The following is a 144179-nucleotide window of genomic DNA, read 5'->3' on the forward strand; positions in this document are numbered from 1 at the left end:
TCTTCAGGTCCTGCTGCAGCTTCTCCTGGAGACAGTTGGTGCTGAGTTCCATTGCGTCAGCCCAGGAGGGACCAAACCCCAGCTGGGACCCCTGCCACACTGCTTTTCGCCCTTTCCCTTATAATAACTGGGACTGCCCTTTATTCTTGCCACAGCCTCTTCTGCTTCCTTGCTCATTGTTCCTTTTCTACCTCCTGGCTTAGTCTGGAACCCATGGTCATTCTTCAACCCTGTTCCTGCTAGTGGCCCAGAGTTCCTGTTCTCCAACTTTCTAATCTACCCACTGTGTCATTCACCAAGCAGGGGATTCCCTGCCATCTACTTCTGCAACTCTGTACTGCCCAGCCAGAGGGACCCGTCCAGCCAGCACAGCTCCCACCACAGTTCCCTCCTCCACTCTCTTTTCTCCCAGTTGTGCTGGGCTCTGCCATCTGACTGGCCTGGGGAGTAGGGGAGATGGGATGACAAAGGAGGGACAGGAACATCAGCCTCGGGGAGATTCTTCTCTCTCCTGTGCCACTCTCTTCCTCCTTGAGGCCTGCCTGATTCCCTTACATACACATCAGAACTTTCACATCACTAGGGAAATGGCTTCATTTCACAAACGTTTTGAGAGTCAACTGGGACTTGTGACTGGAAATCAATGAAAAGAGTTCTTGGCCTTTGGGAACTCCCCAACAGCTCACTGTCTCCTCCAGTTCTAAGGCCTTGGAAAGAGGCTAAAATGAGGGTGGAAAACACACACACACACACACACACACACACACACACACACACACACACAAATAAAAAGACTTGAGGTAAGGACCTGCCTTGTTTTATTGGAAGTTTGAAAATGTACATGAATGTATTTATGTTTTCTAGGTACAACAAGTAATTCTAGCTTGTCTTGATGATTCGTAATTATGAATTGTCAGTCTTGTCTCAGCCTTTTAAAATAAACTCAATTTGACCTTGAAAATAAACTGTCTCCAGAATGAATTCAGGCCATAACCTATTCCTTAAATATGAAAGATGTTTAAAGATAAATTTTTTTTTTATTTTGGCAGCTGGCCAGTAAGGGGATCCGAACCCTTGACCTCGGTGTTACAACACTGCACTCTAATCAACTGAGCTAACAGGTGAGATCCCCAAAGATAATTTTTAAAAGGGGACATAATCATGACTCTCATGCAGATATGAAATAAACATGTCAAAGCTTTTATTTAACTCATTAATTAGGAAACCAGTAAGATGTTACAACCAATTCACAGGAGAATTCAAAGAACTACACACACACACACACACACACACACACACACACACACACACACACACACGCATGCACGCACACACGCATGTATAGGCAGATAAGGAATGTTAAAATGAATTTCTTTTTTTTTTTTTTTCCTTTTTGTCTTTTTATGTGACCGGTAACGGGATCGCAACCCTCAGTGTTGCGCCCGTACCGCGACCAGCAACGGGATCGCAACCCTCGGTGTCGTGCCCGCACCGCGCTCAACCAGTGAGCGGACCAGTCTCGCCGCAGTGCTCCCAAGCGCCGCACTCTACGGAGTGCGCCACCGGGCCGGCCCTAAAATGAATTTCTAAATGGATGTAAAATGGGTAGATCCATCAGGCAATAATCAATTACATTTTAACTGGCACAACTAATTTGCATTTCTATGGACAAGAATAATTTGATTAATATCAGTTTTCTGCAACTTACAGAGTTGTAAAATAGATTCAGAACAATAAAAGGCAGAGATAACATGGAAGGGTACCCTGGATAGGACACCCAGTAAGTTTTCTTTTTTTGTTTTTTTTTTCAAAATCTTTTACATTTTTTCTTGACAGTGAGCATTGGAAGAGAAGACCAAGAGATTTGAATGTATGAAAATTAAAAAATGTGTATATCCAGGTAATACATTGGTTAAGGCTCTTTGATTTGTGCCCATAAGATCTGTGCATTTCATTATATATTAATTTAATCTCAATTAAAAGCTTTTTTTATCTTAAAGAGTCACAAATTTTAAAAACTTTTGAACATTATTAAACATATTATTAATAAAATTAAAAATTAAGCAATACACTGAGAAAACATTTGTAACAATATATAGACCATAGATTGGTATGTTCAAACAAAAGGCCTCATAAAAGTCAATTTTAAAAATTAAAACTCCAGGGCTGGCTGGTTAGCTCAGTTGGCTAGAGCTTGGTGTCATCACACCAAGGTCAAGGGTTCAGATCCCCCTACCAGCCAGCCACCAAAAAAAAAAAAAAAAAAAATTAAAACTGCAATAAATAAATAGGTAAAAGCTACTAACAATTTATAGAAGCAGAAGTGAAAGTTTTAAAATGTTTATTTATACTACTAATTAATTGCAAATTAAAAAATCTTTTTCACTTATCTGATGATTAGAGATTGATAAAATTTGTTTCCATTACTTTTGACAAGGTGTAGTAAGGTAAGCATTCCTTATCCTGCTTGCTGCTGGTGGTACCCAATGACGCAAACTTTCTAGGAACTCTTCTTGCAGCATGAATAAAAGGACTTACAAATGTTTTTGACTCAGTAATTCCAGTACTAGGTCTCTCATAAGGATATGATCAGAAATATATTCAAAGATGTGTGCATAAGAATAGTTAATATAGCAAAAAACTGGAAATAATCGATGTGTCTAATAATAGGTACATTCTTACAAAATTCACAATAGAACCATGTGATGAAAAGCTCATTCAGCCATCACAAATAATGTTTATGAAGAATTTATAATGACACTGGACAATACTTGAGACATATTACCTGAAAACATCAGGATATGGGCCTATATATGTTATGTTTACAACCATGTAAGCATGTACGCATATGGAGCAGATTCTCTGCTGAAGGTGTGACCTGTGGGTTGTATTTTCACTGCTCAACTAAAAGAACGCCAGAAAATCTTCGCCTGGGGAGTGCAATACCCATGGAGGCCCTCTTTCCCTAGAGAAGTAAACGGACTCCTGGTGTTTGGAAGGGCTGCCCCACTCCTCGCCCCCAGAGGCAATTAGGCCCTATTGTTAGGGAGGGCGGGGGACCAGTAACCAGCCTTTCGTGCAAAAGGGCACACAAAGCAGAACATGTGGGATGCCCCAAAACCTACTGGAAGTCACTTTTGGGGGGTGGGGTGGCATTTGTAGCTCTACGGTCCAGGAGGGAAATAGAACAAGCCCAATCTATTTTAAAGGTTGAAAACCCCTGGGCAAGAAAGGGAAAGTTGTTAGTCGTCTGGAATGGGGTGTTCATCTCAACCAAATCCAAGAGAGTGCTGGGGATGGGGGCAGGTTTGGAGGGGGGAGACTGGAGGGGCCTGAAAAGGCTGGGCACTAAGAATGAAGCCCTGGGAACCAGTAAAGGACTCTGGATTAATTAACTGGTGCTGACAGAGTGGAATTCTTCCTTCTGGGGATCTCACAGGCCAATGTCTGATCAATTGGTGGAAATGTCTCCCTGGTGGGAACATGCAGGGGCATCAGAGAGTGACACCTTGTGGTAGTGACAAGCAATGGCAGGAACAGTCACAGTCCAGAGCTTGGAGCACCTCGGCTTTTCTCCAATAGGCGTGACTGTCCACTGGACTCCTTTGTGTATTACATAAACCCAAGGTTCCTGGGTAATCCCAGAGAAGGGGCAGCTCCAAGAAGGAGGTAATTGGCTAATTCAGTAGTTAAAGGCTAGAACTAGTTTAAGTTTTATTTGCTTTGGAAAAATTTTAAGTGGTACACTTCATATTAGCCACCCCCATATGCATGGAAAAAAGAATGAAAGGAAACCCACCACAATGGTAACACAGGTTATATGTGGGTGTTGAGATTAAACATGATTTTTATTATCTTTTTATAAGATTCTGTATTTTTCAAGGCTGGCCAGTTAGCTCAGTTGGGTCCACGGTTTGATCCCTGTACTGGCCAGCTGCTTAAAAAATAAAAAAGATTCTATATATTTCAAAATAAGTATATATGACTTACTTTTTTTTAATACAAAAAGTTTTGGGCCGGCCCGTGGCTCACTCGGGAGAGTGTGGTGCTGATAACACCAAAGCCGAGGGTTCGGGTCCCATATAGGGATGGCTGGTTCACTCACTTCAGAGAGCGTGGTGCTGACAACACCAAGTCAAGGGTTAAGATCCCCTTACCGGTCATCTTTAAAAAAAAAACAAAAAAAAGTTTTAAGGAAGAATGACACAAAATTCCTCAACTCCATTATTTTTATTAAAAACAAAGCAAAACAAAATAAATCCATGGACGTGATAAAATAAAGTAAAAAACTCTCCCTCCTGTTTTCCAGTCTCTCTTGCTAAACCTAATCTACATTCACACAAGAAAAATGTATGAGAATATACATTTTTATTCCTCTCAGAATATACACACACACACACACACATATATATATATATTTTAGTGGCTGGCTGGTACAGGTCAGAATATATATTAAAGATTTCTTTCTTTTACATTTTTTCTCCAAATGTATCATATACTATATGCACATAATTTTGCACCTTGTTTTTTTCACCTATCTGAAGATCTTTTCATATCAGCATAAAGAAATCAACCTCATTTTTTAAAATGTCTGAATAGAATTCTGGGGTATAGATGTTTCATACATTTTTTATTTAGGCTTCTGTCTATAAACATTTAAATTGCTTCTATTTTTGTTATAACTATTGCTGCAATAAACATTCTTGTACATATCTGGGCATATTTTTATGATTATATCTATAAGATATATTCCTAGCAACAGAATTGCTGGATTGCCCTCTAAAAGACTGCACCAATTTAAATTACCACATACAGTATGAGAGTGAATTATTTTTCTATCAACACTGCTGTGTATTATAACACTTCAATATTTTTGCCTAAACTCAATACTATAGGAGAAATATGGCATCTGTATTTGTTTTGATTTGCATTTTAAAAATGATAAGTGCGGTTGTGCTCCCCCTCCTGCCCTCCACTCTTTGTGACCTGCTTATTCTATCCTTTGCCTATTTTTTTTATTAAGTTGTTAGTCTTTTTTATGCTTATTTGTATAAACTCACAGTAAATAAGAAATTAGCCCTTTGTCACATGTGTTACAATTATTTCCCCCACTTTGTCATTTGTCTTTTGACTTCATGTATGGCCTTTTATGCCATGCAAACATTTTCAATTTTGTGTGTTCAAACTGATCCTTATTTTTCTTCCTGATGTCTTTGTGCATTAGTTTTATAATTTAAAAAAAAAATTAAAGTTGCTGGTGTGCGTGCGTGCGTGTGCGTGCGTGCGTGCGTGTGTGTGTGTGTGTGTGTGTGAAGCAAATCAAAAACACAATAGTGAAAGCCTATTAGGGGAACAGACATTGGCACCAAATCATTTCCTGAGGATGTTTCAACCTTGCAGGCCATGTGGCTCAGTAAATGTCATAGTGGCTTCAGTATTTGGAACAGGAGCGGCTTAGGAGTAGTCTGGTTTGACAAGCCAGCTAGGAAACCCGTCTTGAAAGTGCTTTTGCTTACCAAGTGCACTGTTTTGCTAAAGGTAACAAGATTTTTTTCTTTCTGATGGTCAACCAACTATCTTAGGGATAATTTTCTTCCTACCAACCAAGCAGCCTGAGGAATATATACATGCATCTATATGTATATGTATATATATGTGTGTGTGCATGTATTTAAATTCTTTTCTTCTTCCTATGTTTATAGTCTTTACTTGTCGTCACTTCTCACTGTGTGCGGGAGATGCAAAGATTACTCAGAGCCCAAATATTAAGAGCAATGAGAAGCCCGAAGGGACTGTACCGAGGAAGACTCCCTCAAGAAGGGAGAAACATGGCACAGCCCAAGTTGGTATTTGCTTCAGCTTTTATTGTAAAGACAAGGAAATACAAGAGAAAAAAAACAACTTAATCAATCATTTTTCAAAGGAATGAAAAGAAATTGGCTATGGGGCATTCTCTGGAAAGTGTCTTAAGAAACAGAGGAAAGGGAGTGAAGCTGGGTAAGAAATGACCTTAATGTTCTTATCTAATCCAGCAGAACATCCTTGAAGATCTTTGCTGTGCTGAGGGCTTTTGCCCTTTGAACAAGCCCTGTTCTGCCTCAGATCTCTTGTCTACACTGAGGGCTTCTGCCCTAAGTCCCCTGGACTTTCTCAATCTTAACATTCCTCCACTCGCCCACAACTCATAATAGCATGGGGGGCATCGAGCATCATGGAGACAAATTCTCTCTAAAACACACGCTGTTCCAAGCCACCCCTGGCGCCACTCTTGCCTCTGTGTCTTGGCAAGGACATCCCACTCTGGGGCTGCCTCTGAGTCATTTTGTGCAGCCCAGAGCACCCTTGCATCTTCCCACAAATCTCTCTGAATAGAGCAGTTCAGAATAGGGCATGGGAACTGGCTGGAGGTTGTAAATCCATCCTCCTCCCTCCTCTTGGCATGAAGGGGCTGGAATAGGGCCTGGGATGTCCAGTCCTGGAGAGGCCCAGGCCAGCACAGGACAACTGAAAGAAAAGCCAGTGTCCCCCAAGGAGCAACACAAGGCCCAAAAGCCCAAAGCCTAAAGATACTGGCATTGGGGAATAAAAAATTCCATCCTAAAAAGGAAAATATTCCTCCTCTAGCTCTTCTTCTTATGTGGGCATATGTCATGTGATACTTAATTTCACAATTGTTCGATGACACTTCCTTGGACTGAATTTCACTCTTCTCTCTTCAAAATAAATGTTTCCAGGACGGCCTGTGGCTCACTCGGGAGAGTGTGGTGCTGATAACACCAAGGCCACGGGTTCGGATCCCATATAGGGATGGCCGGTTGCTCACTGGGTGAGCGTGGTGCTGACAACACCAAGTCAAGGGTTAAGATCCCCTTACCGGTCATCTTTAAAATAAAATAAAATAAAATAAATGTTTCCCTAATCCCATTACCCAGTTTCTCTTTGTCTGGGCATTCTTACAATGAGCTCCCCTTTAGTCTTTTCCTTCTGCTTAGGCCGGGCTTACATCCTAAAACACAGTCTTTATTTATTTATTTATTTATTTTGGTGGCTGGCTGGCTTGGGGATCCGAACTCCTGACCTTGGTGTTATAAAATCATGCTGTACCCAACAGAGCTAACTGGCCAGTCCAACAGTCTATTTAAATGGGTCTTTTCCCAAGCACATTTAGTGACCCTGGATCTGCAGCATAACTAGCAAAACTGAGACACACCAGAACAGACTTCCCTTCTTACTTTGACATTGAGACAGTAGGTTGGGTTAAGCAATGATGGGGGTCTTAGGTAGGAGAAGTTACTTCCTGCATCCTCAGGGCTCAAAGGCCTCTCTGCCTTAATGCCTGGGTGTCAGCTGTGCAGCAGTCATTGGTGCCAATGGTGACCAGTTGTTATAGAAAGCACGTTCTCACCATGTCCACCCTCATCATCTCCATCAACTCCAGATGAACTGAGAGACTCCAAAGGCCTTGGGCTGAGCATTACTTCGGGTGAGGTCTCTTCTTGCTCAGCATCTAGAGACAGTAGTGACACACATAGTTTCTGCTTGTCCAGTTTTTCCTAATAGGCTTCATCTCTGGAGTGGAGAAGCCGCCTTTGTGAGGGATATCAGTAAGGGAAGCTAGGAGCCAGATCCAATCCCTCCTCCCACCCTGGTACATCCAGGCGGTGGGCATGGAATTTAGACTCAGCCAACCACATGTTCTTTCCCTGCACTTGGTAATTTGATTAAGGGAGGCAGGGAAACAGAGATGGCTGTAGTATCACCAAGAATCATGGGGTGGGCAGGCTGGATTGTTTCTGCTGAAAGAGTGTTATTGTGGTTCTTGGGGCCTTACTCTTTGTTTCTTGGTTTCCAACTGTTCTCAAGCCGGACCTTTCAGCTCCCATCTACTCTGTGAGTTCCCTGACAGTCTTTCAGTGAGTCCCTTTTACTTAAGTTCTCTGAAACTTTTAACCAAAAATGCTCCCTGGTAGAACAGGGCCTCTTTTATCCCTGTGGTTTGGACAATGGAGAAAGGAATCACTTGGAGGAGCAACCCTGAATTGGCTGTGTTTCTAGGTTTGCCTTGCTGTCCTAGGATGGTCACAGGGTGCTGGCTTGGGTACCTGGCCCTTCTCAGTAGGACCATTATGCCATGAATTGGTCCTAAATATGACTTGCTCTCTGTCTCACACGGGATAGTGGACATTGGCCAGGACCAGCTTCCCAGAGAATCAGGCACAGGACAGAGATGGATGACTCTAGCACTCTCCCAGACAAGCTAGTGCCAGTTCTTGTGGTCAAGGGTTGACTTGGCATAGGAGCAGAGGTCAATGGACTCTTGGGCTGCTAGAAAGTTTCAGATGTGCATCCCCCAAACCCCCAAATCTTTTCCCTTTTGTGTAAATTTTCATTCCTGGTGAGGATAGACAGGCAAAGGAATAAAACTTTGTCAATACTAGTTCGTCTCCCAAAATCATCATCCTCAATCATTTTCTGGATCTTTCTGTCTAGAAATGCTGACCACTGGAGGGTTGTGGCCCAGAATTCTGCATCCAGGTGCTTCTCAGGTGTAGACTTCTCAGGCTGGCCTGGAGGTGGTGCTGTTTCCAGCGGAAAGCAAATAGCAAACTGAGACAAATAGTAGCAACTGCTGTGACAAGGGGATAATTTTCTTAATATATAAAGAGCTCTTACAAATAAATTCAATTTAAAATGGGAAAGGGTATGAACAATCAGCTCACAGAAAATGAGATTAAAGTCACCAATTAAACACTTCTCAAACACTCAAATAAACAAACAAAAATTTTTTTTGATGTAGTCATTTGACTGTGTGTACCACCTCCAATAATTGCTCTGTACAAACATACCCATGTTCTTTTTATTTTTTATTTTTCCTTTTTTTGTCTTTTTTGTGACTGGCAACGGATCGCAACCCTCAGTGTCGCGCCCGTACCGGACCGGGACCAGCAACGGGATCGCAACCCTCGGTGTTGCCCCCGCGCCTCGCTCAGCCATTGAGCGGGAACCGATCTGTATGTGGGATCCGAACCCTCGGCGGGAGCGCCACCGCACTCCCAAGCGGCGCACTGTAGCAGTGCGCCACCGGGCCGGCCCAAACATACACATGTTCTATCACAGACCATTAAGGATGTGTTTCTGTAACAGCCTGAACAGAAGTGACTCCATTTTGTTAAGCCTTTGAATTTAAAAACTTGTTCTCTCTTGTAACCCGAACCACATGGCCAGCAGCTAATTGCCAAAACACAATGACTCTGGCTCTCACATTGCATACAAATAATTAGAGGGAAAATTATTAACCCAGATGGTCATTCTTTACTAGCTTACTAACCTGATCTTATTTGAGAATAGCAGGAACTGAACCGATGGAGAACGAAGTATGATGCCGGTCGAATCCCACCCTGTAAGTTCCTTGACAATTGTTTGAAACACTGAAGCACGTCTGCATGTCCCTGCTTGGTCACCATGAATCAACTTTCCGCCCCAGGCCCCTGTGAAACCCTTTGGTAAACCTGGGGGAGGTGGAGATGGTCTTTGAGATATAAGTCCACCATTCCCCAGGCTGCTGGCTTCCTGATTAAAGGCCACCTTTCCTTACGCCAACACTTGTCTCTCAATTATTGGCTACTGAGCAGCGAGCAATGAACCTTTGGGGTTTCGGTAACATTTCTCTCCATTCTTAGATTTCCCTCTTGGGTTTCCAGGCAGTTTCTCCCCTCTTCTCTAGCATGGTAGACGTAGCCATTTCTTCAACAGAGCCAACTGTGGGAACACCAAGATAGACGTTAACCTCCCACTCCCGCCCTCCCAGTGCTAAGTACTGAGACAAGTATTTGGTAAGTACTAAAATGGAGACGTTGAACAGATATGCTAGGGGCAGTGTCCCTGCCTAGGGAGGAGATGATAGAGCAGGTTCCACAGGGGAAGAGAGAGAAAGAGCAGGAGTTCCGCGGCTGAGGAGGCGGGCAGGGCTTTCCTCCAGACGCAGGAACGCCACGTGCGAAAGCCAAGGCGTGTGAGAAGACTGGGTGCATGGGCACCACTGCAAATTGCGGGAAGAGGCGCCGGGCTTGAGCCCTAAGAGGCCTTTCCTGCACGGATTCCTTTTCTAACAAGGTCTGCTTTCGCCCGTCGAGGGGCCTAACACTATTACCTGCCACACAGTTTGAAGATGGAAAGGACCTTCAAGTCCGTCCATCCAACTTTCACTTTTTACAAATATACGGAGGCCTTAGAGAAGTGAAACGACCTGTCTGAGGTCATGGCTCTGGCCAACACTGGAGTCCTGAGAGCTAGTCTGCGGACTTTCCTGCCTCTAGCGCTCGGGCATTGCCCACGTTATCAACCCCAAACTCCGCTCCACGGACTACAGTCCAGGTCGTCGCTGGGCGGACTACATCTCCCACAATGCCTTGTGCTCAGCCTCCCTCCCGCCGCACGTTTGGACGCTGTCTTCACCAATAGGAAGGCAGAGTTTCAAGAGCCCGTTCTCGGTAACCAATGAGTGCGGGGGTGGGCGGGCCTCTCCCGTCCATTGTTCTTGGTGCCCCACGGGCTTGAGCGGAGGTGAATCCGGAGGGGCCGGGCCGATCCTGCGGGCGTTTTTCGCACGCGGAGCAGCCTCCGTAGCAGGACCTGGTCTCCGGAGAGGTGAGCTGCAGAGAGAGACCTGCAGCCGCGCGGACTCAGGTGCGTAGCCCGAGGCGAGGGAATAACGGGCCTGGAGCCAGCTGCGGGCAGCCCTACTGGGGGAGGGGCGTCGGGGGCGCTGTCCGCATCCCGGGCGGCTCGGATTTACGCGCCCGGCTCCGCTCAGTGAACCCACCCGGGCTCTCTCCCCACATCCAACAGGGAAGCGCAGGGTTTGGACTGGAAGGGACATTTGACGACATCCCGCGCAGCCTTGTCGTTTTACAGATTGGGGAAACTGAGGTTCACGGGGGCGTGTCTTGCCCCAGGTCAGACAGCGAATTAGCTGACTAGGCACAGTTTTCCCGGGCTCCCAAGTAAGAGTTCTGGTATAGCTGTGTTTCTTCTAGTCATTTGGGTTAGTACACATTGAAAACTTCGGTTTCCCCACTAGCATTTTGTTGTTTTTTAAGCTTTTCCTACTTTAAAACATTTTATTTTTTTCTTGGGGGGGGGGGGTTGTTAGCTGAGTCTTTATGATGTAGTAGTGACTTTTTAAGATAAATTTTTATTGCTTTTGTAATATTTATTTTAAATCGTTTGTAATTTCATTAATCTTAATATTTTGTAGAGTTGCCATCCAGGTCTTTTTTTTTCCCGTGTGTGAGTTCATTTTAAAAGGGAATTGGGGTCTTACTGTATCTGTGGTTTTGTTTTGCCTTGTTTTGTTTTTATCTATTTTGTTCATATCAGGAGGATTATTTTAAATCACTAATGATTAATAATCTTACTCTAATTTTTTTTTTTTTTAAAGATGACCGGTAAGGGGATCTTAACCCTTGACTTGGTGTTGTCAGCACCACGCTCAGCCAGTGAGCTAACCGGCCATCCTATATGGGATCCGAACCCGGGGCCTTGGTGTTATCAGCACCGCACTCTCCCGAGTGAGCCACGGGCCGGCCCTAATTTTTAAAATATTTAAAAATACATATTGCAGAGTGCACAAATCTTAAATTTCGTATGTATGCTCTTGTGCAACCATTGCCAAATCAAGATATAGAACATTTCCAGAACCCCAGAGGCTCCTCTGAGCCTCTTTCTGGTCAGTACCCCCCAAGGGTACGTACCTGTTATTATGTGAGCACAATTTTTAATACATATTACTGTATGGATGTGCCATCATTTATTAACCATTCCCCTGCTGCTGGATTTTTAAGGTACCAGTTTTTTGCAGTTAGCAAAAATGCTATGGTTGTGTGTTCTTACAAATAAGTTTCTCTTTGCAAAGACGGTTATTTTTTAACAAATTACTGAGGGGCCAAGGCTGGATCTGAGAGTATGAACTTCACACTTATAAATATGGTAATAATGCAGTTGAGATATTGCCTTCCTTCTAGTGAAGCTCAAAGTGCTTTGACATCTGATTCATTGCTAATCCTTTAGATGTCCCCATAAGATAAGAAGCATGAGTGTTATTATCTCTTTTTATTAGGTGGTCACTGAGGTTGAGTAATTAAGTTGTATATTAGGTCAAGGTCACTTACTCTGCAGTAAGCCTGAACTGACATAGGGAAGGATAACTCAGTCCTGGGTTTTGTCCAAGGACTTTGCCTTTCTGATACTCATTCTTTGGTATTTTGGAGAAAACAATGCTGTATTTTTTGTGCTTGTGATACTTCTTAACTTCTTTTGCCATAGAGAAATATGTTTTCAAAAATAAGTTATTCTTCCTTTAAGGGGGACAGGAAACTCCTGTTAGTTTGTGGATGTAAGGATCATTTGCTGGCCTGACCTGGGCCGTTGTTAGATCATTTTAGGACAGTTTACTTATTGATTCCAGTTCTTTCTTGCTTCTCAGCAGGATTATTTGTTGAGATTTGAGAAGGGAGGTGTTTTCTCAGAGAGCCTGGCTGGAGAAGACTGAGGTTCAAGGCTTGAAACCTGAGTGAGTGCCCCAGAAACGTGGCTGATGGCTGCAGAGGTGCCAAGAGTGACCACTCCTCTGAGCCCCTTGGTCCAGGGGCCTCAAGAGGAAGATGAACAGGAGGAGGAGGAGGTCACCACTATGATCCTGGAGGATGACTCCTGGGTGCAGGAAGCTGTGCTGCAGGAGGATGGACCTGAGTCCGAGCCCTTTTCCCAGAGCACTGGCAAGTGCAGCCCCCAGGAGGAGGCAGCATCTGGGGGACGGCAGGGTGCACTTGGCCGCCTCCGAGAGCTCTGTCGGCGCTGGCTGAGGCCAGAGGTGCACACCAAGGAGCAGATGTTGACAGTGCTGCCCAGGGAAATTCAGGCTTGGCTGCAAGAGCATCGGCCCGAAAGCAGCGAGGAGGCAGTGGCCCTGGTGGAAGACTTGACCCAGACCCTTCAGGACAGTGGTGAGACCTGGAACCTCATAGGGAGAGGGTGGGAGCACCCTTTGGAGGTGGAGGAGCGTGATGTTTGAGGAGAAGGAGAAGATGGTATCCAGGACAGGATGGGGGATAGCGCCATCCCTCTACTCTGCAGTCAGAACACACATTCATCGCTCTTTTAATGTCCTCATTGTGTGCAGTGGTAGCTCCAGAATTTTGGTATAGGAGGAGCATAGAGGACTTTCTTGGAGCAGAATTTGCATAGTAAACACAGTTTGTACTTATATGATTATTTGGAGGGGTTGGGAAGCTGATGGAAGTTACAGGGGGAGAGGCTAAAGACCCTGTAAATTACCCCATGACACCTTCACTTGATTGTGCAGTAAACATCCAAATAGTTCCAGCAATTAGAAAAAAACAACCTGATTTTTTCAAAGTGATTATGAACCGAGATAAATGACAAGTAAGCCTGCTAATAACTAGGGACTCTCTGTTGTATGAAATCAACCTGGGCTTTCAAAAGAGAAATTTTAAACTTGAGCTCTTTGCAACAGTTACTGTATTTGTGTCCTGTGTTGCTAAAAGGTTCTGGGATCCTGGCATTGCATTTAACTATGCTGTCTCTATTCTGGTCTTCAGTTGTAAACTGGACTCCTTTGATTACCAAAGATTTACTTCAGATCCACCTGTCCCCCTAGGACTATTTCAGGAACCATGGGACATGGCTGCCTTTGTCCTGAGGAGAACTGCAGAATTTCAGAGAAAGATGCATGGAGAGGAAGGGTCAGTTCAGAGGCAGTTTCATGGAGGGCCTGAAACTGTTGCACGATGGAGTAGAATTTGGAAAGGTGCAGGGTAGGGAGAAGGGAGTGGCAGCTGACAGGAGCTGTGCTAAGAAAAGGCTCTGAAGGGGGCACCCAGCTTAGTTTATTCTCTCAGGTGACAGTGGAGAGGGCTGGCCGATTGGTGTGGAAAGTGTTTTTAGAGAGTGGTAGGAAGTAGAGTTTGGGGGAAGGGTGGGTGGAGGCTGGACTGAATGTCATTGGCCTTAGCAGGTTCTTGAACTAGGGCCCAGGGGGCATGGAAGGAAGTGGAGTTTGGTAACAGGATGTAGGTTTGATTAGAGTAGGGAGAGGCTAGAGACAGGAGAGCAGCCAGGAAGCCGCCTAGTCATCGAGTGTTTAGTCATGGAGGTTAGGCCGAGACTGGGACAGCAAGGGAAGCGGAGATTGGACACTTGTGAGAACTATTTACCGAGTTCTTTCTGCAGGTCAAGCAGTGTGCTTAGCATCTAATATGCAAAACTCACATGAACTTCTCCACCTTGGAAGATAAGCAGGATTATCATCGCCAGAAGAGTTAAGTGACTCCCTTAAAATCATGCAGCTAGTACAGTATGAAGCAGAACCAAGATTTGAACTTATGTGTCTGAGGACATGGCCCATGTTCTTAAGCATTTCATCACGGGTGATGTTAGGTGACAGTTCCTAGTGGGGCATTGGAAGGGAGGGTTGCAGATGAGGATAAGACAAAGTCACAGACTCAGGGGCATCTAGTCTGGAGGATTTAGAATACCGGAAAGGGAAGAGTAGGAAAGAGAAGGTGGTTTGGGGCAGAGGTTTTGACAAGTGCCAGGGTCTGGGAGATATGAGCAAAGCTGTCTTCTGGAGAAAGGGACTGACATTGAGGATCTACTGTGATCCAGCCCTGGCCACTGGGCACCTTACATTCCCGTCTCACTAAGAATCCTGTGAGGTGGATGGGGTTGTCATTTTACAGATAGGGAATGGAAGTTCAGCAAGGTCACAGTGGTAAGTGGTGGAGCCAGGATTCAAACTCAGGGCTGTTTGCTCCCACATGTGTTTGGTAGATCCTAAGTTTTGTTAAAACGAAGTACCTGATTTTCTTTGACCCTGAAAAATAACAAGTTTATTCTTGCTATTTAAAAAAAAAAAACTTCTCATCCTATTTCGAAACTTTGTTTACTTGCCTCCTGATGGATGTAACAAGTGAACTTCAGGATCTTTGGTCAGAAACTATGTAGGGGACAGAGGAGTTGAGGGCTGAGGACAGGTCTCTGGAGTTATGTAGTTAGGGAGGTCGCAGAGCAGAGAGCTGGGCCTCAGCAGCCCTCCCACCTGGCTTGTTGCAGGGACTTTGTGCTTTTCATCTTTCACTGGACATCCGCGATGGGGACCATCCCAGATGAGTGGGTTTGTCAGTCCCCTGACTTGTGCCTTTGAAATTGTCTTTGTTGGTCCTCCTTTGTTTAACAAATGCGTTCCACCTTCTTCATGGTTGCTTGCAGGAATCTTTGCACTTGTCTTCAACATTTATTCAACATAAGACCCCTTGACCTCTCTTCTGTTTGTCCAGCTTGGGACCTTTGGACATATTTACCCAGCACAGGGCATTTCAAGGCCTGGTTAGATGGTGGTTGTTTAATGTTTGACTAACAGGCACTTCTAGGCGCTCACATTTAAAGTATCTTATAATTCCAGTTAAGTTCAGACCTGTGTTAATAGTTTTAAGTGGCAAAGCTCATCTCTGTTTGTGCAGGTTTCCCAAGGACATTTTAATCCCATACCCAGCTGAATTCTGGCTATTGCTACTTCTTACCTGAATTCTTGCAGCAGCCTCCAAGCTGAACCTGCCTTCGGGCTCTTCCTGCTTCATTGCAGCACCTCCACTCCTACCAGAGTGTTTGGGGGCACTCTCCTGCTTAAAAATCTTCATGAGTTCCCTAGTATCTGCCAGATCAAGCATGACCTCCTTGTTCTGTTTGGAATCTGTGGCCCTCTGTGGCCTGGCCCAGTCTTCCCCTGCAGCCTGGTCTCTCCCCGGATGTCCTTGCTGCAGTCCTTGCTCTGTTCAGACCAGATCTTGCTGTTTTCTTACATCTAGTGTGTGCTTTCTAGCACTCAACTTTTGCTCCTGAATTTTTGGCTTGGAATGGCCTTGTCCCATATCTGTGTGATTGAAATCCTGGTCATCCTTTGAGTGCCCACCCTTAAAGATCCTCTCCATAAAGCCCTCTTTTATTCCAGTCCCTTTTCCCTGTTCCCAGTTCCACCCACCTGGGAGCATCTGTAATCACCTCTGCTAGAAATCATCTCTCCCAGCACATTTGGATTCTTCTTTTATTTTGTCTTTTTATCGTAGTCCATCTTGTTTTCTATTTGTACAGGTACTTGTCTTATCTGATCTAGGAATCTGTAAAATCCCAGAAGGCAAAGAACATGTCTTCTTTCTTTCTCCCCGTCTCTCCAGTATAATGAACCTCTGGGCCTCACCCCAGAACTACTGAATGAGAAACTTTGGGAGTGGTACCTAGCACTCTGGAGTTTAACAAGCCCTCTTTTCAATTAAGTGATCCTAATTGAAGCTCTAGTTTGAGAACCACTGCACTAGACAGACTTCTCTCGTTCTCAAACTTGGTTGCACATAAGAATCACCTGGGACCTGGAGCCTGCATCTGCCCCAGGATTCTGATTTTCTGATTTAATTGGTATGGGGTATGACTCGGGCAAGGGATTTTTGGAAATTCCCCGGGTGATTCTATACTGCAGCAAAGTTTAAAGACCACTGCCGTAGAGCTTTGTTACTCAAAGTGTGGTTCGTGGACCAGCAGCATTAGCTTCACCTGGGAGCTTGTTGGAAATGCAGACGATCAGTCTCACCCTGGCACTACTGAAGCAGAATCTGCATTTAACAAGAATTCCAGGTGACTTGTATGCATCTTGAAGTTTGAGAAGCACTACCCTAGACTAGCAAGAAATAGAGGTTGTCAACTTCAAACCTGCTCATGTCCAACACTTGAGCCAAAGAGTCACAGCTGACCTCTCCAGCTGTCCTCAAGCATCATCTGGCTTTTGGGTGGTCACAGGCAAAAGAATTTTGAGCTTGCTGCCCCACCATAAATGCTCCCTTGATGACCAGAAATGAATGCATGCATGCATTTGTGGTAGCAAAAAAGGGAGTGGGAAGTGTTGGAGGGTTTTAAAGGTATATGTCTTTTATTTTTTTTTGGCAGCTGGCTGTTATGGGGATCAAACCATGGACCTTGGTGTTATCAGCACCATGCTCTAATCAACTAAGCATTCCAGCCAGCCCCAGAGCCCTGTTTTTTTTTCTTTCTTTCTTTTCTTTCATTCTTTTTCTGTTTCTTTCTTTCATATGTCTTATTTATTTATTTTTTTTAAAGATGACCAGTAAGGGGATCTTAACCCTTGACTTGGCGCTGTCAGCACCACAGTGTCCCAAGTGAGCTAACCGGCCATCCCTATATAGGATCCGAACCCATGGCCTCGGTGTTATCAGCACCGCACTGTCCCAAGTGAGCCACGGGCTGGCCCTCTTCGTATGTCTTTTTAAAGCTACAATTCTTAGCTTCCAAACAAAATTATTTTTAATTCACTTAAATATTTGAAATGTATACCATATAGAAGTCTTAAGGAGAGGTAACATAAGTGTAAAATGTTTGGCAGTCATTCATTGAAACTGATAACATGCTGTTTTTATCAGTGGTTAGTCCCTCAAGCAGCCAGAGTTCAGGTGGAACAATGCTCCCAGTCACTGAGGCATGTTCAGGTTTCCACCAGGCATGGCAAGGCAGCGTTCCAAGGGAGAGAGCTCAAGGCAGGATAAAGAAAGCCCAGTTTGGCCATAACCTGTATCAGAATCACTTCTGTATTTTAGACCAGTGGCTCTGACCATACTGTTGAGACACGTCGGTATGTCACAATCAGGTGGGTGGCTGGCCAGCTGGTAAGCTCAGTTCGTTAGAGAGTGGTGCTGATAACACCAAGGTCCAGGGTTCCATCCCTGTACCGGCCAGCCACCAAAAAAAAAGAAAAGAAAAGAAAAAAAGCCCCAAATAATCAGGTGGAAAGGGCTTTAGAAGAATTTTGAGCATAACAGACATGAAAGCACCAAGGTTTGTGACCAGTGTATTTATATTGTTATAAATAAATTATGGCAAATTCAGGTTTATCTTCATACTGATATCAATTTTCTTCACACTCATTCAGATATGCCTTCTAGCATGAGAGAGAAACAGGAGGCCTGTGACCAGGCAGGGGACACTCAAGGCCCTGTGAACAGCCATAGGAATGTGCTGTGCACATGAGTTCAGAGCATGTGTTGAGAGTGGGAAAATACAAGAATCACTGGTTTAGACTGAGCTACAATTATGGCTTTTGTCTACTAACTGATAAGGGGAGAGGTCCCATGGCAATTTAAGAACCATTCAGTGAATGGTTTTTGGACAGTGGTCCAGTCATTTCGAAAAAACTAAAATTGGATCCCTGCTTTGCAACTTACACAGAAAAAGATCCCTGCTTCACATTTACACAAAAATAAATTCCACATGAGGCCAAGTGTTCGGATCCCCATACTGGCCAGCTGCAAAAAAAAAAAAAAAAAATTCCAGATGGATTATTGATTTATATATATAAGCTCTGAAGTGACACATAGGAGAATATTTTTATAATTGGGGTAGAGAAGGACTTCACAAGCAATACAGAAATCATCAAAGCTAGATTGGACTCATGAAAACAGAGGAAAAATCCTTTATATAAAAAAGATAAAATGAAAAAGTTAAAAGGCAGTGCATAGACAGGAAATATTTCCAACAAAGTCTGCAGATTGAATCAAAGTCCTTGACCTACAAGAGCCTCTACAAATTCATAAGAAAAGTCAAACTGGGAGAATAAATGGTAAAAGATATGAACAGGCAATTTAGAAATGAAGAAATACAAATTGTAACTGTATGAAAAGATGTTCAGCCTTATGAATTATCAGGGAAATACTGATCAAAGCAAGACGCTATTCTGTTGCCTGTTAGTCCAACAGCAATTTAAGAGTGTTACTAAGAATGCTCTGCCTTTCTGAGCGTTTATTTAATCTTGTAAAATTAATTTCAGAATTTTTCTAGCAGATAATGTGTCATCTATTTTAAATTTGATTGAGTATATAAAATTGTATGTAAGAGCCATATGTTCTTTTTTTATTGTGGTAAAATATACATAGCATAAAATTTACAATTTCAACCATTTTTATGTGTACATTTCAGGGACATTAAATACTGTCCATTCACATCGTTGTGCAGCCATCACCACCATCCATCTCCACAACTTTTTCCTCTACTCAAACTGAAACTCTGCTTGTTAAACAGTAACTCCCCATTCCCTTCTCCCTCCAGCCCCTGGCAACCACTGTTCTATTTCCTGTCTCTATGATTTATGTCTCTTTGACTATAGGTAACTCTTATAAGACGAATCATACAATATTTGTCCTTTCGTGTCCGGCTTATTTCACCTAGCATAGTGTCCTCAAGATTCCATTCGTATTGAAGCATGAGTGAGAATTTCATTCCTTTTTGAAGCTGGATAATGTTTCACTATATGTGTGTACCATATTTTGTTTTTCTATTCATCTGTTGATGGACATTTGGGTTGTTTCCACCTTTTAGCTGTGTAAATAATACATGAACATGGATGCACAAATATCTCAATTCTTTTGGATATGTATCTAGAAGTGGGATTGCTGAATCATATGATAATTTTATTTTTAATTTTTTGAGGAACTGTCATACTGGTTTCCACAGTGGCTGCACCAGCAATGTGCAAGGAGAGAACCATATATTCTTTTGAGTCTGTCTCAGGGACAGACTTTTGACAATGTGTTTATACTTTCCAAAACCTGAATTTAGTCACAGACCAGAATATATGGTGCTGTCTGTTAGTAAGTGGGTAATTAAGCATTATAGCCAAGAACAGTCTTGTTAACTGTGTTCACAGTGAAGGATATGAATAAATAAAATGGATCAGTATTGTATAGATGACTGTTAAGATCAGTTAGAATAGCATCCTCATCGTGGCCAAATGTCACCTTCTCAGAGGGGCCCTCTAGTTGTTTGCTTGCACCTTACCCTATTTTAGTTCCTTTACAACACTACGCTATCTGAAATTAGATGATGTCGTATGAATAAAGAATGTATATTTTGCGAGGTTCATCAGCTTTCAAACCTACAAAGCATTGTCCAAAACCATTGTTTTAAAGTCCCCTGCACAGATACGGGGACTTCTTCCCCACTTCAGCAGTTTGGGGGGAGGTCAATAACATCTAGAAAACGAGACCCTTTTTTTCCTGTTTCCTTAGTGCCTGACTCATCTCTGAGTTTTCTCTACTGGAGATCGGGACTTTCCAACCAGTGGCTCACAAGCCTGCCTCCTCAGAAGCCCACCCTCCTATATCCACTCACATCCACAAAATATGCTCATCCTGTCGTCTTGGAATAGCAAACACTGTTTCTACCATTAAAATCTCTTTGAAAAGAAATTCCCAACTCCTACCCTGTCATCCCATCTCCACTGATAACTTGTTGGTGAAGATATTATCCTTGTATCTGACCAGAACCAGTTTCTGATGCCTGTTTTCCTTTGTGCTCCTTCTCATTTCTTCCTCACTTCTCTGGATGACTTTTCCTTCTTTCCTGAGTTTTTCCAGCTTGCATTTCATCTCTTCCTGTTGTTTCACCCCCTCTTCTTTTTCCAAGTTCCACTTTTTGGTCTTCCTTTATAGAGGCGGTTTCTTCATTTAATTATTATTATGGATGGAAAATGATCATTTTTCTCTTTGCAGAGTATTTTTTATTTACTTATTTTATTATTTTTAATTTTTGGCAGCTGGCTGGTGGTCACTTTTCTCAATAATCATAATTCCTCTGATTAACATGTAAGAGTCAAAGGCTGTCTCCTCTGCTTTACAGAAACAGCTTCTTGCATATGTGGCTCATTTGTATGATTCTGGGTTATAACCTCACCTCCTTTGCTTCTCCAAACCAAAGAAGCCAGCCTGCTCACCCCAGTTCCCAAACAGAGCTGCACTGGAGGGTGAATGCTGAATGTTCAGGAAGGGATTTTCTGCCTGAGTTTTCTGAGATCAGCTCCTAAACGCCCTCCTCGCCAGTGCCTTCCATGCTTATTCTCTTCTCTTTCTTCCTCATCACTTCTACCCAGTCGCTGCTGTTTCAGGAAGCTCTGACATGTATTATTATGGTGTCTTCAAATTATGTCTTTCTTCTGATTTCACTGAAAATGAATTTTGGGTTTCTCTGTGTTTTCTGTTGCTTCTGAACTCATACCAGAATTTACCAGTTCTGATTTTAAAGCAGTGAAAAAAACATTATTAGCTAATGTTACCAATTCAGAAGAGATAATTATTAAAGTCATCAAAAACATGTTTTTGGTCATGTTAGCTTGCTGAAAATAAATCAGGGCCTTGGCCTGGAGGTCCTTATAGAAGAGATAGGATAGCAGAGCTCTGTGCTCAAAACTTGCAAAACAGTCTTGCAGGAAGTTGAGGAAGCACAGAATTCCTGTCCCTGGCCAAGCGGGAGTGTGCATTATGCCCCTCATGCCTATGTCCATCCCCTGGAGATATGGGGGAGCAGGGCTGGAGGGCACGGAACCTGCATATATGTTAGTGTAAGGATGAAATATAATTATACTTCTATTTGCAAGTTTAAGTATGATTTTATATCGACTAAACACATGAGTGGGACCCAGGTCCTTCCTGAAAGGCATGTCAAATGTTATCATGCTCATATGTGGAAATTTACATTAACTTATAGAAACTAATAATCATGGAATTGGGCATCTTATCTTAAATAAACAGTTTATTAGCTTTAATAATGGAAGTGTCACTAGGAGATTGTGTAATTATTTTACTAATTGTCTTCCTTACTTTCTCAGGAGGTCTTAGGCTATCATCTTCATCAGTTAAATTATTAATTTATTTCTGTACACTATAGAATTCCAAATAAGGACTGGAGACACTTTATAGAAATATAGGACAAGGAAATTATAGTACAAAAGAAAAAGGGAGAAAAGACATGAAATGAAAGTAAAAGGGCCGGCCCGTGGCTCACTTGGGAGAGTGTGGTGCTGACAGCACCAAGGCCACGGGTGCGGATCCCCTTACCGGTCATCTTTTAGAAAAACAAGAAAATATATATTGAATAAAAGTCATTTTCCTGTCAAGATAAAATCCTCCTGGTTTAAAAAATAGTAAAGGTTTTGGATTAATCTATTCATTACTTATCCTCTGGTTCACTAACTTGATGGGAGACACCTTCTCAAGTGTCCACACCTCAAAGCATGTTCTCAACTGTCCTCATTTTCATTTTGGGGGGTGAACTTTTCTATAATGAAGTACAAAGCTTTTGAAAATAGTGCAAGCATATTTCATTTGAGGTATGCATCCAGTGAGAAAAGTTGATGCTTTCCGGATTGCAGTTAGCAAAGGCAGGCTTGGCCCATTGTGAGAAAGTCCACCACCACTAGCATCTGGGTCCAGCCGTGCAGGATCCCACCCACCACTGGCACCCATTCCTCCCTCCCTCCCTTCCCAACACATCCTTAGAAGTTTAATTTTTAAAACATTTCCTCTTTGGTTTACTTTTCTAATCATGACAGGGAATTGAATAGACATTGTGTGTTTTTCTTCATTGTTTCAGATTTTGAGATACAGAGTGAAAATGGGGAGAACTGTAATCAAGACATGTTTGAGGACGTCGAATCACATGTGATGTTCTCTGAAATTCCTGAAAGGGAAAGAGTTCAGCAATCTGACGGGGAGAGTGACTTTGAGAGAGACTGTGGCTCTAGGGGGCCCCAGGGAAATGCCCCAGGTGAGGACATTGGGGAGGTGCCTTCCAAGGGCAGGGAAGTTGGCCAGCTCATAGGCCTTCAGGGCACCTACCTGGGTGAGAAGCCCTATGAATGTCCCCAGTGTGGGAAAACCTTCAGCCGGAAATCCCACCTAATCACACACGAACGGACCCACACAGGAGAGAAATACTACAAATGCGACGAATGTGGAAAAAGCTTTAGTGATGGTTCAAACTTTAGTAGACACCAAACTACTCACACAGGGGAGAAACCCTATAAATGCAGGGATTGTGGGAAGAGCTTTAGCCGGAGTGCAAACCTTATAACCCACCAGAGGATCCACACGGGAGAGAAACCATTTCAGTGTGCCGAGTGTGGCAAGAGTTTCAGCAGGAGCCCCAATCTCATTGCTCATCAGCGCACCCACACCGGTGAGAAGCCGTATTCGTGCCCCGAGTGTGGAAAGAGCTTTGGCAACCGGTCCAGCCTTAACACACATCAGGGAATCCACACTGGAGAAAAACCCTATGAATGTAAAGAATGTGGTGAAAGCTTTAGTTACAATTCTAACCTAATCAGACACCAGAGAATCCACACAGGAGAGAAACCATACAAGTGTACAGACTGTGGGCAGAGGTTCAGCCAGAGCTCTGCTCTCATTACCCACCGGAGAACTCACACCGGGGAAAAACCCTATCAGTGCAGCGAGTGTGGGAAAAGCTTCAGCCGCAGCTCTAATCTGGCTACACACCGGAGAACCCACATGGTGGAGAAGCCCTATAAGTGTGGGGTGTGCGGGAAGAGCTTCAGCCAGAGTTCCAGTCTGATCGCTCACCAGGGCATGCACACGGGGGAGAAACCTTATGAGTGCCTGACATGTGGGGAGAGCTTCAGCTGGAGCTCCAACCTCATCAAGCACCAGAGGATCCACACAGGAGAGAAGCCCTACAAATGCAGCGAGTGTGGGAAATGCTTCAGCCAGCGCTCCCAGCTGGTGGTGCACCAGCGGACCCACACGGGTGAGAAGCCCTATAAGTGCCTCATGTGTGGCAAGAGCTTCAGCCGGGGCTCCATTCTGGTCATGCACCAGAGAGCCCATTTGGGGGACAAGCCCTACAGGTGTCCTGAATGTGGGAAAGGCTTTAGCTGGAATTCAGTTCTCATTATACATCAGCGAATCCACACAGGGGAGAAGCCCTACAAATGCCCTGAATGTGGCAAAGGCTTCAGCAATAGTTCCAATTTTATTACACATCAAAGAACTCACATGAAAGAGAAACTTTATTGAAGTGGCAAAGAGGGAAAGTGAGGGGACTGGCCCATGAGAAGGAATCGCCACACTGCCTCAAATAGTGATGTCCCTTTACAAGAGCCATTCTTCTTAGACACTCTTTGGAGGTTTTTGCCAGAATTTTACCCTGCTCATCCTTATTTCTAGAACATTGTCATCTTAGTGGTCAGAGTCAAGCCTCATACAGATTCAAGAACAGTGTAGGAGTGGAGGGGAGGGTCCAGAAAGTTGGGTCTTTTTCTGTTACATTTCACACCTGATTGGCCCCCTGTCTCCTGATTCCTTTGTGCCTCAGTTTCCTCTTTGGTAAAACAGAGAGAAATGTTTCTGCATGTGGAATGGAAGACAGTGTGGCCCACAACATGGGCTGAGTCCTCAGAGAAATACTGGAAATCTACTGCTGGTTTTGCTGTTACTTTGTTGGGCTAAGCTGCCTTCACCCTAAGATGTTAGCATTCTAGGGTCCCCTGCTCATATCAAAACCCAATTTTCTTGGCTTTAGTGTCTTGGGCTTTGATTTCAGGTCAAGATGGAGGGGCTTCCCCAGGTAAAACCCTTTTCTACTTTCCAGAAAATGTCAGGATCACAGAAACGTGAGGAAATATGGCCTGGAACCATTGTCCCAGTGTCTTTTCCATTGGCTAGAGTTGGACAGGGCCTGGCAGGAAAGGTAGAAACTGAGGAGATGTATGTGCTTGCTTTTGTCTCTGCTTACTGTCCTGTGGTAAGTTAGCTGCCAGGGGGAATGTGCTTGTTGTTGTAGGGTGTCATGTTTGGAGTGTGAAGTCTGAGACCGCCCGCTGCCTACCCATGGTGAATGGTCGTTTCTGTCTGTCGAGAGTGAAACAGTCCTGCACTCTGCAGGGTAGGCTTCTGTCTTTACCCTCTCCGATACATAGCCCCATAATCATTTCTAAATCACTCACTCTATGCACTTGTTAATTCCCTGTTCTTATATTTTTATTTTATATACGGAGACCTAGAATTCTGTCCAGTAGCTTTTGTATGCTAAGAACATTATATTTAAGGAAGTTTTGATTTTGAGGACACACTGTCTGTCCTCTGGAGAGATTTGAGCTTGAATCAGGAGTTTGTCCTCCAGATGTCACCCTTGGTCTTGGGATGCTACTAGGGCTTTGTTCTTGGGATCCTGAATCTTGAAACAGTGAAGGCAGGGGAATGATAGCAGGTGCAGGGATTTGTTAGAGGGAAGCAGATAAGGTGTTTCTGGGAAATGTGAAACTGCCTCCTCCTATGCATAGGGCCTGTGCTCAGAATGGGCCTTGGTTCTTACAGGATGGATGCTCTTTATTGCCTAATAGAGTCCCATTCTTTTCCTGAGTCTGTCTGTTAACATGTGGTAAAAAGCTGGACTTGACTGTCAGCAAACTCACACCTTCCTTCCCTACCCTACCCACCTCCTGCCCCAGGCTGAAAGTGGCCCAAGACCTTTTGGAGTAAAAGTCCGTTGCTTCAAAGAGCACACCTTTGGGGGAACCTAGAGCTGTGTACGTTTGTCCTGTGCCCACACCTTTCCACTGCTCTTTGTCAGCGCTACATCGAGTGGCAGATTTGGCTAAGAAGCCAGATGTCATCCTGAGGAGGCCACTGGGAATCATCTCTATCCAGGGGCTGGCTGTTTTGCTCAGTTGGTTAGAGTGTGGCCTTGTAACACTGAGGTCAAGGGTTCCCCATACTGGTCAGCTGCCAAAAAAAAAAACCTAAAAAACTCTATCCAGAACCAACTAAGTAAAACACAAGGAAGAAGTTGTAGGCAGTGATGGTTGCTAAACCAAACCAAGTAGGCTGTGAAATCCCCATCATTAGTTCCATTCCTTCACTTATTTGACATACTCTTTGAGGACTTACCTACCACCACTATGCTAGGTGCTAGAGATGGGTTGTGACAGCAAGTCCCATCATCTGTCCAATAGGAGGAAGATTCCTATTTGGGAAAACAAGAGCTGTCAGCAAGGGAGAATCGATGGATGGTGTCCCAGCTGACATTAAGTTCTGGAATTTGATTATTAAAGGGATCTTGGGTTGTAGAAGATATTGGATCTTTCTTTACTTTGAGTCTCAACTTGAGAAAAGAGTTGATATTAAGCTTTTTGAAACTTTCTAACTTTCTTTTTTTGGCTCCTCCCTACCTGGTGGAAACACAAAATATCCTGGAAAAAAGGAAACAAGATTAGCTGGAAATGCAGCACTGGGCTGGAACCAGATTGGGAAAATTAAAAATTGTGATTTTTGAAAAGTTGAGTCCATAACTTCATGTCCTGCTTCCTGAACGTGTGTCCACAGAGGCCAGGACAGCTCGGTATACAACGGCCTCCACATGGCTCTGTGTTGGATGGAAGGACCTGGTCTTCCCCTAAAAAATTTCAAGAAGACCCAGTCTCCTTGGCAGATCTCCCTCTGCCACTTCTTTGCTTGCAGCTCACTTACACGTGTGTCTCTAACAAAGGATAGTTCCCCTTAAATGTACATGTCTTTAGGGTTAGGGACTGAAATTTGTCACCAGTTTCTAAGATCATGGGAACAGCCTTGGGACAATTAAAATGGTTAAAAGAAAGAAAAAAAAAGGAAAACAACAACAAAAAAGCCATTGCTTCAACCTCCATTTAGCCCTCAGGTCCACCTCAGCAGGTCTTTTACGTGACTTTGGTCACTTCCCTCTCCCAGTCCCCACAATGGCCTTTGTACCTTTTGGCCATTCTCCCCGGAATGTCAACTCTCAGGTTCAGCTCCCATCCTCTCAGAACCTTGAATCTGTCAGGCGTGGACTCCCTCAGCTTCCCACCATCCCCAGACCAACACAACTCTCTGTATTGCACCCCCTTACTTCCTCCCCTCCAGGGTCAGCCTAGAGATGTGCTCAGCTTAATAGTAGCCTCTGCCTGGAGCTTCACAACCACAGCTCCTCCGGAATCAGGACCTTGCTCCATCAGCTATTTCCTCTCTTGGTTTCTGGTCTGTGCGTCTCTACTGGCTTCTTCCTTCACCCTGCTCACATGCTGAAGTTGTTCCTGAAGCTTCAAATTCAGCATGCCCAGAACTCGACTCCCTGTCGGCCTCCCCTTGTGTTTGCTCTCTGTGAGTAAACCCATCCGCTCAGCCTCCCCCAGCCCCAGCCTGGGAGTCATCCAAGACTCCTTCCTTCCTCGCATCCCTCTGCCTTTCAGGAACTACATCCTACAAATTCTGCCTCTCTACTTAACATTCCCTGGTTCCAAAGCCTCTGCAGAGTTCAGACCCTTGCCTGACAACTGCAATAGCCCCCTTACTGGTTCCCCAAGCTTCCTCCAGCCCTGCCCCTGCTATTGTCCCCCGTGTAGTGTCGCAGCTGGAGTGAGCATTCTGCAACACAGAACTGAGCCTGTCACTACCCAGCATAAACCTTCGGGGACTCCCCATCTCTGTGATGAGGACTTCCTGATGGAGGCCTCTGTGGAACCTCCTCACGTTTGTGCCTTGCCTTTCCCTCATCAGACCTCTGTGCCCCAGACCTTTCTTGCCTCCGACAGCTCCCCCTCAACATGTCCAGCAGGCCCTTGCCTCACTGCCTCTGCTCACTCTACTCCCTTTTCTGGAATGCTGGGCCTCCCTGTCTGCCTGGGGCACAGCTACCCATTATTGAAGATGCAGCTGGGCACCACCTCCTCCACGAGGCCTTCCCTGCACTTCTCGGGCAGACCTGACCCTGCCTATGTCCCCTGTGCTCTCAGACTTCGGTGCCTGTGACTCTTACTGACCTCTTACACGTGTATCTCCCCTACTTCATCCTACCCCCTTTCTCTCTTATTTTTTATGTTCACACGCATACTGAGGTTCCCAACTCTATCTCTAGCACCCAGCTCTATGCCTGGCATGTGATTCGTCCTGTCAAATCTGCAGCTGGAATTGCCTCAAAAGTGGCAGCAGGGGAGTTCCCACAGGGAGTGCCCCAAACCCTCCCGAGATGGGGCTGGTTGGGATTCCAAAGAAAGAAGCACTGAAAGCCAGGTGATCAGTCCAGAGCATTTATTAGGGAACTTGCATACAGAGCACTGCAGCGAGAAAAAAGGGATGTTCCACCTAGGCGTTCCACATTGAGGGGGTAAGGGTGTGGAGTTTATATGAGGGTTTAAGGAATTTGGGTCAGGGCCTAGGCCAGTTTTTTTCAGTGTTTTGGGCAACAATCTAGATACCATTATCAGTGTCTGGGAATGTTCAAGACCCTGGTTTGGGTTCAAGCCTGCTGGGAAAAACTTGCAGCTGGCTGGGTCACAGGGCAGTCAAGGCATCTATTTTCTGTTAGGACACAGAAAGAAAGGGAACTTGGGGGGACCCTACAGCATGTGATAGGAACTCAGTAAATATTTACCAATTGGTTCTCTTCATATACATATATACATATACATATATATGGGTCTATGTATATAAATGCAGATGGAGCCCAAAATTCTGGCCTGGAAAGCGGATTAGGTTTCCTATACTTTCCTTTGATATGATGATTAAGTTAGTATTGACTTCAGTGCCCTCTCAGTATTTACCCACATAAGTTACAATTTGTTGGTATTGGTGCGTGAAGACACAGCTGAAGACATAAAAACCAACCAACCTCCTACTCAGCATCCTCATGAAACAACTTGTATTTTTGAAATGTCACAGATAAAAGCCAGCGGAAACCCATGCATCTTTATTGTAGCTGAGTCTGCTACTTTTTTGTTTGGACAAGCATTGAGACTTGATCTTATTCTTACCCTTTGATCCAGGGTATCCATATAACTATATCCTGAGACAGTTCCCCTTGTTTTAAACTTTTTATTGAAATATAGCAGACAAGAAGTACACAAAAGTGAATTGACTTTTTTGAATTCAACTTTTTTTATTTTTTGGTATCTGGCTGGTATGGGGATCTGAACCCTTGAACTTGGTATCATCAGCACCGTGCTCTAAGCAGTTGAGCTAACTGGCCAGCCCTATGAATTCAATTTTTACAAGAATTTTGAATTGAATTTTTACAAACTGGACACACTTGTGTAACCAGCACCCAAATCAAGAAACAACTTACCAGCACCACAAAAAACCTCTTTCCATCCACCTTCCCAGTCAGTAACTTGTCTCCCTCCTGACCCTGCCCTGAAGTTTGTGGTGTAGTGGATGGAGTACTGGGAGCTAGACAGATCCAGTTTTAGACAAACTTGTGTTACTAACTACCTACCTTTACTTTTATTAGAGATTTTGCAATTTGAGGCAGGTCATAATGAGACAATGATTTTTTTTTTATGGGATTTTGGTTCTTTTCAAATTCATTTATAGTTTACAATAAATCATAATAGCTTCTGGTAACAAAATTTACAGAGCAGTTACTATGTGCTAGGCACTGTGCTAAGCTCTTTACATGCTGTCTTATTTAATCCTGACAACAAGCCAATGAGGTAGGTAAGTATCCTCACTCTGCAGGCGAGGAAGTGGAGACTCAAGAGGAGAGGTTTGGTAAGGAACTGGCCCAGCACCTGTCACTTACCTACTCTACTCCTGAAGTCTGTTAACTCCACTGTATTATTAAAGTCATGAAAAATGCCTAATAGGAACAAATGGATAAAATAACAAAATATTCAAATAAAAATAGTACATTAGCTACAAATTTTAGTCTTTTCCCTATCTAGTATCAGGACCATTCACAATTGTAATTGGTCCTTTCTTGCATGTGACTGGCGACTGCCCTTCCTGGCCCTTTATCCCTGATGGGGGTCCTGTCTCATATCCAGGGAGTTCAGCAGGGGCCCAGTGTCCAGGCTTGCATCTCTGACAGATGGCCCAAAGCTGTAGGAGAAGTAGAATTAGAATTGCATGGGTGATGGTGAGATTTTGAGACAGATCTCAGTCTGTGATTAATTCCATTTGGTTTCCCACCCCTGCAGTTGGTGCAATTGAGCTCAGGCCTCCAACATCTGAGCAGAGGCTGTGGCTCCAGGGCCCACCTGCCCCTGGATCCCTCCCTCCTGCTCACTCTTCCCAGTGTCCCAAATATGAGAATATTTCATCCATTCACAGGCCAGAGGCAGCTGTGGAAGAACTGCTGCTGGGAGTAGGAGGGTCTTACTCCATTGAAACTTTGCCTGGGTCCCTCATAGTTCACAGGCTATATAAAATATGTAAAATTAGAGCTGCTCTGGTCACCAGAGATGGGGGCCCAAAGCCCTCTCCTGGGTTGGGCTTTTGCCCCACCTAGCGGGTCCCTGATGCAGCTCTGTGGTACTCCTGGGCTGGTCCAGGGAATGGATTGGAAGCTAGAGGTGTGTGCAGGCTAACAGTGCTGGCCTGAGCCTCCACATCAACTTTCCCAGACTCCTGTTCCTAAGATCAAAGGGACAGAAGGAATCTCCATGGCCCAGCCTAGCTAGCAACTGGCTGTCAGGAGAGCCCCTCCTGTCATCCTGTCCTTCCCTTGCCTCACCACAGGCTGCCCTTCCTGTGGGGGGATTTATAGCTTCACCTACCTTCCACTGAATTTTGGATCTTTCATCTGTTAAATAGGGAGTGAGACATACTATGCAGGGTTGCAGAATTCCAGGTTTCAGCTGTCAAAACCAAACCAGATAAAATGTGTAAAGTAGGTACTAGGTAAAGTGGTTTCCTTTCCCCTTTCCCTGAAGCTGCACCTTCTCTCCTGGGCTCTCCCAGCCCCCCCTCCAGAATTTCTTCCCAGTCATCTACTTTGAACACATTTCAATTTAGCACTTACCACAGGGCGTTGGAGTTTTTTAGGTTGTTCACAACAGCATGTTAGAATATGCACCCTCTGCTGGCCTGCACTCCTTAAGAGGAGGGAGTGTTTCTCCTTTTTTCTGGCACCACAGCACACATCTCGCCCAGTGCTTGGCCCAAAGTAGATGCTCCAACTATTGGTTGTTGAATGAATAAGCGTCAGTGGTAATTCATCTTGAATCACCCAGGACTGTGCACACAGGAAACGGGGACGTATGTTGTGTGTGTTGGGGGAGTGGTGAAGCATTACCACAGCTGACAAAAAAAAGAGAGAGAGAGAGAGAAAAGCTCTTTAAATGGCAGAAAATTCGAGTTGGAGTCCCAGCTCCATACGGAGACCTCGGGCACAAGCCGCTTCGGTTTATTCACCTGTAAAACGGGGATAAATAGGGACTGACAGGGATAAACAGCCGCCCTCACCCATAAGTGAAAACGCTTTGTAAAAGGCCCTCTCGCTCAGTGTCCCCAGGGCCGCGTAGGGCGAGAGATCACCACCTGCCTCTGCAGGTACGACCTGGTAGGACCCGCACCCTCTGCAGCTGGGTCAATTCTAGTGGGGTCTCCGGACCCCCGTCCAGCTCGTAGGAAAGTGCCACCCGTCGTCGATGATTCGTCTGAGACAGGCGCTGAGACGTTCTCATGTTTTGTTGGTTAACGCTGCTGTCTGTCCGCGGGCCAGGCCTTGGGAAACGTAGTTCCGGCGAGTCGCCCCGGGGGCTCGGGCTTCCGCTTCCGGTGTTCAGGGGACGTCCCAATGCCTGGGCTTGGGGTCCGGGCTCCGGGTTCGAGTGTCGTGTAGGGACGTCGCGTGGCCGCAGGGAGGCTTCCGCGGCAGGGGCCCCCGTAGTCGAGGGTCTCGGCGGGCGGGAGCGGCCTTCACCTCGGGTCCGCGCTGACCCCGCTGGGCGGGCGTGACCGGACCGAGAGTCGGGGTCCGGCCGCTTCGGGCCTAGGCCCCGCGTCCCCGCAAGCGGATCCCGGGACAGGACACGCTCGTCGTGCTGGCGGCGCCTTCCTTCTTGCCGCCCACTGGGCCAGGAGGGGACGTCCCTGTCCCTGTAGCAGCCGAGACGCTCCTCCCCAGGGCCCGCGTTTGCCCTATAAACCTTCCGGAGAAGGTCGTCCGCGGAGCGGAATAGCCTTCCAGTGTAAGTCACGTTCTGCAGGCTGGTCATTAAGTTCACGGTCAAAGGGCTGAGCCACTGTCCATTTTTCTGCCATAAACCAGCCATGTGACCTTGGGCAAGTCCTTGGTTTCTGAGCCGTGATCGCTTCAGCTCTAGGACAAAAGCCAGAGTATTTCTTAACTGTCCTTCCAACTCTATTTTGATTATCTTTGCTCTTAAAGCTTGTAACCTTATCCAGGGTGAATCTCCCTGTTTGGGAGAGAGTTATGATGCCAGGGGTGAGGAATCCTGAACGGGCGCCCAAGGCTGATAACTTGGCCAGAAGCGAGGGCAGTTTAGCTTTTGGAGCATTTGAATCACTGAAACTTATAGCCGACTCCACCCGGGTGCTGCTCTCTAGGGTGCTGCTACCTTGTGCGCCGTCTCAGACTTATCCTGGTCATTTACTTTGCAACACCCTGTAGTTCTGAGGACCAGTGCCTTGGGAGGGTAGACAGTTTATTGTCCCATATATAATCTTCATCAGCCCATTGGCATTCTTCAACATGGATACTTGGCGTTTTCTCAGCCTTAAGTAAATTGCTATGCAAACACAGCTTCAAGCTCCTCTACTTTCCAACCAGATCACCAGCCCCTGACCCCTCTTGTCAGACTTCTGGAGCTGCTTTCCCAGCAGCAGAGGGCCAGACTCCACAGGCAGTAGGATATTGGGGATGTGGGAGGGGCTAACATTCGTGATTTTCACTATTGTTCACTTTGTAATGTGTATCTCTGGCTCTAGAATTTCAAGAGAAGTTCCACTTATTGACTCCTGACTGAGGATAGCTTCCCAGTGAGGTGATGGAAGATTTTTGATCTTCAGAGTGCAGTTGTAAGGTTCTTCACTGAGCTGAACAATGGCTGTAGCTGTGGACAAACAAATCCAGGTTCCTTGAATACAGGAAGAGCTTCGAATAGTGAAATGGGAAGAAGGTTCCCACTGGGAGCAGGAAATTTCCCTTCAAGGAAATGACTCCGGACCAGAGACATCCTGCCAGAGCTTTTGGCATTTCCACTATAAAGAAGCATCAGGACCCTGGGAAGCCCTCATCCAACTCCAGAAGCTCTGTCGTCAGGGCTGAGACCGGAGAAGTGTATGAAAGAGCAGATTCTGGAGTTGCTAGTCCTGGAATAGTTCCTGACTGTCCTTCCCCAGGAGATCCAGATCTGGGTTAGACAACAGCATCCAGAGAGTGGAGAGGAAGCAGTGGCCCTGGTGGAAGACTTACAGAAAAAACCTGGAAGACATGGGCTGCAGGTGAGATATGAGTTCTGAGTAGTTAAAATAGAGGAATGTGAGAGCCAGAGCCACCTTGGGTTGCCAGCAGTGTGGGTGATATTTATTTTATTTTTTTTCTTTGCTTTTTGTGTCAGACTGGATTTGCTTATTCCCCGTTCCTGGTAGCTGCAATTTTCCTTCCAATTTTAGACTGACTCTTCAGAGAATGCGGCTGCTCTGAGTGTTGGTCCTTGCCTTAAGTAAGAGAATTGCTTAAAATGGTTTGTGTGTACCACTCTGATCAAGGAGGAGCTCGTGTGACAGGGACCTCTTTTTGGAGAACAGTTCTCATTCTTCAGCAGCCAGTAGGAAGCAAATGGCTTCACTGATCTTTGTTGATGTTATTGAGCCTATTGCCAAATAGCTGAATTATTGGTTAGTCCTATGTGTTCTGCCTAGGGGTGGGCAGGGCAGGTAGGAGCAGCCCCAGGAGAGCTGGGGGGCAGGTTGCAGTGGGCCTGGGTTCCAGGCCTTAACTCTATGAAATCTTCCACACATCTACATTCTTTACTGCTGCTACAGGGGTTTGCGTAAGACTGGCTTTCTCTTTTGCTTGGGACACAGTTCCAGACACAGTTTCAGTTCCTACAGAATTTTGACCACTTCCAGTCCTTGAATAGGGACAGGATGTGCTCTCAGAGGAGAAGGAACCCTGAGGATCAGTACTGAGTTCCCTAAACATCCATCCAAAGCAAGCGCAGACAGAATCCATGTGTCTGTTCCAGGCAGTAGTGAAGAGTTCACAGACAAAACCAGAGGAACAACTGAACCACAGCCCTGAAGTAGACCTTCCATCCTTCCACAAGAGCAGTAAGCAGCAGCGGTGTGGGGAGGAAGGAGGAAATCTTCTGTGGGGAGGGTATAGCAGTACCCTCTGAGTACAGAAAATTGGGCAGAGGGTACAACGCCCTTCCACTTGGAAGATGTGGCATGTGAACTGAAGCTGACCACATGAATCTGTAAGATCCTAAATAGGCACCTCCAAAGGGACCTCAGTTGGCATGTTTTATAAAACAACATAGGAGAGCCTGTGGCACCTCTCCTTATGTGAGTGAGAGATTACTGGTCCCAGTAGGTTATGGGTGGGGACAGATTTTAGGCCTGGTTGGTGGGAAAGACACAGGTAGGGCTAAACTAAAGTGCAGTAATCCTTAAAACAGGTACATGTCCCCAGACCAATTCAGATGACTCACGTGTGTTACCAGAACTGAAAAAACAAAATTATGAAACCCTAACAGTCAGTATCTGGATGGATATGGGAGGGAAAATCTAGAACTTTCATCTTAGAAATGTGTCATTTTGTTTTTTTGCCAACCCTCCTTTGTAGGACAAAGCAGATACTAACAGGAAGAGGAAAACTCTTCTGTTTTTGAATTCAGTTGGGTTAGTCACCAAGAGGAGTTGAGAACCATATACGAGGGTACTTCAAAAAGTTCACAGAGGGGGCCGGCCTGTGGCTCACTCGGGAGAGTGTGGTGCTGATGACACCAAGGCCACGGGTTCGGATCCCATATAGGGATGGCCGGTTAGCTCACTGGGTGAGCGTGGTGCTGACAACACCAAGTCAAGGGTTAAGATCCCCTTACCGGTCATCTTTTAAAAAAAAAAAAAAAAAGTTCACAGAGGCCGGCCCGTGGCTCACTCGGTAGAGTGCGGTGCTGATAACACCAAGGCCACGGGTTCGGATCCTGTATAGGGATGGCCGGTTTGCTCACTGGCTGAGCGTGGTGCTGACAACACCAAGCTAAGGGTTGAGATCCCCTATATAGGGGAAAAAAAAAAAAAAGTTCACAGAGAGATTCGTGTTATCTTTTAATTCTATTTTTCCACAAACTTTTTGAAGTACCTTTGTACTCTAATGTCTCCTTTCTCTTCCCCCAGCCCTGCCTGATTCTCAGGTTCTGGATCTTCCTGCACAGAAGAGCAGTGGTGACCGGGGTGATGAGCAGATCTCAGGTGAGCCGGACTTTTCTCTTACTCAGGTCACCTTTTACTACTTGAGTGGGTCTCTCTGCAACCAACTCTCTCAGCTCTCAGAAATTCCAAAAGAATTTTACCCAGTAAGGAGGCCCAGTAACTTTACAGAGTTAGCCTCTAAAATTTCATCAGACTGCAAAAGGTTGCCCAAATCTTCTTACTTATATAAGGCAGTGCCATGCTATGGTAGCAAGGGGTTGTATTAAAATTATTCTCTTTTTTGAAATTGTCAGATTATACTAATTGGTTTGTTTGCCTTAAAGGTACTGGTTACTTCTTTCATCCAATTTCTGGATCTTGCTGACATGGCATACAGTATTATACATTGTGGAAAACAAAAACAAAACCAGAAAGCTTCAGAGTCAGACAGCCCTGAGTTCAAATCCTAGCTCTACCGGGTCCTAGCTATGTAACTTTGAACAAGTATGAGAAGCTTCCAGCACAGTGCATAGGTGTTCTGTAAATGTTAGCTTTTCTTCCTCTCCTCCTGTTGCCTCCTCCTGCTCCCATTATTGTATTTAAGAGCAAAGAGAACTCACTTTTTAGTTTTTTCTACATTTTGTCATTTGCCCTCTGACTCAGGAATTTAGAGGCATTTTGTCCCAAGGCAGTATGTTGAGTAGGGGTGTTATATTTCCTTAGGAGCTGGTGACATTTGGCGATGTGGCTGTGTATGTTTCCCAAGAGGCACAGAAGGAACCAGAACCTGGACAGAAGAACCACCTAGAAGTAACTCGACAGAATCCAGCAAATGGGATCTTGCTAGGTAAGAATGCCTTTTTCCTTTAGAGTCAAAGTTAGCTGTGGCGTTTCTGTAGTATTCCCTACTCCAGACCATTTTAGGGTTGAATTTTTCAAATCCATTTCTTCCCTCATTCCCACTTGAAAAAAAAGAAAATAGAAATCCAATACCATAGTCATTGTCACCAAAGATGAGTTTCTTGAGCCCACAAAGGATATTAGATTGAAAGCTCATTGTATTAGTCCATTTCTGTTGCTTATAACCGAATACCTGAAACTGGGTAATTTAGGACTGGCCAGTTAGCTCAGTTGGTTAGAGCATGGTGCTGATAACACTAAGGTCCAGGGTTTGAACCTGTACCATCCAGCTGCCAAAAAGAAAGAAAGGAAGAAAGAAAGAAACTGGGTAATTAATTTATAGAGGAATGAAATTTATTTCTTACAGTTTTGGAAGCTGGGTATACACAGCCTTTCTCAAAGTCTAGGAAGCGCATCTGGTGAGGGTCTTCTTCTGGGTGGCAATGAAGAATATCACATGGCAAGGAATGGCATGAGTGAGAGAGAGAGAACCTTTTCATCTGCCCTTCTTACAAAGCCATTGCTCCATTCATGAGGGCACTGTCCTTGTGATCCGATCACCTTTCAAAGGCCCCACCTTTCAAATACCATAATTGGATTTCCCACCCTCTTAACACTGTTACAATGGGGGTCAAGTTTTCAGTACAAACTTTTGGGGAACACATTTAACCCATGGCACTCATCTTAGGGAGATGGTCAGTTTAAGTGTGTGTCTGAGTTTTATTTTTTACAAGATAGATGAACATGGATATATGGTTATAGACTTGGGCCTGAATTTTTTTCTTATTGTCCCCTCACAGTCCTTAATATTGTTTTCATTGAGTTTTCCCTCAAATCCCCCTAGGCTCTTTTAAAAAATTAATATCCTTCTTTCCTGGCATATAAAATCATTATGTCTTCTGTTTGTCTCCTTGCAAATAGATTTTCCAATCCATAGGCCCAGAGTGAGCCCCTGGGTGGAGTGGGAGGAAAAACCACAGAGGCCAGATTGTCCATGCTCCAGAGAGAAGGAGCGTGTGAGAGACTGCTCAGTGGGTGGGGGAAGAGTCAAGCCTGGCCAGGTGCCAGTCTTGAGAAAAGCCAAGACCTGGGATAAGCTAGAGAGTGGCAGGACCTGGAGGATGAGAAAGTGGCAGGGGTGCATTGGGGCTACGAGGAAACCAAGATTTTTCTGGAAATTCTCAGTGAGTCCTGGTTTCATGAAAAACTCTGCACCTGCCATCGGAACTGCCAAGTGTACCAGATTGTGGCTAAGTGGCTGCAAACACGTGGCTTCCTACAGTTCCTGGAGCAGTGTCGCTATGGTTCTAGAACCTCCAGACCAACTACCGCAAAGCCAGGAGCACCCACATGCCAGGCTCCTGCTCTTCCTATGATGAGATGGATGCCCTGATGAGCCCCCAGGCCACCACCCTCATTCCAGAGGTGGCTGGGAGTCTACTTGGGCAGCGTGATGTGGCACACGAAGAACTACACGGGGGCTGCTGGGAACAGAAGGAGGTGACGCTGGCTGAGGCAGTGTTAGAAGGTGGGTAAGGGAAGCAGGAGCGGAACCTGGGCTGCACAGCAGCATCTTTGGAAGAAGGGCACTCAGGAGCCCTGACAGAGGATTCTAAGGGGGAGGATCTGGGGGCTGAAGAAACTTCTGGAAGCCCTGGTGTCCCAGCCCTGTTTCAGAGACCTGTTGGTAAGATTTCATCATGAGCAAGATGGAAGGGTCCTAGCTATTAACAGAGTTTGGAGAGGACCTCATCCCAACCAGTTCTCTCAGAGGTATCGTATGGATTCAGGACATGTTGTAACAGTTTGGAAAGGGCAGGGAAAGATTATTTTTATATATGAATGGAAGTGCCCTTTGTTCATGTGGACAATTGAGAAAAAGGAAGAAGCATTATATAAGAATAATGTTTATAAGCTTAAAAATAAATACGTAGGGCCGGCCCGGTGGTGCACTGGATAGTGCGCCGCTTGGGAAGCGCGGTGGCGCTCCCGCCCGAGGGTTCGGATCCCACATACAGACCGGTTCCCGCTCACTGGCTGAGCGAGGCGCGGGAGCAGCACCGAGGGTTGCAATCCCGTTGCTGGTCCCCGGTCCGGTACGGGGGCAACACTGAGGGTTGCAATCCGTTGCCGGACACGGAAAAAGACAAAAGACAAAAAATTAAAAAAATAAAAAATAAATAAATATGTACATATTGTTGGGTCAAGTCCTGTCAGAGAGGAGAAAAGCCCGTTTGATATTCTGAGGAAATCACTAGAATGCTATGGTAGGGAGGTGGGGGTCTTCTGCTATCTTCATTACAAAAACCAGTGACGTTGTCTTAACTACTGTACCTTTCCCCCAGGTGTGCACTGGGGGTATGAAGAAACTAAAATTTTTCTGGGAATTCTTGGTGAGCCCTACATTCACGAGAAACTTCGCACCTGCCATCAGAATCGCCAGGTGTACCAGATCGTGGCTGAGCGGCTGTGGGAATGTGGTTTCCTGAGGACTCTGGAGCAGTGTTGCTACCGTTTCAAGAACCTCCAGACCAACTACCACAAAGCCAGGAGCACCCACATGCCAGGCTCCTGCACCTTCTATGATGAGATGGATGCCTGATGAGTTCCTGGACCCTTGCTAACACCTTCAGTGCCTTAGAGGTGGCAGGAGGTCTTCCATGGAATAGAGGGAACTCCAAAGGGAACCAGGAGGCAGCACTGGAAGGCATGACAGGGGATGGTAATGAGACGGTGGAGGCCCAAGAGGAGACCAGGAGCCTTGGTCCCCAGACTTTGAGGGAAAATCCCAATGGTAAGCTCTGCTCACCAGTGTACCTCAGAACAGTGGGAAGAAGGAGGGACCGTGAATCAGCACCCATGATTATTGTCCTGGCTCTGCCATCACTAATTTGTATCTGGAATGGCCTCATCATGAGGAAAATTGGTGACTTTTTTGGGAGAACTGTTTACATCCTATCCTCAAATGTTGCTTAACTTAACCTCCCATGGAACCAGTAGTCCAGGTGGCTCACAAAGATCGTTTTGAGGATCTGGCTCTGCTCTACAGCACAGGAGTCTCCCTGCCTGCTTTTAGTGACAATATTATAGAAACAGAGGAGAGAAAGGTTAGAGTTACTTAAGGTTTCAGTTGTTTGTTTTCATCTAAAATACTCCATAGATGTGAACTTTGCCAATGTTGTATACAACAGTCTGTCACTTAAAGCTTTTCTGTTCTTAGGAAAGCTGGTTAAGCACCCTGACCTTCCATTTTATTATCTGTAAAATGGACATTGTGATAGTATCGACCTGGGCTGCTACGAGGATTCTAACACATTGTTAGCACTCGGCAAATGTTGGTTTTCATTATCATCATCATTATATGTATTAAAATAGATAAGTACATTGTCCTATACTCTTCAAAGGAGTAAAAGGAGGAAAATTTCCTGAGTCATTAACTAAACTTTTTCATCTGCAAAGTAGACTTCTCTGGGAGGTGCTTCCATTCTCATTTCACCTCCCACTTCCAGATATAAGAACGGAAAGTGAATTACAGGAGAACTCCATGTCCCTTCTTGCTTTTCCTTGAGTAGGACTTCCAGTTTCCCAGCCAGATGGGGTCTCAAGGCTGGAGACAAGCCAAGAGCTTTGGAATGGCAATCTCCAGGACTTCAGGGAGATTTGGAAAACTTCCTGTGCAGGTGGGAAATGAGTGGAAGCTAGTATTCCACCAACAAAGAAGCCAGCCCTGGAATTCTGAGCACAGACAAGCCAGCACCAGCAAGGGCTGGGAGAGGATCTCAGGCACTTGGCATTCCCGATTTATGGTTCTGTGGTGCTAAAACTGCAGGAGTTGGGAGAACAGAGAAGCAGGTGGCACCCAGGAAAGCCTGTTCTAAGTTTGAACCTTAATTACCTTCGAAAATGGTATAACCAAAGTAGGAGCGGGCCGGCCCGGTGATGCACTGCTACAGTGTGCCGCTTGGGAGCATGGCGGCGCTCCCGCCGAGGGTTCGGATCCCACATACAGACCGGTTCCCACTCACTGGCTGAGCGAGGTGCGGGCGCAACACCGAGGGTTGCGGTCCCGTTGCCGGACATGAAAAAAGACAAAAGGGAAAAAAAAAAAAAGTAGGAGCATTTATGATTTTTTTCTTAAATTTCTATCTGAATTTTAACTACAGTTAACTATCAGTTAAGCATCACTTAACCAGGTTAATAGAAAAAGTGAGCATGGAAAACCGCAAATTAAACCTTCATTCAATCACTTCTCAACCTTTTGGCTGAGATCAGGTGTTGTATCTGCTCTTATCAGTTAAATGTCTGACATGCCCTCTATTTGAGGATGCAGGATTAAGTAGATTTTTAGTACAAGGAGGTGAAGTATGGAGCTTGCTCTGTCCACTCCACACAGTCATCTGGTGCTGCCTCCTTGGGAGTGGCTGTCAGTTGCCAACGGAGCAAGCTCTCACTCTGTCTCCTTGCTTCCAAATCCCACTTACTATTTTGTCCTCAGGTAAGAGGGTGTATCAGCTATTACACTGATGAGTACAGAGACTAAAAAACCAAAGAAACACACACAAAAAAATACAGTCCACCTTAGATTATTGGACGAATGCATTCTCATGGTTAAGATGAGATCCCCTCCCTGGTGGGGCTCAATCATTTTGTTAGAATTTTAGGGGATCCGATAAATAGTACTCTTCTTCCCCCACCCAGATTCTGGACAAGTCTAAGAGTTTGACAGTGAGATCACAATGACAGCTTTATAATTGTGGGAACGTTGGAAAGTGCAACTTAGGTGTGTGGCCACAGCAGTTAATACTGAACCCCAGAGTTGAGCAGATGTCCTCCACCCTCTCATGCCCCCCGCGTCACAGGCAGTACTGGATAGCCCCAGGCCTCTCCCTACAGGTATAGAGCCTCCGCTGCTGCTCTTCTAAGCCTCGTACGCCCAGGTCCTCATTAATCAAAGTCGTCATTCCTCCCACATGTAAATAAGGGGATGGAGTAAGGCCAGGAGAATTATTCTAGGGAATGTCCCTCCACCTGGAGGGCAGTATCAAGAAGAGAAAAGTGGCCTTTTTGTGCTGATTGCTCGTCCATAGTGGGTGGGCCAAGAAGAGGAGCCAGGATTGGGGCAGAGCCTCTGAAGGGGCAGCTGCTCAGGCTAAAGAGGAATGGGCCTGGAGCCTGCCTACGTACTTTCCCCAGCCTCTCTCCATATGACCTTCTTGTTTAGAAGCTGGGGAAGTGCAAGCCTGCTGGTCTTAACCGTGGTTCAGCCATATTCCAGTTTTTTTTGCTCCTGGTTAATGGAAAGTTGACTATGTCCTATCTGTCACCATAAATAACTTGCTTTTAAGTGTCCAGTGAGGACTTCTTTCACATTGTTTTCATTATTCTGAATTCAGAAAATAGGTTACATATGCAGTTTCATTTTATTATTTCAGATCTTGAAACAAAGACAGAATGAGGAGAATTCAAGCCAGGATATTTCAGAGGAAGTAGAACTACCTGGGGCATTATTAGAAAGACCCAAAATGGATGTTTCTCAATACCTTAATTGGAAAAAAGACTGGGAAAGTGAATGTGGGGCAGAAAAGCAGTGGGAAATATCCCTGGAAAATGGACAAGAGTCACTGTCTCCTGCAGAAAGAGACTTAGGTAAATTCATAGGTCCTCAGGGAACCTATGTAGGAGAAAAATCCAATATGTGCTCTGAATATGGAAAAAATTTCAGCCAGAGCTCACACCCACCTGTCCAGAGATTAGCACACATTGGAGAAAAGAAACCTTATAAATGTGGCCATTGTGGGAAAAGCTTTGGGCAAAGCTCACATCTGGATTGCCATCAGAGAATCCACACTGGAGAGAAGCCCTACAAATGCCCCGAATGTGGGAAAGGCTTCAGTGATCATTCTAACCTCATAGCACACTACAGAATCCACATAGGAGAAAAACCCTATAAATGTGAAGAGTACTGGAAAAGCTTCAACCAGAGCTCAAGCTGCCTTATGCACCAGAGAATCTATACAGGAGAGAAACCCTGTAAGTGTAGTGAGTGTGGAGAAAGTTTTACCAGTAGCTCACACTTCAGTGCACACTGGCGAACACACATCTGAGTGTGGGAAAAAGTTCAGTAAGACGTCCCCTCATCAGCCATCAGAGGATCCACACAGGGGAGAAGCCCTATGAATGTCTCGAATGTGGGAAAAGTTTCAGTGACTGCTCAAACCTCATCACCCACCGGCAAATTCACACTAGAGAGAGACCATATAAATGCAGGGAATGTGGAAAAAGCCTCAGTCAGAGCTCAAGCCTCATTGTACACCAGAGAAGCCACACAGGAGGAAACCCTATGAATGTAGTGAATGTGGGGGACAGTTCAACAATAGTTCACATTTTAGTGCACATTGGAGAACCCATGTGGGAGAGAGACTCTAAATGTTCCCCAAATGTAGGAGATATGTCTTTAAAGCATCAAGTTTGAGGGGCCGGCCTGTGGCTCACTCGGGAGAGTGCGGTGCTGATAATGCCAAGGCCACGGGCTCAGATCCCTGTATGGGGATGGCCGGTTAGCTCACTTCAGAGAGCCTGGTGCTGACAACACCAAGTTAATGGTTAGGATCCCCTTACCAGTCATCTTTAAAAAAAAAAAAAAAAAAAGCATCAAGTTTGAAAACACTAGGGAATCAATCCCCGAAAAAAGGTTTGTCTTGTTCTTGATTCTATACATGTTACCCACATGAGATGGAGTGAGAGAATTTAGATCCGAGTCCGACAGACCTTATTCTGTTTCTATCACTAAATGCTCACTTGTTTTATGAAATACAACTCAGGGCTTTCTTATCCATGCCATTGAAATGGAAGCTAATTTCCAGAGAATTCAGAGACTACTTCTGAATTTGACTGTGTCACCATCTCAGTGTGTCTTCGTTGTGATTCTGTGCCTTAATTTTAACAGCTTGATAAAAGGAGGATGAGATTCTTGTCCCTGAGGCCCTCTCTCAAGGATGGCGAAGGCTCTTGTCCTCCTGCTCTGACGGTGTTAATGATGGTTGGGTCAGTGGCTCACCTGTGGAGCTGTTTCTTCTCAGCACGGGGCAGCTAGACAAGGGTTTATTAACTAAATACATTTTTAAAGATCTTCCGTCTTTCTCCCTGTGGGAAGATGGGCCCAGGACATATTTACATTTTCCCACGTTCCTTTTCTTGGGATTTACGTGGAGTGACTTGAGAGGAAAGCCCTCTGTTGTATTATCTGATGAGGCTTCTAACCCATAACCTACTCTTCGTCTCAACGTATTAGGTTGAACCATATGAGATTGACATTTTTGATCTACAAAACCAGCAATTTCACGATCAACCGAAATAGAATTAATTTCTGCATGGAAGAATTGCTCCAAATGGCCAGCGGGGCTGCTGTAGAGTCTTATAACTCATACTGTACCCTAAAAATGTGAGAGTGGGTCTGGAAGATTGTGAACTACGTTAACGAAGTGGGTAAAGCCTTTTCTGTTTGTAAATATGTCTAGAGCAATAACTAAGAATCATGGCATTGACTAAGAAGTCTCCTAGTCAGAGGATTGACCTCTATATCACCTGCCTCTGACAAGCCCATTAGCTCCTGCTTGTGCTTGGGTCCCCCTCCTCAGGACTGGGGTCTTCAGATCCTGGGGGAGGCCATGTATAGGCCAACAGGGTCCCGTAGATTTGGGCCTCTCGGTAAAAGCAGAACAGACTCCCTGGAAGGACTCTGATGTACAGAACAATTGCGGGCTTGGAAATAAAGGGGACACAGTTTCTTCCTCTTAAAACACATGGGATCTTCAAAAAGTTCATGGGAAGATTCATATTATGTTTTAATTCAATTTTTCCATGAACTTTTTGAAGTACCCTCATCGTTCCCTTTATGTATTTGATTTTCAAATGTTTTTCCACAACGTTCTAGAAATCCATTAATTATAAACAAAGCACAGTCTATGTGTAGACTCATATTATGATTGTACCTAATTAGATTTATAAAATACAATTATTAAGTAATGAGTCTTTTTTTTAAAACATAAGTTATCCACATAAAATTTGTCTGTCAAAAGAAGTCACTTTGATGGACTTAACGTTGTTGCCATTATTCAAGACACTCTGAGTTTTTCTTTTAGAATTGTCTTCAGACCACCTTAGAAGCCTCACATCCATGTATTTCCAGCATGTAGAGTAGTTAAGTGTCTCACACATGGGAAGGGCTTAATAAATGCTGACAGAATGAACACCTTGTTCATTTAGCTTGGTCTCTGTCTTATCCATGAGACTTGGCTCTGCTGAATTTCTGTTTTCAAAAACAATCCCTTCAAGGGATGTCAATTAGCTGCCATTGAGGAGACTTCAAAGAGCTTGTTGTTGGAGACAGTTTTCAAACAGGTATTCCAGAAGTTTGAGTTTAGACTTTCTTGCAAGGCCAGGAAATAAATCTGATATGGATTGTTTTAAACCATTTTACTCTTTCAATGAGAAATTATTATTATTATTATTATTATTATTATTATTATTTTTAACCTGAGGTAGCTCTACATTATAAAAAGACTTTGGAAATAACCAGATTCCCTCTTGGAAACTTGCCATCACGCTTTTTTGAAATGGAATGAGAAGATTCAAATTTAATATCCATACAACTTCATCTCACATGTATTTTTCCCCTTGGTGAAATAATGGAAAAATTAAACTGGCATTTTTATTTCATAAAGTATTATGTTCTATAAATATTTCATAAGTACTTTACAATCCTTAGAGCAATAGCAATATGACATGCTAAACATTTGTTTTAAATAACGTTTGCTGATATTTGTCCTAAATGGGATACTTATAACAGTGAGTCGAACTGTGGTTTCATAGATACATAGAGATGTTTCCCAGTGCATCACAATTAACATGATGGTTTTCTCATAGTGTCCTAATTTTGATTTGAAGCTGTAGTCATCCATTATCTTGCTCAAAAGTGTTTGCTTTACCTTTGTGTCCGCCACTGTACACAGATGAGCTCTGGAGGCTCTTATTTTTAACTCAGTTCAAACTCACAGTCATGGCTTCAAAGTGTCTGAACATCGATGGCTTTTGAAAGGTGTTTACATGGAAATCCTTCAAGATAAAAATGATAATGAAAGCTCCAGTTGGGAATGTATGAAATTTACTTATTATAAAAGTTGAAAGAGATGATACATTTAATTAATCAAATTATGCACTGCAAAATTTTTATTGAAGAACTCATAGCAGCGATATTAGTTCTCACTTTCATTTACAGATAGCAGGAAACTCTGTAGTCGGATATCAGGGCACTAATCTTGCCAGCCAAAGCTGATGCAAGTATACTAACCCATTAAATAAATCCCAAGTGAACTCTGTGAGTGGCATGGTCAAAGGGAGGGTGTTTTTATCAAATTTATCATTAGACTGTAAGCTGCAGGGCAGAGACTTATGTGAGACTGATGTCTGAGAAGAAGACAATAGGCCACGATGGGGGCGTGCAGATACCTCTGTCAGGTCGGTGCTGAGCGTGACCCGGGCCCCCCACTACCTGCTTCTCATAACTCGCTCCACCCCCAGGGAACATGGCTTTTCTCCCTTTACTCCCCTCCAGGGCTCTGGCTTTCTAGTCTCTTTAGCACAGCTCTTCCGGTCCTCCAGTCAAGAACTTGAAGTGAGGCTGGCCGGTTAGCTCAGCTGGTTAGAACACGGCATTGTAACAGCAAGATGAAGGGTTTGGATCCTTATATCCATCAGCTGCCAACCCCCCCCTCCCCGAAAAAACTCAGAGTTAACATAGTAACAGCTTATGGTTACCCAATGTTCATGATGTGTCAGGCCCTCCTCTGCAGGGTCTCATTTAGACATGTCAGCCACTCCATGAGATGGTACCATGATTAGGCCCATTTTACAGAGGAAAACTGAACACAGAGTTGGGACTTGGTCCCTGATTTGTCTGGCTCCAAGCCAGTGTCTTAATCACTATGTTCTATCAACCTCCCAACTGTGCAAACTCTGCTGGGAGTCACAGCTTATGTGGGGTTTAAGCTCTAAAGTCAGGAAATGAGTGTGTATGGGAGGGTAGTTCAAAAAGTTTGTGAGTCATTTCTTTCCTCAAGGAGTAAAAAAAAATCGTATGCATTTATACGCACACACACATAGAATTAAAAGATGTAAGTGGGAAAAATACACTTTCTTTCCTCTACACTCTTATTCAACAACAAGCAACGTGGAAGACCGACTTCTGACTTCTGTGACCATATGTGTGGGGATTTCTGCCCCCTGGCAAGCAGCAAGTAATTCCACAGTGGACACCAGCTGGGTGTCCTCTAATTCTGACGCTATCTACCTGGAGATAGTGTCCGATCCCAAAGGTTGAGGGCTCAGACCCCAAGACCATTCCCCACTTCAGATGCCAGTCTCAAGCCCAGGCCTCTGGAATTTCTGACCAAACAGCTGTAAATCAGGTTCCCACAAGCCCTCCTTGGGTTCCGTGAGTTTACTAGAGCAGTTCACAGAACTCAGGGAAACGTACTTACGTTTACCAGTTTATTGTAAAGGATATTACAAAGGATACAGATGAAGACACGCATAGGGCGAGGTATGGGGGAAGGGCGTGGAGCTTCCATGCCCTCCCCAGGTGCGCCACCCTCCAGAAACCTCCACGAGTTCAATCATCCGGGAGCTCTCTGAACCCTGTGCTCTTGGGATTCTATGGCAGCTTTGTTACATTGGCATCATTGATGAACTCAATAGCCACTGGTGACCTTCAGTTTCTTTCCTCTCCCCTCCTCAAAGGTTGGGACTGAAAGTCCCACTTCGGTCTTTCTTGTGACCAGCCCCTATGCTGCCAGTCATCACTGGCATACGAAGATGCTGGAGAGTTTGAAAATCACTTTGGAGATTCTAAGGGATTTTTTTTGGCAGCTGGCCAGTACTGGGATCTGAACCTATGACCTTGGAGTTACAAGGCTGGCTCTAACCAACTGAGCTAACCGGCTAGCCCTGGAAATTCTAAGGATTTTAGGAGTTGTATTATTAGGAGACGGGGATGAAGACCAAAGATATATTTTCACAATATCACAAAAGATAATATGAATCTTTCCATTAACTTTTTGAAGATCCTTCATAGACAAAATCACTCTTATTAATCCCTTCCATGGCCTATAAAGTAAGGGACAGTGTCTCTCAGGGCTGAGATGCATACTGCTGAAAGCCCAAGGGATCAAAACCTGGCAGCAGGATCCTGTCTCCCCTGACTGCTCAGGGCCAAGTGTTCCTGGCTGGAATGGCCAGCTGGTCCATTTAACTGATGTGACTCTCTCCTTCGAATAGGCCACATCACCTCTCTGTGTCCCATGCTCTCATCTAAAAAACAAGGAGGTTGTTGAACTGTCACTCCTGATTCTGAGGTCAGATTTTCCAAGCACATCGCCATCATTAAAAACTTTCAGTCCTGGCAGCAGGCCCAGGGCCTAACCCTGACATCATAAGACCTAGAGGCACGTGCTCTAACACAGATCTAAATATTGAAAGTTAAAAATCAAGCTAACAACCTGTCAAATTCTCATCCTCCTCCTTTGACAAATATATCTTATTATGATGCAGAAGGCCAGGTTGTTTTTTTTAAGTTTAAAATTCATTTGTTTTGGGCCGAGCCGTGGCGCGCTCGGGAGAGTGCGGTGCTGGGAGTGCAGCAGCGCTCCCGCTGCAGGTTCGGATCCTATATAGGGATGGCCGGTGCGCTCACAGCGCTCACTGGCTGAGCGCGGTGTGGCCGGTCTCAAAAAGGACAAAAAAAAAAAACAAAAACAAAAAACAAACAAAAAATTCATTTGTTTTAACAAGGTCCAGAGTTCAATTCCTGTACTGGCCAGCCGCCAAAAGTAGAAAAAAGATCACTGGCTGAGCGTGTTTTGGGCCGAGCCGTGGCGCGCTCGGGAGAGTGCGGTGCTGGGAGTGCAGCAGCGCTCCCGCTGCAGGTTCGGATCCTATATAGGGATGGCCGGTGCGCTCACAGCGCTCACTGGCTGAGCGCGGTGTGGCCGGTCTCAAAAAGGACAAAAAAAAAAAAACAAAAACAAAAAACAAACAAAAAATTCATTTGTTTTAACAAGGTCCAGAGTTCAATTCCTGTACTGGCCAGCCGCCAAAAGTAGAAAAAAGAAGAAAAAAAAAAAAAGAGGTTTTAAGTATATTCATAAAATTGTGCAGTCATTACCACTGTCTAATTCTAGAACATTTCATCACCCCAGAAAGAAGCAGTCACTCCCCATTCTCATATCCTAGCATCCAGCACGGTGCCTGGCACACAGTAATGCTCAGTAGGTGCCAGCTGAGAGAACCAGAACCTACAGCGTCTCCTCCTCCTCCCACAGCTGTGGGAAACACCTGCTTCCCTCCTAACCTCCAGTAACTGGACCATTCCTAATAACCAGTCACAGAGACCACACATGACAGTGACTGTCCATGTTTCATTCATTCATTCAACCATCTTGTGCGTGCTGTCTGTCTCGGGCTGCTGGTTTCTTTCTTACCTTACTCTTCTCTCCACATCCCCCCAATCTCCGTGGCCTGGCTTCTTCCGTGGACCCTTGTTCCTGCTCCCCAGAAACGCAGCCTTACACATAGTGGAGCTGGCCTTGGCACTAACTTCAGCCCTTAAACCCTCATCCCAGTGAATGGATGTCCATCCATGGGTCAGATGTCCATTCCTGGTCCGACTGGCTGTGGCCAGGTGGGGACGGCTACCTCACTCTTTTGGAGAACTTGTGTGAGTGGGAGGAGGGAGTTCCAAAGAAAAGGACTTCGGCTGAACCCCTAGAGATGTGGCTTTTAAGAATATCCCTTATTCCCCTGGACATGCCTCAACACGCCCCGCCCCTGGTGACATCCTCCCTTAACGTCACGCATTCTGTTCTGGAACACATCCTTCTGAGTACACGCATGTGCAAGAGATGCCTCGAATTGAATCACCTCTACGTTGCTGGATTTCTTGCTTCCTCCTCTTTTGTCCTCTCCAAATTGCTGTTTAGTATTTCTCTTATATTACCTTGAATTTTTGTGTGGCCTCTTAAATTAGTTTCTGTCATTCCAGTGCCACTGAGTCTCCTCTCTCTGCCTGCAGCTGAACTGGATGGACCCTGTGCCAATGTCAATGTGGATGGCTGATTGCCTTTGGATCCCTTTAGGGATTCTCTGGGACATCATTCTAGAATTGCTGAAAGAAACCCATTAGCTTCTTCTTGTGGAATACGTAGACCCTCAAAGAAGCATTTTGGAAATTTGGGGGTGGGAGAGAATCTGGTTGTCACAAAAATTGGGGGTACAAGTGGCATAGGGTGGCAGGGGCTACATGGATGTAGTCTAAGTTTTGAGACAGTCCGGCACTAGAAACGTCCTGCTGGACAAGCACGGAGGGCAGTGATTCTCAGTGTGGTCCACAGACTAGCAGCATCAGCGTCACCTGAGAACGGATTAGAAACACAAATTCTCAGGCTCCACCCCCAAACCTGTGGTGACTTTATAAAGTGGCAACTTGCTAGGCAGAACCACATTCCCCAGAATCCACTTCCTTCTGTCTTTCCAGGTTGAGGGGCCACAAGAGACATTTTTGAGGGATATTTGGGGGGTGGAAGTAAAGCAGTAGCCATTTTGTGTTTATGCTCAGTCCAGGGGACAGACGCACCGGTAGCTCACACACGTTGTCACTTGTCGGCCTACAGCTACTCCACCTTCAGCTTCTCCAACTCCTAGGCCAGCGTATGTGTAGCTCCATGACTAAGGGAGTTACTGCCCCAAGACTGGAGACAGCTAGTCCTTGCTCTCCCACTCTACCGTGTCTTCCCTTCCCAGCTGCCTGCCCGCTGGGCCTCGAGCTCCGGCCTCCGACACGAAGACAGTGACTTGCAGACTGCCGCCCGCTCCCGCGGCTGGGCCGCATCCTAGTACCTAAGCTAAGGTCGAATCCTTGTACCAAGTCCCTGTGCGTGTGTGCGTGTGCGTGTGTGCGTGTGCATGGGTGCGTGTGTGAAATATCCCCTAGTGGTTCTGCTTCTCTCACTGAACCCTGACTAATGCACCTACTGGGTCAGAAACTCTGGCAGTGGAGCCCAGCAACCTGTGTTTTCCCTGGCCTTCTAGGTCATTCTGATGCACAGTAATGTTTGAGAAACACTGATATAGGGAAAAACCTTTTTACAATTATGTGACGCAAGTTTTCGCATACACACAATGGTTAAGTTTGGCCTAAACGTTTCTTCAGACATAGTCAACTGTAACCTACCTTGATGTGCAGACTGGAACCTGCTCTCGTAACAAGCAGCCGAGTCTCAGCCAGCTGCAGGCAGCCAACCGTTCTCTACCTGACTTCCACTTTCTGTATGTCACTTCCCTTTTTCTGTCTATAAGTTTTAACTGGCCATGTGGCAGCGGTGGAGTTGCTCTGAATCTGTTCTGACTCTGGGGGCTGCCCGATTAGCGAATCGTTCTTTGCTCAAATTAAACTCTGTTAAATTTAATTTGACTGAAGTTTTTCTTTTGACACAACGAAAAGTTTGCACAGGTTTAATATTCCTAAATTCCAGAAACACAACCACTTTGTAAAATTAGGGAAAATAGTACATTATTTTGTTCAAAAGTTTACAAAGCATTGTTCACCATTTCAGAAAAATCATGTCATTGACCCTCGGTGCTTGAGTCACTCATACAGCGTGACTGTGTCAGTCTGCAAGGGCAGCTACCCTGCTCTTGATGATTTTACATACAGTGCAAGACTTTGATAACATCGTATGTGAAGGTATGAACATTTATATATTGAAATGCACGTTTGTTTGTTTTTTTACTGGTAAGGGGACCTTAACCCTTGACTTGGTGTTGTCAGCACCACGCTCTCCCAAGTGAGCCATGGGCTGGCCCTGCTCTTTTATATTTTAGTCCCTTGTATTTTCTGAGATTTTATTTTGAAATTACGTTTATAAATAATATTTCCTATAAAATTTTATTTCAGTCGTGTTCAAAACATTGATTATAAAAGGAATGTTGAGGCTGATAGGATTGAAGGCCACTGTCTAATATTCATCACTGAGCTTGAATGAGCTGGGTGTGTGTGGATGTGTGTGTGCGTCTGAGTTTCTATGTCACACACACTTTCTTGGCCAAGTTTTTGTATTATGATTGTAATACTTTCATAAAACGAGTTGGTTAGCTTTCCAGATTTTTTTTTTTAATGAAGTAGTCTCTACAGTATGTGAATTTGCTGTTCAAAAACTTATCCACAAAAGTCTCACCCCCAATATCCATTTTGATGCTACTCCTTGAACATTTTTTCTTTTTTGAGTACCGGATAATTCAGATTTTCTACTTAAAAGAATAATTTATAACAATTTAGTTTCCAAATTAATTTATAATTGTGTACATTATTCTCTTATAATTCTTATTCCCTAGATCCAGTGTGATATATCCTTGTTCTATTTTCTGTATCCTTTTTTTCCCTTTTTCTTGACTAATTGTAGAGGATTGAATGTGGCGCCAGTCATTTATCTATTTGTCCTCAGTCAGATCCTTTCTGGGTCCTTCCCTGCTGTTTTGTGTTGCAGAGTGCTGACTCCTGCCCACTACATTTCCCAGCCTCCCTTGCCAACGAGCTCCAGGTAGGTTTGGCCAATGGCACTGGGAGGACATTGGAGGGTGGAAGGAGAGGTCGAGGGATTTCTCCTCCTCTGTCTGTACTTGCTGCAGTCTTCAGCTGTCTCCTCTGCAGTGCCAGCACCTGCTGGGCACCACCGTCCGCCCCGTGGTCCCAGCTCTAGCCAGGCAGGCAGGACAACTGTGCTCACAGTTCCCACCAGGAGGCCTCACCCACCCACCAGTTCCTTCTGTTCCTTGTGGCAACTTCCTGAAGTTGCTCGTCTCTTAGTGCCTCACCTTCTTCCCTGGCTTCCTCTTTCTGAGAACTTGTAACTAAATTTCCTCAACTGAATTACATGTAAGGCTTGTCTTCCTGACCAGACCATGACTGACGGATACATGTTTATGAATATTTTTCAGCAAAGCAGCTTTTAAATCCATGCATCAATTTTACTGTTTTCTGAACTACTCATTTCTGCTTTTACTTAGTGAAATATTATAGTTTAGTCAGTGGCATGCTGGTAATCCAGCTCTCTGGGGGAAAAAAAGCCCTGTTTGTAGATTTGCCAACTTCTGAGGCGTAAGTGAAACAGAGCCCCGGTAGGGACTTCTCTTTCCTCCCATGCTCATTTACACAGCTTCCATATGCTTAAGGGTTATGAGTCAGAGCTGAGTCTCCCTCCTGTCCTCCCGCTTTCCTAAGTGACCTTTTTGAACAAAGGCTTTCCAAAGAAAGGCCAGGCTGGTTATTAACCTACATTTTTTTTTTTTTTGGCTGTTGGCCATTACAGGGAACCGAACCATCAGTGTTACAAGGCTTCGCTCTAAGCAGCTGAGGTAACTGGCCGGCCTACGTATACTCTTGCTTAGAGAAGATTGTGTTAGGCATGCACGTTAGTCAAGGTTCTGAGTCAGCTACCTAAAACCTCCAGTAAGGCTCGGCTAAGGTTATTGTCTTTGAGTTCCCCCTGCCCCAAGAAGTAAGGACTCCAGCCCTGAAGTGATATCAGGGATCTGAGGCTCCCCAGATCACCGGCCACTGACCCCCTGAACCCATGGGAGCCTGACGTCTGACTCAAGCCATGTGCTTCCTGCTCTCCCCAACCACTTCCTCGCACATACCTGCATTCCTTTTTTTCTCTTTAAAAACCTTAAACTTAAGGACAGGCAGGGTGACATTGCTCCTCTGCTCGTTCTCCCAGCTGTAATAAATCCTTCCCAGCTCTAATTTTTGTCTCTCTGACTCTTGGCATAACAAGCAACTGAACTCAATTAGATCTTTTGGGCTTGGTTACATAAATATTCCCAACATGGCTGATTTCAAGCTACCAATGGGACATGTCTGAACACAGAGCTGGAAGAGATCTACAGAAGAAAATTCCAGAAAATGGTAAGAATGATCACATATTGAAATTAAAATTTTTAAATTACACATCTCCAAAAGGTAACATTCTATCAACTTAACTGTTAATTAATCAAGAAATTCACTTTATGGAGGTCCAGTCAAGATGGCAGAATAGATGGTCCCCAGCATCACTCTCTCCCACAAAGCAACCAATTTACAACTATTAAAAAGCAACGTCAGCCAAGCTGGGGCTGCTGGAGTTCAGGGGAAGAGGAGGAGAGACCCACAGAGTGCGCGAAGACAGGAGAAGCCACAATGAGAGAAAGAAAGGATCGCTCCCACCACTTCAAATCCCGGCCCCTTCAAGGCAGGAGCTGGTGACACACAGAGCAAGAACTGGCAAAAGCCACAGTTGTGCCCTTCAGATGAAGTTGCTTGGAGGTGGCAGGGGAGAGGAGAGCCTTGGTGGCCCCCAGGCCAGCAAGACAACTAACAGTGTTCCCGTGGACCTACATAGAGGCAAGGGGCCACAGACAACAGAAAAAAGGAGCCACTCAGAGGCCGTGAGTCATCGCATGGGACCAGCACACGGCCTTCCCCATTGGCAGTGTTTGGAGTGCAGCAGTGGGGGAGACGGGCCCATAGGGGGAACAGTGGGGCACAGCATGGACAGCTGATCTGGACCCCAATCAGTGCAGGACAACTCAGTGGCGACTGGTCAGGAATACAGAACTGCAGGGGGTGCAGCTTGCTGAAAAGTCTCAAGCCCAGAACAGAGGTTCCACACGACCCAGGTGTACCAGACCCTACAAGACCTGGAAGTACATACAAGGTCAACAGTTAAAACCTGAGCTCCAGGGGCCGGCCCGTGGCTCACTCGGGAGAGTGCGGTGCTGATAACACCAAGGCCACGGGTTCGGATCCCATATAGGGATGGCTGGTTTGCTCACTGGCTGAGCGTGGTGCTGACAACACCAAGTCAAGGGTTAAGATCCCCTTACCGGTCATCTTTTGAAAAAAAAAAACCTGAGCTCCATGAAAAGCTTTCCCCAGAGAATTAGCAGCAAAGCAGCAATTTATCTCAACTACAGGGCTCAAGTGCTTGTCCCCCCATTTTAGAAGTAAGCAAAGGATAACAAATTAGTTCCAGTGCAGAATTTAAGTGGTAGGAACAGCGAATAATCCAATACAGAAATGAAAGAAAAAATAAAATACCTACAGACCAGGGACAAAGTTTGATATTAACTAGTAAAGGCCTCATGTCACCAAAGAACACCTATAAAACCTAAAAGGACTGGAAGCCCCCTGGGCTCCCAAGCCAGGGTAGAGGGAGGGCCAGGGGCTTCAGCCATGCCCCCAACATCTGCAACCAGCCCAGACATGACCATCAAGCCACCACAAGAAGTGCCCTTGGCTACCAAGCTGGGGAAGTGGGGGACTGAGGGCTTCGGTCATGTCACTCTGACATCTGCAACCACCCCAGCGACAACCACTGAACCACTGCTGGAAGTCCCCTGGTCTCCCCTGCAGGAATGCAGGGGGTGCCTCAGGCCTCAACCATGACTCCCTCCTTCCTCCTTCTCCCACCCTATTTCCTTCCCCCTTCCCCGCTCCGTATCTCCCCCAACTGTTCTGCAACATCTTAGAATGAAAAAAAAAAAAAAAGAAATTCACTTCATTTTGAGATTTGTTAGGTTTTATTCACTTCAAAATAATTCTCAAGTGCTACTATGGACTGAACCATGTCCCCCCAAAATTCATGTTGAAGCCTCAACCCCCAGTGTAACTGCGTTCGAAGATAGGGCCTTTGGAGGTAATTAAAGTTAAGTGAGGGCAAAAGGGTTGGCCCCTAAGCCAACAGGATTGGTGGACTTATAAGAAGAGGAAGAGAGATCTCTCCTGCTCTCCCTCCACCAGCGAGCACAAAGACAAGGTCACATGAGCACACAGCAAGATGGTGGCAGCCTACAAGCCAAGAGAAGAGGCCCTACGATGAAACGTACCTTGCCAGCACCTTTACTGTGGACTTCCCAGCCCCCAGAACTGTGAGCAGTAAATTTCTGTTGTTTAAGCAATCCAGTCTGTGGTATTTTGTCACAGCAGCCTGAGCTGAGGAATACATCAAGTATGCCCAATTGATAGCCAAAAACTCAGAGCCCACCCATAATGGTTACAGAATTTCTGTTTGGGGTGATGAAAAAGTTTTAGAAATATATAATGGCGATGGTTGTGCAACGCTGAATTTAATAATGAAGTAATGCCACTGAATTGTATATTTAAAAATGGTTAATATGGTAATTTTGTCATATATTTTACTACAAAATTTTTTTTTTTGCCTTTTTTTTTTTACTGACCAGTAACGGGATCGCAACTCTTGGTGTCGCACCCGTACCGGGGACTGGCAACGGAATAGCAACCCTCGGTGTTGCGCCCGTACCGTGCTCAGCCAGTGAGCGGGAACCGGTCTCCACATGGGATCCGAACCCTCGGCGGGAGCGCCACCGCACTCCCAAGCGGCGCACTCTCCAGTGCGCCACCGGGCCGGCCCTTACTACAAATTTTAAAAATTAATAATGTAATATACCAAAAACCATTGAATTGTATACTTTAAATGAGTGAATTATATGGTATGTGACTTATATCTCAATAGAGCTATTTTAAAATCAAAGCCCAAATTTTGACTTGTCATCAAAAATTTCAAAAGCAAAATTACTGAAAATCCTTCAATACTACAAATTATAAAGAAATTGTATATATATGGGCCCTCAAAAAGAAATGTCTGTGGGGCTACCAAAAAGAAATGTCCCTTGGGGGGACAGGAGTGGGAAAGCACCACCCTGGTGAAGGCCGTGTTCCATTGAGAGCCACCCGAGAGGACAGCCCAGCCTCTGCCTGAACTCCCAGTGCCGCAGGTGTTTAAATATATGAAGTCCCAACCTCCTACGTTAAGAGAGAAACAAACTAAAGTTACAAGTAATGATTTTTCATTTATCAGACGGGCAAAGGTCACAAAGCCACTAAACAGACTTTGTCAGTGAGGACGGAAACAGACCCATCATTGCTGGTGGGGGCACAAAATGGCAAAATCTCTATGGAGGGCACTATGGCAGTATTCATAAAACCTAAACATGCATATATTCTCTGCCTCAGCAATTCTAGTTTTAGAAATTTATCCTAAAGACATATTGCTCACAGGTACAAAAGCTGTTCATCACACTATCTGTAACAGCAAAAGATTAGAAAATTTTAATAGTCATTTAACGGTGCATTGGATACATTAACTCAACAATGGTACATCCCACAGCTGGACGAAGAACCATGCGGCTCCTCTGCCCTTCTGTGCCATGTATCGCGTAAGCTCTCTTAGCTCTTCAAAGCAATTATGTTTTTTTTTTTTTAAAGATGACCGGTAAAGGGATCTTAACCCTTGACTTGGTGTTGTCAGCACCACGCTCTCCCGAGTGTGCTAACCGGCCATAAAGCAATTATGTTTTAACATTGGGTAATTCAGTAGGCAGAACCAGCATAACCTTGTTTTAATTGCTATTCCTTAATTGCTACTGGGCTTGACATTTTTTTCATATTTATTGGCCCTTATACTTTTTTTTATTCTGTAAAAAAGTTCACAGAACATGTTTACATTCATTAGCTCTTGATTCTATGATACTGTGAAGACGACCAGGGACAAATCGCTGCTGTTTTAACTCTGGGGGAAGTCCCAGGTTGGGAACAAGGACTCAGTTGAGTCCTATGTCAGTGTCCTTGCTATTACAACAGCTCCTCCTCCTAGAGACCTGGGCAGAAAGACTCTCGTGTCAGCAGGAGACACGAAGGTCCACCCAGTCCCACACATGCAGAGAGGCGTCACTTGCTGCCGATAACAAAGTCCTTGGTTTGGAGGGGTGCCAGGTGTGGGTGGTGACCAGTGGAGAAGTGTCCGTCTCGTTTCCGTCTAGGAAGATGTGACCTCTGTGAGTAAAGAGAGGTTCTACTTGGCTCCCTATTCCATCCCAAGACGTGACATCATAGACCTGGACTGTCCCATCAAAACCTGAGGAAGAACACAGAAAAGAGACAATTAACATTAAATCCCCACAATAATTTTTATAACTTGCTCTATGGTACCACAATGGGCTACAGGTTGAAGAACCGAACATTAACATGATACCTAAAGGCCCTCAGAGTTGGCAGCTGATGACTCCCCGGGGCACACAGTGATGAGCATCTGCTATATACCTATTATGTGCCGGGCATTATCTCTTTTAATCCTCACAACTGTATGCAGCAGGTACTATTATTTTCCCCAGGAAACTGAGGCTTAAAAGACTTTTTCAAAAAGTCCTCTAGGTCCCTCTCAGCAGATGGCTTTGTCTGCTACTTGATGGGGAAAACAGAAGGCTTTAGAGAGGAACAGCCTCATGTGCTCCCACAGTCTGGTGACATCCACACTCGTCCTCACCTGCTGTCCTCCTGTTCCTAGAGAACCAATCCCTGTACTCAAGCTTGGTTCTCCTCTTCTGCTCTTTCTGGCTCCCGGCACTTACAATCACCCTTCCATGTCCTTTCGTCTATTCTTTCAGCCCCTCCCCCTCTCAATGGATCTTTCCCACTGGCTTTAGATACCCTCATTAAATATCACCACGCAACTAGATACAGCAAGACCAGACCCAGGAGCCTAAAGACCCAGCTGGCTGGCTATAATCTGAATAGCAAGTAGGCCGAGAAGCACCCTGGAGATGCTGTCACTTCTTCCTGGTACAGCCCCATGGCCATTCGAGCATCTTACTATCTGTAGGCCCCTTGCCTGACCTGAGACCTGAATTCCTATTAGGCTAGGAAAGGCCTGCTGCCAATGTGTGGAAGTTTAGTAGCCAGGGTGGAGAACAGCCTGACCTGAAGAACTGAGAGAGTTAATTTGGAACCTTTCTGTGGGTAACTTTAATTTGTTCAGCCAGATTTATTAGGAGGTGGCCAGGCTCCTTCCTGACACCATATAGTCCCCTGGAAGAGAGAGATCAAACAACACACACAAAATCCTGCTCAGCATTACCTGAAATGGCTAAGCAGTTGTCCAGGCCTGGGGCCCAAGTCACTCGCAGCAGCTCTGGGTCGGGGCTAGGTGTGGACACTGGGCACTGGACTGAGCTCACAGGATGGCAAAGATTCCGGGAGTCAAGGAGACGGAGCTGCCCACCTGAGCCAAGGCAGGCAATGTTGGGCCCAGGGCTCTGGCCCCTGACTCCAATTTCTGCATACCATCTCTCTCCACCAGACGCAGGGCTGCGGCTGAGATTCTCTGACGGTGCCCACTTTTGGCGGATGTCAACAAGTCCCAGCCGGCCCGAGGTGCAGCAGAAGGCAAAGGTGTCTGCATCCAGGACCTGCAGGCTACTCAGCTCCTCACTGTCACTGATGTCTGGAAAACAAGAGCAAAGGAGAAAAGCTGCTGGAGTCAGATGGGTCTGGCAATTTGGCAGGGCTGGCTGGGCACAAGTTCCTCCCACAGTCCTGTTTTCCCTTCCCACCCGCCATAGTCTGCTCGGCAGGGGTGCCAGTCCCCGGGATTGCCTCTCCTAACCCCAGAATGAGAGCCCCCTGAGGCCAGGGCTGGCCTGTTATTCACCGTGTTTCCCCAGCATCTGGCACAGAGTGTGGAACTAAGTTTCGAACGTGGCTGAGTTGAGCTGGGAGGCAGACGTTGGTTGGAGGAGCCAGCAAGGGGGGACTGCTGCACTACCTGAGGTGTATGTGGTCTTCTGGGATTCCAGATCCACAATCTTCAGACTGCTGAGCCTCACCCCATGGAGGACTCCAGGTGCCATTGAGGAGGAGATGGCTACCCTGGGCCAGAGGCTCCCGTCTTTCTCATGCACAGCAATGGTGCTGACAGCTTTAATGACATCTGGGAAAAAGGGGAAAAGGCTAAAATCCAGAATGTTACTGAAGGTCTGAAACATTACATGGTGAAGGCCAGCCAGCATCTTTCCCCGCACACTTACAAGGGCAAGGAAGACAGGGAGCTGACAGTTGGCGAGAGAGGATGTTGAGACATAAACATTCTAGGTTATGTTTACATTTTGGAAACTGTCAGAAGCACTTTAATTTCTTTATAACTTGTCTTACGAACTGTTTTTTGCAAATGGGAGATAATGAATCATAGCAGCCATCTCAAAACCCCTGAAGCAGTTCTGGCTTTTTATAGTTCTGTGGAGAATGAATAGAGAAAAGGAAACGGAATGAACACGAACACGCTGCTGACGTTGTTTACACCTTTAGCGAAAAATAACAGGTGCGGAGTTCATGAACTAACATCATCTCTTCAAAAACATGTTCCATGATCTCAAGCAATTTGCTAAAGCCTAGTAAGTGAAGGTTACATTGCAGATGTTGTTGTTAAAATGTAAAGTGGATAAGAAAGTCCACATGTTTTTTACACTGAATGGAACAAAGACAGACTAGGCCTTAAGTAGAGTCAAATTTTAGTTGTTTTTTTTTTTTTTTAAAGATGACCGGTAAGGGGATCTTAACCCTTCACTGGGTGTTCTCAGCACCAGCTCCCCCAGTGAGCCACGGGCCGGTCCTTATTTTAGTTTTATTTGTTTGTCTCATCCTGCTTGGCTAAGCAGGCAGGTTCTCGTCTGTATTTTACATTTGAGCTTCTCTTGACAGATGCCATTTATAACAGTTCAGAACAAGTCATTTGCTGCACAAACTACTTAAAGGGAAATTCATATTTTCCATTTTATATTTTCTTGCTCCAAGAGGAGGCTCATTACTTGGTTTCCACATTCTCTGAAGAAACTGGGGGTCTATGTATATTCTCAATTCTAAAGGGTAGGGAAGAGTCAGAAAGAGGAAAGACACTCATGGCTCATCAAGCCAGTGTGTGTCAGCCAGTCCCCTCCAGAGAGCTCACACACAAGGAGTGCATACAGGGACATGTGGGGGCTAGGCTAGCATGCAGGGGACCCTTGGGCACTGCTCCCAAAGCCCACGGGACTTTCAGTGCATGTAAGCCAGACTTGCTGAACTTAATTGCTCCCACCACAGGAGCTGTGGAGGTTCGGAGTAGACACCCCAGTTGACACTCAGGACCAAAGTTTATCTCTAGGGAGTGCCAACGAGGCTGCAATCTAAGCCCGTCCCAGTGAAGGATGCTCTCTTGGGCCACCCTTAAGTGTCTCCTTCTTCTCTTTCCACAGATACTGGGCAGCCTGGAACAGATTCTCCCGGGACCTGCTGCTCTAAGCCAGTGGATGAACCATCAGATGTGATTTGTCCCCTGATGTGAGGATGGAGAAGACCTATTTCAAAGATTCAGTGGAAAACAAAGGCTTGAAGACCTTCTGGCTGGAGAATTGCTCTATAACTACAGTAGGAAAGAAATCAGTTCTTCTCTGCCTTCTCTGGTCAGTGATACAATGCCCTCCCCTGGGAAATCCACACCAAATCTACCACACCAGCCCCAAACTGAAAAGACAAACTACCACAAAAGCAAAAAACGACACAGCGAGGCACCTCCAAGAAGGTGGAAATAAAAGAAAGAAGGTTGTTTCTGAAAATTAAACCAACACAGAATGGGTCAGAGCAGAGACAGGCAAAGGCAACATGTGGAGTCAGCACGGCTCCCAGACCTGCAATACTGAGCAAAGGTAGCAACACGTCTAAAGGAAAGTGGTGTCGGGGAGAGGCAAAGAAAATGCTGGGGTCTGTCCAGGACAGAGGGAGCCACGCCAAGACTGAATACTGAAGTTCCGAGTAGAAGCAGCAAGTGACACTCAGCTGAGATCCGCAGACACTGTATTCATCCAACTCAGAGGTTTCTACAGTCCCAGAACTAAGAGAAGGGGACTCAGGCCTGGCCCCAGGGGCCTGGGCAGCAATGCTTTCACAAGTCTCACCCTGCCTGCCTAAGATAGCTTATGAAAAAGCAACTTGGAACCCCCTGAGCTGATTCCTCTTGTTTCGGTTATGTTTATCAAAGCAAGGCAATCATAAGGACCTGGAATCTTCTGCTTTTAGTTATACTTATTTTTTTCATTATAAACTAATAAAATTGCATTCCAGTTTATTTAGGAGTATTGTGAGTCTAGTGAGTATGTCTGCCTCCATAAACAGATTAGATTTGTCCTGGATATGCTGACAAAAATCAGGTTTCTGAGACCTCAAGGCTATGGGTCAATACTTGGACCTTGGAAAATTCACCAAAATAACATTGTGCTTTTAGGCTTCTAGGAAGATAGCTGGCCAGTCGTCCCTCAGCTCTGGGATACTTTGCACGAACATCTAGAGGAAGATGACTCTATCTGACTCTTAATACCGATATGAGTGTCAGCGCAAGCTCCGCTAGGGCTGGGGGCAGGTTCCATGCAACACCTTGTACCCACGCACTGTCAGGACAAAAGCACCTCCAAATGGTTGGTAAGACTCCTCTCCCTCTCATCTTTATTTATTTATTTTTTGTTTTTTCCCTTTTTGTCTTTTTTCGTGTCCGGCAACGGATCACAACCCTCAGTGTCGCGCCCGTACCGGACCGGGGACCGGCTACGGGATCGCAACCCTCGGTGTTGCTCCCGCGCCTCGCTCAGCCAGTGAGCGGGAACCGGTCTGTATGTGGGATCCGAACCCTCGGCGGGAGCGCCACCACACTCCTAAGCGGCGCACTGTAGCAGTGCGCCACCGGGCCGGCCCCCTCCCTCTCATCTTTAAACCACTGCTGTCCCACTACAAGTTACCGGCATAAGGACAGACATATAGATCAGTGGAACAGAACTGAGAGTCCGGAAATAAATTCTTATATTTATGGTCAACTGATTTTCAACAAAGGGCCAAAGTAAATCAATGGAGAATGAACAGGCTTTTCAATAAAAAGTGCTGGAACATGCAAAAAAGATTAATTTAGACTCTTACCTCAGACCATATATAAAATTTAACTCAAAATGGATCAGACTCAAATGTTGGAGTTAAAACAAAACCTTTGAGAAAAAAAAAAAAAAACATAGGAGAAACATCTATGAGTTAGGTAAAAATTTCTTACATATGACACCAAAAGCACAGTTCCTAAGAGGAAAAATCGATAAACTAGACCTCATTAAAATGTAAAACTTTTGGGCCGGCCCCATGGCGCACTCGGGAGAGTGCGGCGCTGGGAGCACAGTGACACTCCCACCGCGGGTTCGGATCCTATATAGGAATGGCCAGTGCGCTCACGGGCTGAGCGCGGTGCGGGGGACACCACACCAAGGTTTGCGATCCCCTTACCGGTCACAAAAAAAAAAAAAAATTAAAACTTTTTTTTTTTGGCTGACCACAGGAATTGAACCCTGAATCTTGTTGTTAACAGCACCATACTCTAACCAACTGAGCTAACTGGCCAGCTTTAAATTTCAAACTTTCATGCTTCAAAGGACACTATTAAGAAAGTGAAAAGACAAGCCACAGACTGGGAGAAAACATTAGCAAAACACACATCTAATAAAGAACTTGTATCCAGAGCGGACAAGGAACTTTTACAACTCAACAAAGACTAACAACCCAATCAAAAAACGGACAAGAGATCTTAATTGGCATTTCACCAAATATACAAAGCACATGAAAAGATGCTCCACATTATTGCGTTTTAGGGAAAGGCAAATGAAAGCCACAATGATACACAATTTCACACTCTTTAGAATGGCTTTAATAAAAAAGACAGACAATAACAAATGTTGATGAGGACACAGAAAAATGGGAACCCTTATACATTGCTGGTGGGAATTTCAATGAAGCCATTTTGGAAAGTTTGAAAATTTTCTAAAATATCAAACATAAATTTACCATGCAAACTAGCAATTCCATTCCTAGGTGTCTCCCCAAGAGAAATAAAAACATATGTCCACCCAAAGACTTGTATGTTAATGTTCTTGGCAGCATTATTCATAATAGCCAAAAACTGGATCCGTCACCTGGTGAATGGACAGACGACATGTGGTACATCCACACAACGGAATACTACTCTGTCATAAAAAGGGACAAGCTATAGGTACATGCTGCGACATGGGCAAACTCAAAAGCATTATGCTAAGTGCAAGAAGCCAGACACAAACACCACGTATTGTATGACTCCACTGATATGAGATGTCCAGAAAAGGCAAATCTATTACAGAGACAGAAAGATTAGGGGTTGCCTGGGGCAGGTGTGGGAATGGAGATTAACAGTAAATGGCATAATTGATCTTAGGGAGATGAAAATGTTCTAAAACTGATTTATTGTGATGCCTGCACAATTGTTACATTGACTAAAAAATCACTGAATTGTACACTTAAAATGATATAGTAAGTAAAACATATTTCAATAAAATTAAAAACAAATAAACCACCACAAGTACAAGTAACTGCTACAAACAACTGGAAGCTATAGCACAGTACGAGTGACATGGAAAACAACGAGGAAAGCCCACAAGGTCAGTGACCCCAGAAAGCAAACGAGCACAAGAACTGCCTTTCTGCAGCAGTGAAGTTTGGGGAGGTGCCAGCAGCCACTGGGCAACTTCTGGGAGGCTTCCAAATGAGGTGGTGTAGGGACCAGGGGCGGAGCGCTGCACAACTAAAGGGGCAGCTCCAAGATGAGCTGCCTGTGCCTCTGAGGCACTCGGCCATGCTGGCAAGCAGTGCTGTCACTGAGGGACGGATGGAAGAGGCTGCATTAGGACACAGAGATGCATGCTGTGGTACCTGCCTTCCTGATCCTCAAACCACAGCTGGAGGGAATGCTATTCCCCCTGAGGGAACGTTCCTCCACTCACAGAATGGACAGGATTAGCATTTCCTGCTCCTCTCCCCATTCCCCTGATGGGAAGCAGAGTGACTTCTCTGAGTGGGAGACTGGCCACCCTGGCCTCATGCTCACTCACTGTTTTCCTTGCCTGCGAAGTGACCTCTTTGCTGCTGCCACTTTCTCCTCCTCCAAGAGGTGAGCTCGCCTGACCAGCCCTAGCTCTGCCCTTGCCTCTGCTCCTGCCCAGGGGAGAGGCCTGTAGTTCTCTGGGTGCTCCACCTACGACTCGGTTGGTAAACTCAATTCCTGGAGTAACTTACAAGAAGCTCCGGGTGGGGCTTGCATGCCATGTTGTGGTTGCTAATTCATCTTTCCTGCATTAAAGTAGATACTGCATTTTAATTCCCACCTGCCTCTGAGTCTATTTCTCATCTCGCTCAGATTAGGGGACAGGGGTATGTGAGTCACACACTTTCCTAGAACCCCAACCCCTACCAAGTCAAATTCACTCACCGCTGTCCTCTGCAACCTGCCATACCTGCAGGTAACAACCTGGAAGGCCACTGGTCACCAGCAATCTATTCAGGATAAATACAAAATCTTAGTCCAGACAGTGGGACACTCACCCACATACCCCACTTCCCCTCACCAGCCCACTCAGCTTGGGATCCCTCCACTTCTCATATCAGGAAATCTTACTGCAGGATCATCAAGACCAGCCCCCTCATTTAATAGATAAGGAGCAGGCTCACTCTGCTTTAGGGACAGGTCTACAGCTCATGGAGAGTCATGGGATTGAGCCCTGACTTCCAGTGTCATGATGGTCACCTAGGGAGGACACAGTGTGGAGCCTGAACACACATCCCTGATCCAGAGACTCTCAGCCTCTCCCAACTGAGCTATTATTGCCCAACTACCCACCATTAGCTCTCTCAGAAATTAAGAGCAACCTTCTATCCTGTGTCTGTTCCCTGTACCAACTCTAGTGACCTGTTGGTTACATTAGTCAAAAGGGCTGTGGGGCTGACCTCTGAGGTGAAGAGGAAAGAAAAAAGAAAAAGGGCTATGGGGGACTGGGAAGCCACAGCAAAAATTTCTTTGTATTCTAGGGTGGGTGGGTGGGTTGGTGTGTGTGTGTGTGTGTGTGCAATTACCATGGGGTTTTGAAGAGGTGATTAGATTCTTAGGACCATGCCTTTTGAATGGATTAAAAATGGTGGTCATGGGCATGGTTCTGAGGGCTTTAAAAGGACAGTGCATGAGGAGCTGCTCTCTCTGTTTCACCATTTTCTGCCATGTAAAACCCCTGGATCACTGTTGTCACCACCAAAACCCTCACCAGACGTGTTCCCTGGACTCTGGACTTCCCACCCTCTGAAACTGTAAGCAATAAATTTATTTTTTTTAAATAAATTACTCAGTTCCTTGTATTTTGTTATAAGCAACAAAAACAGACTAAGGCACCATCCCAAGACTAACCCCAGCCTCACAACCTTACAAGCACCTTCCCTAACTCCCTCTTTTGAGACGTTCCTGAGATTCTGTTGAGGGCTGTTCTTGCTTGCTCTGCACACTGGATAATCCCAGCTTGGAAAGATCACCAGTCTCCCTGGTGGTGGGCGCTTCAACAGGAGGCCACGGCGGGAACCAGGAGGGCGGGAAGTGAGGTAAGACAATACTCTCCACTGCTCTTCCTGTGTCAGGACTGGTTCTGGCAGGAGCCATGCCTCACCCCAAGTGTAGCTTCTGCTTGGTGGCCCCACCTTCATGAGTGCCAATAACACACCTTCCTCCATTTGCCCTTCAAACTGGGGGGTGGTAATAGCTTTGGCCATTGCTAGCCTCTGGGTGCCTCGCTGTTCCTCATTTGTTCCCTTAACTTTTCCATTTTCTACACAAAATCCCTTCATTAAAGAGTTTGTGTGTGTGTGTGTGTGTGTGTGTGTGTGCGCGCGCGCGCATGCGCACTCACACATGCCCATGTGCTGGGGTGGGGGGAATCAAGAAGCAGGATACCCCTGAGCATTTCCAGCCATCCCATCCTGAATGGAAGGTCTGGGTCGCAGAACTGACCATACCTGGTATCTGGCACATGCTTTAAGTCAAAGACAGACTGGTCTGAAAATCCTCCATGGTGTACTTTGAAATCTCTTTCTGGGAATAAACCCTAAAATACAAAGGGGTGGCCAATCAGATAAAGCCTGCTTGTCAAAGGAATACTTCAGAAAAGCTCCAGATAAGAAGTCAGATCCTGGCCTGGCAGGAGGCCACGGGAGCCGCTCAGCTGGCGACAGAGGCTTCTCCCTACGATGTGCTGCTATTTGTAAATGCTGGTCTCAGCTGCCTACATATTGAGCTTCCTTTCTTCCCTGCATATCCAAAACCCTTCTAGCCTTTCACTAGCCCCTTGCACTAAAGCATATGCATTATATTCCAGGCCTTCTTAGAGGAGTCACAGAGACTTAACAGCTTCATAAAGAAAACAGGGGGCCGGCCCGGTGGCGCACTGCTACAGTGCGCCGCTTGAGAGCGCAGCGGCGCTCCCGCCGAGGGTTCGGATCCCACATACAGACCGGTTCCCGCTCACTGGCTGAGCGAGGCGCGGGAGCAACACCGAGGGTTGCAATCCCGTTGCCGGTCCCCGGTCCGGTACGGGGGCAACACTGAGGGTTGCGATCCGTTGCCGGACACGGAAAAAGACAAAAGACAAAAAAAAAAAATAAAGAAAGAAAGAAATAAAATAAAGAAAACAGGGATTATCAGCCAACTAGCACATCCCCATTTCTCACCCTGTTCTCCCACTGGAAGACAATTGGGTTCTTCTAGCAATAAAAGTAACAACTACCACTTATCAAGTGTTCACTGTATCAGGCACTGTGTTTAGGGCTTTTATCACATTTAATTCTTACAATGACCCTGCTATAGATTGGATGCCCCCCCCCCACACTTTATTGAAGTTTAATCCCCACTCTTAACTGTTGAGGGTGACAAATCCTATTATGGTAACTGAAAGGTGGGGCCTTGAAGAGGTGATTAGATTGTAGGACCAGGCCATAGTGAATGGATTAATAATGATAGTCAGGGGTGTGGTTCTGAGGGCTTTAAAAGGAGAGCATGTGAGAGTCTCTCTGTGCTCTGCCATTTTCTGCCATGCGAGACCCCTGCATTGCTGTAAAACCATCACCAAAGACCCGCACCAGATGTGTTACCCTGGTCTTTGGACTTCCCAGCCTCCGAAACTATAAGCAATAAATTTCATTTTCTTACAAATTACCCAATTCTGTGTATTTAGATATAAGCAGCAGAAGCAGACTAATACGCACTCTATGATGTAATTATTCCTATTCTACAAATGACAAAACTAAGGCACAGGGAGCTTAAGCAACTTTTCTAAGGTCATACGGGTATTAAGTTGTGAATCTGAACCCAAGTCTGTTTAACCAAAGCCCACGATCTGAGCCACTAGACTCTACTACCTCCATGTAAGGAACCAGAGGCAGGGGAAAAGGAAAAGAGGAAAACCCAGTGGTGAAGGGGGAGTCATATCAGGTCTCTCATCAAGGCTCAATCTGGGTGAGTCCTTGGCTTAAGCGTGAATGGTGGGGATGAGGGAAATCAGGAGTACTAGGTAGGTGATTTCCCCCTAGAACAACAAAAGCCAGGCCACCCTATAGCTTCCATAGCCTCTAGGTTTTGTGAGTACAAACTTGGCATTTTTCTGAGCCTTAACCTCTTCAGATTCTAATTCAGTTGTTCTGGGAAGGGGTCAAGGAATATGCATTTTAGCCAGTACCCCTAATGTATTTGGTACAGGTGGTCCTCAGCCTACTTTAAGAAACAGTGGGCCATGGCTGCATGGGATCTAGCCTCCCCTGGGCTTAATCTTTTTCTATGTCCTTGTCTACCCTCTTCTATTCTAAAACTTCAACTCAACTCCATAACATGGTCACCCCTTAAGATAACTTTGTTTGTTATTTCATTAAAGAATTTAAGAAATTCAGGAGCAAACCCTCTCAAATTCCTGCCCCCACATGACCCTCCAACGTTATTTGCCTGTACGCCTCACCCTCCCTTGTCTTCTGAAGACTAATTCCCTCCCCTGGAGTCCTGATCTATCCTCAACCTCTATCCCTCGAAACAGGATCATGTTCTCTGTGTTATTCCCCCACTCCTGCATTTTTACCCTCTGTCTTCAGGGGCTACCTCCCCACAGCTTGTAACTCTGCTCACGCTCCTGTCTTTAGGAAACTTTCCTTTAAACCTGTGTTTCTGACTAGTTACTGCTGTAGCTTCTTCACTCCCTACATTTCCTGATTCCACTTCCCTCTCCTTTCAGTCTTTGGCCCTGACTACAACCAGCAAAAATGCTGTGGCAGAGGTTACCAAGAGCTCCCAACTGCCAATCTTATGAATGAACTCTTCAGTCCTCATCTGGAAGGTTTTTATAGCAACATTAGACAGCCACCAACTCTTTCGTATTGAGACGTTCTTTTCTCTTGGTTTCAGAAACACTGATCTTTTCTGAGACTCCTCCTGTTTCAAAGACTATTCTTCCTTAGTATTCCTTGTGGGTTCATCTTCCTGTAACCATCCCTTAAATGTGTTCCCTGACGTTCTGTCCTTAGCTGTCTTCTCTCATTCCTTATATCCTACACATTCATCCTAGGTAATCTTAACAATTCAATGGTCTGTGACCACACTCTATACTCTAATGGATCCTAAGTCTATTTTTGATAAAGTAAAACTGACTCCTTCTTCTAGTACACTTCTGTAAACCGCAGGACATTCTATAGCATTTATCTTTCTGCATAAATGCTCTATTAGACTATTAGGACAGGTCCAGAGCTTGTCTCTCTCTCTTTCTAGAATTCAGAACAATACCTGGTAGATAACAGGAACTCCACAAATGTTTAATAAATACAGTTGACACATATACTAAGCATTTATATTTCAAGTTACCTGATTTTCTTTTACAGAAAGTCTGAGAGGTAGTATCAGATGAAGAATTTCATTTTTTTTCAGGTTTTCATAGCCAGCTACAAAGACTCCTGGGATAAAGAAGCAGAAGTAGCTGTGACAAATTGTTAGAAAGATTGTAGATCACGGCTGGGTCTATAAATTGCCAAATTCCCCAAACCAAATATAAATTCCTTTCCCATCGGCGTGCAGCCTTGTATCAGGGGGTGGAAGATCTTAAAAAGAGGAATGTAAGTACAGGTGGAGCACTAGTTGCTACTAGTGACTAAGAGGTCCTCAGGTGCCCCGGAAGAATGGGTTGGGTCCCACGGGCTGAACCCCTAAAACCCAGCCTGAGGAGTGGTATTCTAGCTCCTTCAGAGCCAGGCAGGGCATACCTTTGTTACCAATCCATTCAAGAACTCGAGTGGCTCCTGAGAGATCGAATGCATGGAAATCCTGGTACCTACACGATAGGGAGGGACACAAAATCACACGGTGCATGGCACTTTACAGCTGTCAAGGAACTCTGAGATGGCAGCCTGGTTCCGTGGCTAGGGGCCCAGGCTCTGGAATTAGGCAGACGTGAGACTTAGTCTTGCCTCGCATTTTACCCACTGTGTGTCCGGGACCAGGCCAGGGATCAGACCAATTACTTTATCTCCCTGAGCCTCTGTCCTCATCTGTGGAACTCCCAGGGCACCCAGACGTCCCAAGATTGATATAAGGAATCAATGAGATAATCTGTGTTCAGATCTTAACTCAGAAGCTGGCGCAAAATAACCGGTCACTTATGTTATTATTACCCATCACAAGCGCTACTCTTAACTAGCACCTCGCACAACTTGAGCACGCAGGCAGGTGCCATTTCCCAGATGCGGGGGCCGAGGCCCAGGAGCTCTCCGCATCCGCCCTGCCTCGTGGCCACCGCCGGCCTACACTGGGATACCCTACGTGCTTCTGCCCGCACCCATCCGCCCGCCAGGCCACCTCCATGCCGGGATCCCGTCTCCCAGCTCCACGCGACTTACAAGCGCAAGGATTCCACTAACCAGTCCTCCGCGGGATCCATGGCAACCGTCACTTCCGGCACCACACTTCCGCCCGGGAGCCTTCCTGGGCGGGCGCGGCCCTCTCGCGAGGAGTGGGCGTGGCCTCCTGCTAGGGGGCGGGGCCGAGTCTCCCCGAGCGCCGCCAGCTCCGCGCTGCGACCTCGCTGGGCTAGGTCCCGTGTTCTCTGGGCAAGAGCTCCGGGAAAAGTGACGTAAAATCAGGGGTTCCCCGAAGTCAGCTCCGACCGGAGCCTGAGGGACTAAATACCCGCCCGTTTTAGGATCAGGTATTTGCAGCCCACAGAGGTGCAGTCAGTGCCCCAAAGCCAGATATAATACAGGACCACTGAGTTAAATTCGAATTTCAGGTAAACGATGAATAATTTTTTCGTATGAGTTTTGCGTGCAATATTTAGGACATTTTATACGAAAAAAATGTTTATCTGAAATTCGAGTTTAACGGAGTGTCCTGTGTTTTTATTTGCTGACTCTGGCAACCCTAGTGAAGACCATAGAGCGAGCAAGCGGACAGTGGGGTCTGGATGCCGACTCGGCGCTCTTCCTGCATGCGCGCTCGGCACTCCCCTCAAAGCTTGGCGTGAGGATGAAACGAGATGCGGTAAGTAAAGCCCCGTAGAGGTGAGAGTAGAACCCAGCGCCTGGCACAGGACCCGGCACACAGCAGATGTTTGCTGAATAACGAATGAGTAGGAGTCCTGAGTCAGTGCCAGTCTGGTGCCATGGCATGGAGTGTTCTGGGCTTTTTGAAGCCAGCCCATCTCACTGAACAGCCCGCCCTCCAGCCCCCTTTGCCTCTCATTCCCTCAACCGTAGCTAGAAGAAGACCAGACATTCTATGTAAAGGGCAGGGTTTTTTATTCGCAACTTCAACAGGGAAGCAAGAAATACAGCAGGAACTAATTTGTGTCTGCATCAGTGATATTCCTGGCGACACAACCAGAAATCACAGTAATGGAGTAACAGAGATTTGAGCTTTGGATTTACATCCAGATGGGGCCACTAGCAGGGTCCCATTCAGCACCTTCCCTGGGTGGGCACAATCTAAGCCGCGTTGTCCTCTCTGTCCCATTATTGACATCGCTTCTGCAGTATTTGCACCAGCAGCCTCCTGTGCTCAAGGGAAACATACAGAAGGATTGACCTGGGGAGGGGAAACAAATGATAGGGGCATCCTGCCATTTCTAAGAGCTAGGCATCCACAGAGTGGGCAGGGGCAGGCTGTCAGCTGAGGCATGAGCCCTAGTACCCTGAAGGGCCTGGGAGGAGGCAGGGGCAGTGGTTTTCTCAGAATACAGCCCAAACCTCACAGGGAAGTTGTGACAGTTAAAGGAGATCATGGAAGTAAATCCAAGTATAGTCCCTGGCTCTGGGCCATGTCTGTGTCCTCACTCCCCCACCCCCAGCTCTGCACCAGAACTAAGCCACACCACCCAGGGCTAGGAACTGCTTACTTCTGAGATTCTCTAGTTGATCTGCGTGTTTCAGGCCTTCAAAGCCAATAGCCCATTGTCTCCCTTCAGACTTAGCCAGCCCCAGCTCCTAGCCCTTACATCTGAGGTCCCCAAGGGCTGGTGGTTCTGTGCATCAGGAAGTCAGGGATGTTGGCTGAGGATGGGGTTGAACCTTCTCTAGGGAATGCTCTTCCCTTTTTTCGAAATGTACACATTTGATACAAAAGTGAGTCAGCAACAGGTGCTTCCAGGAAGCATACAGTCTAGTAAGAGCTCCCATTTACTAAGGGCTTGATATGCACCAGGCACCATGCTCAGCATGTGACATAAATGGTCTCATTTAATGGGAGGTGAGCCTATTTTTATCTCCATTTTATGGATGAGAAAGATGAGGCTTAGAGAGGGTAAGTGATGCTTCTGAGTTCATACAGCTACTATGTAGCTAGCTTATGAGCCCAGCATGCTGTTGCCAGAGCCTACATTCTACCACATCACACTCAACAAATAGCAGTGAGGGTGATGCACGGTGGGGACAGCACCAGGAGCAAGGAATGAAGGAGCCACCACTCAACCAGGCTAGATACTAAGGCTGGCTTGGCTCCAGCTTTGGGGCCTTAAACCCCATAGGTCAGTGGTTTACAACCAAGGATGATTTTGGGCCCTCCCCCCAAGAGGACATCTGATGATGTCTGGAGGCATTTTTGGTTGTCACAACTTGGGGGGAAGGGAAGGAACTACTGGCATCTAGAGGCAGAGATGAGGGATGCTGCTAAACATCCTACCATGCACAGGACAGCCCCCACAACAGAATGTCAAGAGTGCTGAAGTCAATAAACCCACCCAGCCATTGGTGGCTGAGGCAGATGAGGGAATGGAAAAAGCATGGGTCAAGGTGAACAAGGTCAGGGCTCTGTCTTGGCTGCTGACTTCTCTCCTCTCTGGGCCTCAAGGTCCCAGCTCTGACTACAAGAACACACAGGGCACAGCAAAGGTGGACTTGATAAATGCAGCAGGGGACAGCTTGGGTGGAACAAGGCTGTGTGGACTGGGGGAGAAAGGTCCTGCTGCAAGAGGCTGGGTAATTCTACTCTGTGACTTTAGACTGGGTGATGAGTGAGGGGGAACTTCTTGCCCTACTTTCCATGGGGTTTGCTGGGAAGGTCAGCCTCCTTTCTTTGGATTGTTCCCCCTTTGAGCCCTGGGTCATAGTGAGAGCCTGGAACCCTGGTTTTCTGGGGTCCACAGCCATCACACCCTAGCTGGTCAGTCATGCCCTAAGTGGTAATTCCTCCCATGCCGGATCCAGGGGTGGCCCTGGCTGAGCCCTCCTGGTACTGGGTTAGGGGTCTGGCTCACCTGAGTATGGGGTGCTGCGCCACTGAGGCTCACGTCCAGGGCTTTCTTTAGCAGGAGAATCCTGAGCAGATCATGACTCAGCTGCAGTCTCTGGTCCCTCAGGGAAGTGTGAGGAGCTGTCCCCAACGCGGATGGGCTGAGATGCTCGAGACTTTTCTTGCCCATGAAGTGACCTAGAAAGGAGTTGCCGAGGCACAAGGAAGTCAGGGATCGAGCATCACCCTAGTGGAAAAGTTCCTCATCTCTCCCATGTTTCAGTTCTAGTGGCAGGAAGATATGTAACCTTCCTCCTCCTCCTCACCAAGGAGCCACAAAAACACCTTGGCGGTGGCAAAGCCTGTTACCTCTGCTTTTCCTCAACAGGTGGAGTGGGTGGAGAGGATGGCACAGCTGGAAGGAGGGTGGAATGGCCAAGGGCCAGGGAGAAATTCTGCCATTTGTGCTTCCTGCTTGGAGGAGGGACGGGACAGTGCAGGGGAAAAGGTGGAGAACGATGTGCCTGGAAGATGGAGGTGCAGAGAGAAGACACGCCTGAGGTTAGAAGAGTCAGCAAAGTCTAAGGAAAGGGGCTTCCAGCTCAAAGTAAGATCTAGGATCTAGCCGCAGCTCTGCCTTAAACTGGCTGAGCGATCTTAGCCAATTCACTGACCTGTCAGGGTCTCAAGTTCCCCATCTTTTAAATTAAAGAAGCCCTAGGGCCTCCACCTGCTCGGACACTGGTGTACGGGCCGAGGAGCGGCCATAAGGTTGAGATGGAAAATGAAGTCTGAGCAGGAGAGGGGCGCTGGCCCGGGTCCCGGAAGACTTACCAGTGGCCCAGAGGTTGCCCCGCGGGTGCACCCGAATCTTGCTGGCTCGGCTGCGGGGCTCCGGGAGATCCCAGCTGAGCGGGGCGGCGCCGGCAGCGAGCAGGGCTAAGAGCAGGAGGCCGCCGAGCAGCCGAGCGCCCCCGGCCCGCCGGGTCATGGCTGTGCCCGGGCCGCGGTCCCTCTCCGGCGTGATGCCAGCTGCTGGAGTCTGGCGGCTCCCGCCTTCGCTCCTTTTAAACCCGCGCCCCGGGGGCGGAGCCGTCTCCGAGAGCCCGGCCCCGCCCCGGCGGCCGCGCCGCCACCGCCCTGCGGCTCGCACCGACCCGCACACCCGCACTCGCGCCCCACGGGGGCACCGCTTCTTCCAGGGAGTGCGGGCCGAGGCCCACCGTCTTCAGGCTGAGGAGCTGGCCCGGGGCAAGCAGGGGCCCGGCGGCAAAGCCGTTCTCCTGGCATTCCCTCGCCACTCCCGCCGGGCTTCGGGCAACAAGTCGTTCTGCACCCCTCTGAGCCTCTCTTTATGGAGGGTAGAAGTAGGGGCGTGGAGCCCTCCTCCCGAGAAACACGGGCATTTTTACAGTGCCCAGCAAGTGCCGGGCATCAGAGGAGCCCTATACGTTGATCTCCATCAACCCCTTCCTCTCGGGGAATCTGACCCGTGTTGATCGCGCTGTCTACCCTCTCAGGGACAGCACACACCAGGTAATCTGGAAATGCTCTGGCCCACAGCAGGTGCTGGGGGTGGGAATGCAGAAGGATGGAAGGTGGGACAAGGAGCCACTTCCGCGGAGTGGGCGCCCCGCTGGACAGCCTGGCCTGTCAGTTGGGCAGGAGGCAGATCCGTGGGTTAGGAGAGCAGAAGAGCACAGGACCAGAAGCCCATATACAAGCGGTGTGACCTCGTTGAACCTCTTTCTTCAACTGTAAAATGGAAGGAACCACACTACCCTATTTTTAATAATTTAAAATTTTATAGCACAATTATTTTGCGGCAGGAAGCAGCAGTCCTATAGCACCTGTCCTCCCACACCCAGCCCTCTGACCTCCTCCCAAGGAGTTGTCAGGACTTGTCTTGGAAAGAACTTTTGAATCAGTAGCATCACTTAATGAGCAGGGGAAGATGCTGTGCTTCAGAATAATACATTTATTTTTGCTTAAACGTTTACTAAACACCAATGTTTAGAGTACTATGCTAGGCACAGGAGGGGAGACGAAGATAATTGCCTGCTCCCAAGGAAATTAACCATCTCATTGGAAAGACAGTACACAAAGCAGTGAATGATGGAGGAGCAGGGCGCCTGGACCCCTCCCTGGAACACTGAAGAGTGTGGCTGCGACAGAACCTATTCCCATCTGGTTCAATAATGGTACTTGCTATTATTACTCTTGCATGTATTGAGCTCAGCAAGGTCTGCTAGCTCTATGGATCACTGCCCTACAAGGGGAAGCTTTTGTGAGAAGCTGGTTGTCATGCTGAGCTTCCAGGAGCATGACACACAGGACAGGGACTCTCCATTTCTGGCTCTGGCTTTTTTCCCAATCTCCTTGCTTCTCCTCTCCCACCTTGGCATTTACACCTCTCTGCTTTCTTCTCACAGCTTAGCCACAGTGTACAGATATAGCTCTTATCACCTTCCCATAATAATCATTCCCTCTGCAACCCCTCCTTCTACTCTGCATCCACCTCACCCCCACCCTATCTTCTCTGGTCCATGGATGAAATTAGTGAGAACATACAAGAGCTGGTATTTATTGAATGCTGTCTTAACTTAGATACTTGACGGAATCTTATTTGTTAGGTTTCTCTCTCCTCACTTTATAGGTGGAAACAGGCTCAGAGAGGTTAAGTCACTTGCCCAGACATTCCACTGGAATCAGACTTCGGGTCTGTTGGGACCACTGTATCAGGCCCCCAAAGCTGTGCAGGGCAGATACAACTCTCCCTAAATCACACCCACTCCCATTTTACTATCCCATTTCAACATCAAGTGGAGTTTAGATATTTCGGAGGGAGAGTGGGCACTGACTTTGGAGTTTTACCTCTGTTCTGTAGGTGACCCTAGGATCTGGTCTGATAGGTTTATTTATACTTAAGCCAAGCTTCCTCTGATACAGCCCAGGTTCACAGCTCCAACTACAGATCCGAGACTTGCCCCAGATGCCCATAGGACCATTTGATCTGTCAGCCCAGCATCAGGAAAAAGGAAAAAAGGGGACTCTGAGGACCCCGGAGAAAGCAGCCAGGCAGTAGCTCCACAGCCAGCTATAAAACACTGTCCATAGAGAGAGGAGCACTAAGATGCCTCAGGGAAAAGACAGGAGGCATAGCAGAGAGACTGGTTTTCCCAAGGGACTGCCAGGCTTGTGTTTAGCATGAGGACCTCAACTGCCGACTGCCGGTTCTCGAAGTCAACTCTGATGACAAGGAAAGTCCAAAGGCCTTCATACCCCAGGGAAAGGGTGACAGTGAATTGTATGGAGGTACTTGGAGAAGCTCTTCAGAGCCCACTTGACCCTGTCAGGATTCTACAACATTCAAGGACAGCCACAGAAAGTGTGGAGAAGGTTCATAAGACAATCTAAAGGGTGACTAAAGGGGTGAAAGATACATGGCAAATCCTATTATAACCAATACAAACAAAACATTTAAACTGCACTATGTTTTTTAATCAAAAATTGCTTGAGGGGGCTGACCAGTTAGCTCACCTGGGAGAGTGTGGTGATGGTAACACCAAGGTTAAAGGTTTGGATCCACTTACTGGCCAGCCACTAAAAAAAAAATTGCTTGAAATAAAGGACATTAATAGACATTAATGTTTTTGCTATATTTTCATTAAATTGGAATCAATTACAAGTAATATCTTTTCACAACTCAATCTTTTTAGTAGCTGTTTTCCTAAAGCACATGCATACTTCTTTGATCATCAACATTGCTTTGATGCCCTTTTTATGTAGGAGTTAACTCAAGTACAAAGCAAGTTAATTGCAGAGAAACTAAATAAATGTAGAATACCAGAGTATGGACTTCAAACACATGAAAAGTATAGAGGACAACAGAGAAAGGGAAAAGCAGAAAGCTAACTTAGACATAAATGAGCCTAGTGAAAAAGAACAACAAACCTAGAGCTCCTCACAAGATGGTGTAAAATCTCTCTCCTGGCAAATCTTTGCCTGTGTGAACTGGGGAGATGAAGAGAAACATCTCAGATCTTGCTCTTTAGTTTCAGAATGGAGAAGGGGCTATAGAATCAGGAAAACAGCAGAATCTCTAAGGGAGGAGGAACGGAGAATCAGGGATATTTGATACAATTTCCCAAAGTCAGAGAAAACACATAAGGACTAGCTATAAAATCAGAACACTGACTATTAAGAAGGAAATCTTTCAGAAACTGAAGTTGCAAAAGGAAAAGAAAAGTTTTCTTTAAGGCAATCTTCACAAGAAAAGAAAATACTTACATCTAACGAGAAAGTGATAATGACTCCAACAATGGCTAAGAAAGCTAAAAAGCTGATGCTAAGCTAAATGACACAGGTGCTCAGGGAAGCTTGAAAACCTAAGAAAATGAGAAGCCCTAGGCCCAGCATTCATTATTATTTGAGGGTTATATTCATGTATTTAAAGGGACATTTCCATAACTGAAATAAATACTCTTTAAACTCCAAAGAGATTTAAAAGCTTGGAAATCTGCCAGAGAATCTCACTATTTCTAGATTTACTAATCTGAGCAAAGCTGAGGAGGAAAAACCTAGAGCCTCTAAAGAAGAATTCCCAAGGGCTCTGCAACTGTGGGGTTTATTGCTAATAAAAGTGTCATTAGACTTTACAAAGGTAGAGGGACCAGGTTATGACAACTAGCATTGTGATGTGGTAAAAGAAACAGACCTCAAGTCTGGCTCTGCTGGGCATGGACTAGAAGACCCTGGGCAAATCCCTCAACTTCTCCTGGTCCCTCTCTTTTGTAAAATGGAGGTCATTTTGAGGTTTATTAAATGAGAGAAAGCAAGAGCTTGTTATAAATTAAAGGCATGTAGCAGAGCACCTGGTACACTGTAAATACTCAGTTTTATTAGCTGGATCCTGGGAAAATCAATGCCTGCTTTAAATTTGAAACCCACGACAGGGAAAAAAAGTTCCCTGGATGACAATCATGGTGTTGACAAACAGTGCCTGGCCCTGGCAAAAGTTGTTTGATAAACTAAAATGCCAGCACATCTACCTCAACTCTTGACCAATTCCAAGAAAAGAATTCTGTACAGCATTCTCTTTTTTTTGGCTTAAAGAAGTTGTCAAGCTGAGAGTTTTGATCAAAGCTTGATGCTAGCTGACTTACTTTCCTGAAATGAAATCCTGAGTACAAATTTTTCTAACTAGACTCCTTGAATTAAAGCTGGAATCCTGTTTACCAATCTTAGTAGATGGGCCAATTAAAGTAATGGTTCTAGAGAAATGATTTTTTATTTTTTTCGGTGGCTAGCCGGTATGGGGATCTGAACCTTTGATCTTGGGTGCTACAACACTGTGCTCTGACCAGCTGAGCTAAACAGGCAGCTGAGAAATGATTCTTAATCAAGAGTAGGTGGCATTCCAGAAACTCCCAAGATTGGCAGAACAAGGATAGGATGTATAGTTTGAAAGTCATATTCAATATAATAATTTAACTATATATGGGAAACTATATAACTTATTTTTATAATATAAACTTAAGAAAATGAAAGATGACGTACTCTTGGCTGGTGAGGATAAGAGGTTGGATATTATAGATCGAAGTGGGAGGGGATGTTTATGAGAATGGAGAGGAAGTATGGAGATTTTAATGTTTCCTAAAAGAGGCCATGAATTTAAAAAAGATTAAAAGACACCATTCTACAGAAAAGTTGAAGATTCCTGGCCGATTAGGTGATCTTTGGTGAGGTGGCTTTATGAAGTTGCCAAACTTTATCTATACCAAGGAATATTCTCTGAAATAGCTCTATGAAAATCATTAGGCTAATTAGGCTAATTACTACAGGGATTAATGCATAATATCACACAGTGCAATTTGAGAAGAGAGTTTTCTTGGTCCTCAGGTACCATTACAAGTTTTTTTAAAATTCCATTTTATGACCATTCCATAAAGCATAGAAATGATTATATTCCTCTCTGCATTAGTTACGGAGCTCAGAGCCAAAGCTATGGATCTCTTCCAGCAGAAAAAAGAAGCTTTTAATATGCAGGTACTAACCTCACCTCTGCTTTCATCCTTTTCTTCCATATTTATTTCACCCCAAGTTCTTCAATTACTTTATCTTTTATCACATAGTACTGGATGTATCTTATGGAACAAGGCAGGGTATAAGTAAATCTAAAATATGCAAAGCCCTATGGTAGGGACTAGGGAATATACAAGTATGAATCAGAAGTTGTGGCCTTATCTTAATGCCTTCAAGGAGCTGGCCCTCTGGTTGGGGAGAAGATACACATAAGGCAAACCACTCTGAGGGCAAGGTTAAAGAGGAGTGTGAACAAAGTACAGGACAGTGCCAAGCAGGAAGCACAATACACACCAGAAAGCTGAATCAAGAATAAGAAACACCCCTTTCTGAGGCGCCCTCTGCATCTATCCACCATTGCACTGATGAGCCTATGTGGAAAAATTTGTTTACACGTGCTGCCCCTGTTAAGGCACTGAGTTTCAGGCAGAGCAGGAGGAACCCTGCCTTACTCATCTTTGTATCCCCAGGGCCCAGCCCAAAATCTGGCAGTCAGTACATGCTCAATAAATGTCTGCTAAAAGAATGAGAAAGCTTTTAGCAAGGAGAGAAGTGAGCAGGCAATCCAGGCAGAGTGACCAGCATAAACAAAGAATGCCTCTACAGTGAGACCAATGTCCAGGGTGCAAGAATGTGGGGTCCAGTGAGAGCTGAGGCTGGAAAAAGTCTGAGGGCTTCGAACGACACTTGGAAGGCAATGTCTTCACCATTTTTTGGTAAGCCCTACACATTCTAGTTTCTATAATACTTCTTGTTTAGAGAGCATTCTTTCTATATCCAGACTCACCACAGTTGTATATGAAGGGTCACATTTGTTGTTTAACTTCTAAAACCCTACCTGGTATTACTTAGTCTAGCAAGGGAGAATAGTGCTAAAGATATGACCTGTCCAGAAAACAGCCTGAACAGGCTGTTCTGACTGAAAGTACATCTTACGGAAGGGAGATTAACCATTTAACCAGCTAGAATCAGCTGGATCATCTCTGAAGCTTACCAGTGATAAATGTCATAAGCGCCCTCAGACGCTGACGTAGTCCCTACACCATGTTCTGAGTGGTTAGCTGGACTTGGTAAAACACTTAGGCAAACACAAAGAAATACCCAAGGACAATAGAGACTTGATTCCAGGTTCAGACTCTCTGAGAAGCCAATGACTCCCTAAGAAAAATAACAAATGACAATACTTCTACCATCAAGAAAGAAGACCAGGAAGATTCCAGGACACACACAAAAAAGAAGAAACAGGATTAGCATTTAAAAATCTGGAAGGGTACATGCTGTTTAAATGGAACCATGGAGAGAGAAAGTTTTCAGATTCAAATTTGACAAGAATAAGAGAAGGCACTTACTAAATAACAGGAAAGTACAAATCACTTTAATGATTCATATGCTCTGCCCCAGGATAAGAGCTTAGCAATGCTAACCTAAGTTACTGCCTCTGTTTCCAGTGCATGATTATACTGAACATTTAATATACACTGCTTCATGCTACTGAGGAAACAGAGTACAGTTTCTATCAAATGGGGTTCCTACACTGGAGGAGCTTACAATTTGCCAGGGGACTTTGAGGCCATATCCAACAAACTTAAGCAAACAATATAAGGCTGCAAACACTGAGTGACAGAGGAAGAACAACTACTTGTGCAGATGGTGAGACTCAGACAAGTAGTAACAAGAGTATGAGAGTTTAAGTGAAAACACCCAGGAGTATAGCACAAGAACACTTAATGTGAGCTTAATTCAAAGTCTGAACTTCATGTGCAGGTAATAGGTAGGGTGAACACAAAGTTTATGGTATAAACAAGAGACACTTCTGAAAGTAAAAGGCACACTATAATTAACAGATGGTAGTTATCTAAAATAAGCACGGACTGGCATGTTGCAGGGAAAGTGGTGCCCAAGCAACAGGGAGCCATTGAACATATATTTCTGGATTCAGGTGACGGCAATGAGAATAGAATGAGATCAATGTAAGACTTAGTAACTGACTAGATATGGTGGGAAAATAAAACATCTAGGTGAATACTCCTTCATAGAGAACATGAAATTTGGTGGGAATCACTACGAGCTTGAGTTTAAAGACGGGACAATCAAGTAGAAGTGTCCAGTGAGAAAAGAGAGACACAGGACTAGAGCAGAGGACAGGCGTTTGGAAATAACATAAAGAGATTTATATTCGTTGTAGTTATGACAGTGGATGAATAACAGCCAAAAGATAATCCCATTATCAAATTCTCATTTAAAGTTTTATCAATTCTCATACTCTTCAATTCCCTCCACTCACAATGGTTGAGCCCCCCCAACCTCACATTTGCCCTGCCGAATCTCAAAGAACTTATAATTTCATTCAATTACCAAATTAAACCTCTCTGGCATTTCTTACATTTTCAGAGAGCTTTTAAAATATATTTACTAATAAAATTTCCCTGTTTTATGTTTTAAACTAGACAATATAAAAACTGGGAACATAATACCTCTCCCCACAAATAATCTTTTTATTTTTGGCTAATGGACTGATTCAAATGTTTTTAAATGCTTTGATTACTTTTTCAGAGAAACCTAGCTGTTGCTTGCAACTAGAGTATCCAGCAAAGGAGGAAAAATACTTTTGCACAACTAGGTGTGAAAATACGCAAGTGAGGAAAGTATTAATGTTTTCTTCCCAGTAAGTGTGTAAGGGTGGAGAAATCTGGGTAGATGAAGAGACAAGTACAAGGATGTCTACACTCAGGCAAGCTAGGATCACAGAGAACCTTAGGATCCCAACCTTGGCCAGCAAAGAACACTGCTTCTCCCCCAGAGTAGTCCTAGGAAGTTTGGCACAAAAGCAGAGTGAGTGCACTGATCAGGCTGAGCAGCTAACTCCATCCTCTACAAGTGATTAGGAGGAAAAAATAATGAAGTAGCAGTTTTCTGTCATGCCATACAGGGGCCTGTCTCAGCACTCTCCTTGGCTCATGAGAAAATATAAGTACTATATAAGCCTCACAGACAGGTTCGAAAAATCAGTTGTTAGCAGTGATTTGACAAGTTTCATATTCTGTTGAGACAATTAAGAGCCCATATCCGAGGTTTGAAGGCTAAAGCTTAGTTACTGGATTAGGATGGCACTATTCTCCATAGGGGAGGGCTTCAGAAGATTAATTGTCTCTATTCTCATTCCATTAGCAACACAGCGTGGACTGATTTCCACCTCAGGTGAAAAATAATAGAAGCCGTTCACGCAGCTCAACACAGAAAACTTGCTTACTTTGAAATAATTTCTCATTAATACAAAAGAACAGATAGAATTAAGAGTATTTTGTGCTTAAAACACATTGGCTTATCCTACACTCCCTATTTCCCTGACTGCTTCAACATGAAAACACACACTGGGCTTTGCACTCACTACTATAAACTCTGCCATAAGTCTGCATTACAGAAAAGCAAAGCCAGGCACTTAAGAGAGAGAACAGGTTCAGGTAAATTAGAGTTTAAAGACAACAAACAGAATGCTTGTCCTCCAGCACCTTCATCGTGCCTCCTCCAGATGCTAACCTACACTACCATCAGAAGAGAGAGTTGAGGGCCGGCCCAGTGGCGCACTGGATAGTGCGCCGCTTGGGAAGCGCGGCGGTGCTCCCGTCCGAGGGTTCGGATCCCACATACAGACCGGTTCCCGCTCGCTGGCTGAGCGAGGCGCGGGAGCAACACCAAGGCTTGCGATCCCGTTGCCGGTCCCCGGTCCGGTACGGGGGCAACACTGAGGGTTGCGATCCGTTGCCGGACACGGAAAAAAGACAAAAAAAAAAAAAAAAAAAAGAAGAGAGAGTTGAGAATGTCTCAAGTATAGAAAGGGTAATGAGTTTTTAAAGCCACGTGAAATTTTCTGAACCTCTCAGCAACACTAGTGGGGTTTGTATACATCTGAGTCATGCCCTAGTGAAGAATCAATTTTATGACTAAGATTTCCTATGAACGTCAATGGCTACTTTTGCTTCACAACAACAAAAACAAAACAAACAAAAAAAACAGTATGTGAAGGACTGTTCACACCAAAGCCTTTACATCTCCCCAAGGGGTACTAAGAACCGGCAAAGGAAGGCAAACTTCAAAAGCTTTCCCAACAAACACAATTCAGGGATAAGGGATTCAATGTGCAAAATCTTTTATTTAAAATTTTGAAAAGTTAAGACTTAACGACCACCTCAGTATATGCCATTCCCATTATAAGGAGGTATGACGGTTTCAAACTAGTGCAGAGCTGCATTTTCATTTACAAAACTCGTAGGCACTTTAGAAGTGAAGCTTGGCTTCAAAATACAAACACTGGGGGCTTTGGCTCAACCTTTTAATATAAAAAATTCACTGATGTACAAAAATGTGAAAGTGTGACAATGACAATATATGAAATCCTGTGATTGAAAGTCCCCTTGAGTGCACTCTGTGGTGCACATGCACCCACCCACACATACTCTGGTGTGGAAATATAAACTAACGCAAACAGTGCTATCAAGAAGCACCAACACATGTGTTGTCCATTCCACCAATCACAGACCAATATCTACTCCAAACATTCAGTAACAAAAAGTACAGCATCTTCCCAGGAACACAGCAAGGGAGACTTCTTACTCACGATGGACCAGCACAAATAAACCCAGCAAAAAGAGTACTGCATACTAGAAAATAAACACAGAACCACAAGTCAGAAAAGCATTTAAAAGTTCGCAAGTCCTCAGAGTTAATTAATAAACTGGCTTTTGTGACCATAATAAATTACTAAACTATCTAGTTATTCTTTCACCTTTTAACTGTAATTCATTTAATAGTTTCCAAAATTAAGCAAAAGATCACATTTTTAATGAAACGTCTAGTATAGGCTCTTACCTTAAATTTAGGGTAGTCATTCATGAGGATCGTCACAATTCCAATATAAGGAACAAATCTAAAACAAACAAACAAAAAACTGATCATCACAGAACCTCCTAAGTAAAGCAGCTGTTATCATTTGTTGAACATTATCAATATCTTCCATAAAATACTAATTTTCAGTTCACAAAGACCATTTGTATATATTGGCCTATTTAATTCTTTTGACAGCCCATGTGACAGGGAAGTTAGGAATATCACCATTTTATAGATGAGGAAACAGATGATCATGCCCAAGGTGCATGGCTTCTGTGTGGTAGAACTTGTACCGGATCCAGTCTCTAGTGGGTGACTCTAATGCTACATGCTGATACAGTGCTAAGGGCAGGGTTTGTCATCATAACCTTTAGGGAGCTGTCAATCTAGTTGGGGAGACAAGGCAAACACAACCAGAACATTACAAGGTACTTCATGTTAAGTGGCCAAAAAGGGAGTGTTAAGAGCTCTATTATAATACTTAGGATTTCACCACCCTCTCATTTTTTAACCACCTGTAATCTGGGTTTTGCCATCTTAATCCTGAAACTTTTCTAGAACAGTTTGAATCACCATCTGCAGCACACCAGTCTCAACCCCCATTTTCCTTTACATCTCTGCAGCATTTGACTTTGATGACCACAAATTTGCTCTTGAAATCCCTCCACCTTGGTTTCTGTTATGTACTTCAAATCTGTTTCTCCACCTACTTTGGATGCTACACCTTTGTTTTTTCCTTAGCTCTTTCTTTCCTCTTGCCCCTAAAGTTTGTCCCCTCAAGCTAGGTAAAACCACCTTAAATAATCTGGTAGTATCTCATATATTTCCTTCAAGGTCTTTGTCATAATTGTAATTAAACGATTAGTTGTACAACTAGCTGTATAGTATCTGTCTGTCCTACTAGACTCTAAGCTCTCTAATGGCAACAACAAAGCCAATCTTGTTGCCCCTGTATCCTCAAGACCAACAAAGTGCCTTGGCACATACCAGGCATCCAGTAAATACTGGCTAATTGAATGTTTGAATGTCTGGGTCTCTTCTTTTCACACTCACTTTGGGAAATCTCATTTTCTCCCATGATTTCTCTTCAATTCTCCCCTCCATGCAAAAGCAAAAGACTCCTCAACATCATAAGCATTCAGGGCAGAAAGAAAAAATCAGCAGGGTACCATCCATGTGAGAAAAAAAGGTGGTCAGCAAATGTACAACTTCTTTTTCCTCATCTACTGCTAGACTCCGCAGTGGATTGGGTGATACTGTAATAAGCTACAGAAGAGAGGTTGGGCTGAAGTGGATGCTGACTTCTGAACACTTTAAAATAGCCAAGATACTTTTATTCAGAGTACTCACAACCTTTGCACCATGCCAACGGCAGCACAAACAGAAATTACTTCCCACATAACACCTCCACCATCAAAGCCTTGGGCACACTTGAAGAGCAGATATTTTGTCTTTGGTGCATTTCACTTCCTTTTAAAAAGAACCCTCCTTACTTCCTGTCTCCTGTCCTCACCCCTTCCTGACCCGCTCCTTTCTGGCAGCATTACCCACACCTCTCTCTCCCCCTCTACCCCCAAACTCCTGTTCCATACATTGGTGTTTGTTAAAACCTAGACCTCCTTTGTCAGAACCACTTGGACGGCTTGTTAAAAATGCAGATTTTTACATCTTCCAGATTTACTGAGGCAGAAAACCTCTGTAAAATGGCGCCAAAATGACACTGTTGCACACTAAAGTTCAAGATGCATAGTTCTAGTGTGAGATGCATAGCATAGGTGTGTGGTGGCACATAACATCCCCTCCTAGGGCTCATGCTTTAGTCTCAACTCCAGGACCTCCAAGAGCCGAAAAGTAACAGTCACTACAGAATGCCACTGCTAAGTTCTAGGAGGGTGAATAGATGTTTTCTGTTTCTTTTTAATGCAGTATCTGTTATTTCTTTTGTCTCTCTCTCTCTCTTTTATTTTTTGGTGGCTGGCCGGTATGGGAATACAAACTCTTGACCCTGGTGTTATTAGCACCATGTTCTAACCAACTGAGGTAACCCACCAGCCCTCATCTCATTTTTAGCACCTTCATAAAAGCAATCACTTTCAGTGAAGGTAAACCATCTAATTTAAGAACATAAAGGCAAACGCCTCACAGTAAAATGCAGATTAACAGCTATAAAAGCAAATGTGACTTCTACTAAAACATCTAGCTGCTAATTCTGATCTGATGATCAATAAACAGCCACTCGCATGCATACAGACTTCGTTACCTCCATAAAATGATATCTATGCTGAAAGAACCACAGCCATTGGCTCCCAACAACTGCACAGTCTGCTTATGAGTAATCCATGCAAACATTTTTTTTCAAGGTTGGCTTTTCCTTGCGCACTGTAAGTGAAATGAAAGCAACTTCATCTTTAGGAGTAATATAAGCAAGACATAAGGCTGCCAGAATATGATGAGGCAGTCAAAAGTCAAACAAGAGATTTAATTATCTGGACCACTGTTTCCCTCCATGGACAGACATATCAAAGGATTGATGATCAAGTGCATAATGCTGCTATCATCAGACACCTTAAACTCAAACCAGCTGCACTTTTTCCTTTTCTACTCCGATAGACTCATATGCTAAAGCAGAGCTGTCAATAAGTAGAAAAAGGTTTAAAATAAGCAAAGTAAATACCATCCACAAAGTCAACTCCAACACCAGTCTATGCCAAGTTAACATCTAGAAGGTAAATACATTTCCTATGGTTAAATACAGTTCTTGGGATCAAAGGTGCTGCTGAGAAAGTTGCCTCAGAAGAAGGAACTATCTGCTGATATTTTGGGAGAAAATGAATAGAGACCATTAGACAAAAGGCAAAAAAAAAAAAAAAAAAAAAAAAAAAAAAAAAAAAATGAATAGAGACCATTAGACAAAAGGCAAAAAAAAAAAAAAAAAAAAAAACAGAAAAGAAAAGATGACACACAAATTAAGAGGAGACCCCAGCAGATGTCAAAAGGGATCTGTATCTGGGAAGTTCAGACTCCAGTAGCCGACTTAATAAGAGAATATGCAACAACCAAAAATGGATTGAATGACCTGTTTCAAGTTAAGTAAAAAATTCACTTTAAAAGCCTTTCCAGAGGCTGGTCTGTTAGCTCAGTTGGTTACAGTGTGGTGCTGATAATACCAAGGTCCGCAGTTCAATCCCTGCACTGGTTAGCTGCCAAAAAAAAAAAAAGATAATAGCCTTATCCATAAAACTGATTTCAGTCAATAGAGAGCTCCATTACTCTGCTCCTTCCTTATACTTGTATTCATCTTTTCATTGTCGATATTTCTATTCCCTGATCTTCTGCCAGTCTGTCATTCCCTTATCTTGGTGCTCTCTACTCTTTGACTAACAGATCCTCTTGTGCTTTTCAACTTCCTGAATTTAGAAAGAATCATCATTATTAAATGTTTAATGGTCCAGTATTAGTTTTATTTTCTAAAATTATTTTTATTACATGCTGCAACATGAATGAACCTTGAAGACGTTATGCTAGGCGAAAAAAGACAGACACAAAAGACCACGGGTTGTATCATTCCATTTATGAAATGTCCAGAAGAGGCAAATCAATACAGACAGAAAGCGGATTAGTGGTTGTCAGAGGCTGAAGGAAGGAGGGGATGAGAAGCAACCACTAATGAGTACAGAGTTTTATTTCTGGGGTGATGGAAATATTTTGGAATTAGATAGTGGTAATGGTTGCACAACCTTGTGAATATACTAAAACCCACTGAACTGTACACTTCAAAATGGTGAATTTTATATCCCAATATATGTGAATTATATCTCAATAAGATTTTTTTGAATTTAGGGCCTTAGGCCTCAAGTGTAAAATTTCTTAGTGTGCAGGCGTTCAACTAAAAAAACCCCAAAATATTCTTTTAAATGCATAAAGACATTGTACCACAGTCACAGACTTGCCTGCAGTAAAACCCTATTCCTTTTGTTGTTTTGTTTTGCGGCTGGCCGGTAGGGGGATCTGAACCCGTGACCTCAGTGTTACACCACTGGGCTCTAACCAATTGAGCTAACAGGCCAGCCCAAAAAACTGTATTCACAAGCTTTGGGTACTGTCTGACTTTGAAATATCAGTTTAGTGTTTTATAAACACAATTTCCACAAAATAAGGTGATACGTTCCATGATGTGTCAAGGTAAGTGGTGGTATAATCAATGAAAAGTGAATTCGTACAGTTAAGATTCTGTGCTCCTGCTGTTCATGTCCCAGATGTTTTATACCTCATGGAAAGTTACTTAGTTCAGAGTACCAGACTATTACATTTTTTTATTAAAAGCCACCAAAAAGATCTATATTTTTAATGTTGGGATTTTAGAAAGAGCATTATACATAGCTAGGGATTTTTTTAAAAATTCTTCAGAAAGACAAGTTACTTGAGTGAAAGTGTGACTCCTCTGACTTTTCATAAGATGATGCATCTTTTACCTAACCAAAGGGCCAGAGTAAGCAGACAGAGCTGTAATAAACACGTAAGAATCAAGACCCAGATAAAGAAACACTGTTATACTGCTAGAAGTATAAATAAAATGTGGCAAAATTTGTCAAAAGTCTTAAAATATGCATGTTTCACCCAGTAATTCCACTTCTAGGAATTTACTGTGAAGAATGATTGTGCAGAGGCAATGAGAAATATGTAACAAGGATGTTCATCCTAACATTGTTCACAATAAAAAAACTGGAAACCATCAGCATCTACCAACAGGAGACTGACTAAACAAAAGTATGGTCTACCCATATAGTGGAATAGCATACAGCTTTACAGATGATGATACGGAGAGAAATCTATTGATATACATATATATTTGATTTATAAATATACTAGTTTGGGGGTGAAAAAGGGTTATAAAACAATGTGACCATTGTCCTCCCCATATACAAAATGTGTTTATGTATGTATAAACACGTATCTATTAATATCTGCTCCTTTCTCTCTATACACAAAAGCTAAAAGAACATAAACCAAAAAGTTAACAGTAAATATTTAAGAAGAGAGAAGAGGAGAAGAGGAATGACTTTGCTTTTTGATGACTGGTATTTCCTTATGTTTCTACATGAATTTGTACATTTACAATTAGAGGAAAAACAAAGACTCAAAGAGGTTGATGAGTCTAAATAACCACCTTAGCAGCACCTTGGGAACTGAAGGAGATGGGGATTTTTAAGTACGGATGACCTAATTTGGATTATAAAAGTATTTTTAGCTCCATTATAGGAAATGAAGTTCCTCTGAAGTGGGGGCATGCACAAAAGAACAACTCTGCAGGGGACAAACACAATGGTGTCTGTTCTCATCTGATCTCTTTTGCCCCAAACTGAGCATCTCTCGTGCTATAACTGAGGCAGCTTTTGCTTAGTAACTTGTACTTCCTTCTCTAGGGGAACACAGTTTCTCAGGGTGGTGGCCTGCTCTCTAGTATAACTCTGTATCCACTCAGTCTGTTCTAGGTCAGCAGGAACATAGGTTCTGATAGTGGCAAGTGCATCATGTGGCATCTAAATAGCGAGAACCAACAACTACCCATTTCAGAAATGTTATACCCGTAGTTTTGGTGTGATGGTTAAGAGGGGGTCTCCAGAGACAGCCAGCCACTTATCATCAATGTGATCCTAGATAAGTAACCTAACTCATCTGTGTTTCCTCATCTGTAGAATGGGAATATTAGGGTTGTTCTGATGTTAAAATGAGGTAATACTTGTAGGGCACTTAGAATGAGTCTTGGTACATAGTAAGCTCTAACAAAGGTGAATTATTGTTAATACTATTAATAACACGAAGGTAGTAAGATCCCATGCTTCCTTATACCAGTAACTTACAATTCCTGTCCTCCACTGATCTGTTCTCCTGATAAAATCTGAAATAAACAGGCTTAATATAACTTTTTAATTTCATTTGACCTCATCAATTTCAAGACTATAAATAAAACAGTATGGAATAACACAATAAAATTAAAGTAGGTGAACACTTTAAGTTGCTGACTCAGTAAATTCTTAAGAAATGTAAGTTTTATGAAGCAGGATTAATACTGCTCTGGATCCCCAAAGCCTAGCACAGCATAGATATCAGAGCACATGGAAAGTGCCCAATAACATTTATTCAGTGAATTAAATAAAACAAATGAATTTTTAAAACTGTCACATCCAATTCACCATCTCATCACTAATATCCTGTTCTTTTATTGCACCCCAGTTCCTCCCCTCTGGAGTAGTATACCTGAAATTTTAGATGCATTTTAAGAAGCATACTTTTCAAAGGACACAAAGGTGATTCAGTGGAACCAGGACCAAATTGGTATATTCAATTGTGTACGATCAGACAATATGATTGAGAGGGCCATGTTTCAAGAGACCTGAAAAGCTTGATGGCTGGCCACTTAGCTCAGTTGGTTAGAGCATGGTGCTGAACACCAAGGTCCAGGGTTTGATCCCTGTACTGGCCAGATAGAAAAGAAAAGAAAAGCTCAAGATGCTCCCCTCTATACTTACCCCCGGGCTCTCCCCACGACGTCTTTTTTCTCTAGCCAATGTTGTCCTTGTTTATAGAGGCCTCGGTCATCAACCGCATTATTATCTCCTTTGGTCAAAAACTTGATATGTCCATTTTGCCTTTAAAAAGTAAGGGAAACCTAAGTCATCAAATACCTTCATGGCATTTGAAAGCACAAAATCTGCTCTTGTTAACCAAAAATTCCTGTGGCACTGTGGTATTTTATCACTATTCTTAGTATCAAATAATTCCTTATTTAGCTAAAAGGGTGTTCATAGCTGTGTTGTATATAATATGGAAAGACTACAAACAAACTAAAAGCCCAATATTAAAGAGCTGAAATATCATGCAAGCATTAAGAACAATGTTGTAGAAGAATATTTAATGACACTGGAAAACCAATTTTATTATTATTATTATTTTTTTTAAAGATGACCACTAAGGGGATCTTAACCTTTGACTTGGTGTTGTCAGCACAACAATCTCCGAAGTGAGTGAACTGGCCATCCCTATATAGGGATCCGAACCCATGGCCTTGGTGTTATCAGCACCACACTCTCCCAAGTGAGCCACGGGCCGGCCGTTGGAAGACCAAATTTTAAATGAAGAAAAGATTACAAAATAGCACCTACAGTATAATCTCATTTTTATATTAAAATATGTGTAAAATATCAATTTTCTGGAAATACAAAGAGCAAAGGAACATATTAAACTACCCCACAGGGCAAAATTGGCAAAACACAGACTATGGGAAAGTACAGAATGATCCAGTTTCTTCAACCAACAAGTTTCCAGGAACAAAGAAAGCTGGAGAAGAAATCTATAGATTAAATAAGAGACCATTAAGCTATATCAACCAATTGCAGCCAGACCTTATTTGGATCTGGATTCAAACAAACTGTTAAAAAAAAGTTATGGCTCAACTGGGAATTTGCACAAAGATTGAAAACTTAACCATACTAAGGAATTATTGTTCACTTTTTTTCAGTGTAACCATGCTAATTGTAGTTATGTTTTATAAAAGCCCAGTGATTATTTTTGTAGATATTTACTGAAATATTTACATATGACATGATGCGATGTCTAGTATTTGATTCAAAATAAAACAGGAGAGGGGGAGGAAGTGGGAGCATAGATGGGGCAGAACTGGCCATACATTACTGGGACTGGGCAATAGAACGATGGGGGCTCATCATCGTCTTCTGTGAATGTTTGAATTTCTCCAAACTCAAAATATAAAATGAAAGGGGAGAAAAAAAGGTACCAATCAAGATCTCGAATATCACAGACCAAGGTACAAACAGTGGCTGTCTTATGGCTTTCTTTAGCTTACCTTTGTCTTATTTTTCTCCAACCAATTTTTATATTAAGAAAAAAACTTAGTTTTAAAAGAAAAAACCCTTCAATTCTCTAGACACGCCAGGGTTTATAGGAACAGCATCTTGCTTGATCAGAAGATTATTAGCTTAATTCTACTAAAGAACAATGACATCTCTAATAATTTTAAAATTCAATCGAAAGCAAAGTATATTTTACAGTTGATTTTAAAAACCAGCTTAAAATTAATTCAAGTGAGTCTGGGTTAACCATTGTATCAGAAAGAAGAAAATTAATGTCAGATTTTTACTGACTAATACCCCACTTAGATTTTAAGTCAGAAACTGGCTCACTAGATGCTAAATCTGCAGATGAAACTAAATTGAGAGGTGTTTCAAACACCCAAGACAGTAAAGTGCAAACAGTCACATTAAAAATGAGATTCCAGTTAGAAAAAATGCAAATATATACAGAGAAAAATAATCTGTAGCTGACAATTCAGTAAGTGAAAGAATATCTGAAAAATACTGGAGGGTAAAAGAGGACAGGTGCCAGGAAGGGCCAGCTGCAAGAGCGAAAGTCAGGAGCAGCACGAAGGAAGAAGAGTCAACTCAACCATGAAAGTGACATCAACCCCACAGATGCAGAAAAGTAAAATCAGATGTGAGAAGAGAAAAACCAGGAAATGGGAAAAACCAGGGAAGGGAGGGGATGCTACAGGAGATCTGGGCTATTCCCAAAGACTTGATTTGCCAGCAAAACAAACACACCCAATTTCCCCCTTCTGAGATATAATCAGGGAGACCACTATAGCTTTTTTGAAAAAGCATAAATTTCCTCCATCTACTTAATGGTGGAACAAATATTCTCTGGTGGCAACCAGCTCTTATTAGACCTATTAAGATCTACTCTAGCAGTTCACAGCTCACAGGCTCAAAACATTGATTGAAGGTACATTTACATAGGACTTTTCTCTTGCTAGCACAGGGACCAAATATCTAATATTATCTAATCCCAAGGAATTCAAAGTGTTTAAAATTTAATCCATCACAATACCATGACATTAAGAAGGCAGAAATAACCACTTTACAGATGAGACAAAATAAGACCCCAAAAAAGCCAAATGGGTGCAGAACAACATATCTGTCTGTGCAGGAAAAGCAGAGCTATGGACTATGTCACCCCAATAGCAAAATTTCTCCTTCCACATAGGTGATCACATGCCAATGTTCAATATCTTCAAATTATAATACCTCCTATAGGCTGAACTTAGTAAATCATACATTTTGGTTGTCACTTGCCCTATAATTAAGAACAATGTTAATACTATTAAACCAAATGATAATTCCAAACAGATATTTCAGTCTCCCCAAAAGGAAAAAGGAAATTGAAAACTTCTGAATATTAATAGGGTCTGTTATCTAAACAGACCTACAAGTTGAAGGCATCTCAAGAGTGTAAAATAAATCACCAAAAACCAAATTACAAGTACCACACATCTTAAAATCTTCAGAATTCTGTTAAAAATTTAAGAAATCTATAATTAATATTACCTGTCAATTAATCTGCCCTGAAACAAGATGAACTGTTTGTTTTGTTTGTTTGCTTGTTTTGTTATTTAAGATGAACTGTTTTAAAGTAAAGTCTGTGGAACTCACTCAATTTCATAGGACCGTACATAAAACTGGAGAACATGTGCTCTAGCCAAGCAGGGCCTGAGCTTAATTTGATTCTCTCAGATAAATTCATGGAAAGTTGGTTCTGCTTTGTTCACAACAGGCATTGCTAGGAATGGACAACACATCCACTTTGAGAATCTGAAAAACACTACCTGTGCTGAATAAATCTCTACAATTCCAAAATAAATTTCTAAAAATTTAAGTTATACCCTTCCGGTCAATAATAAAATGTCATTTAAAATTATAATATTTCAGGGGCCGGCCCGGTGGCGCACTGGATGGTGCGCCGCTTGGGAAGCGCGGCGGCGCTCCCGCCCGAGGGTTCGGATCCCACATACAGACCGGTTCCCGCTCACTGGCTGAGCGAGGCGCGGGAGCAACACCGAGGGTTGCAATCCCGTTGCCGGTCCCCGGTCCGGTACGGGGGCAACACTGAGGGTTGTGATCCGTTACCGGACACGGAAAAAGACAAAAAAAAAAAAAAAATTATAATATTTCAAAATATGTACCGAAGTCTGATTTTTTTTAAAAAGAGCAATCACATCTTTATTTCATCAATGAAGAAAGAGCTCTTCTAAACTAGAATGTTTACAGCGATTTTCAAAACGTAATGGTTGACAGTTCCCACTTCTTTAAGTGGGGAAAGTAAACTACTTTATAGGGTGGTAAGATATTTATTTAGGGCTTGCTCATATTCAAAAACCTAAATCTTCCCACTGTTTCCTTCTCTTCTGAGTTTTCCTTAACTACAGATACTAGATTTGGAAGGGAGATGTGAGGAATATGTAGTTTGATGAGGAGCACAGACTTAGAACTCAAAGAGATCTTATAATTCATCTTCCTGAATCTCTTTATATTACAGATAAGGAAACTGAGACCCAGAGAGGTAAAATTTTTTGTTTACTTTTATGTCCCACCTCCACCTTGAGGTGGGACACATAAACATTTCATATATGTCTTTTCCAGTTCTAAAATGCAAGACTTGATATTATTAAATGGAATAACAGATTTCAGAAATACTCTTTGGAATATTTATGCTTATTAGAAATAGAAATGTCTGTTAGACTGCCTTAAATATTTTTTTATAAGATTAGCGCTCTCAGTGGGTTACTGTGTGCTGCTGATAACACCAAGGTCCAAGGTTTGATCCCTGTACCGGCCAGCCACCAAAAACAAAAAAAAGAAAGAAAGATTGAGGCTACCTCATTCCATTATATCAGAAGACTCTATTTAGGATCAATCTTCATATGGTTTTTTTGAGTTATATACAGGGTTACTGACTGCTTGGAAAGTAGAAAAGAACCAAGAAATAACTCTGGAAAAACCTTTAGGAAAATAAAATGAATTAATAAATAACTATTTACAGTTCTCCAAATGTTTGACAAATCTTCAGACATTCATAAAAATGGACTGGAAGAAGGGACTAGGGCTTACTAATTCACAGTCTTTCGGCTATCAAAATTAAACACTGCAAACACTAAAACAAAAATATTTTAAAATGAAGAAGACAGAGTTTGCACATACTTTTCGTGAATCTTCAAGACTCGGTGAACTATAGGAATTTCTCTTCCTTCTATTCTAAAAACAACAATTTCTCCTACTCGTATGGGATCTTCAACTCGATTTGTTAGAAAGAGAAGATCTCCTCTATGAAATGCAGGTTCCATGCTGCCACTGGGAGGGAAGAAGAATATAATGGCAAAAAAGAAACCATGAGATTAAATTTACTTTCCAAATGAATAGTCAACACAATAATCAAAAGTACCACCTTTAGAGTACATTCAACATCTTAGTGACTGTATTAACATAAATGTGTATTTCTCTCAAAATATGGCTTCCCCAGATTAATGAATTACACTAAAGGATTTTTAAATTATTAGCCTTTATAACTAGTTCCATTTCAAGTATTCAAAAGAGCTTAAATCTTGAAAAGGGCAGCGTTACTGATTCTTTAACCTTTTAAAATTTCAAATGACAAACAGAATATAAAAGAATGAACTTTAAAAACACTGCTCTTATTCTCACTTCATCTGAAAACACTAAACATATTCAAATATTCAAATGAGAACTGGACCATCTTCTGCCATTTATAAAGATTCAGACCAAGATGACCTTATGGGTTCAACCCATTAAGAAGAAAAAACAACTCATCAAGTCAAAGAACAGTCGGCTACAGAGATAGCACTTGTGTTATCAATTTATTTATTTATTTATTTTAAAAAGAGAAACAAGAAAACCAAGGACTACAGCAGAGAATTTTACCTAAGAATTTCAGAAACCAAGAAAGGATGCAATTCTATAGTAATAAGTGAGATAAACTTCTCCAGAACATCTTCTTACCTCTCACCTGCTCTACCTTATACTAAATTCTAAAAAAGGTCCTAAGATATTTGCACTAATTAATGAAACCTTTTTCTTCTATAAGTAGCCCATCAGTGTATTTTCAGGAACTCAAGCTCTAGTTTTCAATAACAATAGCTTTAGTAAGAAGAAAATAGATAAGCAGGAAATAAAATTCAATACAGGAATAATAACAAAGTCCAAATATTTCTGTTTGAAGACTCTAGTCCCTCTGTGTAAGGGGATATGGCAGTGGTTCCCAAACTTTGCTGCACATCGGAATGACCTGGGAAACTTAAAACATCCCAATGCCCAGATCATATGCCAAATCATTTACATCAGAATGTCTGGGAATGGGAGGCACACATCAGTATTTTTTAAAGATCCCCATGAATCCAATGAATAGCAAAATTTGGGAACCACCAGGAATATGGATCTTTGGTCCATGTTTTATCTTAAAACTTTTGTTACAGTTCCTTACAGGCAGTGAGTTCTCTTTTCAGAAGGTGATCAGACTGAAGATATAATGTGTTTGGTGAAATGATATAGAAGATAATCTAGACACACAGTTTTCAAGTTTTCAATTTTTTTTTTTTGGCGGCTGGCTAGTACAGGGATCTAACCCTGGACCTCGGTATTATCAGCACCACACTCTAACTCTTTAAAAATTACTGACACTCTTTGTTCCAATAAAACCTTACTTAAAAAGTATATAAATAAAACAGATAACAGCTGAGTTGCTCTGCTTGAATGACTCATTGTAATCAAGCACTTACTGTATGCAAAGTACTATTCTAAGTTTTTATGAAAGTATCTGCAAAAGAACTCTATGATGTAAGTACTATGATTATTTCAACTTACAGACAAGGAGACTGAGGCTTAGAAAGGCCTAAAGTTATACATTAATAAAATGATAAAGATGAACCAAGGAAGTCCAAGAGAATCTACTCTCATTGTGTTAAATTGCCTCTGAGCCACTCTAGAATTTTAAGCAGGGACTACCATAATCATATTTGCATTGAAGAAAGATCACTTCAAAAAACAAAAAAGAAAGACAGAAAAAGGAAAAGAGAAAGATCACTTCAGAAGCTATAGAGTATGTAGAAGAAACTCAAATATTTGTTGAATTGAGTAAACTGAAAAAGATGAGAAGGTAGATTGGGAGATCAGTTGTCCTGTTTATTATAACTGAATACTTGGAAACTCTTATAAGTGTTATTTAAAATTCTTTGTAAAGGTGGATACAAGTGAATGATAAGGAGAGAAAAATAGAGAAAAGGATGCACATACAAAATTACCTCAATTGTGTAAAAAATATACCTGAAAAAGACTAAAATGTTAATAGTGATTATATTTCAGGATTATGGGTGACTTAGTTTTACCTGGTTTTTCAACATTTCACATAATGAAAATATATTAATTTATTTCTGATTATAAAAGCATTTCTGTAAAGATTACTACAAAATCCCTGGCAGGAAATGATGGGGCCTCAACACAGAACAACAGCAGGGAGGACAGCTATGAAAGGGTAGATGAGAAAGAGAGAAAATAACAAATTTGGTGGCCAAGTGGATACGACAGAAGGGGGAATCGGGAACGACTCCTAGGTTTTTAACACTGGCAATTGAGTAGATGGCAGTGACAGTCACAAAAACAGGAGAGAGAGGTTTTGACAAAAGGAGATGAATTTCATTTTTATTACATAGAGTTTCAAGTGCCTGGGCAACATCCAGATGGAGATGTCCAGTGTAGGGTGAAAACAAGAATCTAGACTTCTAGAAAGAAAGATGAGCAATAAAAAGATTTAGAAATTCAGATATAGATGGCAATTAAAAACACATAAAAGTATGTAGTAAGAGGACCATTAAAGAAATAAACTGGGGAAAATTTTTAAAACATTAAGTGAATTATTAGTAAACTTCTTACTATAATTTAATTAAACTATACTTTTAAATTTAACACATCAAACATGACAAACTGTTATATATAAAATATTTTAACATTTTTTAACTTATTTCAGCTCTGTGTAGGAAAAAAAATCAACTTTGAATGTTCCCTGAAATTTCAGTTAATTAATAAAATAAATAATATGAAAGTATTTTATTTACTTTTACTGTCAAGGCTTTACAAAAGTCATAAAAGTGGTTTCTCAGTCAACCTGGGTACTCTGAGGCATATTTGGTTCCAGGTAAAAAATTATATTCCTTGAAATTACATGAAACCCTGGACAGGTAAAACTTACCTGGCGACCCAATTACCTTTCTCTAATGACTGCTCATTCTAGGACCAGTCTCTCTAATATGACCAAGTTTTCCTCTAATATAATCTGGTCTCTTTTAATTTCTTTTCTTTATTCCAGATTGACAATTACAAAAGCTCAGTATACAAACAACCTAGCTACCAAATAACTTAGTCCAGACACCAGTTTTAAGTACCAAATGATGTTACAAATTTTTCAGCTGTAGCAGAAGTAAGCTGCTTTCAGGATCATAAATGTTTTGAGCAGGTCCTCTAGTCTAATCCTGTCTACTCCAACATCCTGTTTAGAGGTTGATTGTCCTTAAACAGCTCCACTGAAGAGAACTAAATCTGAAATAATCCCAGAAGAATCTCCAAAAGAAGTCTCTTTAGGCCTTCTGTCTACATCTTTTCCCCAGAGTGCCAATTAGTGTCATGTCTCCTTCTGTTAGTGTTTAAACATTTCACAACTTGGAGCTCTCTACTGAATTCAAGACAGTCTAGGAATTTAGGGCCACATAATTTTAGAACTGGCAAGGTCCTCTGACATCATCTAGATGTAGCCTTCATTTTTTTTTTTTTTTCTTTTTGTCTTTTTTCGTGTCCGGCAACGGATCGCAACCCTCAGTGTCACGCCCGTACCGGACCGGGACCGGCAACGGGATCGCAACCCTCGGTGCTGCGCCCGCACCTCGCTCAGCCAGTGAGCGGGAACTGGTCTGTATGTGGGATCCGAACCCTCAGCGGGAGCGCCGCCACACTCCCAAGCGGCGCACTGTAGCAGTGCACCACCGGGCCGGCCCAGCCTTCATTTTATAGATGAGGAAACTATGGCTTAGTGAATTAAGTGACTTGCCCAAGGTTATAGTTGAACAATGAAAGTGCTAGAGGCCAGAGTCTCTATACTCTCTGAGTAGTACATTAAGTGCTTTCCAGCTAATAAGATCCATACATTTCTTTGGATGTCTAAAATTATAGTTGCATTTGATTATTAATAAAGATAGAATTAAGATACAAGTACATGTAAGAGTGTAAGTAAGGTACAACCAAGAAACTGGAGACCCAGTGCCTCTAACCACTTGTTGAGCTGGAAGTATATTAGAGCATAACAATGAAAGAGTCAAATTTGTCTTGTTAAGAGTAATACTGGCTGGCCAGTTAGCTCAGTTGGTTAGAGCGTGGTGTTATAACACCAAGGTCAAGGGTTCAGATCCCCATACAGGCCAGCCACCAAAAAAAAAAAGTAATGTTAAGTACTCTTATCACAAAAATAAATAAATAAAGAGGGAGAAAGGGAGGAAACTTTTGAAGGTAATGGATATATTTATGGCAAGATTATGGTGATGGTTTCATGGGTGCATATTTATCTTCAAACTCATCAAGTTGTACATATTGAACATGTATAGCTTGCTGTAGGCCAATCATACCTCAATAAAGTGGTTTAAAAAAAGAGTAATGTACTATTACCTATACTCTAAATAATGTTAATGATTCAATTTGTCTTACATTTGTACTCCATTATGTGCAGAAAGGATTTGAGATGGCTTACAAAATTAAGCCCAAAATAAGACAGAACTGTAATGATTCAATTAAATAACCAAGTGGTAATTTTCCAAAAATGGGTTACTAAATTAGGTTTAAAAATCACTAAAAGTATGAGTACAAAGATAGGAAAGAAAGCAGGGTGGAGAAAAAAATTCAGTACTATTTATCACCTTAAGAGATGGTATTAATACCTTCAAAATTCCTGAAGTCTAGTTTAGAAGTGATATTTAAAGGTCAGCAGGAAACATGGAAATAATTAGCCATGCTTCTGTACTGACACTGAGAACATGTTGCAGAAAAACTCCTAATTTGTCTTAACTTGTGGAGGTACTATAAAATTTAATGAACTAGCAACTAAATATTGGGCCTAATGTATCAAAGTGAAGAGTGTATCAAAGTAAGAAGATACAAGAATTTCAGGAAAATAAAGTCCAATGAAACATTGTCTTAAGGGATGTGCCAAAAATAAAGTTCACATAGTAACCTTTTTATAGAAAGGTCATGAGCCTTTTAGGATTCTGAATGGGAGTGCCTAACAAGGTGAGAATTTCTCACAATTGATTAGTAACTAATTTTCTTCCAGGCCTTCTTCTGGAAAAGAATAATTTCTAAGGGACTGATATACCAGTTATTCAATATCTCAATTTTTTCTCCCAAGTAATGCCATGCAATTACATGCTTTAAAAAGAAAAATTGTTACCTGAGTACCACTACAATTGGACTTTCACTTCCAGTTATGACCATTAACCCCTTCCAGATCATTAGTGCTGAGGAGACAATCATTCCAAAATTTAGCACTTGATAATATAGCTGTAAGAAAAAAAGAGATCAGATCCACCATTATTCCCACTCAGGAAAAGCAATGCAGAGTAGTATCAATTTAAAAGTTTCAAGTAGTACTATTAAGGCAGCTGAAATTCTGAGACATTCTTTAAAATACCGTAATACTTATACCATTAGCACTGAAAACAGCTCTCCTTCTCTCACCCGAAGTACCCTGCTCCATTTTGTTTGCTAAAACACCAGGTACATTTTCTGTAAACAAGTTATTACTTTCAGAAACTATCAGACAAGTTATTTTATTTGGGCTTCATAACCATTTACTTAAATACAATCACACTCATGCTATATACCAGCTGACAGAAATATCTCTGCTTCTGAACTCCTCTAGTACTTAATTTTCCACGACACTTATCCCTTGATAATCATGGGACAGTTCATGACATTTAACTCTATCCCCTCATTTAACAGTTGAGGAAACTTCACCTTAAAGAAAAGAGACTTCACCAATGTCTTTCAGCTTGTCAGTCAAAGTCAAGACTCGAAGGCCAAACTTCTGTCTTATTAAATTTCCACTACTGCACAAACTCTTAAATTCCATGACTTGAATAAGCATATATAATACCAGAAAGACATTTCAAGTGAGGAAAATAATGTGAGCTAATTGTGAGCTAATTGTATTGGGCTGGAAATGGGTAAAAGTAGAGAGGATGACTGGACACCACGGCAAATAGTTCAAGGAATGAAAAGATGCTGCTGGAAAGTTCTAGGAAAAATCTGAAAAAGCGTACTAAGGTCCAATTATGGAGAACTTTAAATGAAGGACTGAAAATATGGTCCTGAAAAAACATTCATAACATACTTTAAAGTGAAAAAACAAATGTTTCAAAAATATGTACAATATAAGCTTTCCATTATTTAAAAAAATATATATGCATGTGGATGTTCTACAAGTCAACTGTCCTATCTCTTCAAAAATTCAATGCCATAGAAAAAAACAGGTGTAAGACTGTTTTGAATTAAAAAGGACTAAAGGGCTGGCTACTTAGCTCACTTGGGAGAGTGTGGTCCCGGTAACACCAAGGTCACAGGTTTGGATCCCTGAACCAGCCAGCCAACAAAAAGCCAAACCCCCCAAAAAAGGCAAAAAAGTACTAAAGAGCCTTAACAACCAAATGTAATACAAAACCTCTGACTGGATTTTAGTTCAAAAAACCAAAAAGCATAAGGAAAAAAAATCCCCAGGGTTGGGCCTGGTTAGTACCTGGATGGGAGACCGCCTGGAAATACTGGGTGTTGTAGGCTTAAAAAAAAAAAAAAAAAAGTCCCAACATAAAAGAGGGGCCAACATTTTGGGGAAACTCAAATATGACTTGAATATTAAATGATCATAGGGAATTATTGTTAATTTTCTTAGGTGTGATAATGGTATTGCAGTTATGTATCACACTGTCTTTATTCATAGGAGATGCATGTTAGTAGTAGTTAGCTAGTAGTTGTAGTTAGAGGTGAACTATTACATCTGTGATTCACTTTCGAATGATTCACCAAAAAAAATATATTTATATGCATGTATGCATACATAAATATACATAGAGTAAATATGTTAACAATGGTTGAATCTGTGTGGTAACTTATAGGTGTTCATTGTACTATTCAATTTTTCTTAAAAAAAATATAGAAGAAAATGGAAGAAATAAATGTTCGTAGTTAAATCTGGGGATATAGCACCAGCCAATTTTTATTTGTTTCATTTTATTTACCCGTATTTTCTACTTTTTTCCTTTTTAAATCAATTATTTCTATCAAAATATTATAAACACATATATAGAAGCAACATAATAAAAACTAGTAATATCCTAGTCATGACAGGCCACCTACAGCAACCATTTTCATCTCTTCTAAGCTACTTCCTCTGGTAGTTACCCTCATGCTTCTAAAAACTAATTGTTTCTCTTGTTTTATAACAAATAGTTAATAGACGATGTTCAAAATTTATAATGAGGAATTCAGCCCTTTTATACCATTTTCTCTTTTCCCCCCCAACAATTAACCTGTTTTTTCTTGCATACTTAAAAAAAAGTTTCAAGTTTCATATTCTTATAAATGCATATAGTTTGGCTGGCCAGTTGGCTCAGTTGGTTAGAGCATTGTGTTATAAACCAAGGTCAGAGGTTTGGATCCCTGTATCAGCCAGCCACCAATAAATAAATAAATTAATTAATTAAGTTAATCTCTGAAAGGATACACAAGAAACTAGGGACAGTGGCTGCCTGTGGAAAGAGGAACTAGAAATCAGGGTAAATGGAAAATACTTTCCAATATATATGCTTTATGTTTTTTAAAAGTTTTACTAAATGAAGAATCACCTATTCAAAAAAAATGGTTTAGGTTTATTTACTTAAATCATGCTAATGACCAGAACACTATTTGGCATTTCAATTTCAAGTATGAATACAAGTGTGATTAGTTACATCTATCAATGAAATTAATGTCATCTTTAAAGTAAAAAAGAAAATATAAACATTTTCTAAGAAACACTTGAAAATATTTGCTGTTCTTTGAGTAATGGAGTAATATGAGCATATGGGTAATCTGAAACCCAGTTTGACACTCCCATTTACGGGTGAGGAAACTGAGGCACGGAGAGGCTAAGTGATAGGTTCAAGGCTGCACAGCTATTGGCAGGCAAAGTAGCGACTACTAGAACTCGGGTCTCCTAAATACCACCTCTTTAATATGGGAGCTTTTTAAAAGACAAAAGTGATCTTTTTATTCAGAAGACTGAATTGAGGAAGTAGAGTGGGAGACGGCAAAAGTAGGAAAAGTAGCTTCTAAGAAGCAATGGCAGTCAACCAGAGGATAAAGTCAGGAATTCAGCCAAGACTCTATTTTCCAAACTTTCCACACTAAAAATATCACCCACACTAGTGGTTAGAACAATAGATTCTAGGCTCCAATTCAGAACCTCTGAGGGAGGGGTTGTAGGATTCCCCAAAAAGTACAATGTATAATTCCACGATCCCTCATTCAAAACCCTTGGGGATCAGATGTGTTTCAGAATTCAGAACTGGCCAAATGTTGGAAAGGTAATACTCGCATGTACCATGTGTTACATAACACTCTTAGCAGGGTCTATGACAATATCCCATAATCAAAAACATTAAGATTTCTACAGCAAAACATAAAAATTCACAATGAAATAAATAAAAACTAAAAATAGCCACACATCAATCAGTTCAAGTCTGTTTTTCTGAGGAAAAACTTTCCATTTTCAGAAGGGCTCAGATGTAGAACTGTTAGAACAGTTGCCTAACAAGATACTAATAAGATAACTGCTCTTTAAAAGAAAAATGAACAACTTAAAACTTATGATTTTCTGTGTCTCTGCACGGAGGTCACTATCCCACCCACAATTGCCCTTCTCCTCTTTCCTCAGACGTACATACTATCTTTTACTAAGAATCATTATTGTGATTTTTTTTTTCCTTTTTGTCTTTTTTTTCGTGACCGGCAACGGATCGCAACCCTCAGTGTCGCGCCCGTACCAGACTGGGACCGGCAACAGGATCGCAACCCTCGGTGTTGCTCCCGCGCCTCGCTCAGCCAGTGAACGGCCGGTCTGTATGTGGGATCCGAACCCTCGGCAGGAGCGCCACCACGCTTCCCAGGCGGCACACTGTAGCAGTGCACCACCTGGCCGGCCCCATGTGAATTTTATCTAACCATCAAGATCATCATCATTTTTATTAGAGAAAGAAATTAAAAGTCCCTCACTGTGTGTAACTGGTATGTTCCTTAAAATGTGCCTATTTGTATGCCACTTGACTGAGTCAAAACCTAGACAGGAGCACACTATTTACTAAAACAAACATTCCATCTGAGCAAAAGTTTGAAAAGTTTCATACTTTTCTCCCTTTCTTTTCATCCTTCTTTTTCCTGCCAACAATCTTTACTCAAAAGTCAGATTGCCTCCCTAGTCCCCCCTTTTCTTTATGATCACATCTGAAATGCTTATGAATGTATATTATCAGAAAAAGTGTTATTTCTTTCTGGTACTGGCAGAAATAAGGTGGCAGCTGCCTAACCTTCTCATACCACTTGGCCACATCAAGCTAACTATTAATAAGACATTGTGGCATATGTAGAATAACAACCACAGAATTGAATAGCCCTATTTTTTTTTCCTAAGAAGTGACAGGAACAACATGTTCCTCAATTCTCAAGGTGAAATTAGAAAAGAATGTTATTAAAACGAATCAAATCTCTAAATAACATCTCTCAGTAGGTGTGGTATGGGGATTTGTGCATACTGTTTTTTTTCTTTTTAATTTTTAGGAAGTAAGGTATAGAACCCTCCCCAAAAGTCCTGTGACTGGAATAAGCCACAGGACAATTTATAATCCACTCTAAATAATATATAACAAGGTTTTAAGAAAAGCCTAGGACAGAAAGTTCAGCAAGATAAAAGTTGATAGTAAGTTTACATACTACAATTTGACAGGCTACAATCTGGAAGTTATGTCCTGCATATTTATCTACTACAGTTAAGAAATACACCATTATGATTTCTATTCTTGTAAGAGAGATTTGTAAGAGAGAATACAGGATATTTTCACTGAAATCATATTTCCAGCAATTTCAAGCAAAGATAGTAGTGACCATGGAAACAAAAATGTGTCTTAGAGCTACAAAACAGCAGTTGGCCTAAATCCTAAATGCCATTTATCTTAAGAACACAAACTAAGAGACTCATTAATCCATAATCACAATTCTTTTTTTTTTTTTTCCTGTCTCTTGTCTTTTTCCGTGTCCGGCAACGGATCGCAACCCTCAGTGTTGCCCCCGTACCGGACGGGGGACCAGCAATGGGATCGCAACCCTCGGTATTGCGCCCGCACCGCACTCAGCCAGTGAGCGGAACCGGTCTCCACATGGGATCCGAACCCTCGGCGGGAGCGCCGCCGCGCTCCCAAGTGGTGCACTCTCCAGTGCGCCACCGGGCCAGCACAGCAGCTTCCTTCTAATAGCCTCGAACTGGAAATAACCCAAATGTCCACCAACAGATGAATGAAATAAATTGCAGTATTTCCATATAATGGAATACCATGCAGGAATAGAAAGGAATGACACATGCAACATAGATGAATCTCAAAAATATGATGTTCAAGCCAATTTGGAGTAACAGGGTCCAAATTTACGTTCCTGCCTGAAATAACTAAAACACTGGACAAAATATACAAAATAAGGGTTTTCATATATTGGACATGTGACTGTGTCCAAGTAGCACAGGACTGTGATTACTCAGAAAGGGAATACAAACAAGGTGAGACCTATGATTGCCCCAATGAATAGATCAGAGTTTCCAGACTAGGGCAAAGAAGAAATGTAGATAAAGTCTAGCAGCCTCCCAGACTTGAGAATAAAGTCCTTCCATATACTTTAAAAGAGTTCAAGGAGGCAAAGGCAGCTAGAGATTAAAGAACAGTACAGAAATGAGAGCTACAGAGATCTGCAGAGGTCTCTTCTCAAGTCTTCTACTGAGTGATGATCAGCAGTGCAAGAGAAGAAACTACCAAGGATGGGAGAAAAAAACATCTAAAAGGAACAATGGCATGGTGTTGTAACACCAAGGTCAAGGGTTTGGATCTTCAGTCTGGCGAGCTGCCAAAAAAAAAAAAAGAAAGAAGAAGAAGAAGAAGGAAAGAATAAATAAATAAATAAATAAATGGAACAGATGGAACAATTCTCAAAATTCATATGGGGTAGGAATAGTTTGTTTCCACCAGCCAGAGTGGAAATCCTCATAACACATGGGGCCTTGGATAGAGTACTCAGAAAGGTATTATTCAATCGTGGTGTAAAATTAGTCCTAGACTAAAGGCTGCTCTGGATCCAACTAAGAAAGCTTCAAAAGAGTCTTGAAAGGACCAAACTATTGCCAAGTAACTTGCCTGTATCCCAGAAAAAAGCTCAAGGATATTTATGCAAATATGCAAATATCCAACACTCAAAATGGTCCAGTACAAAATTACCAGATATGCAAAGAGGCCAGAATATGTGACCCATAATGAGGAGAAAAATCAATAAATAGAAACAGACCCAGAAATAACAGAGATGATAGGATTAGTAGACAAGGACCTTAAAACAGTATGTTCAAAACAGAGGGAAGACTATGCATGCTAAGCAGAGATGTGGATGACAGAACAAATATCCAAGACCTAAATCAAATTTCTAGAGATGAAAAATATAATGGCTGAAATAAAAACCACACAAGTGAATAACAGATTAGACACTACAGAAGCAAAATTTAGCAAACTTGAAGTCATAGCAATAGAAATGATCGCAAATGAAAAAGTAATCAGGAAAAAAAAAAAAAGACTGAAGAAAAGGGGAACAAAGCATCAGTGAGCTGAATAATAACATCAAGCAGCCTAAATACATGTAATTAGACTCCCCAGTAGGCAGGGGAAGACAGGAAAACACTTGAAGAAATAATGGCCAAAATTTTTCCAAATTTGACTAAAACTCATAAATCCAAGAAGTATAGCAAACCCCAAGCAGAAGAAACATGAAGAAAACTACAACAAAACACAAATGATAACCAAACTGCTTAAAACCAATGATAAAGAGAAAATTGTAAAAAGGGCCAGAAGAAAAAAAAAAGAGGAAATTATGTAAAGAGAAACAAAGACAAGAATGTCAGATTTCTCTTTGAAAACAATACAAGCCAGAAGACACTGGAGCAACACCTTTAAAGTACTAAAAGAAAAACTGTCAACCTAAGATTCTATAACCAGCAAAAATGCCTCTCAAAAATAAAGGCAAAGTAAAACTTTCAAACACTAAAATAATTCATCATGAGCAGACCCACACTACAAAAAAAAAGTTCTTAGGCAAAAGGAAAATCCCAAACAAAATCTGGATCAACATAAAGGAATAAAGACCACTGAAGATGGTATGGTGTAAGTAAATATAAAATACATTCTGGGGCCGGCCCAGTGGCGCACTGGATAGTGCGCCGCTTAGGAGGCGCGGCGGTGCTGCCGCCCGAGGGTTCGGATCCCACATACAGACCGGCTCCCGCTCACTGGCTGAGCGAGGCGTGGGAGCAACACCGAGGTTTGCAATCCCGTTGCCGGTCCCTGGTCCGGTACGGGGGCAACACTGAGGGTTGCGATCCATTGCCGGACACGGAACAAAAAGACAAAAGACAAAAAAAAAAAAAAAAATACATTCTTATTTTCAAAAACTTTCAAAAGATAATTGACTATTTAAAGCAAAATTAACAAGGCATTGTGGGTATATAACATGTGAGGAAGTAAAATTTATGACAATAGCAAAAAGGCCAGGAGAGGGAAAATGGAAATATACTGTTGAATACTATACATAAAGTCAAATAACATTACTTGAAGGTAGGCTGTGATAAGCTATAACTGCATACGATAAACCTTAAATAAGGTATATCTAACTTAAATAAATAAGGTATATCTAACAGCTAACAAAGGAAATAAAATGGGAAAAAAAAGCCCATAAAACTAATCCAAAATAAGGTGGAAAAAGAGGAATGGAGAACAAAAAACAAAAGGGAGAAATAAAAAAAAAACAAAAGTGGTAGCCTTAAACCCAACCATATCAATAATAAAATGAAATGTAAATAATCTAAATACTATGCATAAAGGTCCAATTGGATTAAAAAAACAATGCCCAATTATATGTTACCTACGAAAAATGAACTTTGAATATAAAGACACATATATAAAAGTAAAAAGAAAGAAAAACACATATCATGCTAACACTAATAAAAAGAAAACTAAAGAAAAAAAGAAAAAGAAAGAAAACTGAAGTGGCTGTATTAATATCACACAAAGTAGATTTCATCACAAATAATATTATCAGGGACAATGAGGGTCATTTCATAATGATAAAGAGGTAAGTTCATCATGAGGACATTACAATCCTAAATATTTAGCTTCAAATAAAGCAACTAATAGCTTCAAAATATAGGAAGTGAATACTAATAGAGCTGAAAGGAAAAATGGACAAATTCACAGTTATAATCATAAACTGAAATTTCTGACTCTCAATAATTGATACAGCAAGAAGACAGAAAATCAATAAGGATACAGAAGATTTGAACAACACTCCCAACCAACTTGACGTAATTGACATTTATAGAACATTCTGCCCAACAACAGATACATTTAAATTCCTTTTAAGTACACATAGAACATTTACCAAGATAGGCCATATTAAGAACCACAAATCTCAATAAATAGAAATTGAATTACAGTTGTCCCTTAGTATCTGCAGGGGGATTGGTTCCAGGACCCCCATAGATACCAAAATCCAAAGATGCTCAGGTCCTTATTAAAATAGTGTGGTATTTGCATGTAATCTATGCACATCCTTCCATATACTTTAAATCATCTCTAGATTACTTTATAATACTTAGTACAATATAAATGCTATGTAAATAGTTGTTATACTACATTTTTTTTTACTTGTATTATTATTTTTTTTTTCCAGATTTTTTTTTTTTTTTTTGTCCTTTTTGAGACCGGCCGCACCGCGCTCAGCCAGTGAGCACTGTGACGGATCCGAACCTGCGGCGAGAGCGCTGCTGCGCTCCCAGCGCCGCACTCTCCCGAGTGCACCATGGGCTCGGCCCATTTCCAGATATTTTTAATCTGAGGTTGGTTGCATCCATAGATGCGGAACTCATGGATGAGAGCTGATAGCATACAAGTTGTACTAATAGAAATCAATAACAGAAAGATACCTGATAGGGCCGGCCTGTGGCTCGCTCGGTAGAGTGTGGTGCTGATAACACCAAGGCCACGGGTTCGGATCCCATATAGGGATGGCCGGTTCGCTCACTGGCTGAGCGTGGTGCTGACAACACCAAGTCGAGGGTTAAGATCCCCTTACCGGTCATCTTAAAAAAAAAAAAAAAAAAAAAATAGAAAGATACCTGATAAATCCCCCAAACAGTTAAAAATCAAACTTCTAACACATTTATAAATAACCAATGGTAAAATGAAAAACAAAAAACAACTCAAGAGAAATTAGGAAGTATTTTTAATTGAATAAAAATAAAAATACAACGTATCAAAATTTGTGGGACGCACCTGAAGTAGTACATAGAGAAATTTTTATAGCTGTAAAGGCTTATATTAAGAAAAAAAAAGAAGAGTCTTAAAATATATTTTGTATTTTTGTTTACACTCAGTTCAAAATATTTTGTAATTTCAGAGTTGGCCCATGGCTCAGTTGGGAGAGTGTGGTGCCAACACCACCAAGCCAAAGGTTAAGATCCCTTTATCAGTCATCTTAAAAAAAAAAAATTGTAATTCCCCTGGTGATTCTTCTTTGACCCATGGGTATTTAGAAATGCATGGTTTAATTTCCAAATATTTGTGGATTTTCCAAATCAAGCTTCTATCTTAAAATACTAGAAAAGGAAAAGCAAATGAAACCCAAAGTAACCCATGAAAGGGAAATACTAAAAATAAGAGGTGCAAAAAAAAAGAAGAGAAGAGAGGAAAACAATAAAGAAAATCAATTAAGCCAAAAGCTGGGTTTTTTTGTTTTTTTTTTTTCCTTTTTGTCTTTTTTCGTGTCCGGCAACGGATCGCAACCCTCAGTGTTGCGCCCGTACCGGACCGGGACTGGCAACGGGATCACAACCCTCGGTGTTGAAGCGGCACACTGTAGCAGTGCACCACTGGGCCGGCCCCAAAAGCTGGTTTTTTGAGAAAATCAGTTAGCCAGACTAATCAGGGAAAAAAAACAGAGAAGGCATGAATTACCAATATCAGGAAGGATTTAGAGAGGACATCACTAGAAATATTAAAATAATAATAAACAAGTATTATGAATACCTTTATACAAATATATTAGACAACTTTGATGAAATAAACCAATTCCTTGGAAGACACAAACTCCCAAAACCCATTCAAGAAGAAACAGATAAACTGAATAGACCTATATCTATTAAATGAATTAAATTGATGGTTTAATAACTTTCCCACAAGGAAAGTTGTGGCATTCACTCAGATGCATTCACTGGTAAATTCTACCAAGTATTCAAAGAAAAAATTTCTAACAATTAAAATTGAAGAAAAGGGAATACTTCCCAACTTATTCTATTTACCTAGCAAACCAATTTTGAGCCAGTTTTGAGCATGGCTCTACATCAGGTCCAGGCTGCTGTGAAGACTGTTTTATCAGGTGGGCCACATGACCCAGAAGATCTAATGATTACTGTTGTATTTGTGACACATAGAGGTGCTATATGTAGCCTTTGGCAATCCTCTATAGGTGAATGACAGCAGAAACCTTTGAGATTTGGAGGCAAAACTATGCTGTCCTTTGGAGAATTATTCTCCTCTTGAAAAACAGCTTCTAGCTTGCTACTGAATTCCAGTAGAGACTAAACACTTGACCATGGATCATCCAGTTACCATGTGACCTGAACTCCCAGCATGAACTGGATGCTGTCAGATCCCCCAAGCCATAAAGTTGGGCATACACAGCAGTAAGTAACCCATCATCAAGTAGAAGTAGCATATACAAGACTGAGTTCAAGGGCCGGCCCGGTGGCGCACTGCTACAGTGCGCCGCTTGGGAAGTGTGGCGGCGCTCCCGCCGAGGGTTCAGATCCCACATACAGACCAGCGGCTCACTGGCTGAGCGAGGTGCGGGCGCGACACCGAGGGTTGCGATCCGTTGCCGGTCACGAAAAAGACAAAAAGGAAAAAAAAAAAAAGACTGAGTTCAAGCATGTTCTGCAGACACAAGTAAGTATGAGCAAGTGACTCATACCCATGGCTCCTAATCATGCTGCATTGCTTCCTCTCATTCATCCTGCATTTACTGCCTCATGGGGAGTCCCCTATTGCCAGCTGACTTAAGACGGTTCTATATAAGCCATCTAGCACCAACTAAAAGTAGACAGCTGTCACATTACAACCTCATTCAGGGTTGACCATGAAGAACTGTGATGAAGGGAAATCCTCCCAATGGACAGAACTTTGAGCAACATAGAAGTTGTTCATTTTGCTTGGAAGGAGAGATGACCAACGGTGTGAATTTATACTGATTCTGACTCAAGAACGACTAGCAGTTTGGCTGGATGGTCAGAGACTTGGAAGGGACATCATTGGAAAGCTGGAGACAAGAGGTTTGAGAAAGAGGTATATGGACAGAGCTCCCCAAATAGGTATACAGAACATGAAGATAATCATGTCCCACATAAATACTCATCAAAGAATTACCTCCACAGAGCACCTTAATAATTGGGTGGACAAAGTGACCTGTTCTGTGGATGTCAGTTAGCTTCTTTCCCCAGCCATTTGTCTTGATCAAAGTGGCTGTAACAGCCAAGACAAAGGTAAGCAACAAGGACTTCCCCTCACCAAGACCAATTAGGCTCTAGCCAATGTTGAGTGCCTAACCTGCCAACAGCAAAAACCAACACTGCTGCTATTCCTGATGGCAGGCAGATCACACTAGATCACTTCCATCACAGAAGGGGCAGCAATTTCTTCTTGCTAGAATAGATTCTGAATATGGATTGGTCTCCCTTGTACTCAGCATTTCTGTCAAAATCACCATCCATTACCTTTCAGAATGCCCTATTCCTCATGGTGTCTCATAGAACATTGCTTCTGATCAGGGAACTTATTTTATTTTGGTGGGGAGCAGAGGGCTGGTGTGGGGATCCAAACCCATGACCTTGGTGTTATTATCAGAGAATTTATGTTATGGCAACTAAAGCACAGCAGTGAGCACATGGTCATGAAATTTACTAGTCTTACTATGTCCCCCATCACTTTGAAGTAGCTGGCCTGAAAGAACAGTAAAACAGTAGACCAGTTATCAATTTATTGTCTCTCAACTCCAAAATCTACCCTTCTTGGTATAGGCAAGCTGAATTCTATAAACATTTCTTCTTTGGCAGCTGGCTTAATGTTAGGTTATATTAATAAATGGTGCTGAAGGGCCAGTGCAAGGCAGTAGAGGAAGGGTATTTTCCTCCTGGTTCAAATGTGTTTTTATTCCACATGGTAGCCAGTGGAGGAGGCCTTGTAGTGCTCAACTCAGTGACTATCACAGACTGGCTCCGGCCCATACACACTCTCTGGCAAATTTCTCAGCCTCTCAGTGGGTCACATCTATCAATCAACTCCAGCTCACTACTCTAGCAAAAATGTCATTGCCATGATAGGCTGCATGTTCCTGTGGCAGCTACACCATGTCCAAAGAGGTCTGAATCTCAGACTTAAGGGAAACTGTTGTCTTAGTTCTTTCCCTGTTCACTCTCCCTCATCCTAGAGGGTAGTAGCTATTTTCTACACATGCTAAGGACCCTTCTTAAGAGTCCTCTTTTACCCCTTTTAGTAGTTAAGTGCTTTTTACAAGTTAAAAATTCTTTTTTTTTTTTCCTTTTTGTCTTTTTTTTTTACTGACCGGTAACGGGATCGCAACCCTCGGTGTTGCGCCCGCACCGTGCTCAGCCAGTGAGCGGGAACCGGTCTCCACGTGGGATCCGAACCCTCGGCGGGAGCGCCGCCGCGCTCTCAAGCGGTGCACTCTCCAGTGTGCCACCGGGCCGGCCCTAAAAATTCTTTATATTAAATTTTCTTTGTTCAATTACTGGGGTGGTTTTTGCCTTCTGAGTGATACAAATGGCCTTTTGAGGACACAGTTATGGCACCAGCTAGGTGGCAACACTTTGTGAGGCTGGGCTAATGTCCTCCAGTATGTGGCATATGGTCTGAATCAGCAACCAATACATGGTGTTGCTTCTTCTGTAGCTAGGATTTGCTACTCCAAGAATTAAGGGGTAGGAATAGGAGAGACTCCTCTCACTAAAAGAAGCTAATGATCACTAGTGAAATTTCTGCTTCCCACTCACGACTTTGGGTTCTGCTGGTCTAGAAGTTTTAAATCCCAAAGGAGATAACTATCTACCAGGAGACACAATGATGCCACTAAAGTGGAGGTTAAGACTGCTACCTGGTCACTTTGAGCTCCTCATGCCAATGAACCAAAATGCAGAGAATGGTTTTGTTTTTTTCTTATAGGCTAGAGTCATCAATCCTGACCATCAGAGGGAAACAGGGTTACTATTATGTGATGAGGGAAGCAAGTATAACTGGAATACAGAGGATATTCTGAGGCCCCTCTAAGTACTGCCATGTAGAAATTAGTGAAAACTCCAATAACTCAATTTCAGTAGGATTGCTTATGACGTTAACCCTTCAGTAAAGAAGGTTTAGGTCATTCCACTGGGCAAGAAACTATGACCAATTTAGGTTCTTGCTAAAGCCAGAGGAAGAAAACAGCTATGACCAAGTGACCAATACAGAAACAAAGGACAGTTACATCATATTAGATAGAAACATAACCTAGTTTTTATGTTTATTTGAAAGCTAAATATGATTAAAACAGATAAGTATAGATGCCAAGTTGACAAAGGCTAAGTTTCCTCAAATCCCCTTCACTATATGGTTCTGGATTAGAGTCGGCCAAAAAGAGAATTTTGCCCAAGATGTGGGAGGTGAAAATGAAGCAGGAGCAATTATGCTGAATGTCACTGTGGTTAGAGGTGGTGGAGAGAGACATTTAAGGGGCCAGCAGAATCCAGTTTGTCCTCACTCTCCCCTGCCCCACATTCAGCTCTTCTGGCTGACTAACAGAGACTTCTCGATTTGCTCTCTCTTGTCATCCCGGCAGCCAGATGCAGAGTCCTGCCCCAGATTCCATGGCAAGCTTGGATTTGTCCACCCATACCAGTGCTTCAGAAGAGCTGGTTAGTAGCTCTTCATGGGCTCTCTAAACTGCCACTTTTAGACTCTTCCTCATCCAGCTTCTCTCACAATTGCGTAGTCTTACTACTATAATAAATCCCTTATCCCATAATACTCATAGTAGTTCTCCTTCCCAGACTAAACCCTGATGATAAACCATGTTTTTCAGACAAAGCTTTCTGTCCCTGTAGACACCTTCTGTGTTTAGATTCTATAACTCATCCCCTTCCTTGTAGTCAGAAGAGATGACCCTTTTGAAGAGTTATAATCACAGTTTCTGCCTAAGTGGAACTCATCTTTACTGTTGTAAGCTTGTGCCATCTGGTTGTGGAAATGAATAATCATGCTTATATTTATGTCCATAGAGAAAACGTTATTTAAAAACTATAAGATGTGAAGTATCAAGTAACAGTAGCAAGAAAATGCCTTTAATCCTTACTATGGTACTATATTCTGGATTTTGATCAGTTACACAGGACAGAGAATGATTTCTGGGTGCTCAAGAAAAATACTCGTGTATGTTAATTGCAGTTCATAAGAAAATTTTACTTGTGATTTCCTTGTGTATGTAATGGACATTGATATTAGCATTTCTACATTGAAACTTGGCAACTCATTAATAACTACGGACACCCTGCCAGTATAAAATTTTCCTGATCCTAAACAAGACCAGATCAGTTTTCAATAATCAAAGAAAGTAATGGATTTATCCTCTGTACTGTACAAACCTCCTATTTGCTGCACATTTACTCATATTACGTCCATGTCTAAGAAAAATTCCCTAAGTTTCTTTGTGCTTTACTAGAGGGCCAATTCATTATTTAAAAAAAAAAAAAAAAAAAAAAAAAATATCCAAAATATCCAGAAATCAATCAGACATCGATGTAATAGCCATTAAGAGTTGGGTGATCCTGGGCCGGCCCGGTGGCACACTGGATAAGTGCGCTGCTTGGGAAGCGCGGCAGCGCTCCCGCCCGAGGGTTCGGATCCCACATGCAGACCGGTTCCTGCTCACTGGCTGAGCAAGGCGCGGGAGCAACGCCGAGGGTTGCGGTCCCGTTGCCGGTCCCCGGTCCGGTGCGGGGGCAACACTGAGGGTTGCGATCCGTTGCCGGACACGGAAAAAGACAAAAAGACAAAAAGACAAAAAAAAAAAAAAATAGAAATGTTTAAGGGAAATTATGCTTGGCTTGGTTGGTTAGCTCAGTTGTTTAGAGCATGATGTTCTAAGTCCAGGGTTCTAATTCCCCTACCAGCCACCCACCAAAAAAAGGAGAAGAAGAAGGAAGAAGAAGAAGAAAAAGAAGAAGAAATTATGCACAGTGTTAATATTTTTTGGGGGGCCGGCCCAGTAGTGCACTGCTACAGTGCGCCGCTTGGGAAGCGCGGCAGCACTCCCACCGAGGGTTCGGATCCCACATACAGACCGGCCGCTCACTGGCTGAGCGAGGTGCAGGAGCAACACTGAGGGTTGCGATCCTGTTGCCGGTCCGGTACGGGCACGACACTGAGGGTTGCGATCCGTTGCCGGTCACGAAAAAAGACAAAAAGGAAAAAAAAAAAAATTTCAGAGAATTTGGCCTAGTAATAGTTCCAGTTGAAAATGTGTAATCATTTGTTTTAGATTTATGTTTTAAATCAGAAAGTTTACTATTTATAGTGCTGAAACCTTTTAAGAGAACTTAAGAAGCTCCAGATTTATAAAAATCATATAAGTACTCCATGATGTTTGTTGAATAATTGAATTTCTTAGAAAGAAATTTTTTAACTTATAAATTAAGCTTAATGTTTTTAAGATGTTTAAACTTATAAATTAAACGACATATTCAAAGGCCCTTAAAAGTGATTGTTAAAATTTGCTACACTTCAAATAGGACAGATTTGTACACTGATTCTAAAAGCTTAAAAACTTAGTTTTTAAATTTTAGCTTTTATAAATTGAATACTAATTTTTAAAACTAAAGATAACTCTAGGCTTTTCTGCACACAACAGTCACCTCGATATACATCAAAAAACTCTCATATTAACCAATGGTGATTAATCAATGGTGAGCTGGAGCCAATTTGCTAAATTTTCAGGAATTTTGCAAGCTGATTGTTAAACACAGTGCTATTAAAAATTAATGCAATGAAGGGCCAACCCGTGGCTCACTTCGGAGAGCGTGGTACTGACAACACCAAGTCAAGGGTTAAGATCTCCTTACCCGTCATCTTTAAAAAAAAAAAAAAAATTAATGCAATTAAACTATATTAAAAACAAAGGCAATAAATATACTAAATGTATCAATTCCTAATTATTTTACTACAACTTATTATTATCTATGTTCTTGAGGTTATTTTCTCTATTTTATATATAAGGTGAAAATTATAGATGTGCACTATTGCATGTCTCTTCCTAATTCTGCATTCAGTGATGTCATGTTGGTAGCATGAAATCTGAGATATTTACAGCACAGAAATAAGCAAACTCTACAAATCAAGGCATCATGTATTAAGAAAAGCTTCAAGAAATCTGATATTCCATGCAGTGGACTGAATGACCCCCCACCCCCAAAGTCACTGAAGCTTAATCCCCATTGTAACTGTTGAGGGTGGGAGATCCTATGATAACTGAAAGGTGGGGCCTTGAAGAGATGACTAGATTGTAAAGACCATGCCCTAGTTCATGAGGATGGTTGCAGGCTTTAAAAGGAGAGCATGTGAGAGTCTCTCTCTCTGCTCCACCATTTTCTGCCATGTGAGAGCCCTGCGTTGCTGTAAAGCCACCACCAAAGAAGACCCTCACCAGATGTTTCCCTGGACTTTGGACTTTGCAGCCTCAGAAACTGTAACCAATAAATTTTGTTTTCTTACAAATCACCCAATTTCAGGTATTTTGTTATAAGCAACAGAAACAGACTAATACACCCCAGTAAAGGACTTTCTTATGAAACTAAACATACTCTTAACATACGATCCAGCAATCATGCTCCTTGGTACTTACCCAGAGGAGCTGAAAACTTATATCCACAGAAAAGCCTGAACATGAATGTTTATAGCAGCTTTATTCATAACTGCCAAAACTTGGAAGCAACCAAGATGTCCTTTGTAGGTGAATGGATAAATAAACTGTGTAGTACATCTAGAAAAAGGAATATCATTCCTTTCAGAACTAATAAGAAATGACCTATCAAGCTATGGAAAGACATGGAAGAAGCTTGGATGCATATTACTAAGAGAAAGAAGCCAATCTGAAAAGGCTATATACTGTATGACTCCAACTATATGACATTCTGGAAAAGGCAAAACTATGAAGACAGTAAACAGATCAATGACTGCAGGGGTTGGGGTGGGGAGCATGAAGAGGCAAAGCACAAAGGATTTTAAGGGCAGTGAAAACACTCTTATAAATACTATAATGGTAGACACATGTCTTTATACTCTTGTCCAAACTCACAGAATACATAATGCCAAGGGTGAATCCTAATGTAAACTTTGGACTTTCCGTGATTATGATGTATTAGCGTAGGTTTGTCAATTGTAACAAATGTACCACTCTGGTGGGGGGGATATTGATAATGGTGGAGGCTATGCATGTGTGGAGGCAGGAAGTATGTGGGAAATCTCTGAACCTTCCCCTCAGTTTTGCTCTGAACCTAAAACTGCTTTAAAAAAAAAAGCCTTAAAAAAATTAGAGAAAAAATTCAGTTAAAACTTAAAAGTATACTCTATGATTCCATTTATATAAAATGCAAACACCTCTATAGTGACAAAAAGCAAATCAGTAATTGCCTAGGACTGGAGGGGGAACAAACTATAAAGGGCACAAGAGATCTTGTTGCTGATAGAAATGTTCTGTATTCTGATTGAGATGGCTGTACGTAACTGTAAAACTTACCGAGCCCTACATTTTAAATAGATAAAGTTTATTTACTAAAGTATCCCTCTATGAACCTGATAAGGGGGAAAAAAAATTAAAATTCAAAGTAACCAGACATTTGATGATGTGTGTAATATGCAATTAGGCCATAAACAGAAGTTATGCAAATGACAGCAATTTTTAGAGGAATAAAACCAAAAGTCTAGTTTTCCTCTTTTCATTTGATTAGCTGTCAAAATCTGCAGTCACAAATTCTTTTTCCCAGATATTATGTACAGATAAAACCTCAATTCATAACTCTCCCTTCATCCTATCTTGTGCTATCCAATCCCTCCCATCCATTTCTAACAACCTCTGAGAGGTCAGGGAACAATTTTATCATATAAACTTACACTAACCCTGAATGTCCTGTATGCAATGAATCCTGAACCACAATCATTTCACATTAAGGAAAAAGAAGTGCAGGGCATCCACCTCATTCGATCTTCATGTTTCTGTTCCCTGTCTGTAATTTTGTTTTAAAACATTATTTTGTAATACTCGACATTTTCTTTATTTCTTTTTAGACTGATAAACTCTTTGTGGGCAGGAAGTGTGCCTTGTACATCTCTGTAGCCTCATAGCCTATCACCTAGCAGGTCTGCAAGTGTTCAATGAATGTTCTTCCTTCCCCTTCATCTTGAATCACCAAAATGCTAACCAAGACACAAAGATGATAATACTAAGAAGGTCTTTCATGATCCAGCTTAAATGCCAGTTCCTCCTTGAAGCTGTTCTTAAGGCCCTGGCTGGAATCTCTCACAATTTTCCTACCACTGCTAGAACCTGTCATATCCTTTTTTATCCAAGTGTTCAGGCTTTGGAATAAGACCTGAGATCAAATCCAAGTCCTACTTTTACCTTCAATCTTAGGCAAATTACTAAATCTCTCTAACAACAACAACAACACCACCACAATTAACACTTACCATGTATCAGACACTCTTCTAAGAGCTTTATATAAACTAACTCATTTAATTTTCACAGCAACCTTATGGTTGCACAACATTGTGAATGCAGTTAGTATCACTGAAGTACACACCTAAAAATGGTTAAAATGGGGAATTTTATGTTAAGCCAGTCAAATTTAGCAGTGGGGGGTGTTGTACATATTTTTACCACAATAAAAAAAAGATAGGCACAGAGAGGTTAAGTAATTTACTCCAAGTCACGCAGCTAGTAATAAGCAGAACTACTTCAAACTTCCAAAGTCTAGCTTCAGAGTGCTTACTCTTAACTTCTATACTGTATTGTTTCTCACAAAGTATCATTTTCTTCTTATGTATAATGGGAATAACATTACCTGCTTCACACATAGCAAGAGTTCAAAAAAGTTATTGTTTTGCCTTAGTCATTTTCTACATATTTATGCTCTTTGAAAGCAGAGTCGGTCTTATTTATCTTTACATTTCTCTCATTGTACCTAGGATAAGGTACAATAAATAGCAAACCCAAAATAAATACTTTCTTCAGAGAAATGTCTGAAGAAATGCACCTAGAAATCCAAACATGAATGAAAAAGACAACGCTATACAAGTGAGAATTTGAAGTGTTATCTTAATGATACACTAACGTTTTGGGCAATTTGAAAAGGATGATCAATTCTGACTGAAGGAACTGGGAAACATGTCTAAGAGGCGGTGACACTGAGCTAGTTAAGACCTGAAGGAGAGAAAAGGAAGGTTGTATATCTACTTCCCTAAATGGTAATTAAATAGCACAAAACACAAGTCCAAAGAAAAAAATCTTTAATAGTGATATTAGGAGAATCATAACGGCAAAATACTGTAAAAAGATCCAATGCAAGCAAAAATAGGCTCTACAGACATTTGGTGCTGAAGACAAAAAGAAACAATCTTTTCTAATGACTAAATAATTAGAATAGTATTCTCAGTACCATTAGGCATACAATCTAGAAGACCAGGACAGAGTAGGGTTTAAGGACAAAATCAGGAGACCTAAATTTCAAGATCCCTGTGCCACTGATATTCGACGGTAAAACCAGAGATTCCGAGGGCAGCCACCTTACTGCTAAGTGGGCAAGTAGAGTATCTACTCCAACTCTGAGCCCTGAGTGGTCCAAGTTAAAGTTGGTGCATCCCACTAGGGCCCAGGTGTACTAAAAGGATTGCGACGGACTGAAAGCAGCGAAAAGGCTTTTGTGGGGCCTACAATCGCCTTCCCGAGCGCCCCAGAAGAGAACTGCTAAACCTCTTCTCTCTGGAATCCATCGGGAGTTGCTCTTATTGGAGAAACCATGAGTTTGCCACCTTACAATGTCTAAAACAGTAACCAACCAACGCCAACTCCCACTTACAAAGCGCCCTACGATTTCCATTTGCTCCCCTGGCTCACTGGGAAGAATGGAACGTGAAGACACCTCTTCCCCCTCCGCCCCAGGCAGGCCCGGAATAAGCTGGGGGCTAAAAATAGGGGGGAGGACAAAGGAGCCTCTAGACAGACTCCAAAAAAAGGGAACGATCCGGGCAACAGATCTGCTCAGGCCCTCAGACCCGGACCCAGGGGTCTGCAGAGCCCCATAGTGGAGGCGTCGAAGGGACAAGAGGAGCCCAGGAAAACAAAGGGCGGCCAAACTCACCTGCCGCTTGTTCATCCGCCGCACATCGTCCAAAAAGTCTAGAGACAGCATGGCGGGCCCTGCAAGCGGGACACGGTCAGGCGAGAGGGAGCGATGAGACCAGCGGACTGAACAGCTGGGAAACGGGTCGGGCTCACACTGGATAGGACCCTGCGGAGCCTGCACTTCCGCTTCCGGGGCGGAAGCCGGGGCGGCCCCGCCCCTTCGCTGCAGAGAGCAGACAAAAGGACTCGCGACCTTTCTAATGCAGCCTCCGGGCCTGGCCTCGCTGTAGGAGGGCCCTCCCGCTCCGTTCTTCGTCTGCTGAGAAGCAAGCGGAGCCCACTCTCGGCGCTCGCCCCGGCGGCCCCTCAAGGAGGCGGCGACCCAGGGTTAGATGGAAGGGTTGCCCTGCCACCTCGGAAGGCGGACCCTCCTGCACCCTTGGCCAATAGGGAGCCGTCTCTCCGGTCTGGGCGGGCAGAAGTGGCCCCTGAATGGCCGGCGCGTTCCTGGGTGTGGCACTAGACGTGTCGCCTGGCCTTCCGTTCTCCTGTCTCCCGCGCTACGGGAAGCCGAAGACTAAGGTGGTTTCAAGTGCATTTCGTGTAAGGGTGGGCGACATGAGAGTCTTTCAAAGCACTGTCTGAAGCTCCCAGTTGTTTACAGTCTGGTGGAAAGAGAACAGCCCGGTACAATTAGAAAACAACCAGACAATACAACGGTGTGAGGAGACCGTCAGTGGTGCCGGTGGTCAGGGAGCCCTTTCCTCCCCGATCTTGACCCTTGCTAACAAAATTTGGCTTCGTCTCCTTGAATTCTACCTTGTGGTTTTCTTACCTGAATTACCTTGATGTGACCCTCTTCTGGCTGTCTTCTGTCTCCTGTCCATGTAAACATCATTTGCTTTGACTGGCTGAAACTCCTAATACCCACCTCAGCCAACAAGGGCTAAAGCTGGATCTCTTGCTACTTATGTTTCAAAATATTGGTACTCTCCCATTAGAGGAAGCTGGGTGAAGGATACACTGGAACTCTTTGTAGTATCTTTGCAATTATTTAAATCGAAAGTTTTTTCAAAATAGCAAGTTAAAAAAATATTTGGAAGATGGCCATAATAAAAACAGATAATAAGTTTGTGAGACAATATGGGGAAACGGAACCTTCATACACTGCTGATGGGAATGTAAAATTGTGCAGCCACTTTGGAAACTAGTTACAGTCACTCAAAAGGTAAATACAGAGTTACCAGATTAACCCACAATTCCACTCCTAGGAATACATCCAGAAGAACTGAAAACATTTGTCCAAACAAAAACTTAGACAGGAATGTTCATAGCAGCATTATTCATAATAGTCCACAAGTGCAAATAACCCAAATGTTCATCAGCTGATGAAGGGATAAACAAATGTGGTATATCCATACAATGGAATATTATTTGGCAATAAATTATTTGCAACATGGATGAACCTTGAAACAGTAGGTTTAGTTAAAGAAGCCAGTTATGAAAGACCAAATATTATATGATTCCAGTTATGTAAAATGTCCAGAATAGGCACATCTGTAAAGACAAAAAGCAGTGGTTGCCTAGGGCTGGGAGAATTGGGGGAAATGGGGAGATTATGGGTATGGGGGGTTTCTTTGGGGGGTTATATTTGTAGAACTCTGTGAATATACTAAAAACTATTGAATTGCACATAAATTAGTAAATTGTACAGTATGTGAATTATATCACAATAAAGCAGTTATGAGAAAGAAAAAAAACCATTGATACCTTGTTCACTGTTAAATTTCCAGTGGAAAATACACAGCTTGGCACATATTATGTACCCAATAAATACTTGTTGAATTTAAAATGTGTGTTATCTCCAACTGCTGCCCCTAGGCACCTCATAATTCCTAGCAGGACAGTGGCCATGGAAGTCAGAATCAGCCAAGGAGTGTGTAACAACTCACCTGCCAAAAAAAGAAGAAAAAATGCATTCCTGATTTCTCCAAATTAGGAAGGCCTGTAAAAGAAAATACGTGTAAACTCAATGAGGTCAGGAACCTAATCTTGTTCACCCCTCTATCCCTAGCTCCTGTAACAGTGCCAGACATGTAGCGATAATAAGTATTTGTCCACAGATGTTGACTCTGGGTGCTAATCTAAATTCTGGCTGGTAGAGCTCTTGGCTGGTATGCTTGTTAATGCTGAATTCAAATCCAAAGGTGAGCTTCAGCAACAACTTAAATGAGTATGAGCCTTGGACCACCTCCTGTGAAGAAAAGAGCCTGAAGAGAGGCACAAAGCCCTGTGGGGCTTCAGATGTGAGAAAAGTCAATCTAGCTAGGAAGCTTTACAGAGAGCTTCAAAAGGGCCCCAGAGGGGAAAGAACATTTGAGATGTGAGTGAAACATATCTGACATGTGGGTAAAGTTGGCAGGCAAAAAGAATGTACCAAGTGAGGGGAACTGCAGGAATAGAGGTGCAGAGGTAGGAAACTGAAGAATGTATTTGAATAATCCTGTTTAATTTTCCAACCTTATCCATACCTTGAGGAATCAGACTAGTCTGGCCTGAAGGCGCTCTCTTACCACTGAGGAAACTTGAGTAAGTCTAAAACGTCACTTGTTGAATACACACAATTCCCACACATGGCCAAACCCTGCTCTACATTTAATATATGTATGCTTGCCTTCTGATGATTACCTCCTCATTTCTCTGTACATTTTAAATTATACAAATAATATATAAGTATACTCTCATCACAGAAGATTAAAATAAGACAGACAATCCAGCAATTCCACTTCTGGGTACATATCCAAAAGAATTGAAAGCAGGATCTCGAAGAGATATTTGTATATCTGTATTTATAGTAGCATAATTCACAATATCCAAAAGGTAGAAGCAACTCAAATGTCCTTCAATGGATGAATGGATAAGCAAAATGTGGTATATAAGTACAATTAAATATTACTCAGCCTTAAAAAGGAAGGAAATTCCAACACATGCTACAATATGGATGAACCTTGAAGACATTATGCTAAGTGAAATAATCCAATCACAAAAAGACAAATGCTGGATAATTCCAGTTACATGAAAAATCTAAAGAAGTCAAACTCATAGAAACAGAAAGTAGACGGGTGGTTGCCAGGGGCTGGGGGAGGTGGGAGGGAAATGGAGAGTTGTTTAATGGGCACAGGGTTTCAATTTTACAAGATGAAAAGCATTCTGGAAATTGGTTGCACAACAATGTGAATATACTTAACAAAACTGAACAGAACACTTAAAAATGATTAAAATGGTAAATTTTATGTTATGTGTATTTGACCACAATTGGGGAAAAAACAAAAAACAAAGAGGCATATATAGATCAGATCACGAATGTTCTCTTTGCTCACCGACTCCCCTCCTACACTAATCACCACTGATTTTTAGCTTTGTTTTTTGTTGTTCACAGCTGGCGGGTAAGGGGATCCAAACCTGTGACCTTGGTGTTATAAGGCTGTATGCTAACCAGCTGAGCTACGGTCACCATTGTTAAGTTTCCCTTCTAGTGCTTTTTTCTATGTATTTAAATTTTACACTCTTTTTTTACACAAATGGGACTACACTGTACATTTTCTTTCAGCTTTTCCACTCCCCAACTCCATTGACTTACGTCTACTTCAGTGAGTCCTCCAGTCACCTGACTGTGCGATTTTCTCACAATCTATTTGCATCCTTTCAATGTGTGGTCCCTGAACCAGTGACCTATCCAGTTACCTACACGCTGTTTTAGTGGGATGAAAAAGCTTTATTCGCATCTATTCCAGAAATTTTTTTTTTCCCCTTTTTGTCTTTTTTCGTGACCGGTAACGGGATCGCAACCCTCGGTGTTGTGCCCGCACCGCGCTCAGCCAGTGAGCAGCAACCGGTCTCCACATGGGATCCAAACCCTCGGCGGGAGCGCCGCTGCGCTCCTAAGCGGCGCACTCTCCAGTGCGCCACTGGGCCGGCCCTATTCCAGAACAACCGGTCTCCACATGGGATCCAAACCCTCGGCGGGAGCGCCGCTGCGCTCCTAAGCGGCGCACTCTCCAGTGCGCCACTGGGCCGGCCCTATTCCAGAAATTTTAAGTGACAGATTACTTATGATTTTCTCAGAAATCATGTTACACTCAATAGTCACTTTGCTCTTAAAGTTTATGTTGTGCTGGCTCTATAATTTGTCTCAGCTAATATTCAGTAAATAGGATGAGGTTAATATAATGTATTGTTTTATATATGTGTTATTATTTATTTGCTAAGTTAAAAATTTTATGGGCCGGCCTGTGGCTCACTTGGGAGAGCGTGGTGCTGACAACACCAAGTCGAGGGTTAAGATCCCCTTACCGGTCATCTTTTAAAAAAAAAAAAAAAAAAAAATTTACTATGTCATATTTCCTTCTCAATTCACAAAAATGGATTAGTAACTCAAGCTAGTTAGTTGAAGTTAATTAAACCAGAATGTTGAATACTTTTATTTATTTACTTTTCAGGTGGTTGGCCAGTAGAGGGATCTGAACCCTTGGAATTTGGTGTTACGAGGCAGTGCTCTAACCAACGGGCTAACCCGCCAGCCAGGATGTTGAATACTTTTAAATTCAGAAAAAAAGTTGCAAGTGAAACACTGACCAGAAATCCAGTGCATATAAATATATACGGGGTGAATCTGACTGGACTGGGGCTGAGTAATCCACAAGTGTGGATTCCAATGATCAGCTGAAAAGGAAAAGCGCTAATAGGAAATACAATGAACCTCTGAGAAGCAAGTTTTATTAGACTGGTGGTCTACTTGACCCTGGTTCCCAGTGCATTATATTATGAAACTTGGTCAAATAGTGTTATAAAGCCAATAAAGCTTTAGTGCTTTTTTTTTTTTTTTTAAAGCTCAGTGGCCAATCTTATAGTCAAATGTTTTCTAGGGGAACAAAAAGCACAAAATAATGCTTCCTAATAAAACATTGATGAAATTTCTCCTTGAAGATAAGAAAAGTGATCTAAGCTATAAAGGTATCCTTTAAAATTACACTTTTCATAGCCCAAATAGTGATGGATCATTTTATTGCCAAGAAGCATTTAAAGCTAGTGTCAGTATGTTCAGTAAGAAAGCTAAATAACATTTGGCAGAATTCCTTTACCAAAAGATACTGTTGGACATTGCATAATATCAATGGCATGCACAGTGTACAAGCACATTGTCTGGAGTTGTCTAGAGAAAGTCATCCAGGCTGGCCAGTTAGCTCACTTGGGAGAGCGTGGTGCTAACACCAAGGTCACCAGTTTGGATCCCCAAACAAGCCAGCCCCGGAAAAGAAAGTCATCCAAATGTGCTAGGTCCTAGAAACCCATCTCACCACTTCTCCTTATTTTCAATGATCTCCTTACTTTGTTATCTATTTCTGCATAACTCCAAACTATAGCCACTTAAGACAATGAATGTTATCTAACAGTTTCTGTGGGTCACAAACTTGGGGCCAGTAAGCTGTATGGTTTGGCTCAAGGTCTCTCATAAAGTCGTAGTCAAGCTGTTCAGAGCAGCTGAAGTCTCATCTGAAGGCTTAAGTGTGTGTGTGGGGGGGGGATTTACTTCCTGACTCTACTCATGTTCTTGCTGGTACGTCTCAAATCTTCCTGGGCTGTTGGACTGAAGACTCATTTCTTGGGTGGCTGTTCACTACAATGGTCACCTTCAGTTTCTTGCCATGTGAATCTCTATAGGGCAGCTTACAACATGCCACTGGCTTCCACTAGAGTGAATGATGCAAGAGAGCACCAGTCCAAGAATAGGGTGACCATCTTGTCCTGGTTTACCCAGAATTTTCCCAGCTTTTGCACTGAAACTTCCACACCCCAGGAAACCCCTCAGTCTCAGGTAAACCAGGACAGTTGGTTACCCTATTGAGACAAAAGCCAGTCTTTTATAACCCAATCTTGGAAGTGACTTGTCATCATTTCTTCTATATTCTTTTCTGTTAGAAGTGAGTCCACTACAGATTCAAAAGGAGTGGAACTAAGTTACATTTTTTGAAGGGAGGAGTAGCAAAGAATTTATGGACATATTTTTAAACCATCACATCTGGAGTCCAGCTTCACGGAGAAAAGAAAGTATTAAAGAGAAACTCTTTCTACTTCCTACCTTGTCCCCTACCCAACTTATCTACTTCCATAAAAATCCCTGTCTTCTCTTTTACTCCTCTTTTAGTCAAAGAGGCTTCCTTCCACCTGCCCAAGGCTTATCCCTTTCATGTCCTCGGAACATGTTTATCTGCATCATTGCTTCCCTCCCTCAACTTCTCCCCCTTGACTTTCTTTTTTTCCATGATCATGTTCAAATATTGCTTATAAAATTTTTATATTGAGTATTTTATTGAGGTATAATTTACATGCAGTAAAACACATAAATAAAAAGTATACAACTCAATTAATTTTTTTTTCCTTTTTGTCTTTTTTACTGACCGGTAACGGGATCGCAACCCTCGGTGTTGCGCCTGTACCGTGACCGGCAACGGGATCGCAACCCTCGGTGTCATGCCCGCACCGTGCTCAACCAGTGAGCGGACCGGTCTCTATATGGGATCCGAACCCTTGGCGGGAGCGCCGCCGTGCTCCCAAGCGCTGCACTCTACCGAGTGCGCCACCTGGCCAGGCCCAACTCAATTAATTTTAACAAATATATATATTTGTTAAATATGGTTTCTGTACCCATCCTGCTGCAAAAGTCATAAAATAGCTGCTTGAAATCCCTCGAGGTCCATTAGGTCCCTTTTCCCAGCCTGCCTCCTACCCCTTTGGCTGATCACTCTCAGACTCCATCATGGACTCTTTAGCCCACTCCTTAAATGGTGGAATCCTGCACCACCTTCTCACTCAACACACTGCTTCTGAGTGATCTTATCTGTTCTTATGGCTTCCACTACCCTCTCTCTACACGTTCAGCTCTCAAATACCTACAGCCCTGATCTCCTCGTGGGTGTCAGACCTCTTTATCAACTGCCTCTGGGCATCTGCACTTGTATGTCCAAATCTCACACTCACTATCCCCAATGTCATATCTCCTCCATCCCACTACTCCCTATAAAAGACCTGTTCTTCCTCTTATGTTCCAACTCTCCATGAATGGCATCACAGTCACAAAAGTAAGAAATCTATTTGTCATTCTTGATTCTTCCCTCTCCCTCACCTCGCAAGTCCAATTAGTCACCAAGTCCTGTTATTCTACTTTCTTAATATCTCTCTTACTTGTCTACTTTCTCCATCCCCACAGTCACTTCCTTGGTTCATGCTGCTGTCACTTATCCAGAATACTACAATGAACTTCTAACTGATCTATTGGCCTTCAGTCTTGTTCCCATGTCTTGCCTTACTCCAATCTATCCTCCACACTGCAGCCAGAGTGATTTATCCAAACCATAAATTTGATTATTTTCCTTCCTTACATAAAATATTTCAGTAGGTCCCTATGACTTTCAGGATAAAGTCAAATTCCTTAGTATGCTACAGAAGGCACTCTATCATCTGGACCCTGCCAACCTCTCTGACCAGTCTCACTCCTCTCATGCTTGAGAGTGGGTAGTTCCCTGAACATTGTATACTCTCATTTTGTGTAAACTGCTTCCTCTGCATCCCGCCCCCAAATTTATTACTCCTCGCTTCCTTTCTAATTCAGCTCATGAATCACTTCCTCTGGGAAGCCTTCCCAGGCACTTCTATTAACACACTCACCATCTGTTTATGGATTGGTTGCTCTCACCAGACTCTGAGTTTCCTAGAGGCAAGGGCCTTGTTACCTATCTTTTTACCCCCAGCATTTTACCTGGAATAAACACTCAAAAAACATGGTTGAATGAATGAATAGAAGTCTTAATCCCCAGAGGCCCAGCCCTTCCAGAGACAGATGGGTCAAGCAAGGCTCTAAAGATAGGATTATCCTCACTCAGATCAACAGGGATGGTGGCCCACAGCGTGTACTCGAGGCTAAAAGAGGATTTATCAAATTAAAAAGCAGAAGATATAGCCCTAGTCCTAGAAGAGCTTTCAGTATCATTTGCAGTAGAAAGATATCTTTATGAGAAGGAACAACTTGAGGTATAACTTAGCCTATACATACATGTTATAAAAACTTAGAGAAGAGAAAGATTGTTTTGGGCATGGCCTTAGTCAAAGGAGACTTCTGAGGGAAGCTGGGACGCAGTTTCAAATTGTAAAAGAGGAAGCATAATGTTAAGCACAGATTAGAAACGGGGCTGGTTGTTGGGAGATGACTAACACCCTGGCTGCCCTTCTGGGAGTTCACAGTCTTGAGAAGATAGAATGAGCAAGAAATAATTGGGATGAAAAGAATGCATTAGGAAGGAACAGGATGGGAGAGATTAATATAAACTAGGAGGATCTGGAAAGGTTTAATGAGGTTCCCTGCAGTGCTGGGATGGAAATAAAGTCTCTTATGAAAATAATTCAGATATTTAGTACAAGTGATCCCAGACAAGATAAAGATGTAAAGCCTGAGGAATTAAATTTTCCAAACGTGGGGCTCTGGCAGGTTATTTTCTCTGCTGACTGCAATGCCAATCTTCCTGACCCATAAGTCTTTTGGACCCTGTCACTCACAATGGCATGTCTGGTATTTTCCTTCGTAGGGAGTCTGCTGGCCTGCCTAAAGGAAGCACCTTAGTATAGAGGTGAAGTCAGGGCCACGTGGCTTTAAATCACAGATCAAGTGCTTACCATCTGCGTGATCTTGGGCCAATCAGCAATCTCCTTTTTCGTCCTTGTTTTTCCAGTGTGTAAAGTGGAAATAAAAAAGAATTTATGTCATTTGAAGATTAAAGAAGATAGTACATGTAAATAAAGCTGTTGGCACAATGGATGACAAATTATAAGTGGACAATGAATTATTAAAAACAGGAAGTGTGTTCAAACTAATGTCCAAATGCTTAGGGCTAGGGAGGTCTTCATTATAGTCAAGCTTTGGTTAACTACTTTTGTAAAAATCAAGGGTTTATACCAGCAGAAGCAAAGTTGACTGCATTTTTAAAAAACCCTATTCAAAATAGCTACTCTCAGCAGTTTCTCCTTGACCTTCTCAATGAAGGAAGTGGTGGGTGGAAGAAGAAGGTCCCCCTAAGGCCTTGCCAGGAAAGGAAGGGGCCCAGGTATACCACAGCAAACTAGGTCTCCACACTGGAGACCTGGCTCTTCCCCAGTGCCATCTCCCAAAAGGATCTATCTGAATTTGCTGGGAGGATCCATCTACCTTGCCTCCCTGAGGTCAGGTCACAGAACCGCTGAGATGGGACTTTCTGCCTGTCAACCCAATGACTATGGACATCAGAGTACATGACTTTAAAAGATGCAGCAGCTCTGTATAACATGGGGTGTCAAGAAGAAATCTCATTCCCAAAAATCAAAGGCACCTTCTGTGCAGAGAGATTACTGGAGTCACACAAGTCTCCCTGGAAGATTTTTAGAGAGCTCTCTCTAAAAAGTCCCGGACAGCTGCAGAGGCAGCTGAGAGAAGGAAGTGCCAGCTTTCTGGGTTGGTATGTGTATACGTGTGATGGTGGTTGTTGTGGGGGGAGGGAGACACACCAATTTCCTGCTTGGCCATACTGCTTTGGCTAAAAGAAGTAAGGGGCCTTGATGTTTGTTTTATAAGTTCTTAGAGAGGAGAGAGCCCTGTTGTGAATATGGATACCTTGTGGGTAGAGGGCCAAGAGTGGGAACAACCTTAGCGTCTCCCCTCCAACTGGGGCTTACACCTCCTCCCTATCTATTAGTCACCTTTTGAGCTCTTGGATCTTATGGCTAATGACAGGGGGATTGACTCCCGATATCCCTCTTGATAGCTTAAGGGATCCATGGGAATCTGTTGAGGCAACAAATCACCACTGGAAATGTGACTTGTGTAAATCTGGATATGAATATAACTTTTTCTTAATGCAAATGCATTCAAAGATATGATCATTAGCAATCATTTATATATGCATTCAAGTAATAAAAAATATTTACCTAGGGCCGGCCCAGTGGCACACTGGATAGTGCGCCGCTTGGGAAGCGCGGCGGAGCTCCCGTCCGAGGGTTCGGATCCCACATACAGACCGGCTCCCGCTCACTGGCTGAGCGAGGCGCGGGAGCAACACCGAGGCTTGCAATCCCGTTGCCGGTCCCCGGTCCGGTACGGGGGCGACACTGAGGGTTGCGATCCGTTGCCGGAAACGGAAAAAAAAACAAAAAAAAAAAAAAAAAAAAAAATTTACCTAAAGGTTACTATAAGCCTGTCTTCAAGGTGCTCATGCTGAAACTGAATGATTTGGCCACTGCCTCCTTCATCAGGTTGATTTCTGACATTTCTTGCCAACTCCTTACCCTACAATCCATATAAACCCAACCACCTACAGCCCAAGGATATGGCAGATGGGTTAATGAAGTGAGCTCTGAAGCCAAACTGCTCCAACTCTTATGAACCGTGTGACTCCAGACAAATTACTTTACTTCTCTGTGCCTCAGTTTCTTCATCTGGAAAAAGGGATTAGAGTGTCTAGGGATTTTCATGAGGATTAAGTGAGCTAATGAGTGAAAATCACTAGAATAGTGCTGACACTTAGTAAACAGTGGTTATTATTATAAGAATACCCTCCTACTTAGAGGTCTGACAAACTCCTGCTTATTCTTCCAGACTTTATTTAAGTGTCATATCCTATGTGAAACCTGCTCAGACCTTCCTTAAGAGGTTAATCACCCTTTCATTACAAGGTTCCACACTTGTATTTTATGTGTACTTTTATATGTCCCGTATGAAACTTCAATCATGTTCAATTTTCTGAATCCAGAATAAGGCTTCAAGTCCTGACATAATCTGAGAAGACAACAGAGTAATCTCCATACCACAGATTCTTGCTGTTTTAAAGAAAAGCTCGTTAACACATTTGAGTCTGTAACTAGAGAACTTGAACTGAACTGCTGAAGGAATATTTTGGGGGTGGAGTACTTCCTGTGTTGGGCCTGCCTATTCCAGATTTGTCAACATCCTGCCTTCCACCTCCCGCCGTTAAGTAGGCTGCCCAGTGAATAATGCACAGATACCAGCCTCACCTCTCACCCTGGAGGCACCAACCACACTGAACTTCTTTCAGTTCCCCAAAAGGCTCCTGGGCCTTCCCTACGGCTGCTCTGTGTGGCATTCTCCAGCACTCCCTTCTCCCTTTTGCTTAGCCATACTTTACTCAATCTTCAGGTTCTAGCTTAAACATCATTCCCTCCACCACCGGCCCCCCAAAGCATTCTCTTATCTCCCAAAATGGGTTAAATTATTCTCTTAGGTAGCCACTCAGCCCCTCGTACTTATCCTATCACAACACTTACTACATGTTATTGTAATTATTTGTCTGGCTTTTCTGCTAAATTGTAGGCTTTATAAGCCAGGCAATATGTCTGTAAAGCTACCTCTAGGCACAGTCCCTGACCCATAGTTGATGCTTAGTAACTGTTAAGAAAAAAAATGAACGGATGATTGAAGAAAGGGAATGAATACTCGGTAGCAGACACCTGCATCATATTCTCCTGCCTTTTTATCTTCCCTAAAGATTCTGTGCACCATGGGGCTTTAAAACAAAACAAACAAACAAAAAATGAAAAGAGTCATCTCTCAGGGATAGAAAGAAAATTGACTAGGAGATCTGTGCCTGAATCATTCAAAACTTCAAACTAAAGACTCTCAGAATATGAGTTTTCTCCCACTTTCTTCAAAATCCAGCCCTACCCAATTCAACATGTTTTGAAAGAAAGAAAAAAGCAAAAAAGAGAAAAGAAAAAAGTATAGGCAAAATGCTCTAATGCTAAAATGTTAAGTATGGTTTTCTAGGTTTGCGTTGTCCAACACAATAACCACTAGACACATGTAACTACTGAGCACTTGAAATGCAGCTAGTCTAAATTGAGATGTGCTGCCAGTGATAAATACAAACCAGATCTTGAAAACCTTGGTATGAAAAAAGAATATAAACTATCGATTATACTGATTATGAGTAGGAATGAGAATACTTTTGATATATTGAGCTAAATAAAGTATATTATTAAAATTAATCTTACCTGTTTCTTTTTATGTTTTTAAATATGGGTACTAGATCATTTAAAATTATGTATGTGACTTGCATCATACTTCTATACAAAGCATGCTGTGATGAACAGGATTCTTCTGAGAAGTGGGTGGGCTGTGTATGTACGGGTTAATTGGCCAGCTGGGTCAGGTGGCTTCCTTTTTGCTGCTTTTTCAGTTCCTTCCTGGTCTGCTAGACGCCCTTGAACTCTGGCATTTTCTCAGCTACCGTGGTGTGACCTATGGGGCTGGGATGTTTGTGTGGCGACAGGGTCTGCCCCCCACCCCACCTCCCCTGCCGTGTCCTGGACCTTGGGTCCTGTTTGCTCAGTTTGCTCACAACAGCTCTCAGTTTTCGTGTCTCTGGCTCTAGGCCATGACCTGACCATGACACTGCACAGTCCCTTTGCTCTGTGGTTTGGTTTTGGTTTTCTCTTCATTCGTTGTATGTGGGAGTTTGGCAAAAATAAAAGAGATGTGTTCTTTGGGCAGGTATTTTGAAGTCACCCATCAGAAAATATTGATAGATGAGAAGTACATCACAAAATCTTTTTAATTTCAATAAACTACTTGTCAATATGTGCAAACTGTTTTGCCCTCTATTCTCTTGAGTTAAGGGAGGATTAATTCTTCCATGAAGCAACTATGGGGATAGAGGGCTGGGTGAATCAATTGGCCACACAATTGTCTTGAATCTTCAGCTGTAACTTTCTTGACCACATCCAATTCATTCTCTGACTACAGAAAGGTCAACTCGGTTCTTCGGCTTGAATTTTCTTCTACGTAAAGTTAGGCTTTCTCAATCATGTCAGCTTTAAAAGTCCATTTGCTTACATATGTAAGCGGGAAGGAGAATAATTCTAAGTAGCAGATAAACACAAATCATAAATGCACACATCTCTTCCAGCCCTTTCTTCATTCCTCTGTGTTGACAGAAGTATCCTTTCTCCCCCACAGGGCCAACTTTTCTGCTTGTCTCTGGTGTAGGGGTAGGCAAGCTTTGGTATTTTGCAGTCATATGACTGGGTTCAAATCCTGGCTCTGGCATTTACTAGCAGCATGACCTTGGGCAGATGACTTCACTTTTCTGAACCTCAGTTTCCTCCTCTGTAAATTGGGGATAACATAGTATTATAGAAAATACCTGGCCCAGAGGAGTTGTTTATTACTATATTGTGCTGACATCATACCCAAAAGGACTTTTTTCAGGCCCTATTCCTACCTTTCCTGCCAGCATCTACAACTGCTGCCTTTGCCTAAAAAATAATAATAATAATAATAATAATAATTAAAAAGAAAAAAAGAAAAAGTACAGCTTTCCTGACCTTCAGAAAAGAAGAATATGCCTCACTTGACTCTGTTGCTCTCTCTGGTTAATGTCTTACTTTTCCCTTTAATTTCAGACTCAGCGTTCTTGGATTGCATGTGGTTTACTGCCTCACTGTTCTTTGTCTCTGTTCTTCTCTGTCATGTGTCATCTGCTCTGACACTACAGTGGTCCTCAAGATACTACATCAGTAAAGACAAGTTGGTTGGCCAATCCAGTAATCCCGTCTGTCCCCATTCTTCCCAACTTCACCACCATGACATTCTGCACCCACCACCACCACCCTCCCCACCTCTTTTTCTTTTTTTTTTTTTTACATTTTTCTCCTCCTGTAGCTCCCATGACGACCAGAAGAAGTTATCCAACCAGGCAGGTCAGTATTTCTATCAGTTCGCTGTCCCTGAATAAAACCTGACTCTCTTGTCTTCCTCTATCCCCCTCTGAAACGGTGTGTCACAGTTTTTCCTCTCTCGTCACCCTTCCCCCATTCGTGACATTCCTTCCCACTTGCCTGTGGTTACTTCAGAGCCAGCACCTGCACCCACACTTGACTCCTCCCCTCCAGCTCACAAGCAGAAGTGTCTTCCTAGCTAAAGCCAGGCCCTCCACCTTTGCCCTAGACCCCTACCCTCCTGCCATTTGGACAACTTTAGGGGAGAGAACAGATCATCAGGGATGTATCTTCAGTCTCTCCCCCTCCACTACATCCTCCTTGTCAGCCTTTTGTTTTTGTTTTGGCAGCTGGCCAGTATGGGGGTCCGAACTCTTCCTTGTCAACTTTAAAATTCTTCCTTGCCTTCACTCCCCTACTAGCTACTGTCCTCTTTCTCCTCCCTCATTTCAGCCAAAGTTCTTGAAATCAAGCTCCTGCTTTTTTTGCTTCTCTTCTTGCATTCCACACTGGTTTCTGCCTCAAGGCTCTGCGAAGGCTGGACTGCATGCCCTGAATTCTAAGTGCTTTACAGGGATGTAGGATTCATTTAATCCTCACAGCAGCCCATAAGGGTGGTGATTGTATTGTCCCTGTAAAATACTTGTGGAGAACAGATGTTTTTAATGAATTAGCCAAGGTCACCTGGTAGGGGTGAAGGCAGAGAGTTGGGCTCAGAGTCTGTGCCCCTGACCACTATGGTATACTATGCCCCACACCTCATAAGGATGGCATCTGTTCCCAGCACTCAGCACAGTGCCTCGCACCTACATAGTATGAGCTCAATAAATTTGCCTGAATGAATGAACACATGCTGCAGGTTCTTACTCTCACTCTTAGGATAACCCACTAATCCAGGGGTTCTTGAAAAGTACATGGGGTTAGTTTTATGTCTATTTTTCTGCAAGAAGCCACAGTTTTCATGAGCTTTTCATAAGGATCTGTGTCCAAAAATAGTTAACAACTTCTTGATTCATTCATTTTTCTGTCTATAGTTTCATTTTCTCCCTTTACCTCCCCCTTACATCCTGTACAATGCCATTAGATGACTGGATCGTGAATGCATTGTTTTAATTCTGTCACTGGTAAAAACAAAAATAAATAACTTCCCTCCACCTAAAAAGTCTTAAATACCTCCCCCACTGCTTTCAAGATAAAAATCAAACATTTTGGCCCAAATGGCCAAGACACGCAGTAATCAAGCCCCAGCACACTTTACCACTACTATCTCCCATTTTTCTCCTGCTTGAATCCTCTGCCCCAGTTAAACTGAAGTCTTGTAACCAGAACTTCTGTTATAAGCCATCTTTCAGCAGTCCATTCAGTAATAATGTATTACATTCCTGATCTGAGCCAGGCACCATGCCTAGGGCTGAGAACACAAAGATGAATGCAACACAGTCCTTACCCTTGAGAAACTATCAATCTAATTTGGGAGAGAGATTTAAACACAAATACCCCCAAAATATGGAATGAATAACTGTCCATGAGAGTTATTACTGTTTGGAGGTTGGATACAGCTGAGTGTAAAAAAGACTTTCCTTTCAAGTTAAACATGTCTGTACTTTTTACATGTCTTTTACAACATGCATGCATTACTTTTGTAACCAGAAAAAAAAAATCTTATCACATGAATATTATGATTAATTCAATTCTGAACACCTGAGTTGCAAGGGAAAAACCCATAACTATCAAAAATATTGTAAAATTAATGAGGAAAGGACAATTAACCAATAGAAAAACAGATAAAAGCTATGAATAGACATTTCCCAGAAGATGAAACACTGATGGTCAATAAATATATGAAGACATGCCCAACCTCATTAATCATCAGAGAAGTACAAGTCAAAACCACAATGAAATTCCGTCTGATACTTAACTGAGTGGCAAAAATTAAGAAATCTGACAATACTGTACCAAGTGTCAGAGAGAATGTAAGTCAATCAGATCTTATATACAGTGTCAGTGGAACTGTAAATTGTTTTAGAAAACCCAAATACTCTGACAAACAGAGGAATTATCTTGTAAAGGTGAATATTCACATAACTTTGATCCAGCAATTCTACTCTATATAAATATGCAAGAGAAATTCTCACACTTGTGCACCAGTGGGTTTTACAATGTATATTCTTAGTAGCACTTTTGCAATAGCAGAAACTTGCAACAACCCAAATGTTTGTTATCAGGAAATTGGAATTATTAGTTTTCCTTAAAAGCAGAGCCTGAGACAAGGATCTGGGTGCAATTTGTATATTTGGGAAGTGCTGTGTGTGGACAGCAGGTATGGAAGAGAGGTAAGGCAGGGCACGAGGAAAAGCCAGCGTGGGGGTGTGATTCCATAGAGACCTCTGAAAAATGCACAAAATGCCTCCCAGAGTTGCCCACCTGAAGGATGGGGGGCTGGGACATTTATCCCTCTGCTCGCATCCCTCATTGGTTGAGGGTTATGTTAACTCTCTTTATTTTTGGGCTGTGCGTATGAGAGGCTGAGTAGGCTCTTGTGGCTTCTGGGAGGGGTCTGAAGCTGAAATTGGAGAGGCCCAAGTCCTAGAACTTGCAGAGGGAACTGTCAGTGAGTGGGAACTGCCATGAAACTCACCACATATTCAGCTGAAATCACAGGTGGGCCAAGGGGAAGAATACAGGGCACCAAGAGCAACTGTTGCATGGGACAAATGAATGTTAGCATACTCACTATATTAGTCTGTTTTCTGTTGCTTATAATGGAATACCTGAAACTGGGTAATTTATAAAGAAGGCCAAGGGGAAGAATACAGGGCACCAAGAGCAACTGTTGCATGGGACAAATGAATGTTAGCATACTCACTATATTAGTCTGTTTTCTGTTGCTTATAATGGAATACCTGAAACTGGGTAATTTATAAAGAAATGAAATTTATTTCTTACAGTTTTGGAGGCTGGGACATATACAGTCTGGGGGCCATATCCAGTGAAGGCTGCCTTCTGGGTGGGTCCCATGGCAACACATGGTATCACATGGCAAGAATGGCAAGAGTTCTTTCACATGTTCTCCTTGTAAAGCCACCAGTCTACATCCATGATAACCTATTAAACTATTAACCCGTTACCGCACGAATGGATTAATGCATTCATGAAGGGACAGTCTTCACGCTTCAATCATCTCTTAAAGGCTCCACCTTTCAAATGCCATAATTGGATTTCCCACCTCTTAATAGTGTTACAATGGGGATCAAGTTTCCAACACACAAACTTTTGGGGGACACATTCACTCCATAGCAGTCACACATTGGAATAGCTTACAGCAGCCACAATAAATAAACGTAGCTACATGCAGCGTGAGAGGAATCTTAGCAATGTAACACGAAAAGTGAAAAAGAAGTCCCACGATGTTACATAAGGAATGATATCCCTTTAATAAAGAAAACAAAAAATCCCAGCTAAAATTAACAATATATGTTTTAGGAGTAAGTATGCATGTTTATTTTTTAATATTAAAAAACTTCATCTATGTACCTGAATTCCAGGAAAAAATGGCAAAGGATTATTAAAGAAATCCTGAAAATTAATGAGAAAGGAACAAACAACCAGTAGAAAAACGGGCAAAAAAGATATGAACAGATATTTCACAAAAGAGGAAATATATATAGCTAATAAATATAAAAAGCACATCAATCTCAATTTTTTTAAAAGCAAGAAATTTTAACTTTAAATTTTTATAAAGCTAGGTCAAATTAAATTTTTTTTTATTTTTAATGAAGTTTTTAAAATAAGAATATTTTTAAGAGCAAGAAAATGATAAACATAAGATTAAGCACGGGGTGGGGGGTGGATATGTATAAGTTGTCAATTCTAGTTTTTAGGGTGGGTGATAAGTAACAAAGGAGGGCTACACATGGACCAATGAATACACTGTCCTGACCCATGGGTTGTATTTAATTCAACCTTTTATAGCTTAAGTCTAAGAAATAAGATTATATAGTATGATAAACACATTCAGAGGAACCTATAAAATATACTGATAACACAAAGGAAGGAACTGGAAGATACTCTCATCTCTGGAAAGATCAGGGAAGCTTGACCAAAGAGGTAACAGTTGATGGGTTCAGAAGATATGTAGAGGATTGCCAAATTTGGGAGGAAACAGAGGGTGTAAGAGGGCATTCCAAGTGGAAAGAACAGCCTGAGCAAAGATACAGAAATTAGAGACAGTGTGGCATGGCCAGTAAACTACAGCCATTAGTATAAGTAAAAAGGAGAATGAGAAAGGAAGAGGCAGACAATGGATCCAGAAGAGAAGAAAGGGACCATGTTCACCAGAGGAACAAAAACTAAAAAAAATAAAACCAAAGGAACCATGATAAGCATGTTAGATGTTATTTTCACCTTATAGGCAGCTAAGAGCATTGGAGGGTTTTAAGCAGGGTACTGACATGACTCAGTTCAGGAAGATTATCACAGCAGAGTGGAGGACTGGCTGGAGGATGCTAGAGGCAGGAAGATCCATTAGGATATTACGATCTTAGACCAGGTGAGAGAGATTGAGGACCTAATTTACTCAGGAGCTCTGGTGCGTGTGGACACGCGTGGTCTAAATCAAGAGGTTTTTAAGAGGTAGCATGGGCAGAATTTTATTTTCCTACTTTCCTGTTATTTTCTTTATAGCACCTATCATGACTTGACATATTTACGTATCTATTGTCGGTCTCTCCCCACCAGGACGTAAACTCCATAAAATCAAGGAGGTTAATTTTTTTCCCTTCTAAATCCCCAGGGCCTAATAGTTTTTGGCACATGATAGATACTAAATAATTATTTGCTGAATGCATAAAGTTTAGCTAGGAAGGAGAAATATAGGCTAATAGCCAATAGGGGAAGAATTTGTAATGCTGCAGTCCAATTTAACTCATACACATTTCCTATTAATCCCTTCCCTAGCGCAGACTCCAGCTCAATATTTAATCAAACAATAACATGGCTCCTCTTCTGGCCCTTATCCTGCTCTCAGCATGAGTTAATCTTTCCTGCCCCCTCTACCTGTTCTACCTGCTCTCTTACTACCTCTGCTTTTTATCTCTAGAAATCTTGGTTTTCCAGATTCCCTTATGGTCTTTGGCCACATACTTAGACAGTTTTCACATTGTTAGATGATCACATACTTGCTAAATTTTCTGCCTTTGCACCTCATGACCCACTCTCCACCCTTCTCTACTCTCCTCTTTACCTCCAGAGGCTGATCCTGAAGGGCGGCATCATCTGGGCTCACTTGTTCTTGGGTTCAGCCAGTCAGAGGTGCCACAGGAGATCTGAGAGAAAGAAAGAGAGGTAGGGCTGTGTTGCTCTAAGCTCCTGTTGGCTCTCCCTTTGCTACAGCTACATGAGCAGTGGTAGCTGTTTCAGCTTTGTGCCCCTTCAGGCCAGTGGTTGGTCATGGCTTCCCAGCAGACGCTAGCCAGGGGGTGCTTCACTATCCCTTGCTGGTTTTCCTCAGCACTTCCCATAACTTTGTACTTTGTACCTTCATTAACTCTCCTCAGTTGTACATTTTGAGTGGTCCATCTGTTTCCTACTGATCTTGGTTGATACAAAAGCAAAAATACACAAGTGTATCTTTTTAAGAAAATTGAGATATAATTCAGAAAATTCACCCTTTTAAAGTGTACAATTCAGTAATTCTTAGTATGCTCCAGCAAATTGTATCATTTTTCATTTGGTATATAATCAAGTGTTTTCTATGTTACCCCCTTGTCTGTGTACTCAATGTTGTTACACAATGTTGCATACCATCAATGGCCATTCATTAAGTTTCCAAATTTTCACTATCACAAATAATATTAAAGTAAATTTTGTTGTGCAAGTAGCCTTTCTCTTCTGGGCAGGATTATTTCTCAAAGAAAAGTTTCTAGGAGTGGTACTGATGAGTCAAAAGGGAGTTACATCTCTATTAAGGCTCTTCAGAGTATTGTCAAATTGCTTTTTGAAAGGATTATATCAATTTACACCGCCACAGATTTCTCTGAATGTACCAGTTGCATCATTTCGTTAGCATTGGAAAATACCTAAGGTATCTTGTTAACGTAGTAGGTCATCTTAGTCTTACTGTTTGAACTTCTTTGGTAGCCATACCGATCCTAAGCCTGTTTTTTAGATAAATGGGACTGCAAGAACAGTGATATATATATATTTTTTTGTCTTTTTCCGTGTCCGGCAACGGATCGCAACCCTCAGTGTCGCCCCCGCACCGGACCGGGACCGGCAACGGGATCGCAACCCCCGGCGCTGCCCCCGCGCCTCGCTCAGCCAGTGAGCGGGAACCAGTCTGTATGTGGGATCCGAACCCTCGGGTGGGAGCGCCGCCGCGCTTCCCAAGCGGCGCACTATCCAGTGTGCCACCGGGCCGGCCCAAGAACAGTGATTTTGAGGGAATGGGAAAGAGAGAAGGTAAAGGGATTTGCTTTCCAACGTTCCTCCTTCTTCATCCAGCCTCTTCACCTTTTTTACATAGCAGTTTCCCTCTCTTCAGTGAGTTATGCTTCTTTAGGGCCTAGCATAGTGCCTGCGACTCCTGAATATCAATAAACATTTATTAAATGGATAAATGATGGACGAAGAATGTTAAGATACATGCATATACAGTGGGTCATATTAGTTTATGAGCATTAATTGCTCTCCTTCTAATGGATCTCTGGAATCAACACCATCCATTCCCTCCAAATAAACATATCACTACTGCCCATGGCCTGCTGAATTTGGACTAGTGAGTTACTCTCTGGAATACCTACACATTTCTTCCTACCAGTTGAGTTAGATGCCTAACAAGAGTCTGTGGTGTTTGGTACTAAATTTCTTTATTGCAGCTGTATGCCAAAGTATAATTAATTAAAGTACATAAAGTGATGAAACATAAGCATGAAAAGAAAAAGTTGTTTCTAGGGCATGTCAGTTGAACACTTTGGAAATATTAGCTAAAGACCAGTTAAAAATTACTGTTAAGGGCTGGCCCATGGCTCACTTGGGAGAGCGTGGTGCTGATAACACCAAGTCAAGGGTTAAGATCCCTTTACCAGTCATCTTAAAAAAAAAAAAAAAAATTACTGTTAAGCCACATGTGAGTGAGATAATTACAAAAGATTTTTTGAAAAAAGCCTCTACTTATATTGCTTTGCAAAAGGTTTTAAGCCTCAGTCAACTTTAAAGAAATTGGAAAGCACAGAAAAAATGCACTATGAATATGATCTATGTAAGAAAGGTAGCTCCAGAACAATAATCAGAAAAGGCTTGGTCCCACATCTGAAGATTGGCAAGCGGGTGTTCCTTATAGTTTTTAAGTTAAAATGAAATATTAGGGTGAGTATCAGCTATTTTTTATAATTTATTGCTTAAATATACTTTTCCTTTTTTTTTTTTTTAAATATACTTTTCCAATTAACTGATCAACTCTTGGGCCAGATCCAATTTGTTTGGGCAGCAGGGGCTGGGGAGTGGTAGATGGGTGGGTAGATCTTTATTTCAAGCCACATTTTTCAGTTCAGCTTTATTGGTAATAAAGTTGATGTTTTTACCTTTTTATTGGCTTCAAACTTTTAAAAAAGGGATGACACTTACTGTCCCTGTAAAACTCTAACATTGTTGGATAAGATAGCTTCTGCATATTGTCAAAATTAAGGTAACTATTATAATCAAGAGACATTATTTTTCCTTTTATTTTAGTCCATGATTCTGTTCATTCAAATAAAAAGTTGTCTCTCGTTTGCAGGTATTATGAAGTTTAATCTGAATCTCAAGCTGGGCAAAGAAAATATTTATAGCCCCTGAGAAATATTGATATTAGGAAATATTTACTGAGAAGGGAACAGGAACCCAAACATGGCTCCTGCCAACCCCCCTCTCCCCTCCCACACAGCATCCTGGGAGAGTTTTGTCTGTCTTGTTGATTTCTGGGACATGTAAACATGGCAAGTTTAAGGTCAAAGGGCTATATGGCTATTCAAAATGAAAACTGTATACGTAGCAGGGAATAGTCTAACCTCTTTTCAACGTTTTTTAAGGCATATTGTGACCCAAAAGTGGGTCACAGAATCAATGTAGTGGGTCCTGATCAGAATTTAAAAAGAAATAAGAATAATAATGTTGAAAATATCAGCATGCATTGCATAAAACTTTTGTCTTAGAGGCACGTGTGTGTATATGCATGTATATGTTCTAGGTTGAGAAGTAGTATATATTTCTTATGGAGGATCACAGTCAAAAAAGTTTTCAAAGCACTGGTTTAAGGTGAACATTTCCTCTTCCTTTCATTTTCACTCTTTGCTAATTTCCCTTTCCCTGAAACTCTGCTGCCTAGTGAATAAAAACTTTAGTAATTAATAGCCAGAGAAGCAAGGCCCAATTCTCAGTCTGTAAACAGCTGGAATGCAAAGACTGTTGCCCCTATCTCATTGCTCTCAGTCAATCAAATATATTACGACTGAAAGGCTGAGACCTACAACCTCACTGGGGAAGAGGTTATAAGAAGATTTATTTCAGAATTTATCACCAGCATAGTTCAAACTCCAGTGTTCTTCCTGACCTGCAAAGTACAAAGTGTTCAGCGTGGCATTCAGGACCATTTTTGGTATAGCCCTAACTTACCTTAATAGACCGATTCCCCTACTCTTCTACAGGAATCCTGTGTTCCACCCAAATGGACTTCTTGGTGTTCCTTGAACTTTCCATCCATTTCTCTGGGTCCCTGATTATACTGTTCTTCTGCCTGGGACAGTCTCCTCACCTAACCCATCTCTGTTTGCTAAGTTCCACCCACACTTCAAAGATCCATTTCTGAATTCCTTCCTTTCCTGGTTCCTAATATCTTTTTCTTTTGAACTCCATGAATGTCTTTTAAAAAATACCTCTCTTAAAAACTTTAAAAATCTACTTTAAAAAATTTCCCTGCTTCCAAGAGAAATATAAATGCAAAACTAGGAAAATGTAAAAATAAGAAAATACAGAAGTCACAGAAAAAATAGAAGTCCCATTTTAAAATCTATACACGACATATATTTATGTAATTTATATATTACAACCTGTTGTTATATCACCTTATAATGTACTTTTTAAATATAAGTATTTCCACATCATTAAATATTTTTCTTCAACATGATTTTTTTTTTTTCCTTTTTGTCTTTTTTCATGACCGGCAACAGATCGCAACCCTCAGTGTCGCACCCGTACTGGCCCGGGACCGGCAACGGGATGGCAACCCTCTGTGTTGCTCCCTGCACCTCGCTCAGCCAGTGAGCGGCCGGTCTGTACGTGGGATCCGAACCCTCGGCGGGAGCACTGCCGCGCTCCCACGCAGCGCACTGTAGCAGTGCGCCACCGGGCCAGCCATTCAACATGATTTTTTTTTTTTTTTTTTTGTCTTTTTTTTCCGTGTCCGGCAACGGATCGCAACCCTCGGTGTTGTACCCGCACCTCGCTCAGCCAGTGAGCGGCCGGTCTGTATGTGGGATCCGAACCCTCGGGCGGCAGCGCTGCCGCGCCTCCTAAGCGGCGCACTATCCAGTGCGCCACTGGGCCGGCCCTCAACATGATTTTTAACAGCTACAAATGGGGCCGGCCCGGTGGTGCACTGCTACAGTGCGCCGCTTGGGAAGCACAGGAGTGCTCCCGCCCAGGGTTCGGATCCCACATACAGACCGGCCGCTCACTGGCTGAGCGAGGTGCGGGTACAACACCGAGGGTTGCGATCCGTTGCCGGTCATGAAAATATGACAAAAAGGAAAACAAACAAAAAAACAGCTACAAATGAATTCCAGTTTATTTAACAATCACATAACATTGGACATTTTGCTTGTTTGCACATATGGTGCGGTATTTTGGGAGAATATAGATGGGGTGGTATACAGAGTATGGTGACAAATTTCCTGAAAAAGCACAAGAGAGTATTTATTGAAAACAAGATATTGGGGCCAGAGATAATTAGGAGAAATTCATAGCATGTATCTCTGGAGACTTTGGCAGGTATTGCTGGGTTTCCCATGTTAAGTGGTATAGGGGTTTGAGCTAATTGTACTTAAATTTTAAAAGATGGTGACCCCACCTGGCCTATGGAGGACTTTGGGGGTCATCCAGGCAGCTGATTTATGGAAACATGCATGCCTTCTTACCTCAAAATATTTCTATCT

General features: G+C 42.8%; 4 protein-coding genes, 1 long non-coding RNA gene and 1 pseudogene across 9 annotated transcripts; 2 read left to right on the forward strand and 4 right to left on the reverse strand.

The window, feature by feature from the left end:
• The first annotated feature begins 10528 nt into the window (after positions 1-10528).
• On the forward strand, positions 10529-23958 carry ZSCAN2 (zinc finger and SCAN domain containing 2). The gene is made up of 3 exons (XM_008565700.1): positions 10529-10647; positions 12485-13004; positions 22501-23958. Exons 2-3 carry the CDS (start codon positions 12596-12598, stop codon positions 23940-23942), a joined length of 1851 nt encoding a protein of 616 aa, XP_008563922.1. The 5' UTR covers positions 10529-10647; positions 12485-12595; the 3' UTR covers positions 23943-23958.
• Positions 23959-28873: 4915 nt separating this feature from the next.
• Positions 28874-31346, reverse strand: LOC103584745. Of its 2 annotated transcripts, XR_550020.1 has the most exons (4): positions 31071-31346; positions 30679-30956; positions 30434-30514; positions 28874-29756 (listed from the first exon to the last, which is right to left on the reverse strand). It is a non-coding gene; the product is annotated as an uncharacterized LOC103584745 (long non-coding RNA). The 2 variants fall into 2 exon arrangements; XR_550018.1 differs by having other exon boundaries at positions 28874-30514.
• A 346-nt stretch (positions 31347-31692) lies between these two features.
• LOC103584648 lies at positions 31693-41479 on the forward strand (annotated as a pseudogene).
• A 14402-nt stretch (positions 41480-55881) lies between these two features.
• On the reverse strand, positions 55882-69698 carry WDR73 (WD repeat domain 73). Its single transcript, XM_008565524.1, has 8 exons — positions 69658-69698; positions 69025-69092; positions 68630-68718; positions 65749-65837; positions 64184-64248; positions 58652-58816; positions 57965-58330; positions 55882-56965 (listed from the first exon to the last, which is right to left on the reverse strand). The coding sequence occupies exons 1-8, from the start codon at positions 69696-69698 to the stop codon at positions 56730-56732; spliced, it is 1119 nt and encodes a 372-aa protein (XP_008563746.1). The 3' UTR covers positions 55882-56729.
• An 835-nt stretch (positions 69699-70533) lies between these two features.
• NMB (neuromedin B) lies at positions 70534-73519 on the reverse strand. 2 transcript variants are annotated; one of them, XM_008565713.1, is made up of 3 exons: positions 73316-73519; positions 72507-72679; positions 70534-70807 (listed from the first exon to the last, which is right to left on the reverse strand). In XM_008565713.1, exons 1-3 carry the CDS (start codon positions 73470-73472, stop codon positions 70643-70645), a joined length of 495 nt encoding a protein of 164 aa, XP_008563935.1. In that variant the 5' UTR covers positions 73473-73519; the 3' UTR covers positions 70534-70642. The 2 variants fall into 2 exon arrangements, with proteins under 2 accessions (XP_008563935.1, XP_008563943.1); XM_008565721.1 differs by having other exon boundaries at positions 70721-70840.
• Positions 73520-82695: 9176 nt separating this feature from the next.
• On the reverse strand, positions 82696-121306 carry SEC11A (SEC11 homolog A (S. cerevisiae)). 3 transcript variants are annotated; one of them, XM_008565736.1, is made up of 7 exons: positions 120194-121306; positions 99800-99909; positions 94501-94650; positions 89980-90099; positions 89311-89348; positions 83432-83489; positions 82696-83223 (listed from the first exon to the last, which is right to left on the reverse strand). In XM_008565736.1, exons 1-6 carry the CDS (start codon positions 120242-120244, stop codon positions 83464-83466), a joined length of 495 nt encoding a protein of 164 aa, XP_008563958.1. In that variant the 5' UTR covers positions 120245-121306; the 3' UTR covers positions 82696-83223; positions 83432-83463. The 3 variants fall into 3 exon arrangements, with proteins under 3 accessions (XP_008563958.1, XP_008563950.1, XP_008563966.1); XM_008565728.1 differs by lacking the exon at positions 89311-89348 and having other exon boundaries at positions 120194-121241; XM_008565744.1 differs by lacking the exons at positions 89311-89348; positions 94501-94650 and having other exon boundaries at positions 120194-121254.
• Between the last annotated feature and the right edge of the window lie 22873 nt (positions 121307-144179).

This window comes from Galeopterus variegatus, unplaced genomic scaffold (assembly GCF_000696425.1).
Source record: "Galeopterus variegatus unplaced genomic scaffold, G_variegatus-3.0.2 Scaffold14, whole genome shotgun sequence".
Taxonomy (NCBI): Eukaryota; Metazoa; Chordata; class Mammalia; order Dermoptera; family Cynocephalidae; genus Galeopterus; species Galeopterus variegatus.

Bases quoted from the DNA above. Each gene is read 5' to 3' on its own strand.
- ZSCAN2 (XM_008565700.1), top strand. From the start codon at position 12,596: ATGGCTGCAGAGGTGCCAAGAGTGACCACTCCTCTGAGCCCCTTGGTC. The intron at 13,005-22,500 runs GTGAGACCTGGA...TCATTGTTTCAG, and splicing joins CCAGACCCTTCAGGACAGTG to ATTTTGAGATACAGAGTGAA.
- WDR73 (XM_008565524.1), bottom strand. From the start codon at position 69,698: ATGGATCCCGCGGAGGACTGGTTAGTGGAATCCTTGCGCTT. The intron at 68,719-69,024 runs GTATGCCCTGCC...TCTTTATCCCAG, and splicing joins TGAATGGATTGGTAACAAAG to GAGTCTTTGTAGCTGGCTAT. The intron at 58,817-64,183 runs GTGAGTGAATTT...CCTTTTTCCCAG, and splicing joins GCAGGTTGCAGAGGACAGCG to ATGTCATTAAAGCTGTCAGC.
- NMB (XM_008565713.1), bottom strand. From the start codon at position 73,472: ATGACCCGGCGGGCCGGGGGCGCTCGGCTGCTCGGCGGCCTCCTGCTC. The intron at 72,680-73,315 runs GTAAGTCTTCCG...ACTCCTTTCTAG, and splicing joins GGGCAACCTCTGGGCCACTG to GTCACTTCATGGGCAAGAAA. The intron at 70,808-72,506 runs GTGAGCCAGACC...CCTTGAGCACAG, and splicing joins GCGCAGCACCCCATACTCAG to GAGGCTGCTGGTGCAAATAC.
- SEC11A (XM_008565728.1), bottom strand. From the start codon at position 120,244: ATGCTGTCTCTAGACTTTTTGGACGATGTGCGGCGGATGAACAAGCGG. The intron at 99,910-120,193 runs GTGAGTTTGGCC...TTTTTCTTACAG, and splicing joins GGCGGATGAACAAGCGGCAG to CTATATTATCAAGTGCTAAA. The intron at 83,490-89,979 runs GTAAGTATAGAG...TGTTTGTTTTAG, and splicing joins GTCGTGGGGAGAGCCCGGGG to ATTTGTTCCTTATATTGGAA.